Source organism: Calypte anna, chromosome 5 (genome assembly GCF_003957555.1).
Source record: "Calypte anna isolate BGI_N300 chromosome 5, bCalAnn1_v1.p, whole genome shotgun sequence".
Classification (NCBI taxonomy): Eukaryota; Metazoa; Chordata; class Aves; order Apodiformes; family Trochilidae; genus Calypte; species Calypte anna.
This window is the reverse complement of record NC_044250.1, coordinates 5,084,800-5,228,447: the sequence shown is the minus strand read 5'-3', so window position 1 is coordinate 5,228,447 and position 143,648 is coordinate 5,084,800. Positions and strand designations below refer to the sequence as shown.

The window sequence follows — 143,648 nt, the reverse complement described above, 5'->3', positions numbered from 1 at the left end:
TCCCCTCCCATTTGCCTCATTTGAAGTCCCCGTGGCTCCAGTGGGAGAGCAGGCAGCCATGGGGTGCAAAAAGCACCAGGAAGGACCAGCAGGTGACAGCAGAGCCAGTGCTGGGGTGTCTTTACTCCACAGTGTAACTTCCCCACCGTGCAGGAGGACCATGTGTTTGTAACTCCTACTACAAGTGGGACATGTGGCACCCAACGTGCACACACTCTGCTGCTTTTGTAGTCATCTTTCTCCTGATGCCAAATTAAGGTTCCCACGCAAAATGTTCAACAAAGATTCTCTTTTCTGCAAAGCAACAGTATCCCATTTGCAAAGCTTCCTCCGCCGTGATTGCTGCTGACGTTCTCTTTCAAGCAGCTCCAGTTCAAATGAGAAACAAACTGGGAATGGGGTGGAGGAGGACCAGGATTAAGTGAGACAGTGAGGAGGGTTAGGAGGGAAGCCAGCATCTTCTAGCAAGGTTACAACCTTGCCTGGAACATTGGGATGCAAAGGCTATTGGATGGATAAATAAGATTGTCACAAATTAATCCTAGCTGGACAGAGCTGGATCTCTTCCACAGGCTTCACCAGCTCCATTAAACAATGTCAAAGCCTCCCCATGTAGTGATACCTGGAGATGTGTAACCCCAAGTTTGGGAACAGATCTCCAAGGTTGGCTGCTAGGGCAAAGGGAGGTGACTGAGCCATTTCCTCCATCTCTGTGTGTAGTTTTCCCACACAGCTACACTGTGTGTAACACTCATGGTTGTGGATGCCCAAAGTGTAAAGCCAAAGCTCTATTGCTGCTTTTTTAATAGTAGATGCTCAGGTACCTCTCATTTGCTTTACAAGCCCTTGGAATTGACATTTTCTCTATAGATATCAGGGCTGAAAACCTTTATTCCCCTAGTAAAAGCTGAGATTTTCACATAATAAGATGATTCTGGTAACTAGAGCTTTAAGGAAAAGGTCAGATAATGTGGCACTTGCAATAAAAGCTCAAGATTTGGCAAAGCTGTATTTAGTGCAGTTCCCAGCTGAATGGGGAGTTGCCATTATGCGTTCAAAGCACACTCACATTTATTCCAGGAAAGCTCTAATGCAACCTTTTCCTCTTAGCTAAATAAAAGATTAAGTTAATGCTGCCACTTATTTTAAAATTTACTGAAAGTATCAGGGGGCGGGTGGGGAGAAGTGAAGACTTCTGTAGATGAGCTGCTGTAGATATAGGCAATGTTGGTAAAATTTTGCTTAGCATCATTCATTAATACTCCCAGCAGATTTCATTAATTATAGCCTGAATCAATGTTTCCTTGTAGTCTTTTTTACCTTCTTGGTCATTTCACAGAATTTCTGATGTCATTAGTCAGCAAGGATGGGTCTCTTCTTGAAAGCAAGGACAGGTGAAACTATTTTGGGGCACGTACTGCTCAAATGCAGTGAAAAAGGGGGATATCTGTCCATCCTACCAGGGGTTTGATATTAGGACAAGGGTCTTGTGGAAATTAAGCATCCTCCCTTCTTCCATATGGAACAATTGCTTTACATGGGACACCTGGCACCAGGTTTTATCCTTCCAGTAACAGCAGCATGGGCAAGTAAGAAGCACAACTATAAATAATAGGAATAAAACTTTGGGTAAGGAACTTAAATTCTTCTTTCCAGTCTTTTTTTTTTTTTCCACCTCAAATTATGAGATTTTTTCCCACACTTTCTAATGGCTGTCAGGCTGTCCACAGCACAGAGCATTCAGGGGAAATGTGGGTTGAAATGGCTGAAAAATAATCTTTTCTTTTTTAACCAAACCATGTTCTTTCCCCAAAAGACTGTTCAAGTGTACCTAAGACTCTTTAATAAAAAGGATTCCACCACAAGCTTTTAAGAAAAGCAGAGAAATATGTCAAAAGTGGCCAAAAAAAGTTATGCAAATTATATTCAATATTGTAAATGGGAACATGAATCCATTTGTCATCAAATTTGTACATTTAAGTTCATGAAGATTCTTCCAGAAAGGATGTTTTGTTCCATTTCCTCTTGTTTCACTACTAAGCAACAAGATTTTATTGTTTCTCATATACCCCTATTTGCTTTTTACCAACACTGCTGATATATTACAGGATTTTACATATTTTTGCTACTGTTTACCAAAACATCTTTAAATTATTGAATCCAGCCCTGTATTAGCCTTTTGAGCACGGGCTTCATCAGGTAAGCATAGCATGGGATCTGGTTTGCAGCTCTGCTCCTTCTTTTTGCTTCTTAATTGTTCAGTTTTGTATCATTGATCAAATCCTGATGGCTAAAGACTGTTTTCCTGCACTCTGAAATTACACAAAGAAACATTGCTGCAAAGGTCTGGTGTTCAGGGAAGGAGGAATTACTGGCTCCAGCGAGCATCTAGAGTAGAGTAGCATCTACTGGAAATTAAATGAAATGACAGCTCAGAAATGCAACTTGCAATAAAGCCCTGGGAATACAGAGGAGGTGGCTGCTGCTCCTCCTCAGATGCAAACCTTCCACAGCTCATGGGACAGTCTGATGAGGAGAAAAACAGCTGTTTGGAATATTTCTCAGATTTTATCAAGGCTCTGAAATGTGGAGGAGGAGCCCTCAGGAGGGGTAAATCAGTGCCTGGTCCCAGCTGCAAAGCTGTCCCCTCCTCTCTCCACAAATTGGCAGGAATCAGCACATCCATGTGAGTGACAGGGATGCTGGGACACAGCCCCCCTGCTCCTCCCAATTCTGTTGACTGCTTCCTGCATTGTGCTCCATCTGGGGACAGGCACCCTCTTCTTCCAGAACAAGGCTTTGACCAAAGATCCTCTGTGGGAAAGGAGGAGAGGTTTTGCCATGGTTGAGAGTGAAATCCTTCAGAATTTTGACTTACCACCCTCCCCAGGAGGTAACTCCAAGCCAGCTTCTCTGTTAGCATCACTTCTTGTAGGTAGCTGCATCCGTGCATCTGGAGGAAAGGAGGGAAAGTATTTTCTCTAAGTGGGCTGCCATTGATTTTCATATGTTCATAGGTATTAGAGAGGAAAAAGACTATTAAATCATCTAGTCAGTCTAATCAGTGCTGAACTGTTCCCTGCTGGACATTTACTGGTGGTTTGTCAACTCTAGTTCAGGAAATTGAGTTGTAGTGTTCAATATAATGGATCCTAAATTTCCATTTAATATCAGTTTTCTTTGGTTTCTGCTTTTACATTAATGCATTGATGTGCTTTATATTGATTGACTTTTCCTATTGTAATGAGAACAAAATGCCACTTATCATTTAAGTCATTTAACTCAAACTAGCCAGCTATCAAGCTTGCTCCTCCCAGGGGAAAACTGCAATGGTTATAGCAGAGAACCATGTCAGTCCCCAAGTGTTGGTAAGATAGATAATTCTACAAATGTTTTAATTTATTTCAAAACAATGGTTGAGAGTTATGCAGCTGAATACAACATCAAAAAACTACTCAAACAGTGAATTGAATCCTCAGCCCTAATCTTGCCAATCTTACTGGCAAGTCTTACTAGCAGTCTCATCCATCTTACATGCTCAGCTGCCTTTCCAAAAATAGAGGAAATTCTTTGAAATCACATGAAACAAAGCAAAGGTAGCATTAACCTTTGAGACAAATCCCTGCTCTGTTATGGCCATTCTGCCATGGAGATCTGCTTAAGAAGGACAGAAAGAAGAAGAGTAGGTCCCTTGCATAAAACCTGATGGATTTTCACAGATTTCATACATTTATATTCATAGATTATTCATAGATTTCAATGCAGAGGAGACCTAGCATGAGAATAAGTGACAGAAAGAGGTTTTGGTCCTTATAAATAGGTTGCTGCAAGGATGCTGGGATAACTGTCTCATATATCATCACTTAAGATGAAAAATACCATACCCCTCTAGTACCAGGCTCTTATAAACATGTTCTGAGTTTTAACTTCCAACAGTTTTGCAACTGTTGCCAACTGTTAGTCACTGGAAGAGAGTTCTGGGCTTTAACATCTGTAAAGCACAGATGTGGTACAGTGTGAAGTGTAATCTAAAACTGCCAGAAAGCAATTAAAATCTTACTGTTCTTAATAACACATCACTGGAATTATTTATAGCATTAATTTTGAATATTGGGTGAGAGCCTTCCCTGCATTGGGTAAGAAATTAGGAAACTGAAGATGTTATTCTCCTGTGATATGTTCCTTGCACCAGATTTTTATGAACTTTTAATAAGTTTGGGGTAAAGAGCTAAGGCAGATGACATAACATTTTCACTTTGCTGAATGATGCAGTCATTTTTACTTACGGATTCATGGGAAGGCATGAGGAGGAAAAAACATCCAAATCCTTTCTTCTTCTTGTTTTTGTGTTGTCTGCCATCATATTTACTGTATTGCAGTGGTCTACATCTTGCCTAGGGTTTGCAGCTACTGGCAGAAGTTCAGCTTTTACCCAGTATTTCTCTGAGGTGTTCCAATCCAGCCTGAAAATATAAAAGCCTTATGACCACTTCTGTCAACATATCTGTTCTCATTCCCTGCCAAAACAGTTAATTACAAATAAACTATTTTAAGAGAGTCTGAAGTGCACTTAGCCCAAGCAGAATGCAGTCAGTGATTTTCTGCAGAAGCTGAAGAAGCAGAAGATTTCCCATGACTTCAGGCTCTTTCCCTGGAAAGGTGTCAAAGTCTGAACCAAGGGGAAGGTGGCTGAGAGCATAGCTAAGTCACACTCCTCATTTTCAGAACTAATTATGAACTATTTACATATGGCTGCTCTCCAAGGAAAATCAGTCTATCCATGCTTTTTCTATCCATCTTCTTCCATTCCAGTTGCTGCTTTTGATTCATCCTCCACAACCTTATAAGCAAAGTCAGAAGGGAACAAAAGGGCAGCCAGGCTGAAGGTCCCTGCAGCCCATCTCCAGCAATGGCATGAGCAGGCTATGAAGAAATAATAACAGAGCAAGTAAATATCCTTCCTGTAAGGTTTCCCTGAAAAGGACTTTTTGTAGATGAGGGAACTTCTTGAGCTGATACTTGCTGAGCCTCCTGTTGCTCCCCCCCAGACTTTGCATCCTTGGGCAGGGAGTGCTGGGTGCTTTCTGCAAAGGTCCAGGTCTGGATGGCTTTTTTAGTTCTGGCTCCTCCGGGATCCCTTCAGTGTTTCCTGGAGTTTGTAGCAGAGGAAGTGTAGTGTAGACCCAGCTCTTCTCCCATCATCTGAAGCCTTTGATCTCAGTTTTAACATCTCCTTAGATGGAAGAGCCGTAGCCTACCAACTTCCCCATAGAGAAGTTTTTGATATGTGGACATTCTTATTGTCCCTTTTGACTTTATTGTCCCAATTGACTTTATTGCCTGGAGCAACCTGATCTAATGAAATATGTCCCAGTTCATGACAAGGGGAGTTGGAAGCAGAAGGGGATCCAGAGGGGGATGATCTTACTGGTCCCTTCCAGCCCAAAGCACTTTATGATTCTATGTTATTAGATGAACAACACAGCAGCTCTGATATATGAAATCACTTGTTTATCTATCATATCCACTGGTGAGGTTACTTTAGGGGAATAAGGATGTCTCCTGGAAAAATTAATTGTGAAGAAATTTACTGCTAATTTGTTTCAGAGACCATTTTTTTTCCTGTAGGCATTCAGGTTCTCTTGTTTGACTTGTCCTAGATTATAACCACATACATAATATTTTGGTAATGTTTCTTACTCTGCCAAAACTTCTTAATCTATTGGCTTTAGTCAGGCTGGTATGTTGAACCCAGCTCTGGATTTTGTTCTGCTAGCTGGTCAAATCCTTAGAAAGTGTCTGCAGTCACTAAAGTGTTTATAATGTGTGTACAATTAGCATATGGCTCTATCTGTTTCTGGGGATCTTTCCTTGTAGATATATCAAGCACTATTTTTTCCAGTGGTACTAACAGTGGTTTCAGCCACTGTCATCTTCCTAAAAGATGATATTAATCTTCTTACAACTACAAGCAAAACCCAAAGGTGCCTCCTGAGAACAAACTTGATATTATTAATACCCAAATTCAGCTGCCCTGTGGCTTAGGTGCTGTTCTTCCAGGAGTCCTCTTGAACTTCTCTATTGGGAAACTGAATTTTACCTCTGCTGGGAGATGGTTGGCAGGTGTAAGGAGCCAGGCTTCATCAGTTAATGTAATAGAAAATAATTAACTTCTTGATTTGCATCATGTGAGAAATAGCCATTGTTTTTCTTTGTGTTTGTGGTTTGTTACTTTATGCTCACATTCACTATAGCAAGGGAGGTTTGTGTTGTGTTCCACTCCTGTGGGATAAGCTCTTCCTCACCACCATCTATTTTGCTACCTCAAGCAGTTCCTCCAGGCCAGTCAGTTCCTCCAGATTTTAGGGTTTAAGTGTTTTCTGTGTGTGTCTGTGCTCCTTTTTCTGGCCACTGGCATGGCATATTTGGTACTTGAAGGAGTTTGTTGTTTCTGACAGCTTCTTAGTTAAATGGCATTTATTACACTGCATGGATGCTCCCTATGAGGCAGCCTCTGAGGTGCGAACCCTACAGCTGTGCCTCTCATAAAATCTACACAAAGCCCTTGACTGGTAGAGAGTAACAGGAAAAACAAATGGAGATGGCTTCCAAGCTAAAAACCTTAACCATCTCAGAAAAATCCACTAAGTGTTTATACTTTTTCCTTTTAAGCAATTCGAGCTGCTTATTTTAAACCCCGAGTTTGTAGGACATGTCCTCCAGAGCCATAAATCAGAGGGATCTGTCCCTGTGCCAGTACAAGATGGATGCCTGCTTCGTGTTACTGAGAATTCAAACTCTCCTCGGGCTCTGAAAAGCAGAGTGGAAGCTCAGGGCTGTCAAGGCACAGTGCTCAGGGTGGATCATCTGGTTCCCTTCATCCCACAGAGCAGAAATACCTCAGCAGCCTCCTCGGCTGCCCAGCCCCAGAGGGGTTCCCAGGCTGCTCCAGCACCACTCCACTGCTTGTTCAGTGCCTCTCATTGAGCATATGCTCCTTCCCCACCCCACAACTCCCCCTTAGTGCTGTCCCCTCCAGTTGCCTTGAATTCCTGGATCCCTTAGGATTGTACTGCATGCACAGCTCCTCCTCCTGTGCCCCTCACTCCATTTCTGGTGGGGTTTTATGGCTCTGAAGCTGCTGCAGAGCTGCTGGAAGATGGCAAAAAAGTCCAGAATTATCTCTTCCCAAAAGGGAGCCTTTACATAAATGCAAAGAAGGAGAGCTTAACTCTTCCTAGGGTTGTGAGAACTCCCTGACTTTGTCCTGCATGCCATGCTGGGAAACCATGTGGGGCAGGTTCCTTCTTCACATCACCAAACAAAATTACTGGAGGTTTCACAACGCATCAAATAACAGAGTAAATATGCCAGTGGGTGGCAGGGAATGGTGCTGAGTCACTGGATATTGGGCAACCCAGGGCACGGTAAACAAGGATTACAGACTCTTGAGGGATTCTGCATCAAAGCAGCATTTGGAGGCAAGTGGGAGCCCTCTCCTGAGCCAGGCAGGCACAGGCATCTCTCACTGCAGTCCTGCTCTGGCCCAGGGCAGGGAAGCAAGAAAGGAGAGCTCCTCAAAGCCCAAATGGCTAAATGCATCTCAGTAGGGTCTTGTTACTCACCTGGGAAAGGTAACAGGAAAAAACTAGAAAATCTTGTCTTAAAAACAGAGCTAGAAATATTTTTTTTCTTTTTTTCTTTTTTTTTTTAGAGAAGTTGGAAAATTCTGTTTTCCTTGCTGTCACAGAATCTCACGTCTCAACTCCTGCTCTTGATATCTGATTTTAAAGCTTTTTCATGCTTGGACTCTTCAAATGGGTGTTCCTCAGCAGGCCAGGGACATCATGCAGAAATTTTCTGACAGCTAAAACCCCACAGTGTGAAGTACTGAAACCACAAAACAAACAGGACCCAGGGAACACAATCCCAGTCTGAAAACATTAATGCACTGCTCTGATTAAAGTATTTGCATTTAGATGTGCATAAACCCAAATGAAAATGTTTCAGAAGTGCATAAGTGGCCAAATCTCACTGTCTTGCAACTGGACTTAGGTTCTCCCATCATTTATTTGCTCTTGGTATTACCTGAAGTTCTAAATTTCACAAATTTACAAGCTGCCAAGGAAATTAGTTTTGTCATAGGCTGAAAATAAAGAGCAGTTGCATGTACTCATAAACTCCTTTTATTGGCTTCTTACACAAATTTAATTTCAGTCCTTCGGTAGAAATGCAAACCACAGGGCAGCACACTTTAAGAAAACCAAAACCCCATGTTTCTAAAATGTGCAAATGGAAACAAATAAAAAAAGTGTTTCAGATTTCATTCTGTACTTATCATTAATATCTAACTTTACTAATTATAATACAAACTGGGTTTCTTCTTCAATTTTTTTCAAAATATAATTTTAAATGTCAAATCAGTTGTAATCCTTTATTCTTTGAGCACAGAGAACACTTTTATCATGAAACTGCCAAATATTTTCCCATGTGCATCATGCTCCCCATATGGATAACTACAAAACAGATCACAAGCAATAAGGAATAAAATCAGACAAATAAGACACTTTTTTTTCCCTTCAAAATATAGTCCTAAGTACAGAATCTGGAATAATTAGCCTTTTAGACTCGGAAACTATTTAATGTAAATGATATTGTAACTGGGGCCCAAAGCCTGCAAACATTAAAGGATATAAGGTTATTTTATGAATGTGAGTAATTACTCTTGAGAATATTTGCAAGATTAGAAACCAGAATAATGCAATAAAATAGTATGGAAGGAGATTGTAGTACATCTGTCCAGGCTATGCCAGTTAGATACCACTAACACAGTCTATTTAATATTAGTTGAAATCTTTTTGTAAAAAAAGATGTAAAGATGACAAGATCAGGTATTTTAACAACACAAAATTAACCTATCTCTAGCACTATGATGTTGCCACCTTTGACAAGGGAAGTCCAGCTACAGACCCTATTTTGGGAAACAATTCCTATACGTTTTTCAATGCATAGCAAGTAAGCTCTGAAAATCCTATTATGTGGAGAAAATATATTAAATGTCTATACTGCTCTGTACACACACAGAGGTAGCACACTTCCTTGTGTGCAGTTCAGAGAGGTCCAGTTCTGCTGCTATTGCAACCAACAGCAAAACTCCCAGGACTGTAGGAACCAAACCCTGCTGGTAGTGTCAGTGCAGCTATTAAGATGAGCAAGAGACTTCAGAGAGAACTGAGTTGCACGTCTCAGCAAGTGATCTGGCCCTGTGCAGGAAGAGAATGGTAAAATTTTATTATTCATATATTCAAAAAGGAAGCTTTACATATGCACTTTAAATGCTTTTCTCTGAGTTTTAATGTGCAGGGATGTGCAATAGCACATTTCCGGAGCTCATTAAACTTTTGTGATATTACTAAAACCACAGCCAATGTCTTGGAAATTCCTTTCTGTGCAAGAGGACCTCATTATGTGGGGATGGAGAATCTGTTGGGGACCTTTAATGATGGGTGCATTTTGGTAAGAATAAACAGACAGTAATTTCACTTTAATGTTACGTTAGCAGTTTTTATCCATTTTGTTACAATCAGGCCTTTGAGAAATAGTATTTAAAACTCATTTTTGGTAAAAACACTGGAGAAAAATTTTTAAAAGTCTCTTTATGAAGCCAGAAATGTGTTACCCATCATACAGCCAAGTCCATCTGCTCTTCTATCCTAAATCCATACCCCAATTGTATTAAAATTTTCTCAGGTGCACGAGAGGAGAGCAAAAACCACCTTACTCAACTTGAATGTTCTTCTGGGGTTTAGTCTAACTCCCACTTAGGTCAACTGGACACATTTAATGACTTAAGCAGAGCTTAAAGAGAGCAAGTACAGATTTTTAGGAGTGAAACCAGTGCTTTCTTGAGACTTCTCTGATCGTCATGAGATTTCTTCTGAGATCACTCATCTGAAGGTACACAGAGAAATGGTTCATTGCAGAGGGAGTAGCCAAGGAACAGTGGAGTCTGTGACAGACTCAAACGCAGTCTGAGACAGCAGAGAAATTGTCACAAGGCAGGGAAAAAAGTCAAAAGGTGAAATTAAACTCCAGTTCAAATACTCACAAGGTCCTGAACAGCACAGATGCTTACTCTGTTCTGTGACCCTTGCTGATCATCTGCTCAGGAGAGGTGTTCTCAGAAGAGATAAAACAGCAAACTTTGCATTGCCTGATGAAGACATCCAGTGTATGGTTTCATAAAGCACTGATGAGGCTTCTTCTGTAAAGAGGAAAGTCTCTCAGACATTCTGTAGAAAGAATATATTAAGTCTGGATAATATTAAGTCTCCTCTGTGTAATAAAACACTGAAAGCATTACAAATAGCCAGCAGTTGTCAAATATGTAGTAAAAATATTTTCCTACCATTATTTTTGCAAGCTTGATTTTTTGTGTGTGTGTGGTAATCAAGATCTGGAAAGTTTTCCTTGAGTCTCTTTATGAAAGACTTTGTAGGTATTTGTAGTATATTTTAGGGGGAAACATTCTCTCCTTAGGAATTATTCCCTTCTAGTGCAGTTTAAATCCTATAAAAGCTGATATGCTTTTATATGATGGAATTTGTGACTTCCATCCCATTCCTACTCAGAAAACCCTGCCAGTTTAAAATGGGAAGAGTATACTGGAGAGGCAGAGTTTCTTCTGTTGACCACCCAGAGGTGAAAGCAAAGGGAGACCCAGCATGTTTATTTTCATCAATCAAGAGGCTGTTCAGTTTTATTTCAGTGCTAGCTCTTTTTTAAAGTAAACTCAAACCTTTCAGGGTTCAAATAAATTTTCATAAAGTAATGTGAGAGAATAGTAATGTTGCCATCTGTTTGCCCACCACTTTGTTTTGTAACCTACTTTAACAGGATATTAAGCAAAGCACTTGGAAGGCAGGCAAATGTTGCCAATGTAATCTTATCTTGGTGACTGCATGGAAAGACACAACTTTAAAGCAGTCTTTTCAAAAACACTCCTGTCCCATTCAAAGTGAAATAAAACATTCCATGTTTCTCCTGAAATTTACCAGCTAACACAATTTCATTCCATAATGATTTCAATTGTGTGCCAAGGAAAATGTGCTTGTTGGTTAGAACTGTGCCAGCTTGTTTCTTGGTATTATGACCACTTGCATATGGACAGTGGTAAATTGTGTCAAATTAGTGTTAGAAAGAAGGTGCTGGTTCTGCATAGTATATGATACTATATAATTATCCTATTAATGTATAATAATGTATTATTCATAGAATCATAGAATTGGCTGGGTTGGAAGGGACCTCATAAATCATCGAGTCCAACCCTTGAACCATCATTGCGGTTGCTAGACCATGGCACTGAGTGCCACATCCAGGCTCTTTTTAAATATCTCCAGACACGGAGAATCCACTACTTCCCTGGGCAGCCCATTCCAATGCTTGATCACCCTCTCCGTAAAGAAATTCTTTCTAATATCCAACCTAAACCTCCCCTGGCACAACTTAAGACAGTGCCCTCTTGTCTTGTTGAAAGTCGTCTGGCAGAAGAGACCAACCCCCTCTGGCTCCAGCCTCCTTTCAGGGAGTTGTAGAGAGTGATGAGGTCTCCCCTGAGCCGCCTCTTCTTTAGGCTGAACACCCCCAGCTCCCTCAGCCTCTCCTCATAGGATCTGTGCTCGAGTCCCTTCATCAGCCTGGTTGCCCTCCTTTGGACCTGCTCCAGGACCTCGAGATCCTTCCTGAACTGAGGGGCCCAGAACTGGACACAGTACTCAAGGTGTGGCCTCACCAGCGCTGAGTACAGGGGCAGAATCACTTCCTTGGATCCGGTGGCCACGCTGTTCCGGAATTATATGATATATTATATGATACTATTCTGTTTTGTAAACAGAAGTTTGCTGTCCTTCAAAATGTAACCTTGGAGGGGTTCCTGTGGAGCTGTACTACAGAGGGCATGGTTACTACATCACACAGAAAGGTGAGTCCATGTCATCCATGTGAGGCCTTTTATAGACATTGTGTATTTTATTAAAAAGGAGCATTTGCAAGATCAAGTATTTTTCTCTGTTAAAAAAAAAAAAAAAAAAAAAAAAGCAAGCAGGTGCTTTTTTATTCCTGAGTTTTAATTGTAATTAGCATTTAGATGCATCATTGAATTTTCAGTTTGACTTTGCTTCCTCTGTCAGCTTTGTCATCAATACACAGCATTTTCATCTACTGAAAAGGCCATGGGGGATGGTAATTACAAGATTCCAGAAAACCTGATTAGCATATTAGCACATTCAGAAACAAAGTATTTCAGCTAAACCAAATCAAAACATTCTTGTAAAACAAACAAACAAACAAAAAACTGTGACAGAAGCTCAAGAGAATGGCTGCTTACAGGGTTGTAAAGTGCCTCTTTCTCATGTTAAGCTTGATCCTGAATCACACACTCAACCAGAAACCTGCAGAAAAGTGAGCAAAGTTTCCTGTACCAGTCTTCTTCCTGCATTTTGCCTACCTGATCACAGTGTAACTGGTCATATTTACATGCCTTCCACCTGTGTCTAATGTCGAGTCCCTTAATTAGCTGTTTGTTAAAAACTATTATAAAAATATTAAGACCTTACTGATTAATTTATAAAGAAACTCATCCACTTACTCAGTTGTGGATTCAAGTCTAACACACTAAGACCTCTCAATTAAAAGAAACTGTGCTTTCATTTTCAGTTGACTGACACTAGAGACTGAATTCCATTTTCTCTTGGACTGGTAATGCAGCTATTTTCCAATGAAGACAGAGGCTGTATAACTTGATTAGTAATAATCCTTCAAGAATAACTCCAGAGTGTCACCACTGACACAAAAACCTGCAGGACAGGCTTGCTCCCAGAAGTCCTACTGACATACACTACAGCACACAGCTCCAATATTTCATGTGCCATTAAAGTGCACCTGTTAACCCCTAGGCTAATTCATCAGTGAAGATATAAGTAAAATAACACCAGTAAAAATGTCACAGGCTTCAATGACATTGACAAATGGCTACAAGCTAATAATTTAAAATAGTTTATGTTTAATGCTTAGAACTTCCGTGCTTCTCAGCTACTACTGTGCAAATATATTTATGCAGTCATTCAGAAGCATCCTCCTTCTTTGGGAATTGCTTCTGAGACCTGTTTTCCTCCCAGCACTTACCAGGATTGGGATTTCCCAACTAAGATGGCACTTTTTGTCATGTTAATCATGAATCAGTTTCCATCCATGCTTTGATTTTTTTCTTGAGAAGAATATAGCATGTCTAGACTCAGCAGTTCATTCCCTTCTAGGGGAACAGGCTTAGACTTCTGACCCACAAAGAGTCTATTTCTTTAATTCAAATACATTTTCTTATTTTTAAAGGCAAAAAAATGCACTAAAAGACCTCTGCCATAGCAATATCTGCCTTTGTAACTTAAGACACCACTGCAAAAACCTGACAGTCCTGCAAAAATACTGCAGTGCACTTAAATGTTAGCCCAGAAAGGAAAAAGCAAATGAGTATGCAAGCTTTTTTCTTTTCTTTATCATCTGTAGCCTTTTTTTCCTTCTTTTTTGTTGTGGTCCTGCACTGGCATTCCATTTCTTTTCTTTTTCTTTTCATTTGTTTTCTTTTTCTTTTCTTTTTTCCACTGGAATATGAAGCCTGTCATTCTTTGGTTCTCCTGGAGGACACAGAAAAGGCAAACATGCCAACAAATTAGAAACCCAACCTTTATTGTTGATTATTTTCTGCAGGTATAAATCCGTGCACATTCCTGGAGTAGTATGGTCTAAGAGCTATAAAGCAGACAGTGGAAACAGTACTTAAAACTTACTTTTCAGGTTTTTCTTATTCTCATAACATTATTGTTCACTGGGTCTACAGGAAAGTTAAAACAGCTGCTTTAACTTTAGTCTTTACTTAAGTTAATAATGCTACTTTAAAGATATGTTTAAACATGTAATCTTATGTCTTTTGGAAAAATCTTAAGAACACTCATTTTTCTCCAAAGGTTCATCTGTTTGAAGCCTGAGCAAGATATCTAAAATTTCAATCACTTGTAAGAGAATGGTAGTTCCTGCACCACTGTGATAGAAACATCTGGATTTTATTCCAGAAACATTTTACAGCTCCGGATGCTAAAACACTTTTTCTCATTGGAAACTAGCCTGTAAGGATTTAATTTTGTTCACCTCCAAAATTCCATTCAGATGACCTTTTCATTGAAAATCACATGCAGCATCCTTCAAACTGAGAGGAACTGGCATTAAAATTAATCACAGATAGGAGAGAGTACATCACAGGCTGGCACCTTGAGACCTGTTGGGAACTATTCTTTTTCAAAGCAAAAACACAGAGCTGAATGTGAGGAGTTACACCTTTAGAATTAATGAAGGATATATAAATACATGTCCCAAAGTGGTCTTGTATTTGCTTTCAGGAAAACACTCAGGGTGTATGCATGTTGTACATCCATCAATTTAATACAAAAGGTAAATGCAATTCATTACCCCACACGTAGGTTAAATTGATGACAAGAAGAAAGGTAAAGCACATGCTTCACGTTCCAGAACCACAGAATCATTTGGGCTGAAAAGACCTTCAAGTTCACCAGGTTACCCCATGACACTACCAAGGCCACCACCAAACCGCGTCCCTTGGCACCACAGCCACATCCTTCAAACACCTCCTGGGACAGGGACTCCACTGCCTGGTGCTTCTAGTGCTTAAAAAGTTCCCAGACATGGTAACGGGGAGGGGGGAAGGGGAGAAAGTGGGGTAGAAAAGGGATTTTTTTTTTCTAGTGAATTTTCTCGAGAATTTTTTTCTAGTGACTTCTGGCAGGCGCCTGGGAAACACAGGAACAGCCCAGAGGAACCGGGGCCCGGCACTGGAGGGACCCTCTGCGCCTCTGCCTCTCCTTTGCACACCCGAGGAGAGCACTGCCACGGCTCCCAGGGAGCGGCTGCCTGCTGTCGCGACCAAAGCCACTATCGCGACTCAGCACCGCCATCTTGTCCGCTGTCACCTCCCCCTCCCGCCTTTCCGCCATCCTCGCGTCACTTCCCGTGCGGGCCGCAGGAGGAGAAGATGGCGGCGCTGGGGGAGCCGGTGCGGTTGGAGCGAGGTGAGCGGAGCCCTGGCTGAGGGTCGGGGGCTCTCGGGCACTTTCTGCTGGGGTTGGTGGAGCTGCTGGTTCATCCGCAGCCCCGGCGCCTTGCCGGGGGTCAGGCCGGACCCCCTGGGACGGTCTTCTCCGGCCGGAGGCCTCAGGGAGCTGCGCACCGCCCGGCTGAGGGGGGAGCGGGCAGCGGTGTCGGTAAATCCATCCCTTCCCGGGCCGCCGCAGCCGTGTGGGAGCTGCTTGGAAGGTGTTCCCCTTCTTTCCCGGTCCCATCAGGATGTTGGCGGGATTTGCTTCTCGGGTTTATCTTTAGGAAGCCCCGAAGGTGTTTCTCGTGTTCGGGTTTGTGGCCGGCTTTGCGTGGAGGAGCTCAGCCGAGACCTTCTGGAGATTTTTTTTTTAAGGCCTTGGTGGGGCTTGGAGCAGCCTGGCCTGGTGGGAAGTGCAGGGGAGTTGGAGCTGGATGAGCTTTAATGTCCCTTCCAACCCAAACCATTCCATGCATCTGCTTCACCTTCTCCGGGGTCAGCGCTTCTGACAGCTCGGAACTCAGCCTGCTAACTCCTTGTGTCTGTTTCTCTCCTGGGATAACTTTTGAACCAAGCTTAATTATTCTTAGCATTAAGTTAAGTGGCATCTTGGCAATAATAATTTATTTGTTTTTATAGAAGGCAGCTGACACAGTGCAGGGGTCTCTCTGCGCTTGTTCGTGGTTCTGTGCAACTCTGTTGCCCTCTCACATTTATGGGTTTTTTTCCCAGTTTTCCACTTTATAGTCCTAGTATGTATTGTTAATACTGAGCAGTGTGTATTAGGAGGGAGACAGATAAAATAAAAAACCTAGTGTTGTATGTTTGTGTCTTTTATTCAGGGTGTTTTTTCAGAACTGTGTAAGGTATATAGTAGCTCAGTAAGCATATGCGTGTCTAACAATATGTATGATTGATTTATAACAATATATATAATTGGTTTATTAGTGTGTATTTAGGAACAAAGGGGTGACAAAATGGGTTTTAAATAAGAAAAGAATACTGAGAATGAGAAATCCTATTCTTGAGAAAGCAAGCAGGTAAGTGGAATGTAGGTGATTGGATGAACTTGCTGTTTTCCCACTCTCGTTCCCATTGGGACCACTGCCTTTTCTCACAGTGCTAGGTGCTTTTTTTCATAGCTGTATTACACACTGTATATACCCACTGTGTTCTGTGTGGTACTACCACATGTTACCTACCACAGGATTCAATCCTTCAGTTTGCATAACCCTCTTTCCCATTCCACAAGTGGAGCACTGGTGATGTGTGAGAGGATGCCTGTAAATAGTGACTTATGTAAGGACTTTTCTTCCCACTCCACATCCCATTTACCCTCCCTGCTCCACGGGCTGGTAATTAGGACAGCTGCTTTGGCAGTGGATTAGTTGCTCTTGGTAGGTCTGCAGAGTTAAACCTCGGGCAGCATCCTCCTCCACCTCATTACCCTGCCACTATGCTCTGGCCATGAAAACAAACAAATCTGCAGAGTTACTTAAGGATCAGTGGAACAAAGGAGCTATTTAGTCGTCTGGCATATTGGTCTTTTTAAGGAAAGAAGAAAAAGGGAGCACAGTAGAATGGGCCTATGAAAGTAAGAGCTTTGTTTGCAGAAATAACCTCTGTTAGTTGTATGGGGTTGACTGCAGATAACCTGATGATGAATCACCACCAGCCTGAAAGTGAACATCACTAATGTTGTTGACATATAGCATAAGAAAAGAGAGAATAGTGTAGAAAATTAGCTAATTTAAAATGGTTACCATATGCTTAACATCAGGGTAATTGAAAATTCTCCCCGTCTGTTCTCTGAGCTGCACTGCAAACAGCACCACCCAAATTCACTGGAGTGCAGGGATTAAAAATGTTTAACATTTCAAAGTTATTCTTATGGTCTGGTGGTGATGTGTGATAACTCTGTGTACACCTTAGGAATCCAGACTGTTTGAACATAAGCAGTGGAGGTGGTTAATAAGGAGTATCTGTGAGGATGCTTTGGTTTTCCAAGCATATGTGTGAACAGAAGTCACAAAGAGAAGTGGTGGCATCTTGCTGGCTTTTTTTTTTTCAATTTCTTTTAAATGTATCTTTTTTCAGAACATCAACCTAGTATCCTGTGATCACAAAAATTATTGCTGAAGAACGAGCCATTGATTCAAAAAGGACAAAAAGTTTAAAAGACAATATTTTTTTTAATTATGTCTGGATTCCGTTTTACAATAAGTTTTATGGGTTTTTAATCACCTACTTCTGGAGTTATTTCTCCATTATTCATTGTTGAAATCCATGACAGAAACAATTATGTAGTAATTAGTTCAGTCTCTGGTTCTAAACAGTTGGCCAAACTATGGTGTTAACCTGGCAAGGAACGCAGCACTCAGCTGATCCCCTGAGCAGTAGTTGAGGAGAAAGCAAAGTACAGCAGCAGAGCACTCAGCTATCTCTTCTTCTCCAGGCCCAGCTGTAATCAGGTGTGTTTTGCCCCCTCTTCCCAGCCAAACTAGTTCCTTTCCTGAGAGCAGTGTTGCTGGGGAAATGGTATCTTCAACTTTTAACTAATAGTCCCTCATGCATTTCAGGATGAGAAAAGTTAAGCTCATTTCAGTTTCAGACTGGTATAGTGGGGTCCTGTCAACAGGGTGAAGCCAAACAACTCTTGGGGGAAAAGCATCCTCCTAATGGGATCCATTGCTTGTGTCTACCTGAGCAAGAGATGCAGTGGGATAAAAGGAGATCTGTAGAATGCCAAGGGGTCACCTTTTATGCTGTATTTTGTCTGCTTCCTTACATCAGCAGCACGGCCCTTTAGTTGGAAAGCCCCTTTTTATTACAGTGTATCTTCTGTTTTAGTTTGATCTAAAAGGAGTCCAGCTCAGGGTATTCCAGGCACTTTCTGACAGGTTGATTCTGTGGTCTTAGTCCACACTTCATGAAAATCACAGCTAGTCCCAAAGCAGCCAATTTTACTTCAGGGTGCAAAATGCTGTGTGGTTAAACATTTAAACTCTTAGGAGATGCTGGTACAAAATATATCCAGTTTCTTGATAAAACATGGGAGTCAAAAAAGAGGAGAAATTAGCAAATGAAGTTCTAGAGTCTTGGTTTCTGCAGCTACACTTTGGGTCAGGAGATTGCTCTCCCTTTCAAGTTGTTTCCAGTATCCTGACCAAACTTAGATAAAAAGTCCCTGCACCTTACAGCTTAACGTGGGTCACAGACCACCAACCTGGGAATGGGTGCACAGAGCTGTACTCTACATGTTCATTGAGCAGTCATTTGTCTGCAAACATCTGCAAGTGTTTAAATGACAGCTGTATTGTAATTTACATACTTAGGGAAGTTTTTTCATGAATATATGGAGTGTTGTAGGATTGGAAATGTTGCTGCTGTTGCTGTTTGATCTTTCTCCTTCAAGCTGTTCAGTGTGAGATTTTATGAAATTACAATCATTTGTACTGATGTTGCTGAACACAAAGATTACCAAGAATGTTGGTGATTTTGCATCAAGAAGTTTAATAGCAATCACCTCTAGAATCTCTTCAATTTTGTGTAACGTTTTCTATATTAAAATACAAAATATGTGTTAGGAAATTAAAAGCTTTAGGTTTATTTTTTCCAGTCTGTAGTTGTACAAATAGCAAATTTTGATGCCTGTGTGAAATGAGTTCTCTGTAGATTTGGGATGACTAATAGCCAAACTTTGTGATATTTTTTTTTTTTGCTTTAGATACCTGATGCTTGTAAAGCTTGAAAATGCTCTCCAAAAAATGCCAACTTCTCATGGCACATGGAAACCTTAACTGTCACCTGAAATAATTTGGGTCTTGTGGCTGTAGTGATAATGCTGGAATGTTCTTCCATGGAGGGTGTGATTCAAGTCCGTGGTAGAGACTTGAAACCTAAAAATTAAATACTGAAAAAAAGGAAGTTTTGGGGATATAACAGTGTCCCAGACTTCATCCTTTTCTAAAATAATCTGTACCTTATTTGTAGAGTAGATTAATCACTGCTACTTTGCCTTTGTGGTAATGGAGGTAATTCTTTCTGTCTGCTTTTCTGAGAGGCTGTTCTCCTTCTATTCAAGGACTTGGGTGATTCAGAATCATAACTAATGTAACACTTCGGAAGTACCAGTGAGAGATATAAATGTATTCTGCTCTTGTAGAGCTGCCAGGAGCATGTCACATATCGTTTGATGTCACTTTGGGTGCCTGTCTTTAGTCATACTGGTCTGGCATTGAATTCTTAACAAGGAGTTCAGGATCTTAAAGCAGCATCTGCAGTTACAAGAATGAATTTTTAGGAATGAATTTCTAGGGAGTGGAACAAAGAGGTTTGGGGTTCAGGATTCCAGACCACAAAGAGATTCTCTCTCAGCTGAATATCAAAAGGAACTTGGTTGTTTTTCTGAGAATTTTTGGAAATAAGGGAACAAGTATACAGTTGTTGAACTAATTTTTTAAATATAAAAGGACTGTTAGTATATTTGACAGTGTCCTAGGTGCTTTTAATAAAATGTTATTGGTGCAGTAGATAAATTATGAAGTTATGCATATGAAATGTTGATAGTGTATATCTCCATTAAATATTTCACCCTTATTTAAACTTTCAGGAAAAATCAGGTTTTCTTCAGAATATGTTGCAGTGAAACCTTCAGGTGTGTTACAGAGTTGGATTCCTGTTTGTGAATTTAAAGTAGTGAGAAGATGGGAAGTTTTATTGTAACATTTTTTAGATACATAGCTTATGGGAGAACTGAAACTAATCTACAATTTTAAGGTTTATACAAGTGTGCACATACACACATAGGCACTGTTCCATCAACTGAATTAAAAAGAAAAAACAAGCAAACAAAAAAAACCAACTACAAAAAAAAACCCTTGACTTACCTCAAGCATACCTCATTACTTGTGCTTTATTTTTCTGTAGACATCTGCAGAGCAATTGAGCTGCTGGAAAAATTACAGAGAAGTGGAGAAGTGCCACCTCAAAAGCTACAGGCTTTGCAAAGGGTCCTTCAAAGTGAATTCTGTAATGCTGTAAGGGAGGTAAGTTACCTTCATGTAAGCAGTTACCTTGAGTTAAAAACCAGGATGCTTTACTATTTTTGGGGTGTATTTTTGTGGAACCTGGCACCACCTCATCTTCATTCCAGATACTTTTTCAGAGATTTTTAGCTGAAGAATATGCTTTGCTATTGCTGTTGGTGCTACCACTGATGAGGACACCTGGAATGATGTAAATCATCTGACTTCCTACTTCTGTGTCCTAGGTACTATTTTTTTTTGTTAAAATAATCAGTTGCATCAGTTGGAGGAGAATACAGGATTTCAGGGGGGAGGACTGGGTTGTTAGGACAGCTTTGAAGAGCTGTCCTTATTGCAAGCATTCTTATTGAGGAGTTCCAGCTTGAACCAAGCAAGAGAAGGTCAGCATCCATTCCTAGTCAGATGTGTTAGCTTAGCCATGAGCATTTCTATATTAATGGTGAGGTCTGAATGCTGTGGAAAGAGGGAAGATTGAGACTGAAATATACATTGATTAACTGAGCCCTGAAGATGCTGAGGGAGTGGTTTCTTCACAGTGTAGTAGACTGTCACTTAACTCGTGGTAGTGAATCAAAAGTAGCTTCTTATTAGAGGTATGTACTTTTTAATCTACACATTTTTAAGTTGTATCTGTTATTTCTAAGCAGAAAAATATTTGTTTTGCTAATGTTTAATACTTTTTTGTCTCTCAAGGTGTATGAACATGTATACGAAACCGTGGATATCAGCAGTAGCCCAGAAGTTAGAGCTAATGCTACAGCAAAGGTAAACACCATATTATAACTTGTGAAAAATACAGTAGTTACTTTAGAAGCAAAGAAAGATTATTTAAAATCCAGCAGGCTATTAGCTAGGTGTCTGATAAATTGGATAAGCTTAATGGGTTATTAAAAGGTGTGACAAGAGACTTGTTTTAAGTTTCTTCCTTTTAATTTTATTCTTGGAGCTCTGAATTTTTCATGCCAGTGTTGATATCTAGGGAATTAATCTAATTTGCCTTAATATTTAAGTACTTTGAGTGACAAAAATACATTTTCAGCCTGCTCCTTCTGTCTAATTAAAGAGTGTGAATTCTTATGAATGAATAGGAACATCTTATTTCTTACAGGCCACTGTAGCTGCATTTGCTGCAAGTGAAGGTCATTCCCATCCCAGAGTTGTTGAACTACCCAAAACCGAAGAAGGTCTTGGATTCAACATTATGGGAGGCAAAGAACAAAATTCTCCAATCTATATCTCTCGAATCATCCCTGGTGGAATCGCTGATAGACACGGAGGCCTGAAACGTGGGGACCAGCTGCTTTCTGTAAACGGAGTGGTAGGAACTGATTTTCACTTTATGTAGCAGTAACTGCTTGTTTCCACTGGGGGGCACACAAAGAATATACATGGCACAAGCTCGAGGACTTTTAATCTTTGCAAAGTAGCTTTCTTTTTGGCCTTGCAAGAGCAACTTGCTTAGGTTTCTAGAGTTGTGTGTATTTCGAGTTCTAGGATTATATTTTGGTTAATGTATCAGCTGGAGACTTCACTATTCATGTCAATGTTTCAGATTCTAAGGAGTTGTATAAATCTAGTCAAAATATTGTTCAATCAGATAGTCTTAAACTGCCTTCTGGCTTCCTCTTTCATCCACATTTTGTGATGCAGATTATAATCTAGTTTTCTGCACCTTCAAAGGTAAGTAGTAAATTATCTTGCATTAGACTGACCAGATTCTCAGTGTCCCAATAAAAATGCATGATGAAGGCTGTAATAAGATGGAACTGAAAGGTGGTCTAATCTTCAGTTGTGTGATTTTAGTTTTTTTTTATTCCACTTCAGTGTACTGAGCTTCAAAACCTGAGACTTTCTAGCATATTTAAAGGAGTATCTGTTGTAAGGGCTGTTGTGAATACTTATCTTTAATAAGTGTCCTTTTCTGAGCAGTGACAATACAAACAGCCAAACACAGAGTAACTGGAAAGAGGAGGACAGGCTTTCAGTTGAGGAAGCTGCTAGTCAAATGCATGTAAATATCCCTCCAACTCTTGCTTTGATTTTCAGAGAAGCTGTATGCTAACTTCAAATTAATCTTTTCATTAATGCATCTGCAAACTCAGTTGTATTTCCAGACTGAGAATCATATGAAATCCTGTGTGTGCTCTTTAACCTGAGTACGTTTTTTTTTTACACAAAAAAGGAATAAAGACTTCCTGGGTTTCTGTGCTCTAGGAAGTCCCTGCTAGCACAGATCTCCAACATCCTTGGCTCCTGACCATCACCTGGGAGTCCAAATGTCCTTCTCAGTAGACATGAGAGATATAGTGGCTGTGGTGATGCAACTGTCCTTGGCCTTTCCTCTTATTTTGAAGCACTGAGAGGCAGTTTCAAAGCTGTCTTTAGCTGAGGTCTTACTTACCCACAGACCCTCTTAAAGAAAGAAAAACCACCATTCCATCCCAAACTGAGCCTGGTCATCTGACCAGCAGTACAGCTAGCAATTACTCTGTGTGTGTGTGCATACACATATATTAATATATTTAGCCACTGGAAGAATACAGTGAGTGCAGAAAATACATTTGGGAGTGCTAAGTGGTCTCAGAAGAATTTTCTTCCCATGTTTGCAGATAGAATCCTGTCATCTTAGTACATATGACAGGCATTTTATTGTAATTTTTACTGTAATACTTAAAAAAAAAAAGTACCACTGCCAAGACTGCAGGGAGTGTACCTTAAAACTAGGTGGGATTCTTTTTCCCCCCCCCAAGTGGAAGATTTTGAGTGTACTCCATAACTTCAGATGTTTTGATATAATTAAACTTCACAAGCATTTTATTACCAGTTTTTTTACAGAACAGCCTACACATCCACTTGAAAAAAATGAAAACATTCAAATGTATGTGTTGTCTAAGTCTGATAGAAGAGAAATAACTTGGGTTTTTTTTTTTAACTGTTGTCTTTCTTTCTGTAAGTAACTTTATAGTAACGGGGAAACCCTCCAATCAACAGGTACATCACCTGCCTTCTAGCTTCTAATAGCACCAGTAGGAGGTAGGCTTGGGGTAGTCCCATCGTTGTGTTTAATAAGTTTGGGAGAAATAAGTTTTGCTGATAAAAATGTGTGCTGTCCAGGAATGTTTATTTAGACACAGTTGTTGAGAATTGTTGCTTAAAATTTGTAATCAGATGAATATAACCCTAATCAAATCTGGGAGTTATTTGAAGAATGTATTTTACTCTTGTTACAGAGTTGGGTTAGGCTGTTCCTAATTAGTGCAGAAGAAATTAACTTGAATACCTTCCATTGACTGAGATGTGTGGAGCACTAATTTACACAACGTGTTGCATGTTATCTGCTCTGCTGCAGGTGCCCAGTGTGCACCTTTTGCCTTGTAACACAGGGTGACATCAAGGTGGCAGCTCTCTTGCAATTGTCAGTGGCAACTTATTAGACAAATTGAGGGTGACTACTGAATTTAAAATGCATGCCAAAAAAGCAGCAACAATCTTGAATTTTAAATGTCTTCTCAAAGTTGATTATGTGTATTTTAATAATTGCCTAACGTTATCCTTATTTAGTGTATGTAAATACAGAATTTAATTGCTCATCATAACCAAAAGTTTTGCACTTTTCTTTTGTTGATACTAATTAGTATATTTATTATCACCTCTTATTGATATATCAAAGAATAAATCCTGAATTTGGGTGATGTTGTCCTTGTGTAGTATTTAAAGCAAAATACTTCAATATTTGGTTATATAGAAGTTGTACAAGAAGTGTAAAAAGTAATCTTTTTTCTCTGTGTGTCTGTACTAATATTATACTTAATGTTTATGCTTTGCAGAGTGTTGAAGGTGAACACCATGAAAAAGCAGTCGAACTGCTGAAGGCAGCTCAAGGAAAGGTTAAATTAGTTGTGAGATACACACCAAAAGTCTTGGAAGAAATGGAGTCAAGATTTGAGAAAATGAGATCGGCGAAACGCAGGCAGCAAAATTAACATTGTTTGTGATAACTGAAAATATATTCCATTTGCATTTTATAGTTTTCTTTGTGGCTCAGTTGATCCAATGCCTGGGTGATGGAAGACACTGTCCTTTTCAATGAATTGCATAATGATTGAGGTTGGAGGGACTCCTGGAGGTCATCTAGTCCAACCCCTCTGCTCAGAGGAGGGTTAGCTAGTACGGGTTGCTCAGGACTGTGACAAGCTGGGTATTGGAGCAGCTCTAGGGACAAAAACTACAGTAGATCTCTGGGCAGTCTCTTCTAGTGTTTTGATCTCCCTCTCACTATGAAGGTTCATTCTTATATTTAAAAGGGGCTTCCTGTATTTCCATTTGTGCCTGCCATCTCTTCTCCAGTCACTGGGTGCTACTGAGAAGAGTCTGATCTTTGTACTGCTTCCTATCAGGCATTTACACACATTGGGAAGATCACCTCTGAGCCTTCTTCCAGTCTAAACAGTACCGGAACTCTTAGCTTTTCCTTGTCTTGTCAGATATTCCAGTCCCTTAGTTGCTCTTGTTGCCCTTCACTGGACTAATTTTCTTTTTTTTAATGCCTGTATCTGTATTGGACTGGGGAGCCCAAAATGACCAAGCACTTGAGCTTTGTCTTCCCAGGGCTGAGCAGAGGGGCAGAACCACCTCCCTCAGCTTCCTGGCAGTGCTCAGACAAGGGGGCTGTTGGGCTCCTTTGCCTTTTGGGCACAGCAGTGGCTCAGGGTAAGTGTGGTTCTGTTGTTCTCTGCAAGGTTGCTCTGCAGCCTGGCACCTCCCCAGCCTCCACTTGTGCATGGGCTTATTCCTCCCCAGGTGTAGGACTTTCCACTTTCCTCTGCTGAACTTTTGAGATTCCTCTTTGTCCATTTCTCCAGCCTGCCAAGGTCCCTCTGGGTGGCTCACTGAGTGTGCTCTGTCCTGTCACCTGTGTTATTAGTGAATAAATCAACAGCATGGACCAGAGTACAAACCCCTGGAGTCCAGCAGTAGTGACTGGCATCCAGCAGGACTTCGTGCCACAACAAACAACCCTTTGCAGTTCAGCCCTTTTTAGACGGTTTTCAGTCTCCATGTGTTGCTGTTTAAGAGGAATGTCTACTTTTTAAAAGGCTTAAGAAACCCTGAAAAAAGCATAGATGTTGATATTTCTATTGATATTTTTTTCTTACTCTCTTTCATGTCAGACCTTAGAAGCATGAGAGTGAATTTAGAGATTTTTTTAAAAGCATTTAATAAGACATGTTTCTACAATTGGCATCCCTTTTTACCTGTTTCCTTTTGGCATTACTTAGTATAGTATCTGCAGGTTTTTTTGCTTAATTATTTTGGAAAAAAGATTCTTATGTAGCAGTATTTTGGCACTTTTCTTAAGAATATGTTGTATATCAACTACAAAACCTAATCATGATCTACTGTATAGCTGATAATGATACCAGATTTTGTAATGTTTTGGTGAGTACATTATTTTTACACTTCTGCTAAATTGTAATGGGTTACTATGGAATTGTATTACCTCACCTGTAAATAATTTACAGTTGGTGTTCACATATAATGATTTTGTAATATCTGACTTTTACAAATTTGCAACAGTCATTCTTATAACTTATATTATTTTGTACTAATTTTAAAAGCAGCAAGGGGAAAAAATGTAATTGTGTATGCAGTTCTGGATTGACTCTCTATATGTATTTTTATATTCAGAAAGAGAAAATATGCTAATGAAGTGCTAAAGATTTCCAGATATTTCCCTCACTTTCTGCTGTTTAAAAGAAATACTCATTAATTGTCATACTTCTCTTGTGGTTCTTAGTGTGTGCTATTGTAGTCTTATCTCAGACTGCCTGTTTTGGTCTTGGAATAGTTAGTATCTAAATTATTGATTATTAAATTTATAGGAGTAAAATGTTCCGAGTCTTATATGCCAGGTTAGCTTGACATATGAACTTGGCAGGGTTTTATTAATGACTGCTTCTGGCTTGGAGGGTTCTTGTTTGTACTTTGGAAGTACTACATCACCATTGCCAGAAAACTTTGGGGAATGGTGCTGTGGTGGTAAAGAGGGAATCTCCAGGAATGAGATGTTAATGTCTTATCTCAAATGCAGTTGATGGTGGCACAGGTTGTCTGCACCATTTTGAAGAAACTTCATCTGGACAGAGGTTGACTTTTGGAATCCACCATACCAGGTTTGAGGCTGTGCTTGTATAGTTCAGATTTTGGGTTGCTTGTTTGGGGATTCTTGGTGGTTTTTCTTTTTTTAAAGCTTCATCTGGTAAATATGTAGAATTAACTTGATTGTCTACTGGGCATCTCTTCACTTTTATGGCAGCTATGAGTGCATCCTGATTGACTGTTAGTAATTTGATTCTTAGAGGCTTAAACTGAAAAGTGCAGTTCTTACTTTGTGGGTAATCTCTAGTCTTTTCACATGGAGCAGTACAATCCATTGAGAAATAATTCAATATATGAAAGAAAGGAAAAGATGAGTGAGCTAAAAATGACAGCATGAAGTTTGCATTGTCAGTTGATTTGTTGGAAAAGAAAAAAATGTCATTGCTACAGGCAAGTGAAATGTGATTGCTTTCTGCATGTTCATAAGCATGGTAAGCTTGTAAAGAGAAATTTGGATTTTAAAGATACTGATAGTTTGAAAATGCAGTATAAATATTTATCAGTGAGATGACATTGAGCACTGAATTATGTGGTTGATTGTCATAGGCCTCTCAAAAGGTCTCATGGTACTGATACAACCACGTTGTAGAATTGTATATTTTTATGGAGCAACTAATGTTTAAAGTATTTGAGACCAAAATCGCTAGTTAGACCAATTGTGGATGTGTTTTAAATTAACTGTAAAATAGTAGAGATTTGTTTTAGAGCTATATATAAATATATATATTAAAGAATGGTATGGATACAAGTTAGAAATGTGTGTTTTAAAACCTGTATCCCTTGTCTTGCTTAACAAAGAGGTGTGTTTTATTATTCTGTGGAAACACTCTAATGCAGCTAGAGCTGCTAAATGCAGTAGTGTTTTCATTCTGAATTGTAGCATTTAAAACAGTTTGTCAGCTAAAACAATGTTGGGAAGGTATATGTGGCCCTATAAACTGTATGTGTAGAAGGTAATGAAAAGTTTTGAAATTGCAACAGAAAGGAAAAAAATTCAGTAAACAGACAATTCATTAATGGTCATCATTAATACTATGAAAACCCTATAACATTAAGGAGAGGATGGATTAAAATATGCCAAGAAACTTGATCTCTGTTACTACTGAACAGTGCCTGTACTGTGTTAATATGCAGTCCCCACACACTTGGCATACTTGGATATGCAGACAGGTTCAGAAGAGCTGTCACTTCTGCAGGTAACTTCTGCATCAGTTGCTGCTGTGAGGGATCTTTGGGTTTTATCAACAGAAAAATAAAAGTTAAATTTCATGTGCCTTGTGTTTCGTCTGTTTGTCTTCTGCCTTTCCATTTTGAGTACTGTTTTCAGGCTGTTGTAATTGGGTGTTTATCATCTCAAGGGCATAACATAAACACCCTGCGTGTGTGTGGGCGTCCAAAGAGAAAAACTTTACATCTGCTACTAGTTTGTTCTCCTGACTACTTAGGTACCTTTTCTACCTCAATGTTCTGTAATTTGTCAGAGAAGAAAATCTGAATAATATAAAGAAAGTATCTATAACACTCTGTAGATAACATATTATCTATATCTATAATATAAAGTATCTGGACCTCTTGCATTTTTGAGGCTGCCTCAGTCTCAGCTGTGTAAACTTATATTGTGTGTATTATTGTGAGCCAGGTATTACCTTTTGGTTTTTTTTTGAAGCAAATATCTCAAGTAATGAGGTGATGAACTTCTGTAATTCCATGTTTAAAGGCCTTGTAAGGTTGTCAGCTCCTCAGAAAAATGTGCCTGGAGTTACAAACAGTAAAGGTAGGAGAAAATGCTTCTGAATGTAAAAAGACTTCTTTAAAAAATGAAGGTAGGCTGGACTGCTGATTGAAAATACATGTGAAAATATATGCATATTTTTGTAGAGGACTGACAAGAAAAAATGGAAATAAAAGCACAGTTTGAACTTTAAGGCATTTCCATGATCTGGCTTGCACAGTGGCTGTCCCTTTTCTGCTAAATGCGGCTCAGACTTGTAGAGATGAGGTGTGAATGTCAACATAAGGCTTCTAACACTGAGCCAAAGACTGAGATTAATGTAATTTCAGAACTTTACTGGATTTTTTTTATCTATCTCATGTTTTTCATTGAAATTGCAGGCATAACTAATTCTAAAACGTCTTATAAAGTTGGTGGAACATATTTCTGACTTCTGATTTGAAATGTGGTCTAGCAGTCATTATCCAACAAGATAGGAAAGTGTTCCATCCAAGTTAAGTCTCCCACCTTAAACATGCATGGACTGAGAGAACCCATCTTACTCATAAACTGAATAAAAAAGGAACTTCAGGGTTTCACTGCAAATTTTTCCTCTCATCTGATGGTATCTTCTGAAGCCTGATTCTGGATGTAAAAAAACCCATTTTCATCTTCATTTAAAACCAAAAATGCTAATGTTTTGATGTGCTTCTATTTAAAGTTGGTGTAGAAACCCATCTTAGGTCTGAAGCAACAAAATCTTGAAAAATAAATTCTCTGCATCCCTCACCGTTGCTTGTTGGGGGTTTTGTTTGATTGTGTTCTTAATAATTGACTATTTTAGTGATAGCAAGGGCTTAAAAGGTTTAAAATAAAAGTCTTCCACTCAGACACACGCTGATTGTTTTCTTCCCACTCCTCAAAGAAAAAATATGGAGCCTCATTGCACATTAGAAGATGAGAAACTAGATCTTTGCATTCCAAACTGAACCATCCTCAGGTATATGTGACTTTTGTTAAGCTGAGAAACTGTGGTATTTAAACAGTTGTTTTCTCACTCTAAAGGTGTTTCCCCCCACACACACACACACCTTTTTTCACAATTTTGTTGGTTTTGGTTTTTTTTAGTAATATATTTTCCTTGCTGCTTAATCTGATTTGATAACACAGAAGGCAAACATTGCTAAGAGGTTTTGCATGAAGTTTCTGAATTTTCTTCCCCCATATCATTTATTTTAGGCTCTCAGACATACATTCTGCTTCTTTCTGATTTCTCCTTGGCTCTCTAGAAAATAGATCTGTGGAGGGGGAAAAAACCCAACCCAACCCACTCCTCCACTCCCACTGAAAAATCATCTTCCTGAACAATGCCAGGCTTTGGAGCTGTGTACTTCCAAAGGTAAGGAAAACCACCTGTACCTGGCTCTTATCTAATCTCAGCTCAGCTTCTCTGCCCGAGCAGTACAGTAGCATTGTCTGAATAAAATCTAATCTGTGCTGGAGACTGGATGGCTAACAGCAGGGAAATGTCATCAGGCCTTTCACCTACTTAAGTGGCTGTAAGTAAAAAGCAAAAGTTGGTGATTTATTGTATTACCAGCACTGCAGTAGCGCCTGGAAGTCCAGAGTTTGACTCGGGATCTTATTGTGTTTTCCAGTGTACAAACACAGAACAAATACTTTGGCTCCAGAGAGCCTCAATCAATTGCTCAGAAGTTGTAGGGTTTGTGGCTGGTATTGTAAGAACTGTTTCCTCAGAAGTGAGGAGAAAAAAAGAAAAAAAAATAAGGCTTTTTTTGCAGTTTCTTCTGTGATTTCATTTGAGGTAATTTTATTTTTTATTCCTCTGAGGGTAATAGAAGTGAGTCTGCCCTTCAGCACCACAGCTTGAGGTGCAAATGCCCACTCTGATATTTGTATTAAAATCTGCTATTTTTTTGACAGGCTCCTGACTGTAATCTTACTGAAGTTGAGGGTCTGCAGCAGCTATTTTTTTTTTTTCATTCATCTCTATGATAGCTGCAGAGTCCCTAAGAAATTTTACTGGTATTGCTGTTTTGTGAAAGTTATAACTGTGTGTAATGTGCCTGCCTGAGCTGCTGCTGGCATTAGCTGTGCAATTTAACCATGTACAGCAACAGCTTTAGATAAATGGGAGGACAAAGTCAAATGAAATAGCACAAGTAACACTAACTTGGAAAGTTTTTTCCCTCCTTTGCAGGTTTTTGTTTTGTTTTGGATTTTTTGTGGCTTTTTGTTTGTTTGTTTTTCTATGAAACAAGTTAATTTCTGACTTATTTTGTATTCTGGAGGATGCTTCTTGGAATTTGTGGCACTGAGGATTGTTTCAGATGTGACTTTTAAACTGACAATTTCAAAATCCATGGGTATAATTTTTAGTTAAATACATTTAATAAAATATACCCATTTTTTTTCAGCTTAAAAATAAGTTAAAAATCTTTAAATCTTTATTACATAATTAAACCTGCTTTGCAATAATCATCAGGGGTTTACTTAGACAGGAAAATAAAATCAGTGCCTGCAAACAGGTGCTGTATAAGAAGAAAGTGCTCCAACAGTGCTAGAGAGAGGCAGAAATGGAAAAATAAGAGAAGGACTGAAGTTATTTTGCTAGAACCAGTTATAGATTAATTGGAAGAAGCAATGAAAAGACATTTTTCCTGCTTCCCTTCCTTCACCCGGCATCCTGGAAGGATTCCATTCGTTCGTCTGCCTGTGGTCCTGGTCATTTTCTGGATGAAAAGACAAGTGGATTGGTCCTAGGACAGGAGTTTGGGAGACTGGAGATTTGAAATAGCTCTACTAATAGCTCCCCACCTCAAGCCATGCTGGGAGAAGAAAGATTGAAACCAGACAAGAATTGAGAGGAAAAACTGAGCTATTCCAGTGTTTAAAAGGATGGGAGGGGAAAAAAAAAAGTGCTTTGCTGTTCTGCTTAACTATAATTTTTTTGCACATTTTTTCCAGAAGTTCTGCAGGTGTTGCAAGTCACCAGAACTGCTGTACAAAGTATGCTCTGTGCTACTATTCATACTCCAAACACCTTGCAGGCACCCGGGGCTGCTTCTGCTCCCATTATTTTTGGTTAGTGAAGTGAGACTATTTGTAAAGTGAATATAAGCACTTCTTTGCCAGCTGGGGCAAAAAAGATCACTTTTTGTTACCTGAATTGATTTGGGTCTGTTTTGTAAAGAAAATTATTCCTTTTAAATTTTTCTCTCCTGCTGTTCTGGTTCCTCCATCACTGTCCCTGAACACAGGCACAGAGAGGGTGAGATGAATGTGCAGTTTCTTTGGCCCTGGAAGTTGTTAGAACAACACAGTTTTGACTTGATGTGTTTCCTTTGCCAAGATCAACTTGAGGGAAGGACAAGAGATAACCATATGTACCCATAAACCTACAGCAAAGCTTTATCAGACATCAGTAAATTCAGCTTTGCTGAGAACTTTGTAATGCTCACAGTGTGTAGGACAGGAAGACAGCAAGGTATTAAATTTACCTTACTTTTGCAGTAATGAAAAATGATGTTCATACAAAATCAGTGCATCAGGAACAGGATTGTCTCTATGGAAGAGAATAATACTTTTAGTAAGGTAAAATGGTGCTAGCATTTTTAGGAGGGAATTAACAGTTGAAAAAAAGATGAGGAGAAATGTAGGAGGTAGAGGCAATGGCTGCAAGGTCTGTATTTCTAGGGTTTTACCCTTCCTGAGCACAAATTATGTGAGATCTGTAGGTCTCCACTTTTCATGTGCCTGCTTTTTTAATTAAAAAAAAAAAAAAAAAAAGGAAGGTGAAGTGGAAGGTGAGTCCCTCATTCCCCCACATGTGCACTGGGCCAGGGTTGCTGTGAACACTGCCTCTTCCCTGCATGTCTTGGGAACAAGTGTGCCACATCCCTGAGTGTCGGACTCGCTGGACGTGGGGGGATATTTGGGATTTTTTGCATGCAATTGCAGCAATTAGAAGTAAATGTCACGGGGTCATGTGAAACCCTTCCATGGTTGCTCTGGCTTTGGACTGAGAGTTCAATCACAACTAAAAATCTGCTCCTGGTTTCAGAGAAGTGAGTGAAGGTCAATGTGGTCCATCCATCCCATTTCCTTCAAACAGCAGAGGCAGGCTGTCAGTTCCTCCATCTGTGTTCCTCAACATCTATCCACAAATTGAACAGAACCTACGTAGTCCAGAAGGGCTTAGGAAGGCTCTGATCTTCTGGAGGGCTCCCTGAGTGTCCATGCTGTTTAGGTTGGGCCACGCAGACACCTCCTTGGGTGTGCTTCAGGCTGCCCAGGGGGCTGTGCCAGGGCAGGCAATTCCTCAGGCAGGTTCAGAGCATCCAACCGAGACGTGGTAGTAGATGGTGCTGGTGTTTGCCATCACGGCAGGCTCGGGTGCCTTTTCAGTGCTTTCTTCAGCCAGGTTGGTCTAACTTGGAGCCCGTTTAAGGGTCTGGGCCAGAGGGAGATGACAATGAAAGGTGGTGTTACCTGAGTGTTATGGTGACATTCCCAGAAAGATACCGAGATTGCATGGAGCACAGCACGTGGGTGAGCAGGGTAGCTACAGGTTAGAAGGATGCAAAAGAGAACATGTTAACCAAAACTGGTTGGAGAATAATAGCAAATGGATAGTGATGGAGGGCCCTAACTGTAGGGAATGATGGGTGTTCAGTTTATTTGTTATTTTCTCAAGGAAAAGAGGACACAGACTGGCTGCCAGCGCCAGTTTGGTTACAAGGTGTGGTTTTGTGAACGCCAGATACCACGGGTGGTGGGAACCAGTTCTTTTATAAAGCAACTCGCTTTTGAGAAGAATTTATGATGCAGTCGCGCCTGCTTTGGTAGCGAGAGAGTGAACCGGTTCCGGTCCGAGACAGAGCCGGCACGGCATCGGTTGCCCGGTCCCCGGTGGGTGTGCGATGCCGCTGGGATCCTCGGTACCCTCCGATCCTTGTCGCTTCTCGCTGCAAGCCGGAGACTTTCTTCAGAGCGCGGCTCGACGGCTGCGGGGCGGGATGAGGCTCCGGGAGCGGGCACGGGCCCCGGGGGGGCGAACGTCGGGGCCGCTGCACGGGGAAATGGTTCCCTGGGACGGTGGGGCCCGGCGCGGCCCTCGGTCACCGGGCCAGCCTGGCCCTGGCTCCCCACTCCAAGGGGAGAAACGATTCCGTGATCGGGAGCACCGGACCGAGAGTTGGGGGGGGGTCATGGGGCGGACCTGGGGGTCCCGGGGACCAGACACCGCCCCCTCCTCCCGGAGGCCCCGCCCCCTCCTCGGTGCCGCCACGCCCTCCTACTTCCATTGGCTGAGACCGAGCTGCTCTTTGCATATTAATCAGCCCCTCTCTCGCTCTGCGCCAATAGGAGCGCGGGGGTGGCTTCCTCATTAGCATATGCACCTCGGCGCTAGGCGCAGAGCAGGCGCCGCCGCCACCGCGGCTCGCAGGGACCCAGGGCCGGGAGGGGCGGACGGGCGGACGCCGAGGGCAGCGGCGCTGCAGGCAGTCGCAGGGCCGGGGTGCACGGCCGCCGGCGCTCCCTGGGGACCGCCACCCGCCAGCAGCGGCGCGGGAGAGCCGGCCATGGCCGCCCCCGCGCGGTACCTGCTGGGCTGAGATGAGCGGCGGCGGCGACGGGCGCTGCGGGCGTTGGATGGGGCAGGCGGGCGGCGGAGGGCTGGCTGCTCGGGAGCACCGCTGAGACAGCCCCAGGGCCGCGCCGGCCGGAGGCGCCTTTTTGATTTTTATATTTTCGTTGCTACTTTTTTTTTTTTTTTTTTTTTTTTTTTTAATATTTTTCCGCCAGCCGGTGGTGCGGAGGCTCAGTGCGCGGAGAGCGCCGGTGGTGAGCGGCAGGCCGAACCGTACCGTGCCGAGCCGAGCCGAGCCGGGGGAGTCTGGCCGGCGGTCGGCGGGGGCCGGCGATGCGGTGCCTCGCTCTGCTCGGCCTCGTCGCCTGGGGCCTGGGGAGCTGGGCCGGGCCCAGTGGCGGAGCGTCCCCCCCTCCCTGCCCGGCCTCCTGCAGCTGCGACGGCGACCGCGGCGTGGACTGCTCCGGGCGGGGGCTGGCGGCCGTGCCCCCGGGACTCAGCGCATTCACGCACGCCCTGTGAGTCGGAGGGGGGCCGGGGCGGGCAGGTATCCGCGGCGGGCGGGGCGGGTGCTTTGTCCCTATTTTATTTATTTATATATATATATATAAAACCCAAACAAACCCTACCACAAAAACACCCAGTAATTGCATGTTTAGTTATATGTTGTCGCCGAGGCGGGGGTAACGCGGCCGCCGTCGCTCTCCGTGCCGGCCCGTCCCGCAGGGGCCGGCCTGTGGGCAGCGGCGGGGCCCGCCGGGCCGAACGTAGGGCCCGGCCCCGCTGGGGCAGGTGAGGGCAGCCCGGGGCCTGAGGTGGCACCTGGCCCGGGTCCGGCTGCCGTCCCGTTCCTGGGAACCCCGCGGGGTGCCTGGCCTGGCGGGTGGGGGTGAGCCGGCTGAGCAAAACCCTCCCGGGGGAGGCCTGGGAGATGGATAAGGCCGGGAGGAAAACTCGAGGGGGCTGCTGCTGGGGTCTTATGGCCCGTGTGGGAGCGAGGAAGGGATACTGGTGGGGTTCGGTAGGATCCCCGAGGGGCGGGGGATCCCGCACATGGTGCAGCTCTCCGCGATGTCCTTCCTCTGAAGTGCCTCAGTTTTCTCCAGTATCCAGTTCCCAGGCTAAATGATCTTCTCCCCAAAGTCGAGGCGTTTTCCGTTCGCCACATGTGTAGATCCGGTTACCTAAGGGGACCTTGGCTTTTTACAGGATTCTCTAGGTATGCGATGCACAGCTTAACTTCGGCAAAACAGCATGAATGAGGCTCGGGAGCTTTGTCAAGATGTGCTCGTGGATGGAGAAAAATATAAACTCTCTGTGTCCCGTGGTATTGTGGTCTAGAGACAAACGGGTGGATCTTGAGTTTTGGTAACTTTAATAGTAACATTTTAATTGTGGAATGAGTGCTCTCTTTGGTAGAGACGTGATCTGAAAGAGAGGAATTTGCAGCTTTCAATATAGTAGTTTTGCTCTTCCACAAGCCTGTCAAATTTCACAAGAAAACCTGTCAGTCTTGCCCTAGTTCTCAGCAAAGATTTCACAGGCTGGAGTGAGGTTTTTTATGGGCCAGTGGTCAGTATGCTGTTACTGAAGCTTCACTGCACTTAGGAGGTAGAACACAGAGCACACCACAGCAAATTCTCCTGCACGGTGACAGATCAGTTCTGAGTTGGTGACAGATCAGTTCTGAGTTGCTGCGTTGTCAAAATACAATAGTATTTTATGCCTCCTAAATGTCACTTTTCCTCTTTGTTTGCCTACACTTACTTAGTATGCAAAGGTAGTCTGATTCTTAGTTACCAGAGGTTTTGTTTACTGAGCAGGTTTCCAGTTTCTGCTACCTGTTTGGAGTGGTTTTTGCCTGTAGTTCAAGCTGGATGGAGAAAGATTATTGGACCATTTGCTTGCGTAGAATTTGATGAATCACAGATCTTGGTTGTTACCTGTGCTTAAATACCGTGTTCCTTTTTGTGCTCCAATGGTGTAAGTGGGAGCTGTCTTCATGGTGGTGTTCCTATTGTAGAAACAGTGTTGTGAGTTTGGGGTAGGGAGTCAGGAGCTGCTGTTGTGAAGCCTTGGACTGGCTGGTGAACTGTCTTCTGTTTCCTCCATGGATAAAACGGGTTACCTTGTTTTATAAAATAATTGAAGGCTCTCTGGTAAAAGACACATTTAAACCCGAGGTTTTATGGCTACTATGTTGTCTGTCTTGTAAAATGGGCTCAGTACATCCCTGTCTGTCTGCAACATGGCATTGGCATTCTAATGGGTACAAGTCGTCATAGCCAACACCCATTAGAGATAAAGTTGCCAAGGAGTTTCAGCTTTTAAGTTCTTTCTTAGCTGTGCAGGTAATTTTCCAGAAGCCAACCTAACACTTACTCCAAAAGTAAGAGAAGATCTGCATGTACTTGAGTGTGTTTTGAGATGAGTTTGTGCCACAGTTGGTTTTGTGCTCTTTAAACTTGAGCAGAAACTTTTGTGTTCTGTGGCAGTAAAGGATACTCCTGGTCCCCATTTGTGTTGAGTTCCTGCTTCCTTATTTGAAGAAGTAAAAAAAAAAAAAAAAAAAAAAAAAAGAAAAAAAAAAAGGGTGGCTTTATGGCACTTCTGCACTTGAAAGTTTTGGGTGTGTAGAAGACATTTTTGTACACAACAGAGAACTAATTTCTGACCTGCTTGACCTGGGCAGTGTATAGCTTGGCCGGAGAATTTGGGTTGGGTTGTGTGGAGGAAAAAAGAGAATAAACTGTCACCTCTAGCTAACACCTTTGTGTAATGGCAAAGCATCCTGGCTACGTGGAGAGAATAAAGCTTTTCTGTGCTTCATGTCAGACAGCATAATGATGCCAGGAAATCCCCTTAGCATTGATATGGGGCTTTTTTTGATTATAACCATAGCAGCAATGAGTCCTTAGTGTAGAGATGGCCCAGTGTTACAAGTGATGTTTTATGTTACTAAAGCAAAGTTGTGCCTGTGTTTTGGCTTTGGCCAGGAGAGAGCAACTGCAGAAAAGTTGCTTATGCTTTTAACCCAAGTTGGCAGTAAATGAGTTTTGAGGCAGTTGAGGTGATAGAAGGAGGTTGGTATTTTATACTACTTCTATTTTCCTCCAGTCTTAATTCCTTTGCATTGATTTTAATAATTTAACGTGATTCCAAGGTGTCTTAAAAATTCAGCCATGTTTCTTCACCTGCCATTAATGGTTAAGTAGTGATTTCTGTAGAGCCTCAAAAGCAAATCCTTTTGGATTCTCTTTCTGTTACTTCTTTCTTCAGCTCTTGACGGATCTGCTGCTCCTTCCTTACTGTGGTGGTTAGAAAGCTCCTCCAAACAGTGGATTTTTGGAATAGTCCCTTCTCTGCATTCAGTTGGCTAAATGCATTGTAACTGTAATGCTGGGGTGCAGAGAGAGGACTGGGGCAGGGCAGGAGGGTTGTGTGGTTACTGGAGTACTGTGGTTGCATCAGACTGAGCAGCTTGGAAAGTCAGAGTATCTGCTCGTTATTTTTGAGTCATCAGTGCTCTTTGAGAGGTGGAATGTGAATAAAGAAAGGTGATTACCTTGTCCCAACCACAGTCATCCTGGTGAAGAGGTTTTTTGGGAGATACCCCAAGTGCTTGGGTAAGAGAGAGATGGCAGCACTAGACCCAAACTCTCCGAGAGGCTGGTGGGGAGGGGTTGAGATTGATGGGAAGGAATGAGAGAGTCAATAGGACATGACCAGGGATAATTACTTGATACTTTTACTGTAGGTGGCCATTTGTTCTGTATAATTTAGGTAGGTGTTTATGTAACTCTTAATTACCAGCTGCCTGTTTTTCTGTTTATGAGGGTTGTGATTTTGCTTTGTTGCAAAATAACTGTTGTCTAGCAAGTTGAGATGCCTGTGCAAGATGTGAAAATGTTGTTTGTTTGGGTTCTTTAAATCCATGCAGTAGGCACCTCATCTTTGCTGTGATATTTCGTGTGTCATGCACTAGAAAACATCTATATTAGCAAAGACAGCTATAGGATATACTTGTGTTTCTTACGGGTATCAGTTTAAGAACTGAAATTTCAGTTTTGGAGGTTTAATACTTATGTGAATCTTATACTGGAGAGGAAAAGCAGCTAATGCCAGATAATGACTATAGACATCTTCCGTGGACCTACTCACTATGAGCAATGTAGTCCTTTCTCAGTGCTTGCCATTATATTTTGGGTACTTGAAATACGACAGCAATACAGATAATTTTCCTTTTAGTGCTTTTTGTTTGTATTTTTGGGAAATGGCAGGGATCCCTTGCTTTAATTTTGCACTATTTGCATTATGAAAGGAGGGCTTGTGAGCTCTGGCAGCTCCCCAGAGTAGACCTTCAGAATGAAACAGTCATCTTGGTCTTTTGTTTTTTTATATCAGTAGTGGCTGTCTTTGTGTGCTGTGTCAGGCACTAGCTTTATAAGATAAAGATATGGCAGTTGACAAATATCCTGGTTTTTAAAATTTTTTTATTTTTTTCATACCACAGGTGGCTTCAGTGATTGCAGGGAATTCTTTTCAATTTGCAGACTATCTGGAAGTACCTACACTGTCTCGTGTTTAACCTGATTTCCTACTCCATTTATGTAGAAATGTTAAAATGATCTGGTTCTGTTTGGATTCAGCAAAGCTTGCATGCTTTTGGGTTGGTTGTTTTTTTTTGTCTTTTCATCTGGCACTTCTATTTTTTTTGTAGGATGATGATGAAATGCAGTAGGTGGATGCTCAGTGTCTTCTAATACATCTGGTACTGACATGCAGATACTCAGCATCCCACCATGGTTAGATAAGCACAGTGAGGACCTGCCTAAAGTTTTGTCAATGCTGTCTAGCAGAGTTATGGTGCAAAGTAAAGATGTCCAGACATGACCCTGAGTCTGGAAAATGTATCATAATTGCAGTCCTCCTGAGATAGAAAAGCCTTATCTCATTAGAGGTTTAAAGGTTTCACAGTTCCACTGTTTAGTTTTTCACTTGCCTATGCCATGTGCTACTGATGTGATGGCAAGTAAGAAAAGGCCTATTCTGTATTTTTAAAAACATGCTTTCTGTATTTTTTTTTAAAGACACAATCGTGTCATTTTAATACAAATATTCCTATTAGTTGGCATAAACTTTATGTTTGTACAGGCCTGTGAAATCCCATGGGCAGGAGGGGGACTGGAGTTTGCTGGTGCAGCATCCTGTGCCTGGACCAGAGCCTGGTGGCTCCAGTGACAGTTTCTCCTGCAGACTTCACCCAATGATTTGAGCCTTTGATGCATTTTAAACTGGCTCATTTATCTGTTGGCTGTGTGAAAAAAGTAGTGCACAGAGAAGTGAGGTAGTTGTTTCAGAGTTTGTTAAATATATTTTTTATTCTTTTTATGCTCTCTGTTGGCAGCAAATGGGGTGTTTTCCTATTTTTCTTCCTCCCCCTCAAATAAAAAGTGCCATAGCACATAATTTGTCAAGTATTTGGCATTTATGTTGTATGTTGAGCTCATTTGTATAGGCAATATGTCATTTCTTGTTTGATGCTTTCTGGAAGAGTCTTGTAAATGTGACTTTGGGGAATAAATACTAAGATAAGTGTGCAGCAGAGAAAAAGTTGGACTTCAGTGTAAGCAAGTTTATGCTAGTAAATAATTATCTTTTCAGTTCTTGAGAGGAATTTACTAGTAACTATCTGTTTGAGATGGAAAATATGGAAGCTGTAATATAAGGATTGAAAAACAAAACAAACCCCACAGAAACCTCCTCCGCAAGGATCTTTATTTGTTTTGTATTCTACATCTAAGCCAGCAATTTTTGCAGAACACAAGCTCATATTTACCCAGAGAAAATTACTGGCCTAGATTTCAGGAAGGCTGAGCACCCATATCTCATTTTAGAGAGGATGAGAGCTGTGGGGCTCCAGGAGTGTCTCTGAATAGCAGAGACCCTCTTTTCCCTCCCCTGGCTGGGGGACCCTCTTTTCCCTCAGCCACCCTTGTGCTTTCTAAAAGCTTATTCCTAAAGTTGGTCCCTTTGTCAGGAATGGGTGGGAGCTGATGTTGTGTTTGTGTTCTGGAGGATTTGCCAACAACTCAGGTTTGCTTGCTCCTTGTTTTGCAAATAAGCAAAGGAGTGAAGTGGATGGGACTGGTGAGCTCCTGTGTGGCTGCATGGGGCTTCATGGCCAGCAGTTATTCTATTAAAGGCTGAATGTGTTTCAGGCTGCAGCTCTGTGCTGCCAAGTTGTGGTTTTGGGGTTCTTTATGGAAGAAGCAGAAAGTAAAAAATAGCTTGAGGAAGAATAAGAAATTTGTATGATCCTAGAAATAGGACATGAAGATGGGAGAAAGTACATAAGAGGGTAAAAGAAGCCATTGCTATTTTAAGAAACCTGTAAATTGACACAACAGATTTAAATGTTATGAGACCTTAAGAGGTACCAACAGAATTTCATGGGTGAGAGATCCCTGGCCATCCTCTCCAGCTGGCAGCCTGTCATGTGCTGCAGTGGTTCCTAGGATTTGGCTATAGGGAAATACTCTCCTGTACATTTTTGTATCTGCCTTTCAGGTACTGCTGCAGTTTTCTGATAAGGTGTTTCAAACTTTGGTCTGAACTTTGGTCATGTCGTGTTGGTTCTTAATGCTTTCCCACTGCCAGCTCCCTTTGCACAACCCATTTGGGAAAGGTGGAGGCAGCTCTTGGCATTCCCTTTTCCTATAGACAGGAGCCAGCTCAGTTACGGAGAGCTGCACGTGGCAGTGGGCTCATGGAGGAGAGAAGGCTCTTGGCCATACTATAGAGGTGTTGTCCTCACTAGAAATATTTTTGAAAGCCTTTGTTTCAGAATTGAGCCCATATTTATTAAATTTTGTGTTCCAAACACAAGTGGTGTGTCCAAATTGGAAGCATCAAGTATTAGATGTATGCGTGCCTGGAAAGTGCAATTAAATCTTGCAGAAATGATGTGATCTACCTGGCAAAACAGTTGAACTTTTTGCCTTTTTTTTTTTTTTTTTTTCCCTGTAAAGTTGTGAGTTACTGCAGCTGTCATTCACTAAAGAAAGTTCCCAATAATTTCAAATCATGTGCCATTTATTTTAAAGTACGTAGTTGAAATAGCAGAATACTCTTTATTTAAATTATACTCTTAAATAATTACACTCTTTAAATGATACTCTTTATTTATTTAACTGCTACAGCATTTCAAGAAGGTCAGAACATTTCTACTTCCCAGAAACATATTACTGTCCCTGAAAGATTTTGGGAAAATCTCCAGCTAACTGGTGGCATTCTGCAGAATGTCACTCAAGATGATAATGTTTTAAAAGATACAGCTATTTTTCAACAGGTTATATTGATGTATTTTCTCTGGTGGACTGGGGTCTGGCATCTGTGCAGGATGTTTGGTTTTTGAAACTAAGAATATCACTTCATGAGTTTTTGTTAGCTTCATTTTCCTGGTGTGTGTTTTATATTTTCTGTTTATATTTATGAGTTATAGAGAATTAATGTTTTTCTGAAGTGACATATTTTAGCCATACAGTGTGTTTTGGAGACAGTAAAACTTTGGCTATGCTTTTGTCATGAGCTTTTAAAAACTTATTCAGGAGTGTATTACTCAATATATCTTGTTTAATTTGATATCTTTTCAAAGGAAGAACTGTCTTCATGGCATGGTGGAAATGAAAATTAATTCCTTCTAGGCATCCCTTGTGGTGTTCTTGCATTTCTATGTGACAAATACATTTTAATAAGAAAACCTGAAAAGGAATGTGTGTGTGAAAGATAATAGCAATACATTTTTCACTATTGAAAATTCCTTGTGTTTCTCAAGTGACAGCAGCTTTAAATGTAGCCAAGTGTTTGTTGGTGTAACATGACAACTGTAAAACATGTAAGGGCTGTTGTTGACACTTGATGCTCAATGTGCATAATTTTTTTGTTCATGTTGTTTAAATCTAATGTTGATAAGTAGAGATGCAGTTAAAAATCTTGCTTCATAACTTGATTATTTGTAGGTATGGTTGACGTTTGACAGCTCAGCCTTGAGACTTTGGCACAGTGAAGATATAATTGAAGTAATTCTGGAGCCTGATTTTTATTTTTTTTTCATCTGAAATGAAGGAAATACTCAAGTTAATTTCTCAAGGGTAGGAAAACTACTACAAAGTTTAACAACTCTGTCACTTTTTTAAAAAGTAGCAACTAATTCCTGTAAGGAGAAGCTTCACCATCAGTGTGATCTGAAAGTACAGAAGTGACACAGAAGGTGCTGGTTTTGGGAAAGAAAAGAAATTTCCCTGTCCAAGAGAACAGGTTCTAATTCTGTATCTTGAGGAAAAGATGAAGGAAAATTCAAAGTCAAGTGAAGTTGTTGAGAGGGTTCTTAAGAGCACCCTGAGAAGTCAGGTCCTTGGAGAGTAAATAAGTATCTTTGCAGCTCTCAGTTGAGGTGTTTTGTAACTAAAATGTAAAGAGTTTTTTTCTAAAGTGCTGTACGTCCTCCTGTTCTCTCCCCAGCCAATCTTGGAGGAATGCTAAGTCCTGCAAGGACTTTTTTCACCTTAATGTTTTTGAGCAGATATGTTTGGACTTTTAAATGGTACACAATTAGCAATGAATCATAAATGGATGTTTCAGAGGTTTGCAGGGGAAGCCTAAACCTGCTTGATAGAGCTTAATAGCACTGCAAATGCAGCTGTGCATTTTATAACCTTGCTCTGTCAAAATGTGTTTTTGTTTTGGGAGTTTTCCCATTACTTTCTTGAGGTCTGCATGGTTACAGATGAATAGCCTGACCCGGTGCCCCAGCAGGGAGAGCAGCGTGGCTGTGCTTTCAATAGCCATGTCCCTGACAAAGGGAACATATGGAATATTTCATTCCCCTCTTTGCAAGCAGTGTAGGGGGCTGCAAGGGCTCGGAGGGCTGGGGGCTGCCAAGCTACATGGGAAGATCAGTAAGCTACCCACAAGGTTTGCATCAAAATGCTCGTCCTGAGGGCATCATAATTTGTGTTTTTTCGTGGGACCAGAACTCTAGATGTGGACAAAGCCATTTCAGCAGTGCAGGATCAGTGATGTGGCCATGCAGGAGAGTTCACCAGGGTTGTGTTGTATTCTTACCAACAGGTGATTCTCAGTGATGTTATTTCTGAACCACTTGGGCACAGTGATGGCTGGTATTTGGTGTTCTGCAGATGCAGAAGATATGGGTTCAGGTGTAATGGCTCCACTGGAACATGACTTGGGGGATGTTTCCCCCTGTGCCTGTTATTTCTCCTTTCAAAGCACAAAATGGGACCAATTGTTGATTGACCTCCAAACAGGCCACTTCCATGTGGAGTAAGAGTACTTTTACCTTGTAAAGTAAGAGTTTGGTTTTCCTGCACTTGGGTCTTTGAGGTTGTGGCACAAAAGCAGGGATGCAGTTTCCATGCTGTTTTTTGAAATGCTGATCTGGAGCAGTAGCAGATCTGGCTGATTCATTTGGAAAAGCAAAGGGACACTGCAGCCTGTGACTTTGGTGCATGGGCTTTTCTCTTTGGGTCATTCTGTGTGGATTCCTTGTCTGATGTTCTCCACTTGGCAGAACTGAGGGAGCTGCCCATCACTCAGTTCTTGGATGTAAAAGCTGTGAAGGAGCCATCTTTGTCAGGTCCTATGGTTGAATACTCTTGAAAAATGTGTTGTGATTTTAACGAGGGGAAACCTTTCCAGACTGAGAATTGTGCTCCCTCAGCAATTCTTTGAGCCTCCCCTCCAAATTAGGAGCCTTTGAGCCTCCTGAAGGCTCTTTGGGAGATTGATGCATTTAGGCCCAGACTTAGATGTTCTTTAAGGGATTTTTGCAAAGCTGCTGCTAGCAGCAATCTACAGACCCCTTGTTCATCTCTTTTAGTGACAGTTTCACTCAAGTGGTTGGCTGCTGTGTTTCCTCTGGATGTCTCTTTGCAGTCCTGGTGGTCCTTGTGGAATTGGAGGGGTCCTAATCTGAGAACATAGTTGCCAATAGTTTGGATCTGGACAGACTTGCATCTGCTTTCTGGTACTTTTTTACTTCTGTTGGTTTTAACATTTGCATAAGAAAAAAAAAAGGGAAAAAATGAATGTGTTAATATTGACCAAACTGTTAATATTTTACAGAACTAGTGTGAGTCGTGCTAGGTGTAGAAAATCCATGTCTTTTCCAAGGGCAAATCTGCTGGCTCTGTGCTGTTCAGTGAAGCCACTAGATTTCTTCATAAACCATCTTAATTGATCATTTATTTGCTTGTGCTTGACATCTCATTTTCAAAAAAAATGAATCAGTTTATGTGGATTTTTGACTTGCCTTCTACAACAAAATACCTCTGGTTTCCAGACCAGAAATTTGCAGTATCTCTATTTAGGAGTTTTAAGCAGGATTTTGATTTGTTCTGAGGATGAGAAATGGCAATCACTTATTGCTTCATCAGAAACCTTTGCAATTCTGGAGCAAGGCCAGTTTTTCCTCTGAAAAAAATACACCTTTTTCAACTCTCTGAAGTAATTGTGCCAGTAAAATAAATCTACAGCTTGTTCAAAAGAGAAAGCTATTGTTTAAACAAACAAACAAACAAAAAGTCAGAAATCCTGCTTAAGAGTGGGACTGGTTGCACTGTCATTGCTCATTCGTGTAAGATTTTTTTTTCCCTTAACAACTGTGTCGATGGGAGAAACTCTGACACACGTTGGGTTGATGCATATATCCAAATACCCTGGATATTTGCCTCACCAAATGTATTCCTCATTTCCTTCAGGCAAAGTGGATCACCTGGTCTGTTGATTCATAGCCATCAGGAATAGAGAATAGGAAGGTAACCACCTAAACATAAAAAAAATCCTTCTTCCTAATTACATTTTTCAGTGCATTCAGCTCTCAGAATTTGGTGTTTGGTCTGATTTATTTTATTGTGCAAGGGTCATACTGCAGGACACTTGGTTGGGCTCATTGCTTTGTCCACCAGTTTGTCCCTTGGCATCTCCAGTGGGATTAGACAGTTTGCCTTTCATCCCTGTCCTGTGGGTGCCCACCAGGAGACACAGCTCAGAGCTTGCTCCTCGCTCAGGGTTTGGATGGAGCCACTGAGCCCCTTGGCACTTTTCTGTAGAAGGTATTTGGAAGGGCTCATGGAGCTTTGTACAGTTTGATCCTTGGCTGCTTACTGCCTTAATGACTGTGCCAGACTAATCATTTTTTGCCCATGTAAGCTTTGTTACCATAATAACTGAAATAGAAACAAATGCTTCAAACCTTAAGGAATGCAATGTGCAAGAAATGGCCAAGTTGAGAAGTTCTGCCATACCATGGCAATAGGAAATCTTCTTCCATGAAGTTCACTGGTTCCAGTGGATCATCTCAGAGTGTGGGGGGTAATGTATAGATCAAGTGCTCTGCTTCCTAGTGTCTGTGGTGGATACTTGAGACTTGGACATCACACCTGTACTGCCGTAGTTCCTATTGCCCCTCCTTGTTTTGGGCTGTTATATAGAACATGGTACAAATGGGTAAATATTTGTGGATGTCTCTGTTTTGCTGTGTCTGATAACACCATGTTATGTTCACTGGAGCCCCCCTCCCCACAGTTTAAGAGCACAACTCAACTTTATTTTTCTCTACACTCTTCAAGTAGTAACTCTTAGCCGTGGGGAAAAGTGGGCATGGGATGAGCTACACAGAGATAGACCCACTGAATGGTTTAACATGTGACAAGTACTTTTCTGAACTTCTGCTGGCTTTTTAAAATCACAGAGTTTGTGCCTTTTTTCCCTGCCTTTTTTTGTGTATCAGAGCATTGAGGACTGACAGCATCAGTGGGGAGTTACCCCTGCTCAGAGTACTTCTCTTCAGCTGGCCCTGGCCAAATGTGATGGTTGAAGCACAAGAGGCAACTAAAACACTGAATATCTTGCTCACGTTTTAAGCATGTTTAACTGTTGAAAAGATATTATCTGCAGCCATATTAATGAGCAATAAGTAAACTATGTTGGATCCAGGCTTGCAGAATGCAGTTTAACTACTTTAGGTTTCAGCTTGCTCATTTAATTACTAGGTTACTGGAGGTTTTCTCTGCTGTGGGGGGGTTTACATGCATGTGTATGAGAAGTGTATGCATTTATACAAAGAAACATGAATGAAGTTTCAGGATACCACCTTCATGATGCCTTAAAAACTCCACTTTAGATTACTTTAGGTTACCCTCTCTGCCTTAATTTTGTTTCAAGAACATTGTAGGCAAGTCTTGCTGTCACTTACACTTGATGACTTCAGTGTTGACTTCCCCTGTGTGATTTAACATGCACAAGCTTAATTATTCTTTTCTGGCCTAGGGAGAGATTTCTTTCCATTAATTACCTTCACTGCCCTTTTCCCTTCTGCACATTAGTTTGTTTGGAGAAACCTACTTGCTCAGTAAGCAGCTCCAAACAAGGCAGCGCCTGGAGCTGTCTTGGGTACGTAACAGATACCTTTTACGTAGCTTGTTGAAGCTTCAGTTTGCTGAAGCACAGCTATTAAATGTACTGAATTAACAAGCTCTGAATATTTCTCCCTCGAGTAAAAGTGGTATGAGGTCAGCAGAAAAGCACCAGGTTACACTGCACTTCAGTGCTGCACTGGGGTGATAGAGGTAAAAAGGAAGGGACACTAAAGTTAGCAAATAACATCCATTAATTCAACTATTTCTTCTTACTAGCAGCTGTTGTTTAGTCAGACACTATTTAAATGTCAAAAGAGAATGACTTCTTATGAGATGAATGTGATGCAGTGCTGCCAGACTGATTGCTCCTATGATAGCAAAGAAATCCATATTTAATCTTGTGGAAATTTCTCAGGATTATAGCCTTCTGATTGCTCCTGTGCTAATATGCAATTCCTAATATGTAGTATGGAGAAAAAAAAAGAAAACATGAATAATAAAGAACGACAGGAGTAAAGTGCATAAATTCTTTGTTAAAATCTTTTTTTTTTTTCAGTTGTTGGTGGTTAGAGGCAGTCTGGCTGATAATTTCTTGGAATTGGGTGATAAATAATTCTAAAAGTTTTGCCTTCTGTAATTTACACTTATCTGTATGTTATACAAAATACAATCTGGTATGTTGAAAGGATGGGTATGCTTCCTCTCTACCATGTTTACTGTAAATCATCCTCACAGTGTTGTAACTATTCTATGGTAAATCTAATGAAATGTAGCAAAAGGTTCCATTTGTCTTGGACCCCTGCATATCAAGTGCTCCTACTGAGGTGGAATAATTATTAACCTCTACTATTAATTACATAGTAAATAAATACGCTTGTAGAATCAACTGTTTTCATCTATGTGCAGAAAATAAACTGTTTTAAACATGACAAAGCTGTTCATGTTTTTACATTGTGCTGCCTTCTTCATTATATCCTGGTATTTGTTTGGAAACAGGCAAAGATTATGCTTTTAATGTTTTGTGTTGGTTGTTTTTCTAAGTAATCTCTTACAGCTCTAATCTCTTGACTCATTGCAGGAAATTTAAGTAAAAATTAAAATAAATTGCCATATTTGCTTTATGCTTTTAAGATTTGGTAGCAAATATGAGGTGTGGTTATTTGTTGTGGGGTCTGACACCATAATTGCAGAGCACAGCTTCATTTCTGGTAGCTCAGATACTGATGTTTATGAGTGTATTATTAAAAATGAAAAGATAACATGGCTTGCCAGTTTCAGCTAAAACCTTTTTACCCTCTCAACTTTCAGGGTTGGGGTTTTTTTTTTTAATTTTTTTAATAGTATCTTCATAAATTTGCTGGTGATAGAATGGAAAAACTGTTGTGTTAATGGTAGTAAATGATGAAATTGGTAATGGGGAAAACAGGGTGGCACTGAGGTGCCTGTTTTAGGGACAGGTTTCAAGCTGCATGGCAAGTTTAACTGGCCCCAATTTACTGATTCAGTAAACCCCATAGTCTTTCAAGGCAAAAGAAACTGGACTTCTTTGAAATAAGTGAGAACAAGAAAAACCAGATCTTTTTATTAATGGAGCTTGGGAGGGGTATTCTTTGTCCATCTTGCATCCATTAGAGTTGTTTTCACTGGAGCATAGGTTTCTACATCAAAAATTAAATCAGATTGGCTGGTGGCCTTTAGGTAGGAGCTTGTGTGGATTTCCTTGTCTGTAGGATAGCTGTGATGAATTAAATGTATGCCCATGTTTGGTGTGGAGATAGCAAAGAGAGAAATGTTCACAAGCCAGATTTTCTTCTTGAAGTTCATCTCTAAAATTTATATGGCTGCAAAGATGCCTCTGCTACTTCTGTCTACAAGTAGGATAGAAAGACAGGCAGATTACTTGGTTGCCTTTTGTAAATCTCTTGCTTTTCCATCATGCATGCTTTGGATGTGTTTATATAAAAAAATTGATCCTATGTACATGATTAAACTTGACAAACCTTAATCTCTGTTGCTGAGTGTGGGCCACATTGTTCATGCGGTAGGTCTTTGTTTTTCATGTAAATACTTGCAATGTTCTGTTTGCATTAAGTATGCAGTTTTTTGCTTGACAGTTTAGTGATTAAAATCTACTCAGTTTTAAATGGGTGTAGTCATGTCAATACTGGGAACAGAGTTAAACTGAAGAGATAACTTAACCTTTTCAAGGAAATTACTAGTAATAAGTGCTTCTTTGACCTCTTTATTAGGGCAAGTGATGGCTGGCAGGTTTTTTTGGCTGAGAGTTTATGTGAAACATTTCTTTTGAACATATACATTTTCCAAAAAACTTGATGAATATGCTGGTTTTTACTGGTGTATGTTCTTGGGTCAGCACTGGTAAGTCTTCCTGGGTTTATTCATGCTAGGGCAGAAGCCAGAAGTCCAGAGATGTCCTACTTGGGACATAACTGTCCAGTTTGGGATGCAGTTGGTAACCAAACTCACTCATGCTGATGCACCTCTAATGTATGGACAGACCATAAGAGTTGAGGTACTGGGATTCCCCTTTCCTGGATGCTGAGCAATGCAACCAGTGAGAGGAAAGCTTTAGTCTTTGCCTGTGCTATTTGGAGCTGGGTCTGGGTTTTTGGGGGGTATGGAAAGGGGTGGGGCTTGTTTTGCTGCTTTTATGTTATATTGCAGTGGAATATTTTCACATTATATTACCATTTTATCAGATACTCTTGTGAGATTTATATCAGCACAGTAGGGATTTGGATTGTGGGTGATGCGTTGGATGCACTTAAGATGATGTTTCATGCTTGTTTTCAGAATTTAAATTACTTTTCTTGGTCTTTGCTGCTGGGGGGCAGTCTATCTTGAATTTCTGTGATAAATAATCAGAGATTGTCAATAATGGAACAAAATTTGAGAGGAAACTCCTGCTTGCTGGATGCTGAAGCTCTGTCAAGGTCAGTGATGCAACATACTCTGTTAAAGGCTTGAACAGAAATGAGTACTTAGCCTTAAAAACCAAGTCATGCAGATATTGTTTTCCCTCCTGCCTTTATCTTTTAGTATGATTACATCATATTTGCTTGTAGTAGGAGGGAACAAGAACACCATGTAGGACAGGTGATAGTAATGTGTTTGTTGGAGCCTTAACTCAGCAGTCTAAGGTCAGACTTTTAAGATTTTGGTATAGCATACCTAAATAGTCTGATTTTTTAAAAGCAGAATCACTGAGTACTGCTGCTGGATTCCTGTTTTCTGAAAGCAAGTTAATGCCTTTACTATGTGAATATAGATACAAGCAACCAGCTCCTGGATATAGTTAAGATAAATTTTTTTAAAACAGACAGCAGCTGATCTTCACCCAGTTGCGTTTTTGCCTAGACCCACAAAGTCTTTAGAGCAAATGGTGCTTGTTAAAGAATGCCTGCTGGATACGTAGATTGTGTAAGGAGGATTTTAAACCATTGCTTTTTATGTTTGCTCAGATTGGTGTTGTAATAAAAATGACTGTTTTTTCCCCTCTTTGTGTTGCGTGGGGTTTCTGTCAATCACAGAAAGGCTATTCCCATTTTCCTGTAGAGAAGAGAGTGCTTTAGAGATGGAGATCCTCAGCCTGTGGTTCTGTGACATGAAAAATCCCCTCTGCTAATGATTTGGTCGTTTTGGGCTGCACCAATTTATTGCTGGGCAGGTCTCCTTCGAGGAAGCTGCACATATGCTGCCTTTCACAGGACAAGGACATTTACAAGACAATTGTGAGAGGCAGCTGCATGCAGGAGGGGTTGGCCCACTGCTAGCTGGGTGATGGCTTTGTTAGGTGGGTTTGGGACCTTGTAGTCCCTGCTTACTCTGTGCTGAAGGGGTTGGAGCCTCCCTGGCCAGGTGATGGCTTTGCTAGGTGGGTTTGGGACCTTGTAGTCCCTGCTTACTCTGTGCTGAAGGGGTTGGAGCCTCCCTGGCCAGGTGATGGCTTTGTTAGGTGGTGTTAGGACCTAGTGCTCCCTGCTCCCCCCATCCTGGAGGAGTTGGCTCATTGCTGGCTGGGTGATGGCTTTGTGAGGTGGTAGTGGTCCCCACTCAGCCTTTTTCACCACACAAGAAAAAGCGGTGGCCCTGTCAGCCCTCCACTTGGGTGTGTTTGGACAGACAAGTAGGTCTTCCAGCCCTGTGCACCTACCAGGATATTTTGTGTTTTCTTAAAACTTCTATTTCCTGTCTGTGGATGGGAGAGAAATCCTTAAAAAAAAAAAAAAAAAAAAAAAAAAAAAGAGCTGCTGTAGTTTTCTCTAATATTGCAACTTGGACTTGGCAGTGGTAGATTGCTGGTGGGATTTGACGAGTTTAAAGGTTTTTTCCAACCCAAACAACTCTATGATTCAAAGTTACTACAGGAGTTCTCTTATGTACAGGCTGCTGAATAGCAGAGGTAGTCCTCAAATGTCCTGTTTAATACACAAACATCAGTATTACATCAGTTTGGTTCACACTGGAGCAGATTACCTCCACGTACATTAAATGCGAGCAGATATTTAATTGTCTGTGAGGCCACCAAACCCAGCAGGGTTTATATCTTCCCCTTCACCAGCTCAGCTTTTTAGACAATGCCTCTGCAGCCTCTGCAGTCTCAACAAATTAGTTCCCTGTGTCACCCCTGGGCCTTTCTCAGCTGTCTGCTTCGGGGTGCCCAGGGATGCTTCATCTGCATGTCTTGTTCCACTTGCCTTCGTGTCAGGAGCTGCTGGCTAGCAGTAGATTTGGGCAAGCTGGTGTAGTTACATGAGATTTATGACTGCCTGTATTTATTTTGTGTATTTTGTGGGGTTTTTTTGTTTTCCTTTTTTTTTTTTTTTTTTTTTTTTTTTTTTTTTTTAAATGTAGCTGGGGACATCCAGCAAAGAGCCGGCACAATGAGCTTGAACTTCTTTTTCTTGACGATAATATTTAAAAGCTAAAATGCAACAGTATTTCAGTCGTGAATACATGGAAATTGTGTGTGCTGCTTAATGTGTTTCAGAAATCCCTGTTACTTTTCTTCCTTAAATACAAGAAAACAGGCGTGTAATGCCTCATTGAAAGAAGCCTGTAGGGGTGCTTTGTGAGGGTCTTAATTAAGGGCTTTGAAAGACTAAACAAAAGGAAAAAGAAAATGCTACAGGGTTATTGTTATTCCAGCCCGTTGGCTCAGCGAGCTGACCATCCATTGGTGCCTTCTGTCCATTTGGGAGCTGAATGACACTTTTGTTCGTGGTTAACAGAGGTGAAAGAAGCCAATTATTGGCTGTCTTTTCCACGGGGCAGCTGCAGACGGATTTCACTGCAGGCAAATATGGACTTTTCTGCCACAAGGATGGTTGTGATGACAGTTATTTTTGTGGAATTGTATGAAAGAAAACAGATTTCCCCCCCCATACTTCCCCCCCTCCAGTGACTTGTGTAGCTGTTTATTAAAAACTATTGTGCATATGCTGGAGTGGAATGGGCATGTGTGAAGGGTTAGCAGTGTCCTCAGCTTTTTCTCTGGGCATGTGAGAGTGGGCTTTTTTCGGGTTTCTTTTTCTGATTTTTTTTCTTTTTATCTTTGTAATTGCTGTTAATTTTAACTACAGGGTTTTTCTCATTGGTTTGTGGTGTGCATTAACCCTCTTAGGGCTGCCTGTTCAGACTGTGCTTGCTTTGTGTGCTGTAGTGTTGGAGGCACAACCTCTGCAGGTTAGCAGGGAGTCCTACAGCAGCAAAGGAAATGCCTGCATGCCATTCAGAACCTCAGAAAGAGTCTCTGTGCCTCAGACCTCCCATATCTCTATCTATAGCACAATATAAAAAACCTTTCCCACAGTTTTCCCCGACAGTTCTTAAAAACTTAGCTTTTTCCATCCTTTTTTGGTTGTTTGGTTGTTTGTTCAAGCTCTAGTTGTGGTTTAAATGAGTGAAAAGACTTGGAAGAACCAGGTCCACAGGCTGTTTTGGTTCAGGAGAAGTCCCCTCCAGTTTGGGGCAAACTTTGGGTAAGGACTCACATCTTGGTCAGAACTGATCTCTCCTAGTGTGTTACCCTGCAAGATTTCTTAGCATGTTAGCTGCTCAGGAGGCCTGCTGGTGGTTGTGGGAGGTTGCTTTTGTTGACATCTTTGGGTACCCATCTAAAATCTGCATTTAGACATAGTTCATACTACTAGTGTAAAAAAAACAAAAAAAAAAACCAGCAAACAAAGCCAGTGTGCCTTCTAGAATCTACCTTTTGTCCTCTGCCCTTGGGAGGTAAAAGCACTACGAGGATGTTTCACCTCCATCTCTCTGTGAATACAGAGGAGTTTTTGTGCTTTCTGTTGGTCTCACTTCATCCAGACCTTCTTTTCTTTTACATTAAGTGGCCAAACTTGGATAGCAATAGAGTAATGACTTGTCTCTTTAAATCTTTTCCTTCCCCAGATTCTCATAGCACTGGTCTGCTTTTTACTGGAACCTTGGTGGGAGAAAACCCACTGTAACGAGTGTGAGCACCAAAGGTGCTGCTTGGCACTGGAGATCCTGAACTTCAGTGCATATCATGTGGGGTTTAGATGGCAGCAAATGCAGCTCAGGATAAAAAAAAGAAAAAAAAAACCAGCTACACAACTTTGACCTTTTTTCACAAAGCAAAACATGCATGAAGTTTTGAGTCTTGAAAGGAAATAATTAGCTCAGTTAAAGACAGATAAAGAGGAGAAGTCTTGACAGTTTCATTATACAAGAAAGAATAAAATTGGTTTTGAATACTGCCTTGGTGTTCCTTCTTCAGTCTTGTGCTGAAGCAGAAGCTGAACTTGTGGGTCTTCTCTGAGAATGTTCTGGCAGACATCTTGTGCAGCTTTCATTTTGATTCTTGTCAAACCTTCACTGGAAGGTAAGGTAGATACTCAACCTGTGTCTTCATGCATGTAGGAGCCATACATCTCAACTCAAAAAGTGGAATGTAGTGGAAACTGATAGGACGTAAAAGGATGGGAAGCTCATACAAAACTCAAAGGACTGTTTGGGTTCCTGTGTTTAGCAATATTTCTTGTCAACAGGCAGCAGCCCTTGCTTTACCATTTGTTGAAGGTACTGATTCCTGAGTGAAGTGTGAGGGCTGTGTTAGAACACAGAAATGCTGCCACGTGGGGGGACTTCAGGCACTTTAATCTTTCAAATGTCATAAAGTGTAAATTACTCTTCTGTTAAAAGTACTGGATGATCACAAATTTCCAAAACCTAAGTTTTACATCTTATTAAAACTGCTTCTGTTTCATCAGCTACTTCATTAAGATGCCTTGGAAGTTGTTACATAAAAGGTTTGGTTTTATAGAGGCTGTTCCAGATGCTGCCCTGAGATCTATTTTGATACTAGAAAGCAGTACTGTGTACTTTTAGTTTTCCCACAATGTATATGTAATTATAGTGCTGTATAGCAGAAATTTTTTTTTCCGAAAATAATTCTTAGTTACATCAGACTCACATGTAATATGTAAGTATAAAAAAATTACTAAATTCTAAAGCTGTTGTATGTAGATTTGGACTGATTATTTACATTTTTTCTTCTGGCTTCATTGTCTGTGTTAGTACACCAGTTTTGTTTTGCCTTTTTTGCTCTTAGCCTTCTAAAAATGTAGGGCTTACCCAGACTTTTGAGGCTCAGGTTGCTTTCTAAACATTGGGTGGGACAGGCTAGGAGACCAAAATAAACCAGAAGGAAAACAAATAAAATTGAAAGTACTTAGAGTTGGCATTTTTATGGAATTGGATTTGTAGCTGTTTTCATGATTTCTTTTTTCAAAAGAGCAAGAACGCAGTGAGAATGCAATAGAAGATCTTGATGTGAATATTTGTGTGTAATGATAATGCTGCTTTGCTATCAGTGTAAACAGGTTTAAGTGCAGGGCTCTGTCTGGACAGTTCAGAACTTTGGTAGTTTTATCTTCCCCTTTCCTCTAAGAGATGCAGAAAAGATTATTCTCCTTTGAACCTGGAGTTTGGGAAGGGGAAGCAACCTGCCCAAAGCCACAGAATGAGTCTGTGCTGCGGCGAGGAACTGAACCTCGGTGGATCTGCATCCAGAGTTATAACAGGGAGCTTTTGGTGTGAAATGTTTGTTTTAGTAAATGCATGTTGCTAGGTGGAGCAAGATGTGTCCTTGGAGTCCAAAGGGTGAGCCTGGCTCCCTACAATCCAGCTGAGGCCGTTTAAGTTTTATGGAATTGCTGGTGAAGCCGTTAAAAGGAGCAAAAGTTGCCTTGTAGGTGTTTGTGGTTGTGCAGCAGGGACCTCAGACTGGAGACTGGGGAACAGACCCAGATCTTATTAAACTGGTCTGATTACATAGTTTGGTGATGTTCGTAGTATTTCAGCAATGGTTGTTCCCAGAAGTTTCCGATAAGGAAAAAATGCTTGAGAACTTCCTCAAGAGCAGTGAAGAGAACCTTGGCTTGGTCATGTGTGAAGTGTTTGTGTCGGGAATAGCAATTTGAAACTTGGTTATGTCTCTAACCTGGGTCTGATTTAACTCAGGAAAGGGTTAAAAAAATTACAGAATTACTTGGGTTCAATATGGCTCTGCAGGAGTAAGGACAATTGCTGCAACTGGCAATTCTGCCCAGTTTGAACTTAGTTGTAAACATAGGGTTACACTTTTTTTTTAATTAAAACATGACAAATGTAAAACTTCTTTAGGGAATCTGGTGCTGGTTCCATTGAAGGCATAGCTACATGTTGTATTTCCTTTTGGAGCAAAGGTCCCACTGTCCCCTTCAGTACCTTTCCTCACTCCTACTGCCATTTCATTTTGCTGCCCCATAGTTGTGCTGATACAGCTCTCAGTGAGGCCAACCTGTGTAGAAGACTGCTAACCCCATCTGAATTAAAAAAAGCCAAAACTCTGAAATGCTTTTTTAAAAATTCATATTATTATAATGATCTGATTCCAGCATCTTGTCTGTAAACAGTTCCATCAGGGAGATGGAAAGCAATGGGAATCTAAGCTAGTTTTCTTCATCAGAAAGGGAAAACATCATTCAGCTACACCCTGGATGGTGTAGTAGGTTGAAGTCTTAAGCTGTTGCTGCATTCTCCTTTTCCTTTCATGTGTAGACCTATGGATTTTTAAAAATATAAACAAAGACCCTTCTGCTTACCTTGTTGTCTTTCACCAATAATCTTAAGTCTTAATAAAAATGGTTTAGATGCATCTGTTTGAGCTAAGATGATCCCAGGCTCAAGGCCCTTAACCTGGAGAGTTGTTATTCCAGCCAGTTTACTGGACTATTGTTAAATTAGATGAAGGCATTAAAGGATGCCTCATGGTTTCCCATATCTGGAAGATGTGCTGGTGAAATACAGAAACATCACTAACAGGAGGACAGTACTTTGAGCACTTACACCCAAAAGCTTCACCACCAGGTTTACAGCTTGCTTCTGATTTACTTGTATCCCCAGCCATGCTCTCTGGAGACAGGAGACAAGCTGGATAATGTGCAGAAGACATTGCAATCTCCTTAAAATAATCACATTTATTAGATTTGATCCCTCTCAACAACTTCCATGCTGGTATCAGGGCATGATGGACCTGCCTGGCAAAGATGCTGTGCAGTGGTCCTTTGAAAAGAGTTGGTCTTTAGGGATTTTAACTGCTCTGCTGCTCTCCTGAAGCTCCCCTGTAGTCTGTGTGTTACTTCAAGTGGCTGTAAATCCAAGGAGGATTATCACCAAATCCTTATAATGACCTTTCTGGCATTTTAGCCTGTAGTTACTCATGGAGTCTCGGGTAACCATTTTACTTTTTAGAAATTATTTTAAAAAACTTTCAAGTCAGAGGATAGCCATGGCATAACCATGCTGAGAGCGAGCAACCCTACCAAGAGTTTGGGTTGTAGCAGAAAATGTGAGGTTGGTTACAGACTGGAGATGTGGATGATCCGAGTTCCCACTTGGTTTTGTCTGTGGGCTGCTTCATGGTGTTGCACGGGTTGGTTTTTCAGTCTGGTGGATGGAGGGATGGAGGGATGGATGGATGGATGGAAGGAAGGATGGATACCCATGGATGCAGAAGGATAATCTGGGCACAGAAATGTCCTCAGACTGCTTTCCTAACATACCCATCACCCTGATTTATTTATTTTTTTATACTCAGTTCCCTGGCGCTGCTGTATTCCAGAGAGTAAATAATTATAAAGCCATGAATAATGCATAATTTTACTCTCTGCTATAAATAATCTCTAACTATGTAAGGGAAATACTCTTGCACAGAAGGACACTTTGTTTCTTCCTTCAGTTTACCAGCAACCCTTCCCTCAGCCCGTAATCCACACGGAACGTGTGGCTCTTAAAAATTAAACTGAAGAGCACGTTAGCTTGGGCTCTATTCCTATTCCAGGATCCGATCTCTTTCACAATAATGCACTGGAATTTTTTTTCCGGGTTAATTCCCCACCATGTGTCAACATAGGCCATTAACCGTATGTGTGATTGCTTAATGGTTGGCCTGCAGTGACTCAAATACCAGTTCAAAATAGGGCTTTGCATACAAGTATTGTTCTCTCTAAGATCTTGATGATGGCTTGATTGGCAGATGAATAGGGTACATTAGAGCTAGTTACTGTGTCTGAAAGAAAGCTAAGACATCGTGTTGGAAGGAAAAAAAAAATAAAAAAACAACCCCAAAACCACCAGGTTGATGTGACATGGGAAGGAGAAAGGAGGAGAAATGACTTAGAGATATGTGGGAGAAGAGGGGGATGTTACTTCTGTTGCAGGAACAGACCTGTCTGAAATTTTTCAGCCTTTCTGTGGCTGTCAGTGAAAACTTTGGATGTCCTGCTTCAGCAAAATGCTAAAAGCCTACTGCAACCAACAGGATTTATATGCTTTTTTTTTTTTTACTGAAAAAGAACTCCATGTACCCTATTTCCTAAAACTCCTGAATATCTTAATTCCCTTCTAATAGCCAGGGTTGGTGGGTAGTCTGAAGTTTGATTGCTTCCATGAAAATGCAGGTTAAGTGCTTCATCCCCAAGTGAGTGGTCACATGGAAGTTCTAGTGAGTTTGAGCCACAAAAAAAGTGGATGAAAATGTTGCATATTACCTGCTGACAGAGCTGCTAAAGCATATAATTTCTTTCCATTGCTTTCAAATGGAGTGATCCTACACATCTAACAAGTCTCCTCACCTCTTTTCCTGCTTAAAACAAAAAAAATAAAACCAAACAGAAGAACTCAAAATGAAATTTTTAAAAAAGGGAACAAAAGAAAGGTAGTTTAGTCTTTAATTTCATTCCCTTTCTGATTTCTAACTTGGCTATAATTCAGCTGTCTGTGGCTTTGTTGTGATGGGGACATGGTGCAGGAAAGCAGCGTTGGGTGGCTGGAGGGGGCTCCTCTGGGTGACTTTTTGGGCAGGTTTTGCCTCACCTCTGCATGGCACTTTTCCCTCCCATGCTGTTTGTCTTGTCCATTTTAGCAGCAGACTTTTCCAGGTGAGGTGTGTCTCCCACTGTGTATTTGTACAGCACCAATCACTTTGACACATTGAACCTTAGGGCCCTCAGCTTCTTGTTGCAATACAAACAGCAGATGATAAGACCTTGTGCTCATGAGAGTGATAGCAAAATGGGTACTTAGGAAATAGCAAGTGTGTTTGCTGGGTGGGAATGCACAGTTTGCTGTGTCTTGTTAGGCCAGTTGTGGCAGATGTTGACTAAGGTTTTAAGTATTTGGATATTTCCTTTCCTACAAGAATGTTTCCTAGAAGAAGTGGAAAAGGAAACATGCTTGTAAATGAAAAAAAAAAAAAAAGGCATGGGTGATAGGCTTTTTGTGACTGCAAAATGGGCTGTGAATACAGAACAGGTTTTTGTGCTTTTTATGTGTCAAAGGTCTCTAGGATGATGTCGGAGGCAGAAGAGCTGTATTTGAGAAGAGCTGTATTTCACAAAGAGGAAAATCTCCATCAGTGTGCCAAATGGTTTAAAATCTTCCATTTTGTTTTATCATTGACAACCTTGCCCATCTGGAAAGGAACAGGAGCTGAAGATGAAAAGAAAAATGTGTTGGGACATGGCAGTGAGGACTGGAGGATATGGGGTACAGCAGAGTCCTGGCTGGCATACCTAGGAGCGCCCTTGAGCTGGGCCCTTCCCACTGGGAGGTGGGTACTGGTAGTTGTGCAGACCATGTTGGAAACTACAGAATGTAGATTTTAAATACCAGTCTAACATACTGGAGCATTGATGTGCTGTTACCCCATAAATCCTAGCTAATATAGGCTGAGGTAGCCAAACCTTGCAGTAATAGATGTAGGTAGTATGTAGAAGGTAAGTAATTAACCAGCATATTACTTATACATTTAAAAAAAATAATCTCAAACACCATTGCCAGTTTAAACCATTTCCAAGTGTAGGCTCCTCTGTAAACATGATTTTTCCTTTGCCTGGTATTTCTTTGCCTGCTGTTCATGAGTTGTAGCTGTTGGGGCTGGCATGTCTGCATATTATATATAACCTTAGATTTTAGCTGCATTCATTAGATTCAAAGTGCAGGCAATTACTGTTCAAAGCAGGAGTTGTGAAGTGGTGCTTCTGAAAGAGAATTGTTTGATGCTTCTTATCAGGAAGATACAGTAAAAGAAAAACCCAACCTTTTTCTTTTAAATTGAATCAATCTAATTTGAATTTCCTTGCTGATCCTCCAGGCTTTCTGTCCTTTCATTATGTACAGAATACAGTTAAGAGATGGGCTGTTATTAATGTGAACTCAATGTCTCTGTCCTTTCAGTAGCTTTATATTCATCCTGAAGGAACTGGCTAAAGGGGAAAGTAGGTCTAAACCAAGGATGTAATTCAGCTCCTGCTCTCCACTGGGTCTCACTGCTGTGATGTGTTGATTTGGTTGAAAATTCCATTGCTTTCCATCCTGTGAGCATGTCCCTACCAGGAGTTCAACACCAAATGTCTTTTTTCAAGACACCACAGCGCCACTTAGATTGGTCTGACCTTGAGTTTCCCCAATTGCTCCTCTTTCCTCTCTGCTCCAGCTCCTCTGGGCACACCAGGAATTCTCCTGGTTAATGCAGATTTGACCTGGGCTGAATTTAAAACCCTGACCAATGCCATGCAGTTACTTTCACTTCTCTCCCTTTTTTCTTTTTGGTTAATTGGCAAAGAATTGTTGGTCTGGTATGCTAAGAAAAGCATCTGCTGCTTTGTGGTGTTGATCTTTGCCTGTGTGAAGCATTATCCACGTACCAGTGGTCCCAGGGTAGTGGAGGGATCATTGTAGCTCTTTGCCAGCATCAGGTTGAGCTGCATTTGCAGTAACCTGGTTTATTTAATGTAGTGTCTAAAATTATGAACAGCTCCATCTTTTCCCAGTACTGCTGAAGCTGGATCAGAGTTACTACGGGGGAATTTTACATGAGATTAAGACCTTTTACCTAATGGTTGTATACAAGTAGGTAGGAGGGCTTTATTCAAATACAGATAGCTCTGCCTAAATCATTTTGTAAGTGTTATAATTAAATAACTCGGTGGCAGAGGGCCCAGACCTTGGAAAAGACTGAATGGAGCCTACAGTATTACATGCTATTATCTATCAGCAAACAGGTTAAGCTTGCTCAGAGGGAGTATTTTATAGGATTTTAAAGGTGCCTTGTTGAAACATGATCTTTCCTTCAACAAACACTCCTCTTTCTCTCTCTCTCTCTCTCTCTGCCCCCCTTCCCTTTCCCCCTTCTCTTCTAAACTACACAAAAGATAGAGGTTAGGTGGAGAGCAAAAAAAGAAGTTAACTCTTGGCAAAGATACAGGGAGCACAGAGGAGTTTTCTGATTTTATTTTTTAAGCGACCAATCTCCACTGGGTTTGACTTTTCCCTTTCTGTAGCTAGGTATTTTCTGGTTTTCTAGCTTAAGATCTTTTTCACCATGTGGACTATTTTAGGTCATTAGCATGCCTTCAGATGCAGTACCCAAATGTGGTGGGAAGGTTCCTGTGCCCCCAGTTCAGTGCAGATCCCTGTGTTGATAGCTGAAGCTGCAGTGCAGGTTGGAAACGGGAGTTTCAGCAGACATGCCAGCACACCCCAGCTGGGGAGGGAGGAAGGTTTCTTTGCCTTAAGTGCACACGCCTTCTCTGGGTGGCTGCAGTGAAGAATTGTAGGTCTTGTAAGGGAAAAAAAAACAAAAACCCAAAAGCTGTTGTAGTGAAATGCCTCTCAGTCCAGAGAGTCTGGCGTTGTTTTTTTTTTTCCAATGTCCATCAGTTATTGTGGGTCCTTAGCTTGCATTCTCTGTCTATATCTTGGGCTAATTTATTTATCATTTTTGCCTGTGCTTTCTGTAGCCCGCTACAGGAAGTCTGTGTTTCCCATTTCGTGGTCCCTCTTTGTTGCTGCAGCTTTTCTTCTTGGGCAAGAATTATGGTCCCGTTCCTCCCTTTCCGTTGTCTCTGAGCTGCTGTCCTTGCTAGCTGGAATCCCACTCTGTCAGTCTAAGAAAAAGGTTTGGGATAAATCTAAGGGTCAGGCTATTTTATGATAGAGTCAGTGCTTTAAAAGGAGAGAGAAAATGATGTGTGCACTGCAGGAGGAGCTGTGCATGCTGTGCATTTTATCTGCTTCTCTTTTGCTTGATGCCACTGATGAAAGCTGTGGCTTAAGCCTCTGTCTAAGGATAATAAAGAATTATTAATTTTTTTTTAATGTAAGAGAATTCTTAAGTTACCATGTGAAAAGTGATGCTGAGTTTGACACAGCAAAGCTGGATGGAATTTAAGATGAAATTCCCTAATAAATATGAAGGGGACTCTGGAGAAGAGCAGCTGAATGACAGGGAGTTTGTAGGGCTGGAAGTAATCTGGAGTGCTGCATCCTGAGAGGAACATGGAATTACTGGGAGACTGGATGGGCTTTGCTTCCAGATGCCAGTAAAGTTGAATGTGGGTTGTTTCTAGTCATCCTGGATCTGGGGAAGTTTACCTTTTGGTAGTGGTAGAATAAAGAATTCTTAAAAAATAAAAAACCAACCAAAACTTTCCATCAGGCACTGGAATTCTTGCACAGAAGGAGCATAATAAAGTTTAAGTGCATTAAGTTGCCTGGTTCAGGTCTCTGAAATCTCTACTGCTGGTTGCTTTTAAAAGTAGTTAAAATCTCCTGCTTTATGCAAAGAGATGTGCTGTGTGTTTTGTGTGTGTCCAGCAAAGGTGCTTTTCCTCTCCCAAGTTAATCTCATTTGATGCCTATTTTCAACACAGGGAGGTTTTCATAGCTTTTAGTGTCCTTGCTGGTTAGAATATGTACTAATGTTTTTAAAGATGTGTTTGTGTGTTAGGTGAAAGCAGGGGACTTTGCTAGACTAAGCTGGCAATGGAGATTAAAGTAATTGTCAAAATAACCTGAAGGGATCTACTGATGCAGCCTAAAACCAGCAAATAGCAGCTGGAGTACCGTGGCCTGATTTTTCACATTTGACCTATAAAGATCAGTTTCTCCAGTACCTGCAGAGGTAATGGCAAGATAACATTTTCAGTATATTCCTTCAAGCTACTTACTATAGGTGCTTTTTCTTATTTTGCAGTACCTTCCTGAAAAGAGGACAAAACATAAGAGTTAAGTGTGTGAGCCTTCTGTATCATTAAAACTGCAGCCAGGGCAGCAGTGGTGCTGTAGGAGGGAGCAGGGTTGTATTTCTATTCTGGCATTCCACCTCTCCTACCTGAAATGGCGAAACTCCTTGTAACTCCAAGGCTGTGATTCATGCTATCCCCAAGATGCAGCCTCCTCTTGCTAAAGAGGTTGAGGTTACCACCTTCAGCTGCTCATCACTTGAGTTTCGATGCCAGCTCCGTGCCTGATCACGCCCTGACCTGCCTGGGTTCAAGTCGGTTTGGGAGTAAAGATTTATCCTGGCTGCTTAGTATTGATAAGCCCTGTTAATGGGTAACTGCTGGAAGGGGCAGGTCTGCCCCTGGCTTCTGTTTTTTTTCTGATAAATCTACTGTGTAAAACCATGAGATCCCTCTCCCCATCTTCTCTATTTTTCCTCTCCTCTTAAAGCTGCTGTGTCCATTCTGTGTTTCCCAGGGGAATGCAAGCATGGGGCTGAGTTTAGTTTCATTAGAGAGCTGTAGGTTCCTGGACTGACAGATCATACAGCAAGGTGATGAAAGAAGAGAAACTTAAGCCTCTGAGATGCAGAGTCTGAAGTCTGAACTTCAATCTTCCTGTAAAAATTAGGGCAAGTGGGTTTTTTTTATTATAGGTTTTGTTTTGGTTTTTTTGGTTGAGGTTGTTTTGGTTTGGGTTGGGTTTTTTTGGTGGTGATTGAAAGGTTTGTAAGTGTTGTGCTATTTTTAGGGGTCATACATCTGTGTATACTGACTCCATCCAGAGTGGGATCTGGGGTGTAGTTGTGCTGAATTGGGACATTAGACAGCTGCTTATGTTACCTTTCTGTTATGTGGTAGCATCATTCCTATGAACACTGCTAGAGGTCAGGAAAGTACTCTTAGATATTCCTTTTCTGCGCAGAGATGAGCTTATTTACCAAGTAGGAGTTAATTTCATATGTAATGAAGGCAAATACAGGTTATAGTTCCAGGTTTTTAGCAAGGAATCTTGATAAGCAGTCCCCTGAAGATTCACATGATAATACTAAAGACAGAATTGCAATGTGTCTCTGTGCTGCTTTTGTTCTAAATGCAGTTTTGCTTGAAAAGAAATTTCAGTAGAATTTATGGATATTGGGTGATGTTTCTCATATCTTCATACTTAGGTGCCCTGGTTTGTGATTACACCCAGCGAGTCTCCTTGCTGTATTAAAATTGTAAGTGTTAACACTTTGGAGTTACAGGCAAAAAAGCATTCTTTGCTACTGTCAGAGCCAACAAAAGGCTAAAAAATTACATAGAACTGGGATGCCAACCATGCCTTATGTCTACATGATAGCCATTGACTTTGTTTAGGATTTGCTTCCAGATGGATACCCGTTCCTTTCCACTTCTGTCCTAAGAAGCTGTCATGTTTTGCAACAGCATGGGTTGCAGTCCAATTTCTTGCAAAAGTGCTGTGTAGCCATTCATAGAGTGCTTTCTGAGATATGCACTGTTGACCTGCTTTTACTCTCACCATTTGATATGTCCTGTCTGATAACAGATTTTATATCACATGGGGCAGTCTTTTGAGAAAGAGTTATTCTGGTTTGTTTTAATATTTTTATTTTTAATTAGTATTATTTTTTTGCACAGGTTACAGTTTCCTGGGACTTCTGTAGAGTCTCCCCTCCCTTCTTCCCCTCCTGCCATTTTTCTAAGTGCTTTCCAGTTGATACTGGGGGGTTGTGTGTTGTCATCTGGAGAGGCCTAGCCTGGCTGTGTGAAATGCATGTATTCATGACAATTTGAAAAATGTATATGGGGGGACATGGAGAATGAAAGTTGCAGTCTCCTGTGGAGCAGACAGCTGACGATTCATGTATCTGATACTTTTATTTACTTTCCTGCACAAGAAGAAAAATGTCCCCCCCACAGCAACTGCAGCATCTCACGGTACCCAAGCTGCTGCTGACACACAAAGCACCTCTTGAAACATGTAGGGTGTTGAATTCAGAAATAAATCATCTCCAGCTCAGCTCCTTCTGGAGCTCAGTGAAGGAGCCTGTTGTGCTGCAATGGATTTTCTTGGGTCATCTCACAACTGGGTTTGTTTTTGTGCTGAACCTTATTTTTGATCTCCATTGCTCTTGAGTGATATTAATACACAATAAACAAGTGCTGTGGAATAACTCTCATGGTGTAACTCTGGGGTATGGGAAATGAAGATTGGCTTGCTGTTAATAAACTTTGGTTTAAAGAAACAGTTGCATCTAGGTTTAATATCAGAGTTCACATGGTGGCTTGGGGCTGGGGCTGCTCTGACAGGGGCAGCAGAGCAGTTGCCAGTTATTTGTTAATCTCAATGGAAAGTCACTGACATAGTCAGCTGTGTGTGGGAAAAACAGATTTAATTTATTTTTTTAATTTTTTTTTCTGTTGTCAGGATAAATAAGGAAATTTTTTAAAATGAGCTATATTAGACATTATGTCTGGCAACCAGAGGAGTAGTGTGGGGCACTCTCTGCAAAGTGTGGTTTAATTTGCTGCAATTATTTGGTAGGTTATATGGTACTGCATGATATCTGGTTTGTCACAGCATAAAGGAAGGACCAGATGTCCCAAGACACCATTTACTCAGCAGCAGCAGCACTAAACCCACTTCATGGTCCTTGCTCCCCTTAGGGCTCTGACTCTGAACCTCCTCAAGGGTCAGCACTCCTGCCATGTGTGGGAGCTGTGTAAGGCATTCTCAGTGTGAAACTTCTTAATTTCTCAAGGAAGCTGTTTTTTTCTTCAGGGATTTGTGTCCTTCTATTAAAGCAAGAAGAGTCTAAATTGACCTTTTTCTGTCTCATCAGAAGAAGTGACAATTCCAGTCGAGGCAGATGTTGGAAAAATTGTGGTGGCAATGGATGAGTGAAGAACATAACCCCAGCAGTAGGCAAGGGCTTGTCCTTTATTCTGAAGTTGAGCATTTTAGTTTGAAAACAAAATCTGTTACCCTGTGTGCAGTCACCAGCCCTTCAGATATTCACACAGTGGTACTTAATGATCTTCAGTAAGATGGAAGGGGTAGTTTTGTTTTGTTTGGCTTTTGCCCAAAATACACAGGGAAGGTGGCATATAGATTCTAGAGAACAATTGGTGGAAGGCTACAGGTAGAAGGAAGCTGAGAGGGCTCTAACAAGCCTCACTGAGTTGCCTGTTGACTATACATTACAAAAAAAAAATAAAAATCAGAACAAAAGCCCAAGCAGTAACCAAGTGAAAAGTAAGAACTTGGATTATGTCATGAATTGTTAGGCAATTATTAGCTTAATTTATCAAACTGAATTGTTTTTGTGCTACTTTACTCACATTGAGTAATAACTTGCTGTAGGACTGGATTATCTGTGATGGTTATGTAGGTGTGAACTGAGGTGATGGCACCAGGTTTGCCACTCAGAGCTCCTTTGTAAAGAAAAAAGCTGAGCAGGGCTGCATACCTATCATGTAAGCACTTGCTGCCAGCCTGTCTCTGCTCATGGACTGAGAATGAAATCTGCTTAAAACTATTACCTTGAGGACTTCTGTGGGTTTTGTAAAAAAAATAAAATAAAAAATGACTGTGGTAGAGCTAGGACATGTTTCTGCTATTCTTGTCAGTTGTTCCAGAAGCCATGTTTGCCAGAAGCTCTTTTATTAAGTCCCAATGCATGTATTCTTGTTTTTTTAAAAAAGACATTGTGGGATGGAAATTTGCATGGTGGGTGGTCACAATCTCTTTTATTTCTTAATTTATTTTTATTTTTTCCTGTGCTGTGGTTTTGGAGAGGTCTTAATAAACTGTGTTAAAATTGTATGCATGTGTATGTTGGTAAAAATTAGTAATAGGGATATTTTTCTGTACATATATATTTTCTGTACATATATACCTTGTAGCCTCACAGGAAATTTTGCTAAGATGTGTCAAAACTTTTATCAGCTTTCTATTAAATGGATTTCTTCTGTGACTGGATCCTCAAATTACTGTGCTTTTGAAGTTTAGCATGCAGAGTTCTAGAATTTCTAGAAGAGATACTACTGTGTTGATGCTAGAATATTTTTTATGTTGTCATAACATCTGATTAGGCTTTCTCCTCTGCCTCCTTTTCCTAGAGTGAAAAAATCCCTGCTATCTATTGATAAGTCTGTATTTCTTTTTCTCCAGAGATATCAGCATGAATAACATCACAAGGCTGCCAGAGGATGCATTCAAGAACTTTCCCTACTTGGAAGAGCTGTAAGTATTTCACTTTGCTTCAACATCAGATGGGTGCATGAATTGGAAGGTGGGTGTGGAAATGGCATCGAGTTGAGCTGTGAACAGAGAAAGCAATTACACTTTAAAAAAAAAAAAGAAAATCCTGTTCGTGTTTGGAAACCGGGAACAGTAAATGCTTACTTACAAGGGACTTTTTACAGTAATTATTTAACCATGGCTGGAGTGTGATCACAGACTAATTACAGTGTTATCCAAAGATAACACAGCAGGTGTGTAATTACCATTGTTTCCGAAGGGAGCCATAGTATATCTCTTGCTAAAGTTCCATAAAATATATGTTGTTCCATTTACTGAGCAGCTTGCTGCCATTGTCCCTGTAGGCTGCAGATGCAGTGCTCAACAAGCTCATCCTGACCTGCATCCCAGTTCAGGTTCTGTGGTATAGGGCTTCTTGTTTGTAGTTTCATTGACAGAAATTCTCACTTTCAGTTTCCAGCTCTCCTTGGCCTGCTCTCTTTTTTGGTTTTGTTTTTTTTTAAGGTTTTACTGAGGCAATGCTTGACGTTCTGGGTGCTCAACCATGCTTTCTGAGTGCTCAAGCCTTTTTTTGCTGTTTTTTTTGCTGAACTGAAGTCTTAGCTGAGATGCCTTTTGAGAATCTGAAGCACCCTTTTCACAACACAACACAGCCATGGAATAGACTGAGTTTCAGAGTCAATAATCAGGGACAAGGTTTTGACTTTCAATTACTACTTTAGTGCTGTTATGAACTTATTTAAGTACTATATATGTTGACAAGTGACTTCTGTGTGCTTTAGTTTCCTTATCTACATTTCCTGAGTCAAAGTAGCAATTCTCATATCAAATTGTCCTTACCTAGGTCTAGACTGGAGCTATGAATGCTGTGTGTGGAGAGAGATTTCAGTAAATGCACCATAGGCAAAGAACTCTCATAATCTCAAAGAGACCAACCTGTATGAAGCAGGGAATCCTTCTGATATTACAGATGAGGAAACTGAAGCAAAAAATGAAAGCCATTTGTAGAGGGCAGCCAGGATAAACTAAACCCCAAAGCAAAGCTACACATAAAGCCCACAACCTTTTGATTCTTGGTTACCTGCTCTAACCAGTACAACCACCACACCTCACATGAACAAGGAGATTGAGAAATCGTTAGGAGATTGGGTCACTTGCTCCTGAAGAAAGGTTTGCATTCCTGAAAGGTTCTCTATTGTTCTTGCATTCCAGTTTCACTGCTTGGTCTCAGAAGGTATTTTACCTCTCCTTACAGTTTTGGTCTTGCTTATGTTCTAATAATTTACCACCTACCATTACTAATACACTTAAGTTACTAAATTTCCCCTGTTTTTAAAGTGGTTTTGATTCAAGCCATTACAATTATAAAGCACAGTGAACTTATCAGTGTCAAGTGAATGATGTATGATAAGCTCATTTCATTCTTAGCAGGTTCTAGTTTGTTTCCTCTGATTTTAGGTATTACTTAAATTTGCAACATAGTCTTGTGAAGGAAAATAAGTTTACCAGGATTTCAGATGAAGCATTTAGGAAATGTTGTATGGCATGAGGAGTCAATTAAAAGACATAGATAATTAGAGGCCTGGGGAGGCTTACTGGGTTCAGAATACATACTAGCCACTTCTCTATATGCTTTATAATATGTACTGCTCTGTGTTTGTTGTTTTTGTAGTCTGTTTTTTTCCTAAAATCTCTATAGTCGTATTTCACATCAAAAGTTGAAAAAAATAGTTCTGTTTTCCCAACTTCAGGTGACTGCAGGAGACTTCATTTTTTCCATATAAGTAATTAAGCAACAAAACCTAACTGGTGGGTGTGCATATTGTGTAACTTCCATAAACCCTGGGGTGTGTCAGGAGGTAAAAGAGGAAAGGCAGAGCCTTCAGCCATCATCTATTGTCCTTATTGCCTAAGAACCATTTGCAAGGTGTACCTCAGTGTCCCCCTGAATTCCAGCATTTCAGTTTGTAAAAAAATAGGCTAGTCTTAAGTTCAGTATTATATGTGAACACCCCAAAAGCTTTGTATCATTCCTAGCAGGCTTACTTGATGTTAAAGCAACTTCTGGGGAGAAAAAACTTGCACATCTTTACTTGGCAAATGTTTGGAAATAATCATAATTCCATAGTACAGTAGAAAAAAACCCAGTACTTCCTTTTATGTTTGAGTTACCTCCTACAGCTGCAGTAGTAGGAGGATCTGCAGAAACATTAAAAAGAAAAACTCTTGCATTCAGCAGCTGCCACGGGTGCAGAAAGACAGGAAAATGACTGATGAGAGCAGAACTATGAGTAGGCAGTATTTATGTACAGTACTTCAGTTGAAAGCCATTAACTGGGACCTGTGAGTTGTTAATAATGCTTCATAGCAGCCAGCTTTGACTTTGAAGCCCATTTGCAGAGGTTCTGGCCATCCCCACCAACAGTGAAAGGAGGAAAATTTCTTCTTTTTGTGTTAAAGACCTGGTTATGGTCATCTTGCATGAGTCACCTCCAGGTTCCCTTGCTTCAGCTGATGTTCTTGGAAGTAGTAGACTAAAGTAGATTTCAACAAAAGCAGCTTAACTTATTAGAAATGACCAGCACCAGACATGATGCAGTTTTGCTTAATTCTGCCCAGTTTTCTTTGTGGGGCAGGGTACAGAAAATTTTCAGTCTTTATTTTTAATGGTTGTAAACTGAAAAAATCCAAACCATTCAACTTCCCACTGTACAACCACAATTTTCCCTCTGTGCTCTGAGATGATTTCAGACTTTCTTCCTGGCTTTCATTTGTAGTTGAACAGATCCAAATGCTGACTGCCAGACACCAGCCAAGCTGCTTTTTTCTGCGCAGAAACCTGGGTGTCAGTCTCCATGGCCAAGACAGAGCTAACTCAAAGTGGTGTTGAAATCATTGCTGGAAGTGACTTCTCCATCTAGAACTTTTCCCAGAATTACATGCCTCAAGCAAATGAAAATTCCACAACTTAATGGGAATACACAAATACTCACACAGTACCCAAAAGTACCACCAAAGACTCTGGTAGCTCTTAATCCAGGAGGCAGCCCAGACACCTTTCTCATTATACCATGCTTTAGCCCTGTTGTTTGTGAAATGCTCTGGGAGATTAGCCCCTGACAGAGTAGTTATTAATATTGCAAAACAGTTATCATGGAACTTAATTGAATCTAAATGGGAGGCAATTAGATGTATTATGGAGGCAACTGAGTCTTACCCAGTGTGTGTATGAAGAGGATGGGATTAAAAAAATGCAGTAGGAGTAATTTAAAATAGGGCTTGTAATTTCCTTAATGCAATGAATTATTTGGTAGTCTGGAACGACTTCAGAGGCTTGTTTTCCAAATCCTATAATGAACACTAGCAAATAAAAGTGAGTGAAGGAGTGTACCAGATTTGAATGAGCTGCCTGCTCACTAAAAATTACTTTCTATGTCACTGAAGGGGGAACAGCCTGGGTGCTTCAGTATGTGGCCTAATGCTACTTTTGGATGTGCTAAGTTACCAAAGACACCCGGGTGAGCCTGGCAGGTTTGACACAGATGGGAGACTGATGGCTGAAAATTGGGGGCAGGTAGAAGAGGACATCTGAAGTGGCCATGTTTAGGGAACAGACTCAATTGCAAAGTACCAATTTTGCAGGTATAATCTGAAGTTTTGTACCTTTTGATTAGTGTCCTACTGAGCACTATTCATAGGTGCAAGGAAAGAAAGGCAGAATCTGTCCATTGGATTGTGTGCTCCTTATGTCCCTCTTTGCAGCCTCCTCCCAAGTGTCACTGAATAGCACACTTATCATATGTCTGGAGGATTCTTGCACTATTTATAAATGTTATAAAAATTCTCCATCTCTGTGTAACTGATACCCATCTGGAAGTAATTTGCAAATGATTGAAACGGCAATGGTCAGAGTCAGCAAGGAACAGACCACCAAGGGTTTTGCCACAGCAGTTAATGAAGTGTATTCTCCAGAAAATCTTAATGTAAATATGCTGCAATGCTGAACTTGATGTGGAAAATATCTAAACTAAAAATCCTTGAAGAACTTGGCCACAGTTTTCTAACCACACCTTGAAGTATTTATAGAACGCTGGAAGAGGGAAATTATAGTTAGATAATGCAGTGTTTTTAGAAAGCAGAAAACATTTTCCCAGTGTGAATTTTTAACAAGAAGAGCCAAGCTGTGTTATGTTTTTTAAGTCTTCTAAATGGTTGCAGTTCCTTCTAATATTTTCAAATTATCTAAAGTAGTCTGAAGGATTTAACTGTATGCTTTCATTTCGTTATGTTTATCATCTGCTGGATTAATTAAAAATAGACTCTCTCATTAAGGAAGACAAATAAAGATTATTTTTATTCTTGCCATTTTCCAGTCTAGCTTCAGACGCTTGAGTAAAACAAAAGTCCTCTTCAACTGAAGGACCTTTTAAGCTTGTTTTGATTTCCACTCTTAGCCCTTTAAAATGTGTCATCTTATTTGTCCTGCACTGGTGGGCAAGGTTAGGTAACAAGGTTTGGGGAGTCTGGCTGCTGGGCAAATGTGAGAGCCAGGAAAGGAGGCAGAAGAAAGCAAAACTGTCCTGCTGTGTGTTGGTGGGTATCTGTGACACAATGGGTTCCCTGAAGAGAGCACTGGTCACTTCCCAACCAGTCCAGCCTCAGGCTCTGACCTTCTCCAAACACGGGTTAGGGAGGATGCTTTCTGACTGCAAGGAAATGATCACTCCTGGAGGCACAGAGAGGCAGCAGTGCTCAGTTACCTTCCAGATGTATGCTGAGTCCTACGTCTGTTGTGCTTCTGGTTTGTTCATATTTGACATGAAACAGTCCTCTCTTCCATGACCACTACCCTCAGATTATTTTTTTTAATTTTTTTTTAATTGTTTTTATCAGTCAAGGACAAACCTAATTAAGATTTTTACTTAGCAAGTGGTGAAAATGATTAGAGAAATAAAGTAATAAACGGAGAATTGACAGCAATAGGAGTTTGGGTTTCTTTCTGAAGGGAAATGCTGGTCTGCTTTTTGAGAGATGAATAAACAGTGAGCAAGAGACAAGCATGTGTGCAACTGATTTTTCTGGAAAAGAAATAGTACAGCTGAGAATTTCCTTGACTATTTAATTATATCCATGCTGATTACAGCACTAAGAGATCCTGCTTATACCATCTCAAGCCCCTCTCCTCCCCTAAGCCAGTCTCTGAACATGGCTTTTAATTGACATAGTATATTTTAAGAACATAAGGATTAATTAAAATGCATGCAGGCAGTGAAAATGGGGTGGTTTTGCCATAAGTTTAATCAGGAAGTATCTGCAAAGGGAAATGTCTTGAGTTATTTTTCCTCTTGACTGCAGCTGAAGATGACCACCTGGCTGAAATGTCACAGCTGCTTGCTTTTGTAGTATCTGTTTCAGTGTGTAATTTAGATGGTTCCCTTCCTTCCAATTTCTGCATCAGCACCACATTGTATTATCCTTGGGGAGGATGGGGGAGTGTCCTATTTTATTACTTTGGTTTATTGAATAAAGCATGTCCTGGAGTTCTGCCAAGGCCACCAAGGCTGAGCTGTTAGTTTGGGATGCCAGGATCTTACCTCACCTGGCTGTGGAGCATTTGGTGGAAGGGAAGTTTCTGCTTTCCAGTGCTACATCTTTAAGATACCACATGCAAGGTAGTGTGTGCCAGTGTGGCTGAGATGGTACAAATCCTCTCTCGTTGTAGTAGTCACAGGATTTGTAGTGGGAGGCTGGGAGGTTTGCTTGAATAGAAACGTTAAGGAAGAGTTCTGTAATGGGAAAAAATTGTCCTGATGGCCTTTTGTTAGCCAACATCTGTGGTAAACATACTTCCTGTAAAGAATGGCTTGGTAAGGTTGGAGATGTTACCCTTCCATATCTGTCCATTCAGCCCCACCAGCAGAGACTGAGGAATAATCCAAGAGCTCCCTTCAGCTGCTTTGCTGTAAAGGCAGCCAGGCCAGACATCCACTGCTGGTACTGCAGAAATAGCTGACATTGGGTTGGAAGCTGATGAGTGCTCTGCATCCATCTGCCAGCTCCAAATATTTGAACAGCTGGAGGAGGTAATTTCCTCAGTTACTCCAGCTTGAATTCCAAGAGGTGAAGTTCTAATGCAGAAAATGCAAGGTGTAGATTTCACATGTGGCAGCAAGTTAAGAGCCTCAGCTTCAGTTTGGCCAGGTAGCACACAGCAGAAACGTTTGCTGCCTTACTTGCACCACAGCTTTAGAAAGTGCTTTGGCATGTTGGAACTTGCACCTTCAAATTCTAGTCAAGACAAACCTTTAGGCAAAGACTCCCAAGTAGAATTAACCACAGTCAGCTAAGATATTTTTAAACATCACCTACTTGGTCTGCACTAGATGCTAAATGATGCTTAAAAACATGTTGGCCAACTTGTGTTTAATTAATGTTTTCTTATCTATGTGAGTCCTAAATCAGTTAGATTCTGGATTAGTTTCAGTCCTGCTGATATAAGAGTGATATTTCTGTAGCCTAGAAGGTTCTCACTGTGCTTAACAGTTGCATATTTTTTCTGTTTGTGGAGACAGATGCTTGTAGGTTAAGTAAATTCCTCTTTTTTTTTTTTTTTTTTAGCAGATGATGAAGTTTCTTTCCAGTTTGTTTCTAGCTGTTAATTTCAAAAGTTGGCATGCTGTGCATAAGGATTCTGAGACTGATTCTGCTGCAAATACATTTAGAGGAAAACACAACTTTTTTGCTTATCTGTCTTCAGGTTTCTGTGTTCAGCATTATTTTCACATGTGCCTGCACACTGAGGCTGGCTTGGCAATATGGCCTGGGGGCTGAACTTCACAGTGTTACACTTCAAGACCTGTCTTACAAGCTTGAATTTATTATTCTGCATGAGAGCTGCCAGGTTGGGGCTGTTTGAACATATAAGCCAGATAAGAAACTTCTGGAGGCCGAGTAGTGTTCTCAGAAGCTCTCAGACTGTCTTTTCAGGTAGAATCCCCAAAACAGTGCTTGTATCATGCAGTCCTCTTCCTCTCTTTGGTTTCAGGAATTGGAGCATGAGACAACAGACAGAAGTATGCAAGGTAGTAGGCAGCCAGTTCTAGCCTTGAGAAGAAGCCTTAGATAATCAGACAGAAGAAGAGTAGAAAAAACCAAATTCTATATGTGGGAGGTAAATGCAGTATCCTCATATGCTAAATAAGTAATTGGTTGGTCTTAGTTCACTCTGTCCTCATGGTGGCTCAGTATGATGCTGTGTGTTACCAGAAGAAAACAAGGTGAGGAATGAAATCATTCCTTTACCTCCTTTCCTCCCCTCATCTTGGGTGGTTGTATTTTAGTATATTCTTTGTGAGCACTGAGGTACTCTTGTCTAATTAGCATTGGCAGATTTTTCCTGGCACAGAAGAACCTGTACTTGGATAAGGTTCTTTTCCTGCCCTTCCTATAGGAAAGTAAATTCTAGATGATTCTAATAAAATATTCAGGGTTGGGTTTTTTTTTTCATGTGGGGGAAAGTTAACAGTTGACCTGAATCTGAAGCAATCATGTCAAAAATTAATCCAGTTTCTCTTAAGTCACTCACTGTGGAGGTTTCCAGAAATCGTGGGTCTTATATGTACCCAGTATGTACCTGAAGTGGTTAGAAAAGTGGTAACAGAGGTGTAATTGCCTAATATATGTGGATTTAATCCACTTCTATATTTTGCAGTGTCACTTACTAGATGCATTGTCATTAAGAAGATCCCATTGGAAAGTCAATAAACACCAGGGCAGGAGACAGGCTGTATGGATGGATCAGAGCAGCTTTGAGGATTTACTACCTCAACCATTATTTTTTCACCCTTTCGTGTCTAACCATCAATACATCTCATGATCTTGGGAACCTTCTGAGCATCCAGATAACAGATACACTACCTGCTAAAAGCAAAAATGTGTAGTGGATCAAAACTGGGCTTGGTTCCATTTGTCTCTCTGTCTCTGCTTTACAGACTACGTTTTTCACAGCTAGAAAGAGGCACTTTGATGCTGGAAGAGCATCTGTAACAATTGCTTTTTGTACAGTGAGAAATCAGAGGGAAACAGAAGTCCAGAGTGGCAGAACCTGGATATGCAGGTTCATGGATACGCAGACTCACCTGAGTGCCTTGAGATAGCTATCAAGAATAGCTGATAGCTGGCTTAGAGCAGAGCAAAGGAAAGTTTTCATGACACAGTGCAAGATGTGTAAAACCAATTCAGGAGAAGGCATATTTTATATTATAAAATGTGTTCTGCTTTGGAGGCAAGAGGAACCAAAGCTGCTTACTCCCAACAACTTGTCATTACTGCTGTAGACTAGGTGTTACCAGTTTTCAAGACAACACTATGTTATTGCTTATTTTAAAAACATGCCTGTGTTAGAAAATACATGGCAAACTTCTGGGTTTTGCTGGAGAATACCATTTGGGACTACAAAGATGGCTTGCTTCAACAGCTCATGTTGTAGAGCTCTACTGTGGCTCTCCTTCAAGGAGGTCTTGCCCCAGTACAGAAACTGCTTGCATGCTGAATGATAAAACCTACTTTTCATGGATGGGAATGCTTGCTTTCTTTAAAATCAGTCATTAACAAGAAAAAATAGAATTATAAGTATTCTTTGATACTTCACAGAAAGCAATATCAAATAGCCTTATATTGTCCTGCAGTGGGTGCTGGGGAATCGTGCTGACAGTTTCACAGTAGAACTTACAGACAGTTCTTAAATATGTGTTTTAATCAGTCAGTTTAGTTTACTTAGATATTTAGATTTTTATCCACCAATGTGTTTTGGAAACAAGCTATTATCTTGAAGTTCAGCATAACTTTGAGAAAGCTGTTAATGGTAGAAAGGAAAAGCTCAAGATGAGAAGTCCCTAGTTAGCCAGATGGAGTTGGTGCAGCTTACATGGGATTTTATAAATAACAGTTGAGATTGTATAATACTGAAACTACAGCAAGAAAAGGAGAAGGGGATAAAATACGATTTCCCATTAGCAGCAGCAGAATAAAGGGTCTGTTTGAGTTATGTTAACCTGGCATGGAAGAACTGGGTGTAATGTACAGATTATTGATTGGCTTCACCGCAGTGCAGCTGACCTAAGTCCCTTGGGGCTCTTTGTTAATGACAGATAAGCAAAGCAAAGTTTGTGCTGGGATTGTGGCTTCAATTTCTCAGCCCATCCCTTTGGGTAGGAGCTGCTTGGGAGCAGGGGGAAGCAGCAAGCCCCTGGTGTCTCTCTGCAAATTGCCTCTGCAAATGGCTTTACTTCTTGTGTAAGCTTCACAGTTGACGAATAAATTGTAATCTGTAACTATAAATGGAGTTTCAAACCCATTCTTTGCACTCAAAGTCAAAGGAAGAATGTGTACCCAGCTCTCTCAGTGTTGAGCTGCTTTCAGGTAGCTTCACACAGTGTGGAATTGCCCCACCATGGGCTGTCCCAAGCCTTGTTGCAGGAAGATGGAGCTTCCTTCCTTCTGTTGTGCTGGGGCTTGGTAAAGCTGTGATTTTTCTGAGGTCATTTTAACACGTGTGTGAGAGACAGGAAGAGAGAAGACAGAGGTGCTTTTTAAATATTTCATTGTTTTAAATGTTATATTAAAAAATTTGAACGTGGCTATTTTTGAGATGTGCTGAAAGGAGGTAACATGGAAAACCTGACTGGGATGTTTTCAGTGACATCTGAATTTCTATTCTGTCCATGCACTGTATTACGTGCTATTAATTTTTTGTTCCTCTGCTTTGAAACAAACCTGGTTATGTCAAGTGAAATCCACCCATCTTCCCAGCTGCTGGGTGCTGCAGCAGAGGGAAGCATGTTGAGAGGAGCAGGTGATGCATTGTCTTTGCCTGCTGGAAGAAAAGAGCTGCAGTTGAAACCTCCTAAGAGCAGCCACCTCCCCAAGGCTACGACGTGCATGATAAATGTGTATTTGGCAAACTGATTAGTAAAGCCTTTGCACACTTGGCTAGTTGTATCCTGTTTCCTGGAGGATTGCCAGGTGGAGGAGAAACGGAAATGTAATGGATTGCAGGTTGTTTTTTTTGGTTTTGTTGGGTTTTTTTTTTTCTTCTGTTGGTAGGTTGCAGAAAGGCTGAATAAACAGGAGTTGCCTTGAGGTAGGAGAAGTTCTGTGCTATTTGAAGTCACGCAAGCCTTGCTCTGGCTCAGCTGCATAATTTTTTTTCCAATGCTATGTAGGTTATGTCAGTGACACTCAGATTGGGGGAGGTTGTTCAACTGGATGTAGTTTAGCTTTTTGAAAACAAATCATAATCCCCAGCCTCTTCAGAGGGAGGGAGAAGTGAACAGCAGATGCCTGATGAGCTGCACACCAGCCCCTTCCATGGGGAACCTGGGCAGAGCTGCCTGGCACCATTTCCAGACCTGCTGCCATTTACTGGGGCTGCTGCTGCTTGAAGTATGTGGTAGGTAATCAACACCAACTTGGAGTGTTGAGCCCAGAATAATTTGGTGCCATAGCTTCAATCAGATTTTGCTTGATTTAAGGATTTCTATTGTGATGTTTTAAAATAAACATGTGTTTTGCAGATCAGTGGCTCTCTGGTGTCGAGACCCAGCGTGCTTCATCAATACTTCTTTCTGTTTGCATTGAATTTCCTAAGAAACTTTTCAAAAGAAAGACATGAAATATTGCAAACCTCCCTCCATGTTCACCCAGAAAAAGTTTATACAGTTGATCTGGGCAACGACAATATGAATTTAAGGGAGGGATTGGTTGCCATCTGGAATTTTTCATTCATGGTAGTAATTCGAAGTATTTGAAAAATCATGCCATGGCTGCAAAATCCTGAGGCTATTTGCAGGCAGGAGATTTCAAGAATGAGTAAACATTGATTCTTTTTATTTTAGTTCTGTTTTCAGAGCTGTTTGGTTCTTCACAGGCCTTACAGACAAACTTTTCTCAGCAGTCAGGAGATGCCCCCCCCCTTTTTTTTTTGTTAAGGCAGAAGCAGCTGAATTGAAGCCTGGCTGTAATGATGTCAGAGCCATAGGTGATTGAGGTGTGAGAGAACACAAGAAGTAAACACCAAGTTGTATTATAACAAACAAATAGTAAGAAACAGGGTTCTAAAATCAAGTAGTATCTGCTGGTGCTGTCACCTCCCTGTTCATGTGAAGCTGTCCTCTTCTCCCTTGGCTTATAAATAAAACCGTCTGCTTTTGACAAATGGATTTGATAAACATAACTAGCATCTTCTCTGTCAGCAGTTATTTGTTGCAGGCTGATTTATGTAGGCATCAAATGCTTTGGGTAATCTCTTCTATGCAGTTGGAGACTAAGATAAAAACGTAATAATGTTGCTATGTTCTGGCGAGCTGATGCCTTAAATGATGATTTTGTTATTTCCTTCATTTGCCTCTTTGAAATAATATTTTCCACTTAGTGTAGCTGTTTTGCTTCACAGAGTGCTGTAACAGCAGAGGTGGGTTTTGATGTTCTGTAACCTTTGTTTAAAGCACTTTGACTGTTTTTTAGTTACTAACACTCACTGCATTGTACACACTATTTCCACTGGATGATTTCATTGTACAACCTTTGCTTAGCTTGGGTTTTAAGCCAAGTCTGAAAGAAAATACTTTGGCTAAAATGATGGCATCTTTTGGCAGTTATTGATTTACCAGGTGCTCTGCATTATTGTCTTTTACCCTTAATAAAATACCTTGTGACACAACTATTAGAAGCTCAGCAAAGGTTAGACCACCCAGAGGCTGCTGGTCGGGATAGAGGTAAAAAGGTTGAAGAAGGAGGGGAGGAAGGGGGGAATGAGGTATTTGGAAGCAGCTGTTTTGGCTGCTGTTTTCTGCTTTTTCTGCTTTGTGTTCTGCAGCATCTCCTGTATTTATTACTTTTAATATCATGGTGGTTTCCACAATTTACTTTGCTTAGTGTCTTGTCTAGCGGTTCAAGTTTGAAACTGGCAGCATCTTGAGAGGCAGTGAGTGTGACCAAGGATCCTGTTCCTTTTCTGCCTACTCCAAAATAGTTTTCTTTTGTGAGAAGTCAGTATGAGTTGCTGGCCAAAAAGATTGCCAAGGTTATGTCTTGGTAATGTCAGCAGGCAATTGTCAGCACTGTGCTCATACCTCCTGCTTGTGACTATGGTCTTCACTGGGGATTCTCACAGAGACTTTTCCTATCATTTAGCTGTTTTTACTTAACTGCACAGTTTGTTTAGAAACTGCCGTGTAGATTAAAAACACATGGGTAGCAGAGCATGTGTTTTAGCACAGTAAATCTGAAAGCTGGAGGACCATGTTAATAGTTGGTAAATGCGTTTCTGAAACCATAAGAAGGTTCTTTATCTTTCTGGGGTGTGTTTTTTCTAGCATGTTTGCAAAAAGTGTATCCCTGAAGCTGAGTAAAGCATTTGTGTTAAATATGCAATGAATAAAATAACTCTAGCAAACCTGGAAGATCAGGAATATGGCATAATTGAATGCAAAATGTAGAATTGCTTGCATGTATTGGTAATTTTCCTTGTTAGATGGCTGTGGATGTACTGTATTCTGTGACTGAAATTATTATTGCAATTTTTTTCCAGGCGACTGGCTGGCAATGACCTTTCTTTTATCCATCCAAAGGCTTGTCTGGGGTTGAAAGAACTCAAAGTTCTGTAAGTAATTGGGGTTTTAGAGCTTTATAGCTTGTGTCCTGTCCCCCCCCAGTATAGCTCTCCTACCTTTTTTTTTTTTTTTTTTTTTTTACAAAGCCTGCTGTAAGTGGTGATGAGCAGTAATGACTGACAGTTGACTAAACTGTTGTTACTGTGTTTAATTAGAACTGTTGTTTCTGAAGTGTATATTGTAGGAGAGGAATTCTGAGGAGGAAAAAATCCTAAAAAGGGCATGTAAAGTTCTATCAGGTGCCCTAATATTATCAGATAGAAATAGTGCTTACACAGACTTAAACCACTGACTTTTAATAACCTCCTACTGGTGCTAGAAATAATTTCTATAGTTTAATGCTTCTTTACATGAAAATGATGTGCTACTAAAAAAAAGATTTTAATGAAAAAAAAAAGTTAGAGTTGTATACCCTGCTTCCCATATCCTTTTTCCTTTTGAGAAAGGAATGTTAATTTCAACTATTTTTCCATAGCTAAGGATACAAAGAACTTTCTGTTGTTTGAGGTTTTAAAAAACTGGATCCAAAAAATGTAGCATTTATGCTGATGTAAGTATTCCCAGTTGCTGGTAGAGTAACAGATAGTTAAAGAGATATTTTTTTTTTTAAAGTGCTAAAAAGGACTTTGTCAAGAAAGAAGCATAAACAGAAAAACCTAAGCAGGGTACAGAGGAGGAAACTGCTCATCTGCAATACTACTTAATTTGATGTTTTGTAAATTGAATGCAAAGTGTAAAGACTCCTTAAGGTATCTCCATCAATGACACTCAGCACTGGAGATACTTGAAATTCGACTAGTTCTTGAAAAATTAGGGACTTGGATATTAATTAACAGTAGCTTGTTCACTTGCATTTTATTTCACCCCCGCATACACCAAAATCTATTAAAAATTTAAACTATGTGATATCTCAGCTCTTTACTCTCTCTTTATAAAATAACTCATGGTGCAATAATATGTTGTCCCGTAAGAAGTTATTAAAAAAACAAAAACAACAAAAAACACCCCCAAACCCAAAAACAATAACAAACCAGTATTAACTTAATTCAGCTTGGCTCTAGTTTCATTCTGTCTTTTTTAATGTTGTGCCCAGAGGTGCTTTGTTGTGAGCATACTTTGTAAATGAGGTTGTTCATGTGTTGTGTATTGATGCGGCTTTAGGAAAAGTCAGAGGTTTGTATATTTTGTAGCATGTATAGGGTGATTGCACACAAAAGTAATGAAATATCATTCATTCTAGCAAATTTGAACTCGTGTTAAGTTGCTCAACCTCTTCAGTGAGTTCCCAGGGGAATTTCAGCATATTATGTCAGAGGCTTGTTCTCTGCAAATTAATGCAGAGTTAATTAATGAGTTATAAGTAAAACTGAAATAGACTGTTTTCTTCTTTCATTATTGCCTTTGGGTATCTGGTCATGATAATTCCACATGCTTTTATGCAACTAGAAATCTGTGAAACCAGAAGAGCACCATAGGCTCCTCTGTTGGTAAATGTTGTCAAATTCTACTTTACTAACACCGTGGATTTTTACAGGACCTTACAGAACAATCAGTTGAAGACCGTACCTAATGAAGCTATCAGAGGATTAAGTGGCTTACAGTCCTTGTGAGTTCTTTTAACTTTTATTTTTGTATCATTCTCCATGTTTCTCTTCACTTGCACATGTTTGCTTCATTCTATGAAGTCTATAAAGTCCAATCCTAGAAGTGTAATAACATACCTGGGCTTTCCAATATTGCAGTTCCAACTGCAACAAAGTTTCCCAGGTAAAGTTCATAAGGAATATTATTTGTCATCTTTGGTGGGGTGACGCAAATCCAAATGCTTTCAAAACCCAAACACAGGTACAAGATTGCTATATAAATGCAGTGATGGTGGAGTTAAACATTTATCATCCTTATTGCATGTTCCTAAGGTGTTTAAGCAATTTTACATGTTGTGCAAAAAATGAATCATGCCCAGATCGTTTGTATCTGGAGGAGCAAAAGGGGTTTATGGGAAGGAGGTGTTGCTTGGGACATGTATAGTATTGGTTTTACTGGAAGATGTTGAAATCACACAGACAGTTATGAAGACCTCAGACATTATTTCCAGTTGCTCAGAAGATATTTCATACGTGCTTATACTATCTCATGGCTTATTATGTTTTATAAAGCATCTTAATCAGGCCTTAATAGTTAGTTACAGCTCTCTAGGTGGTAGATGCTTATCAGGGAGATGAGGAGGCGGAGGGGGGCAGGGCTTCAACATTTTTCCTCCTTTCTGCTTACCTACAGAGAGAGAAGGCAGTTTATCTACTCCCTCTGTGCCAAAATTCAGGTTCCTGGCCTAAGATCTTGTTTCTTTCGGTGTTGCATCAGATTATGGAATAGATTTTTTTTTTGGTGTGGGGGGGGGAAAAGGAAAAAAAAAATTACTTTTTCAAAATATCCTTGCAGGCTATTGCACAACTTTTCCAAAGGTGCTTTCTGCATTCCCTGGACTTGGAATTTGGCCACTGCCTTCTCATAGTTGCTCAAGTATTCCTGCCTTTTCCATCTGAAGCAAACACAGTGAGCAGCACGGGGCAGACCAGGATTGACTGCAGGTTGTGCAGTGCAGGGTTTTTCCACCTCCCAGTGCAGCCACAACCTCCTCCTGCTGGGCTGGTTACCAGCAGGACCTCCTGCTTGCCATGGCACTGGTTTTGTTGCCATGAGTTGGCACAAACTTTTCCAGGATTTTGGCTCCAAGGGTAGAACAGATGTGGGTTCCCATTTCCAGCCATTTTCTGAATTTAATGTCCCTAATTCCCTCTTGGTTTTAGGGTATAAGTAGAAGAGGGAACACCTTGGTCTGAAGGCCATGGCCTGCTTTGTGCAAATATTGTGCAGTGTAATAAAAAACCTTGAAATTACACTTTAGTAATTATTTAAAAAAACAAAACAAAAATTCTTCCTGGCTTCCAGCATTTTTGTGAAGCCAGAAAAAGGAACTGTGTCAGTAAATCCTCCAGTTGTCTACAAATTGTCTGTTTCACTTTCAATTAAGATTTTAACAGATTTTGGGAAAGCTTTAAGTTCATTACATCATTCATAAAATTATGGTTGAATTGTGCATATCCCCCGCTAATTTAGGGAGCAGCTTCTGGCAACTGAATGTAGAACTGCTCCTCTGAATTTTCTATGTGATCATGGATACAAAAGCCATCACCACGTGCTTTATTGATTAAAGCTAAAAAAGGAAAAATGGTGTGGTTTTTTTTTCAAACGAATTTGTGTCAGAAATGGATTTAAAGTTCCTGAGCTGCTGTGACCTCCTAAGACAAATAACTTTGGGAGAATATTTGCTGAATATATGTTAGAAAACCTGCTTCTACCTTTTTAATATATAATCTTCATCCAACCCCTGCAAGTTTAAACATCAGTTAACTAATTCCCTTTTGGCAGCTTCCCAGTTTGCTCTGAATTAGGCTTTAGGGGGATTTTTTTTTTTTTTTCTTGGTGAAGACACAGATTACTTGCTCATAGAGCTGTACACTGTATTGATAATCATTTGCTTTGCAGCTCCTATAGAACTATCCTGTCTCTCTTAATGTGCTCCAATTCCAGCTGCGTAGGAAGGTGGTTGCCACACTGTGTGTATTAACAAGCCCAGTAAACATACTTGGGTGGAAATAAAGAAGATGGTTTCAGGAGCTTCATGATCCATAATGATTACATTATAACTGGCAAGTAGCCAGCCTGGTTCAGAATGCTAAATGACAGCTCTTCATTTGCTGTTTGTATTGGATATTTTCCCAGCTCTGGCCTCTGAAAGAGGCTTAGAATAGAGTTCTTATGTATGGAGGTGAAGTTTAGCAAAATGAAAGATTTTTACTGAGTTTTACTCACTGTCTAGCACCCCAGGAAAGTTTATGTCAGGATGTATTCTCATGGTGCAAGATGTGGTGCTATCTGGGACTGCACTACCCAGCCAGAGGACAGCAGTTGCCCAGCTTGTGCCTTTTGGTAGTAGAAGAACCTGAGAAATAATGAGCTTCATGAATGTAAACAACAATCTTGATGCATTTCGATTGCTGCAAAGCATCAACAGTGTATTTTTGTTATCACAAGGTAATGGAATGGCATACTTTGTACTTTAAAGCTGGAAAAGGTGTTGGTGAGGTTTCTTGGCAATCTGAGAGCCAGAAGCAGGAAATCTGAGAGCTCCAGCAGCCTGTCCAGAGCCTGAGGGGACCAGGAAGCCATTCCAGAGGGTCACTTCTTCAAGTGCCTTTGCATATTTGACTGCAATGTCTTCTTTTAGGAACACTGCTTATTCTGAGCTCTGACCCAGAGTGTGTAGATCTCTAAAATGGTTCTGTTACACATCAGTTTTAAGTTATAGCATAGAATATTCTAGTACAACCCTCAGCGTGTGATGAACACTGGAACTACATTATTTAAACAAAGCCTTTCAGATCCTTTGGAAAGAACTGTTCCATTTGAACTCAAAAAAACCCAAACCTAATTGCTGCTAACTTTGGTGGGCATTTGCCAACACATCTAGGGGTCATTTTAGAACACTCATCCCCAGCTGCCAATGTATCAGAGAGGATTTGTTATTCATGGAGCTCAGGAATCACTGAGTTACTGTCCCTGCACATGTGCACACATGCCCACATGCCCACATTCAGGGAATATTGGAGCCTTCTGCAGCAATAGTTCAAAGCACTGCAGCTTCACTGCTCTGCCAGATTCCCAAAGTGTGGTTGTTGGGATGGTGCCAGCGTGGCACTCAGCTGGGATAGCTCCTGTCTCCCTGTGTGGGTGTTCACCTGAGCTGCAGGGTAAGTGTCTCTGTGCATGTGGTCAGCAGTAATTTTCTGTGGTACCTGGGAGCTGCTGGGGCTCCCCAGCCTGGTCTGCTGCAGGATCATAACCAGTTTTGCTGTCTGCCTTCTTATCTCAGGAGGCTTCAGGCAGGATCAGGCAGGAGACATGAACGTGCTGAACTGGAATGTGATTATATTTTCTAGGAGAGGGAATTGGATTGGCCTAGGCAGGGAAGGCTGAGGTCCTAGTGTGGGATTGAGAGAAACGAGAGCAGGATCTTGCTTTGCAGGGTAAAAATGAATAAAAGAAGGGTGGAGACAGAGGGTGAAGATGTATTTCAGTCAGTCAGGACTCATTTTTTATGTGCTCTATCACATATCTACTGTAGCTTTGCATTTCTAGCTTTTTTTTTAATTTTAGAAAGAATTCTTTATATATATTCCTTATATGATCAAGCTAAAACTGTATTTATAAAAAAAAGAAACAAACCCAAATCAAATCTGGAAATACTCTGCTGGGGCCATAATGAACCCACTCAGCTGTAAGTGATAGTTCATATTGGTGGCAGCAATTTTAGTATTGAAATCTGTTAGGATGTTGAAAAGTGTCAGAAGGGAAGGTCCCTGAATTGGACAGAACAATGCAACCACTGCCCCGTGTCACAAAATACACAGTTCTGTTCTAACTCTGCAATTTTTTATCTTAGAGTGTTTTATGGCTTTTGTTAATAGTTTTGTGATTCTAGATCAGAAGTTTGAAGGGGGCTGGGGCAGATGTTCATTAGCAGCAGTGACTAGATGAAGTTAAGCAGCATTATATGGTCATACATGTGGAATGCACCTTTAATAGTGGCAGGTGGTTTTTCAAGCAACCAACTTTTAATGAGTTGTATTTTCCAGGGAGTTTTTTATTTCCCTGCTTTGGTGTTGTTAAAGGGGACCAGCCCTCAAGTGAGTCTGTGTTAAGATGTGGAATGAAACTATCAGCACCAGAATGGGGAAGGGAGACATTCACATATGTTTTCTTTTTAACCTGTAAAAACTGTACAGAATTAAATATGCTGAATATGCTTTTCCCCTTGCTTTTTTTTTTTTTTTTTTTTTTTTTTTTTTTTTTTTTTTTTTGGTGAAGAATGTGAAAAAGCTCTCCTGAGCATGTTTAGTTGTGTAGATTTTTTTTAGATAGTTTAAATGTACTGCTTCATGAACTTTATGTACTTGCTGAATGACAAGAATCTCATTTTTCTATGCTGTGTTCACAGCTTCAGAAGCTGTTCTGGTTTTGTTGAAAGTGAGGAATGGGTATTTTTTGTGAGCTTCAGGAATCCCTGGGATCTTTGTAACCTTATTTTTTTAACTGCCTGGGCTTGCTTAAGGAATTGCTCATGTTTACATAAAAATGGGGAAATCATTTAGAAACAGAATGATCAGAAACTTAAATGGGATAGTGGAAGTTACACAGCATTTACACAAAGATCAACTAAATATGGGTAATTGGCAGCAAATTGTAGTCTCTGACTGGTACCATCTTACACATTTAAATGGAAGAAATAGATATGCTGGCCCATCAGTACTGGTGGTTGAAACAGCTTTGGCTTGTATCAGTTTCTGAAAGCTGCTGTAAATTTGTCTTTTGAAGAAAGCACATCCTTGTATTGATGTTCTTTCTATATAAGGTACAGAGAGTTAAGCAAACCTACTGAGTATTTTAAAGTGCCTCTGTTAACACAGGGGCTTTATTGTCTTGTATTGTAGCAGAATTTCCTAGGCAGGCTTATCAGTACTCAACTTCAAAACCTAGAAATCTACTCTAGTGTTATTTGAGTGGTTTCTTTGTGGTTTTTAAAGGAGCACTTTAAAGAGCAAAGTTCTTTAATTATTGCCATTGAGCAGAAGTGGTTTAACACAAGAGTCAGTGATTTTCCTTCTATTGACATCAACATCATACTCTTAGTACAAGGCTGCTAAAATTTCCCAGTTGCTGAAGCCTGGAAGGATGAGTGTGAGTGAGCAAAGCTGAGGCAGAAGCTGGAAACAAATCAACTATGGTCTCCTTCCCAGAAAGATAGCATTAACAAAGTGTGTGGTGGTAATAGTACATCCATAATGAATATTATTATTACTCTGATGCATTTCTGAGATACACCTCTCATCTGCAGCACCCAGCTGGGCTTCATGCTGGGAGCCTGGCTGGCTCCTTGAGTGATGGCCACTGCCATGCTGGTGCTGGTTTGCCCCAGCAGAGCCAAGGATGACCCTAACATCCCTGGAGAGACTACAGGAGGAGAGCATAACACAGGAAGTTTTTTTCTCCCCTTACTGAGCTTTGTGCCCAGCTCTCCCCCTTGCATTCCTGCTCTTTCTGGACCATCTGGGATGATGCAAAGCTGCAGGTGGCTGTGGTACCACCCTGCATGGCTGAGGATGCTCTGCCTTGCCCTGCTGTGGTGGGGAGGAACCTCACTGCCTGGCACTTGGGCTCTTTCAGAGGATGGGGAATGAACAAACCAGAGAAGCAGGACAAGAGGAACAGGGCAGCTGGAGGAGATGTGTGAGTGTCATCCTGGGGCTGGTTCTGGAGGCCTCAGACAGGCAGGGACCCAGGCTGCAGGGTGCTGCTGTACACAGTGCAGTCCCCTCTCTCCATTTAGCATTTTAGCCCTGTAAGTAGATGCTGTGTTAGAGCAGTGCTGCTGTGCTGCTTCAGTGGCAAATGTCAGCTTTGTGCCAGTGCCTGGCCCAGCAGTTCCCTTTGTGGTTTGGTGTGGTGCAGACCGAGGGGGGATGGGGCTTGGCTGTTTCCTGGGAGCTCCAGAGAAAAGACTGAAGAGACTTGGTGATTTTTTTATTATTATTGTTTTTTTTTCTCTCAGTGTTCCATAAGTAAATGAATGTATCCAAGTTTTCTTCTGACTTTTTCTAACTCCCCACTGTAATATGTTTAAAAAGTCACCTCCCAGGTGTCTGTTCTCCATACACCAGTGTACCCCTGGCAGGCCTGGCCTGAGTGGTTGTTCAGTGAAAAGCTTGCTTAAAATTTAAAATACTGGAGTCAGAATGTTAATTTTGTGTGGTTTTAGTACTACATAAATATTTTAAAAAATCATCTGTGTGTGGTAGATAAAGCTTTTATTCATTTGAATTGAGGCAGGAGTTCATATTAGTTTTACAGTTTCCTTAAAGCTGAGTAAATTGTTTGGAGACCTTTAAGTTGCTTTGTTCTTTACCTGTTTTAACACTTTCACATACTGATACAAGAGCTGCTGAATATTTAGCTTTTTGTCATCCTTCTTCTTTTTCTTCTTGTGGAGTTGGAATTTGTGCAAGGAGGGAGCCTGACAGGCAATAAAAGTTGAAGATGACAGCTCTGCAAGTGAACTCTGAATTTATAGACTGTATATAAAGGTCTCTAACAAGCCAATGCCTATAGGGAAACTGGAATTGGAATAACTTCTGAAAGATTAAGGAATTCAAGTACATGCTGCAAGGTCTAATTTAAAGAGCACAGCCTTATCTTTAACACTGTGATGGAAAAGGACAGTCTTGGTAAAGTTCAGTCTAAGTGAAAAAATATTACTTGTACTTTGGTAGGTACTGGAGTTTGTGAATAGTCCTTTATCCAACCTTAAAGAAAAGGTATGGGCTTTAGTTGTAATATTTTGTGGAAGTTGTCAAATATTTTGGGTTTACTTTTCAGTTGTTTCACAAAGTACTCTATTATGTGCATTTGAGTGTGCTTGAAATGGAAGCATTCCAGCTGTGGTTTTTGCATTGAACAAAATGTAGATAAGCTTTGACTGTTTAGATGAATAAAAAAAGGAAAAAACTGTCACCAGGCTTACACTCAGGTCTGAAATAACACAAAAAATGTGGATGAGACAGAAATGGGCAAATAAATTAAAAATAAATCTTGGGATGTGGCAACTAGTAATAGAGATCCAGCACCAATAAATATTTTTTGTGTAGACAAAATTATACCCACTTTTGTTCTTCCCATTCTGTGCTTCTCCCTATAACATCTGTAAATCACAAGTTTTCCCTTTAAAACTGTCAATGCAGTTTTTAACTACATTTGAAACAAGTGAAACTGCAATGAAAACTTTTCTATTATTTTGTTGATATATCACAGAATCACCGTGTTTGGAAAAGACCTCCAACATCACAGAGTCCAACTGTTAGCCAATCACTAACAAATCCTTAACTAAACCCTATCCCTAAATATTATGTGTGTCCATTGTCTTCTGGGAGAACCTTGGGCTAGCCCAAGATCTTCCTGGCCAAGAGTTTGACTCCCTTACTGTGTCCATCCATCCCTTCTCTGGTCTTCTTCTGCTTGATGGAGGAGCAGGGTTTGGGCTTTCATTGTCTGGATTTGTTTTCCAGTGTCTGCTTGGGTAAATAGCAAGGAGCACAGTGAATGTACAAACATAGGTGTAGACAAGTAGCCACAGGGAGTGAGGCCAGCCTCTGGAGCATGCTGCTTTGTTTAAATAAAAAAAAATTAAAATGAAGAGGAGAGGGGGAAGCAGGGAGAAATGAGTTGAAGAGAAGACTCGGATATGTTTATTCCACTGGAAAGTAATTCTTTTGATCTTCAGGGAGGTGTGTGAATTTAGGAGAGAGAAGAAAGACAGGTAGTTTTTAGTTTTGTTATGTTTTTAACCTGAAGAAGAGCCCCGGGCTTTTTTCCCTACTCCCTCCCCCTTATTTTTTTTTTCCTTTATTATCATCAGACATTTAATTTCTCTGAAATGTTCCAGTGTCAGTGCAGCCTTAAAGCATTCAAACAGAAGAGTGTACACACCTGTCAGACCATGGGGCAAATGATAAGGGGATGCCAGTATGTGAATGATAGGAATTAGCTCTTTGATGTACAGCTTTAGAGCTAATGGTACCTCACTTGACTTAGGAGGAGAGAGCCTTTGACTGCGGACAGTTTAAGTTCCCACTGTTATTGGTGTATTTGTTACTTAATTTGAAGCATTTCTTGACTTTCTGTTACATGAAATTCAGCTGTTGACTTTTTTCCCTTAATAATTTGAAATATTTAAGCAATGTACATCACAACAAAACTCTTTCACAGTAGTAGATTATGTGCATTAATTCTTGATCAAGCACCTTTGAACTGAGCACATCCTGTATATGCTGAGATCCAGAAACATTTTCACTGCTATTTAAGCTGTCATGACTGTGTCCAGGGACCCTTGTAGCACAGTTGCTTGGTCTACTGTGCCAGCCCAGAGAGGGACAGGATGAGCATGTGGGTCAATGACTTCTTAAACTATCCCAACTAGACCTGTGAGTGAGTGTCTGATCATGGCTTCAGGAACACGGTGAATATTCAATATGATTCAAAACCTGTGGTGATTTCTATCATAATGAACACTGATGCTAATGGAGAAACATACAGGTCTTTGGTCCCCCCTGACAGCATCCTACAGCTGGCACACCAGTCATTTCAGAGCAGTAAGGCAAGGTGTTTTCTTCCATATTTGCAGCAAAGTCATGGTGGTTCAGCTGTGTCTTGGCCTAGGGAAGACATCCTGGGGGTCAGAGGGCAGTCAGACATTGCCTATTGCTCTCAGCCTTACACCAGCTCAGATTTTTTCCATCTCCTGGGCTGTCACTGCTGACTTTTCCTCCTATCACCTTAGGAAAAATGCCACTTCAGTAATGTTCTGCTGCTTCCTGAGTCATTCCCTGTGCTGCCCATTCCTGGGGCTTCTGTCAGTGCAAATCCAAGCTTGAGCTTTTATTATACTTTAATCCTCAGTGCAGCTGCTTACTTGGTATAACATCTTGTCCCTATCTTGTGGCTTTTGCTCAGAGATGCCATCCAAGTAACTTTGCTGCTGATGTTAGGAGCTTAAAAAGAAAATTGATGCAGAATGTGTTCCCTGAGAAAGAAGTATGTGACATTTTGCAAGGAGTTTCTGTTGTCTCTGCCAAAGCCATCAGACAAGGAGGCAGTGTCAGGTTTGTCAGTTGTCATTGATAAGGATTCTAGGCCAGACCCTGAGTGTAACACCTGCATTGCCTGTCATGAGAGCTTCACATCTGGTGTCAGAGCTGAGGACATGCATTTTAGCCTCCTAGGTTTCCAGGTGTGGAGGTTTTTTTTTGATGCTTTGAAACCTGAAGAAGCTGTGAAAGCCATTAGCATAGGTGAACCAGTTAAGTGTAGCAGAATTGTCACCCGTGGTTTGACTTTCTGTATGAAAAAGTGAAGTCTCTTCCCACATGTGTTCATGCTGCTGATGTTTGCAGTCTGAGTTCATAGGGGGAAAAATTTGATGGCAAATCCAGTAATGTACAGCAGTACAAGGCTAATGGGCTGTTCTGCATTGATTTTGGGGAGCATGCTGGAAAGGTTCAGGTACAAGAGTGAAAGAAATTTCTAGGTGTAGGTTGATGCTACAACATTTCATTTGGCAGGCTGATTCATAACTGACTTCATTCACAAACTGCTTTTAATAAGCCTGTTCTCTAAAGCAGTTGCTTCAAGTGTATAATAGCCCCACAATACAAAGCACATAACAGTATATGATGCTGTCTGCAACGTAGCTATGGGGATAATCAATTCAAATGAGTAAATGCCTCTAATCTTTGATATACTATCAAGCTACCACTTTAAAGACTTGTTCCAGTATTAGCAGCTGAGGGATTTGTGGGGGAGAGATCTGTAGAGTTACCAATTCAGCTTGTTAAGCTGATTATAAGTAGACAAACTTGTTAAAATGTTTTATTAAAAATGTCTGAGAAAAAATTTTTATTAAGCTTTCTTTTTATGGACTTTTAATTTGCCTTGAAATGGTCTTCATGCACCATTCAGTAAACCTTCAGACTTTCCAATAATAAATTATTTCAGTAAAGAATATTTGAGCTTAAAGAAATACACGGGAGTAATAGGGCTTAAACCATGTTTTTCCTTATCTGTTGTTTATGTGTTGACTGTGTGAATTCTTTTAATCCAGGCGTTTAGATGCCAACCACATCACTGCCATACCAGAAGACAGTTTTGAGGGTCTGGTGCAGCTGCGTCACCTTTGGTTGGATGACAACAGCTTGACAGAAGTTCCCATCTACCCACTCAGCAACCTTCCCTCTCTGCAGGCATTAACACTGGCTCTTAACAAAATAACACACATTCCTGACTATGCCTTTACAAACCTTTCAAGTCTTGTTGTTCTGTGAGTATTTGTAACTCTATTTAATGTGTCATTTGGATTTTCTCCTCAGTTACAGTTTTGATACAGCTAGGATGGCTTCCATAGTGGTATTTTGCTGTGGTTTAGCCCAGTTTTTTAGTAACTACCTATGCTTCCAACAGGAGATGATTCATGTGTACTTAGACAACCTGCTGAAGGTTTGCTAAATACTTTCTCCTAAAGAGAAAGTCACAAGGGCTATGGGTAGTGAACTTGCCATATATTTTCCAAGTCTCGTTTTAGTAATGTGTATTTCAAACCAAAGGTTGATAGAAAAAGCTTTTAGAGATATTAGAAAAAAATACTGTCTGCCACAAGTGTGTTTCTTGCAGCCTTAAATGTTGCCAAGGATAAAAAATTACCTTGATTTTTATGTGTTTAAAACATATTGTTATCACACTTCTGGATAGTGAGTAAAGGTTTTAAATAGGTTGTCTTGGCAATTCTGTCCTATATGAGGACTAAATAGAAATCTAATTTCTGTCAGAAAATTATTCTGCATAGTGCAGCCCATGTACTGTCTTTTTACATCATTTAGCTGCCTTGATTTCATACAAATATATGCTAATTTTAAAGCTTATTTTAAATAATTTCCTTATTTTCATACTTTTTCTGTTTTGTTTTGTTTAGACATCTTCATAATAATAAAATAAAAACGATAGGAAAACACTGCTTTGATGGATTAGACAACCTTGAAACCTTGTAAGTATACTACTAAAATAAATTAATCATCCAGTGTTTGTCTCATTCCCATCTTAATCAAGGCTACTCCATTGGTATGGTGAGGGTTTTGCCCTCACCATGGGTGCACAGCACAGCCCTTACCACCAACTCAGGTCCTGCTCAGCTTTTGGAACTGAAGGCTTTGGTATTAGTGCAGTGCTCCACCAAAACTCATTAACTATGTTGAGGAGCAGGTAAATATTAGCCTGGGTGAAATGTCACACTGGATGATGTAGCACTAATGTTTCTAGCCCTGATCTAGTTGGTGTATCTTTGCACAGCACTCCACGGAGTCGGGTGGATGTAGCAGAAGTGTTTGAGTGGCCCTGTGGGGTGATAAGGGACAAATATTTGTTTCTCAGATTTACTGTGGGATTAAACATGTGTAAGATATGCTGCCAAAACTGTTGGGTGAGGAAAGGAGGCTTCTCAGAGGGCCCCAGGAGGCTTTTTCTCCACTGCTCCTCCCTTACTGGATGGGCAGCACTGCCTGCCCAGGAGCCCATTGCAGCTCCTGAGCTGATCCCTGCCTGCAGGTAGAAGACAGCCCAGCTCCTGGTTCCCAGTCATTCCTACAAGAGATGCACCTGAGTTCACTCCAAATAGCAGCAGATACTGAGATAATAGACTGGCTTACCTGGAACAGTTGAGTCTTGGGTTCCTTTGGACAGAAACAGGGTTGGGGTGGGAAGCATTACCTTCCCCTCACCCCCTGTCTGTCATCTCTGCTGACAATTTGTATTTCCCCAGAACTGGGACTCTGTTGTGCCTGGATCCTACCTCTGCAATATTCCTTGTTCCTACCAAAGAACAGTTTCCAGGTGCTTGGGTTGCACTCCCCATTTCCCTTCAGCTCCCTCAGTGAATGCAGTATTTCCCTCAGCAGTGCCTTTTTATTAGGAGAAGGCTAAATAAGAAAGATGAGAGAAGGAAAGGACACATTGAAGTGACAGCCTCTGTTAACAGGAGGACTTCGGATGAGTCCAGGAACGCTGCTTACTCCCATTAGCCTTTCTTTCAGAACCTCAGTGAAGTAGTAGAAGTTGTGTAAATGTGCACAGCTGCTGTAAGACTTTAAAAATGGATTTCCTTCTCATAAGGAACCCCTTTTGCAGAAAAAAAGAGTAGAGCCAGTCTTGACATTACTGCTAGAACAGTGTCAGGCTAACTGAGATTTCAGCAGCTGCCTGTCACTGATGTGCAGTGATTCAGTGGCATGGGATTTCCCTCTGCTTCCCTCACTATTTATAAGTGGTTTTGCTACAAGGGTTCTTGTTACCTAATGACTTATTTACTGTTTATTTTATAAAACCTGAAAGAAAAGTGTTCTTACTAAGCTAATAACGAGCAGTCTTTTTTTTTTTAACTTTGAAATCTTAGTTAATTTCCATGTAAATTCTGTTGAAGAAAAATATATGAGTTTTTTTAAAGTGTCCTGAGCTTTGCTGTAAGGAAATGTCATTTCACTTAATATGAATAATCCTCTGGATAATATTAAATATCTAAGTAATAACCAGCTAATAAGCTGGTTGTAAAGCATGTACAACATCAGAAGTCCAAATCTAAGTTAAAAGTCAAATTATTCTGTGGTCTAGTTAAATAAAAGTTCTCAGAACATCTTTAACACCATTCAATGAAGGTAAAAATAATTTTAACAATTCATTATCACTATTAAGAATTTTTATAATTTCCCTGCTTTGTTTCTTCTAGGGATTTAAATTATAATAACATGGTAGAGTTCCCTGAAGCCATAAAAGCACTCCCAAGTCTGAAAGAGTTGTGAGTATTGCTTATTCTCCCTTTTTACCAGTTTTCTGTCCCCTTTCCATAAATGAAAAGGGAAAAGAAATTCCCAGATTTAGGAGCAGTTGTCTTATTATGCAGCAACTGAGATCAGATTAAGTTATGCAAAGTGATGCTATAATTAAAGGACAATGTAATCATCAGCTAGAGAGGGAACCTACTGAAAATTATTTTTGAGTTGTACAAGCAAGGAATTTATTCAGGAGAACCATTAGCACAGATCTTAATCATGAGCTGGTTTTGGCCTCCAGTCCCAGAATTAAGTATTCACTGATCACATGAGGTTTTCTGCTCCTCTCCTTAAGAGAGGGGGGAGAGAGAAAGGACAGGATCATTTGGACAGAGGAATTTCTAATGAAACCTTCCCAGTTTAGCTGATGTGCAGTAGACAGAAATCATGCCTTCAAAGTCACTCCTACAGTTTGACTTCTATTTAACTACAACCTTATTTTTGGCAGGATTAGGAATTGAGTAGGTGTGAAGAAAATGTCTGTTGGTTGAACTGACTGGCAGTATATTTTTAAATGTTGGGTTTTTTCTTTGCTAATATCTTTAGGGGATTTCACAGTAACTACATTTCCATAATTCCTGATGGTGCATTTGCAGGAAACCCCCTTCTAAGAACAATGTAAGTAATTTTCATGCATCTATTTTTAGTCTTCAGCAGATAGTGACTGTAAGAACAGGGACTGAAGTGTGTTTTTTATTCCCCAGACATTTGTATGATAATCCTTTGTCTTTTGTGGGGAACTCAGCATTTCAGAATCTGTCAGATCTGCATTCCCTGTAAGTATAATTTCAACTGTATAATACAATAAGTGGATATGAAATAAATGGATATGAAATTTGGCTAAGAGCTCAAAATACCTAAATTTGTGATTGTCTCTTACCTTATCATTTTTTTGCAGTAAGCTTTTATTAACATTGTTATTGTGGGGAATATCCAGTTTCCTAAGCAGCTCTAGTAAATATGCTCTACAACCCTTTTTTTTTTGTTTTTTAATCTTCATTACCTTGCATAAGACACATAACCTCAGGCCAAATGCTCAGGTTCTTACTTAAACAAACTGCAGTATATCCTAGGTGGTTTTCAAACAGGGATATACATTGTGAGAATGTTTTGCAGGTTAGTGCATGCATGCTCTTAAAAGATACTGGTTCTAGGGGTGATGAGAAAGCAAAATGGGGTGAGATGTCAGACTGTGAACTGCAAACTATCTAAGAGCTTGTGTCCTTTTCATTCATGTATTGATACAGCTCTTTCTAGCTGATGAATTCCAGTTGTTTGCAAATGGAGGAGTGGCTTATTAAGCAAATTACTGGTATAAGCAGCAGTGAAAAGACTAACTTTGTGTGTAAGATTTAAACAAAAGCAATAAGGATTTAAGAATGTCACATTTAAGAATGTGAAAATACCCACCTGGTGCCTGGTTGAATGTCACAATTCCTTGCTTAAAAGTTTTCAGCTAATTTTCCTGGTCATATTTTAGGGTCATTCGGGGTGCCAGCATGGTTCAGTGGTTTCCTAATTTGACAGGAACTGTTAATCTGGAGAGTTTGTAAGTATCTTCCACAGAAATAATTTCCAATACCGTCTTGGGTTTGCATCTTGTGAAGTGATAGAAATCTGATTAGTGGCTCTGGAGAGCAGCAAGTTACATGTCCTTTTCCTGCCAATAAATGCAATTATATAGTTTTTCTTACTGTGATACCTGTGTGACTCCTAGTTTTTTTTTTTTAATATAGTAAGCTGAAAACTGCCTGTCTAAAGGCCATTGATATTAACACACCCCCTCACAGACCTGAAAAACAGAAAAGTTGGTCTCTTCCAAAGCAAACAAAATTTTGATGGGTGAATCTAGCACCCCAATAGCTGAGACACCATCCTTATTCTGCTCTTATGTACTTCCTAGGCCTTTTATCATCAGCAATGTGAACATTTCTTTATTTTTTTTTCCATAGAACTCTAACAGGGACCAAGATAAACAGTATTCCTGTTAATTTATGCCAGGAGCAAAAGGTGCTACGAACTTTGTAAGTATCTGCATAGTGCTCTTATCTTTATCTGCATCAAAATGTTTTTAAAAAGCTTTAAATATTATTTAAAGCAAAAGTATTGCTTAGACTTGCTCATCCTAGAGCAATCAGAGCTGGAAATCTTTTTCTGATTTTTGAAATTCTTTAAATCAGGACTTGTGGCAGAGTTGATTTAATGCTGTATATTCCTGAAACAGGGATGCAGTGTATTTCTTTCATATTTTACAAGATATATATGATGGTGCTTTGGACAGTCTTTGCATCTTCAAATTCTGTCTGCCAGCATTTATTCTTTAGAACAACAGTAATTAGCTACAGGTACAGATTAAGGAAGAGTTTAGTCACAGTGTTTTGACTTTTTGTGTTTGAGAACACAGAGGAGGGCATCAGGAACCAAGAGAAATGGGTATTAGGATGAGTATTAGGAAGAGGGTAGATACAAGGGAAAGACAGGAAAAATGTAGGGATTTGTTAAATTTAAAAAAAAGACCAAACCCAAACTGGAAAATTAACCCACTTGGGGGAAGAGGCAAAGCCATGTTTACTAAGGATAGACAGAGGAAAATTTGGAACAAAAGCAAGTGCTTTAAGAAGTGGAGGAGAAAAATATATTTTGGTTTTTTAGAAGGAAAACTAGGGAAAAAGAATGGTGAGGTAGGATTTATTTTTAATGGTTAAAAGTGATGAGATGTTTCAACTGGAAAAGAGTTTAAGCACCTTTCTCCCACTTTCTGTTTGAAGGGATTTGTCTTATAACAATATAAAGGACCTGCCAAGTTTTAAAGGCTGCCACTCCTTGGAAGAAATGTAAGTAGAAATACAACTTGTTTATCTTCATTGCCTCCCTAGTATGTGGAGTGCAAGTCCCTAAAATCTTTTTATTTCATGTTGGATCATAAGATTCTAAGCTTAAGGACAGAGAGAGATATTATGGAATCTCATGTGAGGACTGGACAGAGAATTCAACCACATGTGGTTTCCTCATCTAAGGCTTAATTGTTCCTGTGGCACAAAAAAAGGATGTAGGACACCTTAATTGTGTATTTCTGTTGAAACAACTTTTCTGCCTGCATGTATTCCTACTTCTCCTTCTACCTTTACTGTGCTCAAGCTTCTATCCTCTTAACCAGAGTGACTGGTAGACTTCTCACAGACTTTTGGTATCTTCAGTCTCCTTGTTCACATGGCTCACTGTAAAGGGTGATAGTGATCTAGAAGCATAATTTGCCCATTATCTCTTATCAGCATTTTCCTTTCATAAATCTGTATTTTGAGAAGGGAAAGTGCACCCAGGGTCAGAATATAGCCTCAAGGTTTGTTCAGAATTAAGTGCATTTATTTTAAATCTCATGAAGTGCTACTTTTAGCTTGGAAATCATTCAGCCCCCACTTAACAGTCTCTTCTAAATTAAATGAGATGTCAGTTGGGATAGCAGAGGCACCACAAAAGAGCTTTGTATTAATAAAGCTATTGCCATATTAGATGTGCAGAACAGATACTTAAACAGTTTGCCTACAAGGAGAAATGAGAAAAATCTTGCCATTGTAAGACTAAATTTATATATTAGCAGCCACTGAACTATCCCTTAGTTTGAAATCAGCCCAGTTTGCCATTAAAGTTCTGTTCCTACTTCTTCACTTTGCAGTTCCTTACAGCATAATGAAATCCATGAAATCATGGAGGATACCTTCCAAGGACTGTCATCCCTTCGTATCCTGTAAGTGTAGGAAGCTGCATGCTAAGTACAACAAGATAATGGGGTTTTTTTGATTGCTGTGTAAACTGATGTCAGGGTTTGGTGTTACATTTCTGATGCTGGATCCTGAAGTGAAGCCAACCAAGCACAAGAGATTCTGGCAGCAGCAAGTTTCAGTACCATTCTTTGTGTTCTCCATTTTGGTTTTATAGGCTATGGGGATATATTTTCTTAAAATATGGAGATTAAAAAAAGGAGGCATCCTTGGTATTCCACTATTTTGCATTATTTTATTACTATATTATTGCACTATCTAGTATTTCTTGGAGATATTTTCCTCTTTTCCTCAAGAGGAGCAGACCAGTAAACAAAATTGTCCCTTCCACTTGTATCTCTAGCTATATGAAGAAGAACATATATATATAAAACCACTGAAATAAAAAAAAAAAAAAAAATCCACAAATTGATAGGATTTTTTGCAAGGAATATCATAAGTCGTGGTCCAGCAGGAGATGGATCTGGATTTTGAAACCAAACAAAACTTATGGTCTTCTGCTTGTTCTTTTGTTGTCTTCCCCCACCTTTGCTGATGTGCTCTGCTGCAACTGCAGTTTGTCACCAAAGGGATTGTCCTGGCACCTTCAGCTTGGGAATGGGGTGGTGCCAGAGATAAGTTCTGCCTTGTGAGCACAGAGCAAGTTGCTAGCACCAGGAAGGAAGGAAAAGAGGGCAGGAATTGAGTATGGATGTAGTACCTTGGGGATGAGGTACAGCTGCTTCCAAGGGATGTGGCTGCTACTGCACCTGGCTGACTAGGGAGGGGAAATGGGAGCATCATTCAGCTTCTCTGACAAAGGCATAACGTATTTGTCACTTGGCTTTTTTCTCAGTGTAGTGGCTGTTACAGAGTTTTGATGAAACTGCTCAAATAATCTCATTTGGCTTTCATTGCAGCGACCTCAGCAGAAATCGGATCCGTCAGATCCACAAGGAAGCTTTCATCACTGTTGGAGCTATCATTAACCTGTAAGTAGGTTGTTCTGTGTAGAAACATCCTCCCTCTAGTATTAAACTACTGAGATAAATATTTTTAGTTCAAAACTGGTATGTGCCCATCATGATTCATCTCTGTGGATCATGAGAGCTCTTTCTTGCTGAACATATGCAGGGCACACTTCTTTAAAGTTCCTGTTGCATTGGGAGGCATTAGCCTGACCAAACCCTTGGTATGAGAGTTTAAAAACCTTCCTACTTCAATGAAATGTGTGCTGTAGGATCCTCAAGCTCACTTTTCTGTAACACTGTCTTAATATTCACATTTCAGAGACCTGAGTTTCAATGAACTCACTTCGGTCCCAACTGAAGGATTGAGTGGACTGAACCAGCTTAAACTTGCAGGCAATTCTGAGTTGAAAGAAGCTTTGGCAGCGAAGAACTTTGCAAAACTCCGGTACGTTGATAGCACCACAGAATGCCTCATTTATTTTGACATTAACAAGCAACGTGACAAAAAACCTTTTAGGTTTAATCATTATTCATGAGAACAATCAGGCCCTTTGCTGGGTCCTGTAGGGCCTTAATGTTGGCATATATGAGAGGGCATCAGCCTATTCTGGTATAAAAATCACGTGCAGACAGTTTTCTTGAAACCTGTTATATTGTTCCTCCACTACTTTCCAAGCAGAAGTCTCATTTGACGTTGAAGTCGTGGTTTGGATGGATTCCATTTGTTATTGAGCTGAGCTCTTTCAGAGTGTGGAAAAGGGGATCAGGTGTGCAGGTGTCTGATTCCATAATCACCACACTCTATAAATATGCTTTTTATTCTTGGAGGCAAATTATCAGAGTAACAGTAATCATTTAAATGGAAACTTGGTACTGGTTTTAGTGGGGGGTGGATCAGATAGTGATTAACTGCTTTGCATTTTCAAATACCTTTCCGCACATTAATATTTCAGTCTTCAAGAAGCAATTAAAATTGTTTCCCATACTATCCAACAGGTAAATGGAGATGAATATACTGTTAATTTGACTAAGGCCAGCAAAGGAATCCGTGTCACTTTTACAGTCTGGTTCAAACAGATAGGGTTATTTGGTTTTGGTTTGGTTTGGTTTTACACTGTGTTTCAGAACTAATGATTGCGGGATCCTTTAGACTGATGTTCCTTCTAAATATTTACAAGAACAGAATTCAGGAACATTCATGCAGATAGTTGATATTGTAGCCTTAAGTCAGAAAAAATAGTTTCTGGTTTGCTGTTATCTTGCTGTTTATGTGGATTTTTAAAAATTCTGTAGGCAGCTATACTCCTGTATGAGAATAAATAGTATGTACTGTTTCTGCCAAACATGCAAGACAATAGCAAAAAATTTTAAAAATCTTACTTTGCACCTACAAAATGAAGAGAGAGAAGGAAAGATCTGTTTTTAACATCGTGGTCATCTGGGAGTTAACTTTGTTACAAAATAGGTACTCTTTAATTAACTTGCTTCATTAGATTTTAGTACAACACCAGAAATGCAGATCAGAATTTTTTATATGGAGTAGAATGGAGTAGGAGAGAGAGCTGGAGAGCTAAACATCACAGAATTTTCTTTTTACTCCTTGCAGGAGACAAGATTTGGGTACATCACCTGTCCTTTATCTCAGTTCAAAAGTTAATCAGAAATGGTTACAGATGGTCCAATTTGAAACAGTTTCTTATTAGCAAACATGGCAAAAAAGAAGCTGAAGTTTCAGTACTGAAATGTGCCACTTAAATATTTTTAACAGATTGTAATCTGACCTGAGGTTAGATGAGTAACACTCCTTGTTGCTCTGCCTGTGTTTCAGGTCACTCTCTGTACCATATGCTTACCAGTGCTGTGCATTTTGGGGTTGTGAGTCTTACTTAAACTCTGATGCTGAAGATTCCAGTCACCAAGATCAAGGTACCTTATTGGATCGTGACAAGAGTAAGTGTTTCCTTGTGCTAAGCTGGCAGTATCATTTTGGGCCAGACTAGACCAAATAACAGTGTATGTTGTCTTTAAATAAAGAAATTTGAAAATTTAAGTCTTTATAGGGATACAAAAGCTGTCTCTGAAAGTGTTTAGCAGCTGCTTAATAGGCAGTGCCATGTACATTGTAAGTATGTAAGATTAACCTGTTCAAGGGAAAAACAAAACTTTAAATTTTCTTCTTTTTTAATTCTAAACTGCTGGTATTGTTTTTGTCATTTTCTGCAAGGATGAAAAACATTTCATGGTCCTTAGTATTTCAACTTTCATGTTCAGAAAAGCCTTGTCCTTCCATTGTCTACTTCATGGCCCATAGATCTTTTCCTGGTGAAAGATGTTGCTGCTTTGTTAAAAATCACTGCAAGTAGCTGGGACAGACTATAGTAACTCAGACTGCATCCACAGTTTCCACACTGAGTGCTCAACCCTATGTGGCAAACCTGACAGCTCTGCTTGTTAAAAGCTTAAACATTGGTCAAATGTTAGGTCTTGGATCTTTGAAAGGACTAATTCCCTCCTAGGCAGCTTCATTGCATTTCACTTGGGGTTTTTTTGGTTTTTTTTTTTTTGTCATCTTACAACTAACCCATTTTTCATATTTACTTTGTTACAGGTGATGCAGATGCTCTAAAAAATGAGGAAAGTGAGGAACTGGGACAGACTATTATTCACTGTACACCAGCAACAGGTAAATCTTACACTGTGCTCTAGCTTCTAAATGGGGATTTTACATCTATTATGAAAACCTCTTCAATCTTCATCATTTGGGCTAGCTTCACTTTTAGTGGACTTATCACAAGGATTTCTTGTTCACAGCCAAAAAAAATGGTACAAGTTCAGGAAGAATTTTATTGAAGTAACCCATACGTGCTCTGAGGATTTATTTGACCAATGCTTTTGATCTCCTGTTCATGAATGAGAATTCAGGTGGTGTGTTGCATAGCTTAAATCTTTAAAGCCTCAGAGGTTCTCTCTTCTTGCCCATGCCAGCAGTGGTGTAGCACAAAAAGAAATGAAGAGCGTGTTCTACAGGTTCACAATTTGCCTTGTTTTTCACCATTCCCTCCCATACTAACAACTTGTTTTTTATGCCATGCTGTCATCTGGTCATAAGTAGGACACTCCACCCACCATGTCATCTCTGAATCATTGCTCATCTCGTAGATCCACTTTCTGCTTTGCCTAATGGCAGGGATGGATTGCTGAACAGTGGCACTCGAGTGGCAGAGCACTGAAATTTGTGACATTCAGTCTTCCAAGCTTCAGTTTCCCCTGGTGGGCTGGAAATATTAGTGAGAGAAGAGGGTAACTTAACTCTAAGGGCAGAAAGACAGGAAAGTGTGAGTTTTGCAGTCTGTCTAAAGATATCACACTGTACAGCTACTGGAAAACAGACTTCAAAATTATTTTGGAAGCACAGCATTGGCATTTAAAATTTTTTTAAGAAGGAAATTGGGGGGAGGAGGGTGTGTGTTAATTTGCTGATTTTACTGGTCTGATAGCACCAGTTAGCAACATTACTTGCACAGAAAAAAGTTTGCTCATTTAAACAAAAAGGTGTTTTGGGTTTTTTTGACTTGCCAGTTTGGTAATTTCTGGAAGTTGCTTTAGGCCTTGGGAAGCTTTTGCACTGACATTTAATTGTTCTGTGCAGTTGCTGTTGCAGCCTGCATTAGGGATGGGTTGCACCTACCTTTTACCTCCCTAAAGGAAGGGCATGAGCTGCACAGAGCTGGAAGTCAGAAAGGAATCTGGCTTGGAAAGCTCCAGCCTGAGGTGGGAGCACAGTTTGGCATTTTTCTGCTTTGCCTTCAGCTCCCAGAGTGCTCGACTGGAGGGAGAGATCCCCAGCCATTGTGTTCAGACAATTAGCAGTGCCTAATGGGGCTGTAGGAGAGGTTTAACTCTTCTAATTGTTACTTAAAATCAGTAGGATTTCCCTATGGAATAAATAGCAATTAGAAGGATTAGAAGGGCAAGCAGTAGTAGTGACCTTTTTTCCTTGTCTTGCCTCATATTATTTTCCTTGTTGAACAGTTTTTATTATTTAAGCTTTTATAAGTGGCAAAAGAAGAAGAACAATCAGTTTCTCTGTCTGACTTTCCAAGCTCACAGTGGATTTCAGTGACAAGAATGAGGGAGAGGGCTTGTGGTGAATTCCTGTCTCTACTAAAGCTGGTTAAATTAAATGTCAGTTGTTTTACAGATGTTTCCTTGTGACCAAAAGTTACTCCAGAAGACATGTTTATGAATCTTTTTTTTTTTTGAGACATTTTACTTCCAAAAACGTGCTTTCCCCTTACAAGTTGGTTGTGAACATTTGGTTTTATTTAGTTACCAAATTTTTTCATGAAGTATGAAATCTAGAGAGAATAAGAAGCATTTAGATGGCACCAATATAAGCTATTTTGAGTAGCTAAAGGCAATTAAGTTTGTTTAGCTAGCTTGTTTATACAAAGTATTCTCAAGTGACCATTCATCGCAGTAATTATTATTTCAGGCATAATTAATTAGTAAATAGCCTCAGCACAATAGTTTGCTTTCAACTGACCTACTTAGCAGTTCAGCTGTGTACTCTATTCATGAATTAATGAGGAGTGCTCTTGTAATACCTTTTGAAAATCTTGCTTATTAAGGCACAATTTTTTTTTTCTAATTTGGTTGTCTTTCTGTTTTTTTCTTTTAGGTGCTTTTAAGCCTTGTGAATATTTATTGGGCAGCTGGATGATTCGCCTTACTGTCTGGTTTATTTTTTTGGTTGCTTTGTTCTTCAACCTGCTTGTCATGTTAACAGTATTTGCATCCCGTGCTCCGTTGCCATCTTCCAAACTGTTTATAGGTCTGATTTCTGTCTCTAACTTATTTATGGGAATCTATACTGGTATTTTAACTTTCTTGGATGCTGTCTCTTGGGGAAGATTTGCTGAATTTGGCATCTGGTGGGAAACTGGCAGTGGTTGCAGAGTTGCCGGGTTTCTTGCGGTCTTTTCGTCAGAAAGTGCCATTTTTTTCCTGATGTTGGCAGCTGTTGAACGGAGCTTCTCTGCAAAGGAAATCATTAAAAAGGGGAAAAGCAATCGCCAAAAACAATTTCAGATAGCAGCAGTTTTTGCTTTCTTGTGTGCCGTGGTGGCAGGATGCTTACCACTTCTTTACAAAGTGGAGTACTCGGCATCACCCCTTTGCCTGCCCTTCCCCACCGGAGAGACCCCTTCCTTAGGCTTCACGGTAACTTTAGTGCTCCTCAATTCATTAGCGTTTTTGCTAATGGCTGTTATCTACACTAAACTCTACTGCAACCTGGAAAAAGAGGACCTCTCTGAAAACTCCCAGTCCAGCATGATTAAGCACGTGGCTTGGCTCATCTTCACAAACTGCATCTTCTTCTGCCCGGTCGCGTTTTTCTCCTTTGCGCCGCTGATCACCGCCATTTCCATCAGCCCCGAGATCATGAAGTCTGTCACTTTGATATTTTTCCCTTTACCCGCTTGCCTGAACCCCGTCCTCTACGTCTTCTTCAACCCAAAGTTCAAGGAGGACTGGAAGCTGCTCAGGCGCCACCTGAGCAGGAAGAACGGGGCGGTGGCCATCGCCGTCAGCGCCCAAGGCGGTTGCGCGGCGCAGGATTTTTACTACGACTGCGGCGTCTACACCCACCTGCAGGGGAACATCACCGTCTGCGAGTGCTGCGAATCCCTCCTCTTATCCAAGCCCGTGCCCTGTAAACACTTAATAAAATCCCACAGCTGCCCTGCGCTGGCAGTGGTGCCTTGCCAAAGGCCGGACGGGTACTGGTCGGACTGTGGCACCCAGTCAGCCCACTCCGACTACGCTGACGAGGACGATTCCTTTGTCTCGGACAGCTCAGACCAAGTGCAGGCCTGCGGCCGCGCCTGTTTCTACCAAAGCCGGGGCTTCCCCTTGGTTCGTTACGCCTACAACATACCCAGAATTAAAGACTGAGAGGCTTTCTGCCCTCAGCTGCTCTCCTGGAGAGGTGTAAAGCTTCGCAGACCCTTGCCTGGTTTGACCTTTCGAGCAGGAAGCGCTTCTGTAATCACCGCCGAGTGTCGGCCGTAAAAGGAGGGAAGCGGGCGGTGACTCCTTGAGCCATACACTTCAAAACAATTAAACAAATAAATCACTTCCCCTGACTGTAAATGATTGGTAAACCAAATCTGTTACCCCGGTATTTTTACTCTTTCCACACAATAGTGGGTTCTTTTATACAGTTTTTTACATGCTAATTGTGTGTTTCCACGTTGTACTCCGGTTGTACTTTGCTTCTGCTGTTGGCGAGGGAAGTTCTGTTGATTTTGATTTTTTTTTTTCCTCTTTTGCCAAAGCACAATATAAAGGACAGCTGTTTAATATTAAAGAAATTATTTTTAAATGTGACTTTTCTATAATTAAACAAAAAAACTCTTTTGCTAGCTTTGTGTAGTGTATTCAGCATTGAATCTCAGGATAAATTTTACTGCAGGGCCAAAAAAGGGATTAATTCTCCCATATATAACTGTGACAGCAATATAGGAATACCATGTTTCTCTAGTATTTGAAGCCAATGCTCAATTTTTTAAAAAAGGTTTTGCTACAATCAAAAGCACTTGTGATCCACAGTATCTGTAGACTATGAAATAAGAATTTTAACAGCTGTCAGAAATAGTAGGTTTGAACACATTTTTTCCAGTGATGATGCATTAGTTCAGGTGAACCACAGCAACTTTCTTCAGTATTATGCAGTTGGGTCACACTGTTGGAAGGAATATCCATGCATCAGGGGGTGGTAGCAGTGCTGTCAATGTGTACAGCTCACAGCTTTGCAGAAAGGCTGGATAATATCTGCAGCCTCTTAGAGCACCCCAGTAGTATCTATGAATAGACTGCAATTTTAGCAAATGTAGAGAAAACAGAAAGCAATTTTTGCAATAAGGAAAAGCATTTTTTCAATTCTTTTAGTGAGGGTGAAGTACACTGTGCAAAGTCACCGATTTCTGTGTAAATCGGTGCAATATTTTTAAACCATTCAAGTCCTGAGACCCAAGTGTTTTAAGTACAACTAGTGGTCCATTTATAGGGTTTTAGTTTGAGGTCTGATCAATACAAAGCTATGAATGCATGATCAAGTAAATTCTGTATGTTTCTTCAACAATACACTAAATCAAAAGCAAATCCACTGCCATCCCAGTTACTCTGGAGACATTCTCATTAAGATTTAAAGCTAGATTGCTGTTTTGAGAATTAAGCTGTATATACTGTTCATACAATGAATTTTTATCTTTGTATTGTAAATTATTTGATAGAACACATGATGGGAAATGTGGCTTCAGTTCATTTTGTTAATTAAAGCTACCTCCTAAAATATAGTGGCTGCCAGTAGCAGAATGTTTAAAATGTGGTTTATATACTTTTTGCATTGTAAATAGACATGGTTGTATATTGTCACTGTAATAAAACCAGAATCCTTGTATATCAAAATCATGTAGTTTGTACAAAGTATGGGAGGATTATTTACTGTATGCTGTTAATTTTGTAAGCCAAAATATTCACATGTAAAAGCAAAAGAAAACCAACCCCGAGTTGTTAATTCTTATATTTACACTCATGAATATTACATCAGCAGTTAGCATGGAATGTTACACTGAGAGCAAATAAAAGGTACATAAATATTATTTATCTCTGTTTTTCAAAAATTAAGGCTGAATATGGCCAGGTAAAATTATTTAGCATAAACAGTGTGTCATCTGCTGTCCACTAATTGTGGTGAGAGTTTTAGGAAAGAAAAACTTTCTTACTTGCTAGCAAATTTACAAGTGGATTTATGATCTCGGACTAATGACTCTTGGCATGCAAAAGGTTAAAACCTTCAGGGAAGTGTTTGTCCTCTGATTAAGCAATCTCTTTTTAATAAAGACATTATTACATATTGTATTGGAGTCGGAATGTTTTCAGTAGGGCTTGGATGATCACATCAACATGGTTTTGAAGTTACCCCAGTGGCTGATTCTTAATGCGGTCAGCCCAGTCTCTTCCAACACACCCAGGCTGTATCTGCTGGGAGAGGTTAAAGAACAGAAGCACTGCTGGTTACTAAAATCAGCCTTCCAGGACTCAGTGCTGCAAAACTTGCCTGTCTCAGCATCACCACGGATGGATGATCCCATGGGGACAACCCTGAGCAATCCAGGTATTCAGTGCCTCCTGCTTGGCTCTTTGCTGTCCAAGCTGCTCTCCATCTGAAGTCATATGATGCTCAGTTTTCATACTCAGACAGCTGAAACTTCACAATTTATACTCGTCTGGGGTGTCTGGAGGAAAGAAATCCTTTGGTTTCCTAGAGTCTAAACCCAGCTGAAACTTTGTACAGTGACAATGTCACATACCTTGCTTCTAAACCCTTCTGAACTGTTGTACTGAGCTCCATCAGTGGTTATAGCAGACAAAAAAAAAAAAAAAGAATTTGCTGTTCACTCTAAATAAATGAAAACTTAGTGGATGGAGAACGTTTGTTTTCCTTCCTCGTCTTCTCCTTTTGTGAGGAAGCAGCTTTCTAACAAGAACAGTCACCAATTAAATTGCCAGAGCTGTTGCTAAGGTATTCCCTGTTTCCACATAATGAGTAATTTCTTACAGACAGCTGTCAGGCTGCTCTGTGGCAGTATGCTGGGAGATCTCTCAATCTGAAATGGAGCCTTTTTTTATTCTCTTATAAAAATAATCTTAGGAACTTTTTGGTTTAGATCCCTTTTGCCTTTTTTTTTTCATTTATTTCCAGCAGAATTTTCTGTGTTTAATCGTTAAGTTTACTCAGAAATTTCAGCGTTATATGAGAATACTTTTCTCCAATAATTCTTTTAACCTTGATTACTATTTTTAAGCCTTAGGTTTTAATTTACAGGGTAATATTTTTAATTCAAAGCACAAAGCAGTTTGTTTCATATGTACTCTCGATTTAATAATTTTTAATTACATAGATGCTTTTGATCTTTTACTGTTTGCTTAAGTTTATTTTTAGCAAGAGTTTTTTTTTTTTCTTAATATTACTTTTCCCATATAGTACAATAGGATCTGGCCAATTTAGCTGTAGAGTTAGTTGAAGATAAGTAGATAAGGAAATTAATTAAATCTGAAATGGGATAACACATCAGAGATTACTGGGTTTTTTTCTCTGTTGTATGCTGTCAGAACTGAGTTGAGATCCTGCTATTGATTCAAGAAGATGGAATTTGAATAAGTGTTTGATAAGAGCTGCACATTCTCTAAGCCAAGGGAGAAATTCTCATCCTTCAAGGCTGCTCTTTGAAGTCATTGAACTGAGGTTCCCTCCTAATGCCTTTTACATTTCCAGAGACTGAGCTGATCAGAGTACAGCTGAATTCCTGACATTTAACTATGTCACAAAGAAGACTTGGCATGCTCAAAAATTTCCAAGTTGTCAAATCAGGGTAGTGATTTCGATATTTGATACCTGTAAATTTGTTGTTTCAACATAATTTTCTATGTAAAATCTTTTTTTTCCAAAAATATCGTGGATTACTTCTGAGCAATTTCAGATGGTTGCCATGCCTGGACAAAGTACAGTCCTGTGAAGGTATCACTGTGCTTTAACTCCTTGTTGCTACATAGCTTAAAAATTGTTATCCCACAGTCTGCATTGATTCAGTGAGTTGAAAGACTGCAGTTTTAGTCATTAAGTTGATGAGAAAGCAGCCTGATTTTTCCCAATGGCCATAACCACGGGGGTGTACACGTGGCTGGTTTTATTCACAGAGTTATCCGCAGCTTCATCGCCTCAGTTTGATTTAGCCCGCAGCCTCTGGCTCTCTTGGCACTTAATTTCTTCCCCAGCACACGCTGTTTGGATCCACTCTTTCCTATTACGTCCCCGAAGTTCACGGAATTTCGGCCTTTCCCGCGAAACGCGGCGCGATGGCGCGCAGGAGCGGAGCGCGCAGGCGCGGAGGGAGGCGGTGGCGCCGCGGTTACCATGGTTACTGGGGGCTCCCGCAGGGGCCGCCGGGAGCGCGCGGCGGTCTGGAGTGGCGGGCGGGAAGCGGAGGGCAACGGCCGCACGGTCCCTCAGGGGCAGCTCCTTCCCTCAGGGCTCGCCCGGCCCTTCCCTCAGATCCCGCTCCTTCCCTCAGATCCCGCTCCTTCCCTCAGATCCCATTCCTTCCCTCAGGAGCCGCCCGATCCCTCAGGGCTCGCCTGATCCCTCAGGGCTCCTCCGATCCCTTCCTCAGGGCCCGCTCCTTCCTTCAGGAGCCTCCCGATCCCTCAGGGCCCGCCCGCCGGCATGAGCAGCGGCTCCCGGACCCGCGGCAGGAGGAGAAGGAAGAGGCCCGCCCGCCCCAGCCCGCCGTCCTCTGCCACCTCTGAGGGCGAGGAACCCCTCAGTCCCTCTGGCTGCTCCCCGCTCTCCTCCAGCTCCCCAAGCGGCCAGGAGGAGGAGGAGGAAAAGGAGGAGGAGGAGCGGGCGGCGGCCTTCTGGAGCGATAGGTAACCCCTGCGCCTCGGCCCAGGTTCGAGCAGGCCGCCCCTTGTGTGAGGAGCCCGAGTTCCGAGCTCTCCTCCCTCCGCTTGGGGCCTTGCTTGGGGATGGAAGATTATTCTACGTAATTTTAGAGATTTGTTTGCCTAGATAATGTTTTAGGCAACTCTCACTTTTTTTTTTTTTTTTAATGGTTTCTTGGGAAGCTGCAGGTAACAGCAGCCTTGTCTGTGGGCAGTTAAGTGTTTGTAGAATGGGTTTGTTAAATGCCTGTTGGCTGCTGACCTGATCCTCAAGGTCTTTGCAAGTTAAAATGGTGCTTCAATTCCTGTCAACCTTTTAAACGTTCTTAGAGGGCTGTTTTAGCTGGTGTATGTACTTATATCCAGAGTCAGCTCTGTGTGCATCCATTGTCCAGTTCGTGTTCCTGTTTGTTCCCTTTTCATTAAATGCAGACTTAATAGGTCTTTCTGTCTCCTGCTTGGCAGGAGAGTAAGCAAGCCTTTTATCTCCCTTTAAGATAGAAGGGCATGGAGTGCCTGGAATACAACCTTTGCAATGGTAACTTCACCAATCTGTGTAGTAACTAATGGTGGATGTAACTAACAAGACTGAACTGAGCTGAAGGTGCCAGTGGGGTAAGGGAAGAGCAGCTGAGCTTCATAGGAGTGTAGGGTTCCAGCATGGCTCTCAGTCTCCCATGGAGAACAGTACACACTTCCCAGGTGGACTGAGGGGCTGTGGGCCACACCAAAATTTTCTTACAAGGAGTTATTGGAAAAGGTGCTGAGAATCCAGGAAAAGTGTTCAATTAGAAATAAAAGCTTCAGAGTGGAAAGGCTATTAGCCTGTATATAGTCCATCCTGTTCCAGGTTTTCTGTTACCTCTACTTTCACTCCTTCCTGTTTACCAATTTTGTTACCATACCTTGACATTTTGTAGTGCCCCGTTCTACAACTGCTCCATGTCTTTGCAGCTTTGTAGCTCTCAAATTCTGGGCCTGTTTCTACAGTCTTCCCTGGCAGTGGTAGGATTGCAAGTGTTAGGGCCTGAATTGGAACAGTCTCATTAAACTCTGTGGGCACAATATATGCTCCACTCAAGCAGAAACTCCATCTGAGTAACACTGCTGCTGTGTTGTAATAAGTGTCTACCAAATGCTCATATAGCAGCTTCCGTGTATAACTGCCAAGATCTCAAAGGTATAATAATACAAAAACACTTCTTACACAGCCACTGCCTCCCCCCCTCTCATATGCACACACTCTCTCAAAGATTCTTTTTGTTGTTGTTGTTCTCTTAAAACTTCACAAAAATTAGCCGGAGGCAGGCATTTAACGTGGGAAAAACAGTATTTGCAGAAGAGAGGCTTTAAACAAGGCTTTGTGAAATGGTGTTAGGCATTTTCATACTTTCATTATGGATCAGTGTTATGTTTGATGGCATGACTTAAGTGAAGATATATGGTAAACGGTAATCACAATGTGTTCTATTAATCAGACTTCAGTTCTTATGCCAAATGTATCTGATTCAATTTAAGATACTTAAATACCAATGTAATCTTGAGATTGTGGTACCTGGAGAAATCTGTTACTGTAATTATTCCGAGGGAGGTCATAGCTGTGAATATGTTAACTTTTCAGAAAGTGGCCCCATGAAATTCAAGGTCTATGTAGCTAAAATCCATAGTCAGTGTGCCAGGGAGAGTGTGGCCTGTGGCTGGGGTGCACACTGAGGATTGCGTTCTAAACTGTGGTCTGGTGCAGTCTGGGAGCTGCAGACCCAGTACTGCAGAAGAGTAGAAATGTTTTTCCTAACAATTCTTCCTATTCAGCTTTTGTTTTCCTGTTTAACCCTCGTTTTCTGATATTTCCTTACTGTGGATTATTTTTTTGAGACGTTAACACCTTGGCCTTTAATACTACTGATGGAAGAAAACACATAGTAAATAATATTTTTCTTAATGCATTCCTTCTACTAGTACTTTTTCTCAGGTTAGTCTAATGTGTCAGCATTACTGTAGTACAAAGTGCCATAATGCAAATTGTGCACAGCAAAAGAATGTATTGAGGAAGTATCCCTGCCCAAAACTTCAAGTCTGGACAAAGTTGTGATGGGTTCCTGAATTTGAATGCATAAGACTTTCATCCTTATCTTTAATAAACTTTCAGAGAGTTTTTTTCTAACAAAATATGTTACTATCTGCTCTTAAGTTGCATCCCTTATTATATATCCCTGCTTAAAAGCTGTGTCTGTTAAAAGTCTTTGGGTTGAAGCATAGAAGCCCTGGGGTTCTGCAGAAGGTTTCAGACAACACTGGGCTTGGGAAGGCTTGGGCTGCGCTGCCTCTGTGAGTCAGGGTGTTCTTTCAGTTCAGTTGTGCTACATCTCTGTGGCAGCATGGAATAGAGAGGGCTGGGGACTGATTGTGGGGAAAACAACCCTTTTCCAGGTTAGTTTCAGGGTGAATCAGTTCCCCTGGACATGTCAGAGCATGACTAGCCACACGTGGCTAACAGCAGTGGAGAAGAGTAGGACAAAACTCCTTAGCACTGACATTGTTTCTCAATGCTTTGTGTCACAGAAATCTATTTTACAGATTACTAGGATGCACAATGTTTTGCAACAAAGTACTGGTGTTCCCTGAGACCATTATACTTTTACATTGATGAAACCCACATATGCTTAAAAGATTAATTTCAGGAGCATCAACATAGTATGCTTGCTTGGGTGGCTCTTCTGTAGCTTGAATTCAGCAAACAGAATTATTGTAGTGAAGTAGGTAGGTGTTTCCAGAGCCCATATGTCCATGTAAAATACTAAAGTGAAGTCTAGTTTCGCTGTTCTGTTGTTAAGAAAAAAATCTCTATAAGATAAAAGAAACATCAAAAAAACATCTATTGGCATGTTTTCAATTTTTGTTTACTCAGAGCCTAATATACTGTCTTCTGCTGTATTACAGGTATTGCATATCGTAAAAGATATTTCTGGCCTTAGGGCAAGGATTGCTGCATTATTAATGAGTAAAGAAGTTATGAGTGAATTATGCAAGGTATCTTATTAAAAGTCTATTGGAACCTTGTATAATATCATCAAGTATCATATGCAAACCATATTTCTTAAGCATGTTTCCCGTGAAAGGTTTTTAGCTGCCTATTAGAGTGAATGGATTCTCAGTGCTGTTTGAGAGCATAAATCCAGTTGTAAGGACTTGCAAGAAGAATATTTTTTTTCCCTTTTCTCATGCTAAAGGCCACTCCATACATGGATTCTCTCTGTGACTAGGAGCAGCATGTTAAATCTCTTACTTCCCATGGTTTCCATGTCTTCTGACACATGGAAAAGGTGACATTTTGATGTTTCTGGTGTTAGTTTTTGTTCAGCTCATGAAAGGTAATGCTTGAATCTGTTCCACAGGTTGGAACAGTGGGAAAAAAAATCATAACAAGTTAGAATTTACTAAATGGAACATAAGGGGGATGGTTAGATGGAATGGATGAGTAAGCCATTGATCCATTCTGAAAATTACTAAGCTAAGAGAAAAAGAATGTCTTTGTCACAATATACCATAAATGTAATTTTTCAAGGCAGTAGCACTGCTTAACTTTTCAATCAAATATTTTATAGATAAAGGTCTTTTACATTTCTTGTTTTTAATTCAGGAAGACTGAAGACTCTGAAGTCACAGGGAGCAAAAATGAGTCACTTTTGAAAGATAATCTTTCACCATGGGAAGAATGGTTCATTGGGAAAGAGAAGAAACTACGTGCTCGCTTAGAAGATAGAGCTAAACAGGTGAATACATCCAATTAACTTTGTTATGTACAAGACAACATAGGAAGCACCAAAATGTGAGATTTTTTATTACTTTTGATTGCAGAAGCAGTATTACCTGTTGTTTTTTAGTGTCTTGAGCCTTCATAGTGTTTGTGTTTGACAGTGCTGACATGATTCATGCTACATGCATTCTCTTTTTCTAAATGCTATGCTTCATTGAAGTGGTGCTGTATAATATTTTGCTTATCCAACTGTCAGTTAATGGTTCAAGTTTAAAGGATTAAAACATTTATATAATTATAACCTTGATTTTCATCATGAGTACATATGACTGCATGTAGGTAGTAAAACACGACAGGGCGTGTGCTGGGTGTAAGCATGCCAAGCTGCTTGTTTAGATGTGAGGCATGGTGTTGTTACCCACTTAGGGTGTAATTATACAACTGTTTGGTGTCCTTTCCCAGGATAGGTTTCCTTGTTCCAGCATTTTGGCCCTCTTTCCATCTTTTGCCCCCTTGCAAATAAACATTTCTTCAATACTGGGGCAGGGGCAAAATTAAATGAGCGTGCTGCAGCTTTTCTTGATTAACATATTTGTTGTTGCATTTGATTAAATGATACTGTTGTTTAAGATCAAATTGCAAGTATTGGGTAGTGGTTAAAACAATCACATCAAAGTTAGGTGATTTCTCATGTTAGTTACTGATTTACTATTTGACCTTGAGCAATGTCCTAACCTTTCTGTGATTCACTTTATCTGGAAAGTGAAAATAACATACAGCTGTTTTATGTGGGCTGTCTCATACTGTTTATAAAACACCCACTGCTGGAAGGTTCTGGAACAGTCTTTTCTAGGTCAACATAACACCAAAATAGTTTGTCAAAGTTGAGAAATATATTCTGATCCATTAATATTCACCCCACATTTCATTACTTCCCTTTTAGATTCCAGTTTGGAAGTTGTTCTCCCTGTTTCAATTTTTGAGTGCAAAAGGCAGCATAAAGTAATTTCTAGGGTCATGTAGAAAATGTGGTTTGTGTGTAGACTTCTCATAGGGTCTCGATGAGGAGCCAAAGCCATTTATTGTGTATCACACAACAGTATTTATACTGTACTACACATCATGTAGAAGATACCTCTCATATATATATTGGGAGCAGTCATAGGACAAGCATTGCTTTAAGTCCTGTGGAAATCGGCGAGAAGGTGAATGTTTTGGGTTTAATGTGTAAGATGATGTTAAACTGCAACACATATATATATATTAATGAGGAAAAAATTTCAAAATCTAGTGCTTACACTGGTTTAACTGCAGCACTCTTTCCAGAATTGAGTGTGCTGGTGTAGGTGGTCACCACAATTCAAGATGAATGCTTTTCTTTCATTAGAAAATCAATATACAGCTTGAGAAGATGAAACAAAAGCAAGAATATGAAAGGAGGAAAAGGATAGCTGAAGAGAAGCACAAGGAATGGGTCCAAAAAAAAAGAGAAGAGGTAAATATTGCTTCGGCACATGCCATGCTTAAGTAAACCTGTGTCAAATTTACATGAACTGTTTGGACAACAGTGGTTTTAGTTTGCTGAATGAATGACTCTTTTAATTGAAAATTATAAAACCACACCAACACAGTTAAACATTTTTCTAAGACTGATTTTATTTTTTCATAAGGTATAAAGAGGTTTGTTTTCTGACAAGTCAGATAGTTGGCCTGCATCTTGATCACTAACCTTCTGCTTATTATAGCTGGGGTCGTGGTCTTCAGTATCCTAATTTTCTGACTTGTTAGGTCCAGTGCCTAAGCATTTTGGGTTAAGTGTCCATCTAACTGTTGTAATGTCTTGTACACCAAGTAGAGCCAGAAGAAGGATTTAGTCAAGTACCATTGTGGAGAGGCAAATAGTATGGTAGAGTTTAGAGGATAATTGAGGTGTGAGGCCAGATTCAGGAAATTCTCAGTAAACCACAATTAGCAATTGGGAACTTCATGCAAAAAGTAATTTCTGAGTACAATGAAAAATTTTTAAGTTCTCTTGAGAGGGATGCTGAAGTCCAGGCTCAGCAGCAGACAGAATCCTGACCTCAGTGGGGCAATGTACAGCTCCATGTGACACAAAGCAAGCATGTGTTTTGGGTGGCAAAAAATGGGAATGTTTGGGAGTCCTGGGTTTGTTCAGCCCCTACTATTTGGTAGACAGAGATTAATGTCACTATCTCAGAACTCTAGAGTCTGTTTAGAACCACTAGAATAACCTGTGTTTGGATCTAACCTTATTACTTACTCCAAATACTGACTAGATGATTGGCAAAAACTGGACCCCATTCAAATTCTGCTGTAAGCATTTGTAGAAAGGATTCTTCCTTACTAAAGCAAACAGCAGAAACTGAAAGATTCAGCACAAACAATGCCATTTTTCTCTTCTAAAATGCAAAGGAAATTACCTCCCTTGGCCCCATTCCTCAGCTTCTGTAAACTTCTACCAATGTGGGTCTTCCAAAGACTTTTTTTTTTTTTGGGTGATTTACTTATTAACGTATTTTCTGTTGTCAATGGGAATAGGAGGTCTTTTATTGTAATCACATCAGCTCAGAGGACATAAGAAAAAAATATCTGTGCCTGGACTTTATCTTACTATATTTTGGAAGGATAAGGTCATCCTTAGGCCATGTCCCAAGCTTTTACCAAAAGTAATCTGATTTTCATTTCAAATAGATGATTCATTGGCTGGTCTTTTCTGTAAACCACACTCAAATGAAGAACACACTGAACTTAAAAGCTTAGTTGTCTTTAGGGTATTAACTTTGGTATTGCATGAACCTTACCACTCCAAGTTTCCACAAGATTATGTGTTTATCAGCACACAGACTGAAGGATAAATTTGTCAATTCAGTGACTAAAAAGGTGTTTAAAATTGCATGAAGTTTCAGGTTAGATTCATGAGCACTAACAGTTAGGATTTTCTTGGGGAGCATGTATACATCTCATATTTGGAAAGCTCATTTGATTTCCTTCTAGAAGCATGAAAAGGGGTTCCTTGACTTGTTTTGTGTTAGATGTAATAGAGTTCTATTTTTAACAAGTTACAGAAATATTAATCAAAATATTTTAACTGTAACATAATTTGACTGTGTCCTTTCAAATATTTTCTGCATTGTTGAATAGCAAATAAGGCATCAGTTTATTATTCTTAATAGTAAAGATGAGCAAAGCAGATGTTAATCATAGAACTTTGATGTTTAACTTTTTTTGTTCATTTTTTTCTTTCAGTAAGTCTCCATTACTTACTGAAAAATACAGTTTTAATGGAAAACAGGTACAGAATAGGAAAATTCTCTTTGATGCTTTTTTTTTTTTTGAATTTTGTTCTTTTAATTTAGTTTTCTGTTGGCTGATGGTCTTTATAAGGAGGAAAAATCAGTAAGAAATATGAAAGCTTAGAACCAAAGCACTATAAAATAATGAATGACATGTTTCCCTAAGCAGACTTCCCTTTCATGGTGTGCTGCATGATTTCTCCCAGAAGAAAGGCTTCTTCCATCTCTTACTCCAAAGACTTTATTTAATGTTAACTTTATCTCACCATTGCTAATATAGAAGGGCAGATTGTTGGGCAGCTTGAGCATGACTTTCAAGTTAAAAAGTCATGCTCAATCCTGCTCTTTCTTTCATCCAATGACTTGTTAATTATTTTGTGAGGAGTGGTACTGCTTCAACAGGAGGGGTGGAGTGTCTTCTCATCGCAGCTTGCAGGCTGGTAGATAGAGTCTTCTCCTCACAGTGGGACATGTTAGTTTGAATCCCCTCAGGCAGAAAGGTAATTCTCTCTCCTAGGTTAATGTTCTAACAGCTGAACTATTGTTCTGAGTCAAAGCTGTGGCTGCTGCTACATTTTATTTAGAGCCCGGTGTGCTTTGGTTTTGCTGACAGTTTAGACTTGAAAGAGAGATGAGATGTTCACCTTTTTCAAAACTGCACCCTTTCAAGAGAAGAATTTGTGAGGGAACTTAAGTATCTAGCAGAAATACCTTCCAGCCTTGAGAAACCAGCATCATTTAAGCATTTAAACTTTCTATTTAGGTGCCCATGTCTGTCTTTATGGATCTGAACTGTTTTTGTAACTCTGGGCTTAATTTATTGAGGGGAGCATTTCTGCATATTGCAGGGGTTTCAGCATCTAGACCTGGACTACTTAACAAGACCTTTCTTCTTATTTATTTCTGATACGTCTTTACATAAACGTTTCTGTGAGGCCGTGCATGGCCAGTGCTAGGGGTATAATTTTAGCTTGTACCTGAATCTTAATTGTGTCCAGACTTACCTTTAGATTTGTGTGAGAAGAATGAGCTCATTTCTCATGGTCATTGTTGGAAAGAGTTTTCAACAGACCTGTGGAAGAGGATTTTAGGGTGGCAGCTTACCTGCCTTCCATTTGGAATGGTAGTTTGCTTTACTGATTTCACTGAAAAATAAAACTAGGACACTACTGTTAAAAATTACAACATATATCCCTGTCCCAGAAGTACTGAGGTGTCTGAAGTATTTTTAAAAATATCTTGAGTAAATAAGAGTAGTAAACATAATAGCATAAGGAATCTTAGTAATTTTAAAATCATGTTTTAGACAAGTTATGTTTAAATCTGTTCTGTCTGGAACCTAGCGGTGAACTGGTCCTGTCTTCAAAGAGCTTACAATGTAATTTTTTCACAGGGTTATGATAACTTTTCTTTGTAATTATCTAATAAAATTAACTGTATTCCTCAAAAGATTTGCTCATTGAAATATACTGAAAAGTTTCTATTCTGTTTTGTTGATCTGTTTCCTATAGAAAAGATGGGAAAGGGAACAAAAGCTGAGCAAAGAAATGGCAGAAAAAGCCACAAGGGAACTAGAAAAAATGCAATTAAAAGAAAAGGCTGAAGTAAAGTATCAAGAATGGTTAAAGAAGAAAAGAGCTGAAGAGGCAGAAAAGAAGAAAAAAGAGCAGGTATTAGTCAGTTAATTTATTTGGATGGGGTTATCTAATCTGTAATTCATGTGAAATATATGGGCTGAGTAAATTGATGAGAATTTATCAAATGGCAGTGTTGTACATTGAAGAATGTTAATGCCTTGAACAGTGAGGTGTGGTCAGCAAAGCAAGATGCATATTAACGCATTTTTCATAATAGTCTTTGCAAACCCACTGCAATTAAGAACTGATAAGGAGAAGACAAATACAAACCACACCCTATGCTGCAGGGTGACCCAACAGAAAATAGGTGGTTTTCTCTCAGCACCCCAACTATATTATGATTAAACTTGCACATGGATCTCCTTAAAAGCATTTTTTCATACCTGCCTGTACCATGTGATACTAGAAATTCTAATTTATTATTCCATATTAGTTGATCACCTGTGTATTCTTATAGTGAGCTTCAGAAGACCTCTTTCTTCATGTAAGCTTCCTAAAACATGGGCTTTGAGGTCCTCTAGCTCACTAGAACATATACTTACGGGGCTACACTTGCAGGAATCACCCAGAATTCCTCTGAAATATCACATAGTGGTAATAATTATACCTGAAAACTGTGAACTGTGTGACCAGATACCTTTATCTGCAAAGCTCATTGTTTGTACTTTTATTCAATTAACATTTCAGTATAATTTTTCATAGAATATGTAATATTGTAGGAGTACTGCACTACTGTTGTAGCTAGGTTTGGGGGAGGATTTTGGTGAGAAGAATTTGTCTATTCCCCCTGTAATTACAGCAGTTGAAGTGCAGAACACTTGTATTTCACAAGTATACATAATAATGTCTTTGCATTTACTTTAAAATACTGTAAGCTGTATCAGATCAATTTTCAGGCCTTAAAGACCTTGCAGTCTTTCAAAATTTCCCATATAACTAAAACACACTTAAATATTCTCTACTGGTGGTGCTTGTTTTCTGCAGAACAATCTGATTCTGTCATTCTGCTGAGCCACTAAAATGCACAGTGCAAAGACCATGAAACCAAGAAAATTAAAGTTATCAGACAGCTTTAAACCACACACATCTTTTTTTGGTCACATCTTCATTATGTAGGTTCTTACAAGCCAGTTTCATGGTACCAATTAAACTTAGTTTAAATCCAAATGCTACGTGTAGACATACTGTTTTTACTCTTACTTTTGATTTATGGTTCCCAAAGCCTACTCCAGGCTTGGAGACAGCCCTGTCATGGCTGATGGAGGGTTGTACAACTCTGTGTAAATGAGGAGTAGATGCAATAGCCTCTTTAGGCTAACCACAGCAGGACATGCCATTTATGTTCAATATATCTTCTACTCTGTAGTGTCTCAGAAAGTTTCTGACAGCTTTTTCTCAGAGAAACTAGACTAATGAGAAGGCTGATTTTTTTTATTATTATTATTTAAGATGTAAAGGAAAAAACCACAACTTTCCTGCTTTCAGGAAAATGTATTTGTATTTGGAAACATTTTTGAAATAGATTCAGCAGGCTGGGAATCTGTGAAAGGTTTATTTACCATCTTGTGTATATTGTACAGTGCCTTTGTCTATCAAATATCTGTCATTTATATATTTTTTTATTTTTAGGAAAAAGAAAAAGAAAGGGAATCTGAACTACAGGAGAAGAAAGAGAAATCAGAGAAGATCTTTAAGGAATGGCTACATAATGCTAGAAATAAACCACGCCCTATTTTAGATGGCTATGGCTTCCCACCTGGGAAGTCTGCAGGTTTGTCCTTCTCCTACACAGATGTAGTGACTTAGATTTGTGGTTCCTGTCCTCTAATTTTTTAATGTAAAATGAACTCTTTTGAAGATTTTCATTCAGTATCTAATTTTGGCACGTGGTTTAATATCTCATATGTTACAAGTTGGAGAAACTTTTACTCCAAAACCTTCTGTGCATTTTTTGTAGCCCTTTATGTTATTTGGGAGGAAAATTGTCTTATTTGAGAGAATAATGTATCATGTTGTGGCATAACTGGTTTTGATCTTACTTTGCCATCAAGGGTTGTTTTTTTTTGGACCTTCATTACTTCTCAATAGCTGCAGTCACTTATTTAAGTGATTTTAGAAAAATATTTCTCTACTTATTGTTGTTCATGCAGGAAAATGTGTAACAGACTTTGATTTATCCAGCATGAATACAGTGAGATTGCACTGCAGACAAATGACTGATAGAGCAACATATTTCTGCTGTTGCATTTAGGTTTTATTACTGCTTTTTGAGCATTTTGATTATTACACAGTATTTGACCTTTTAATTTTTTAAAATAGGGATTAATAATATGCCAGTAATTGGATAAAAAAAAAAAATTGCAAGATTTATTACTTTGTCATTATGTGATGCTGTCATCTTTGTTAGTCAAAGTGATTTTTGTTAACTACTTGCTTTGTAAACATTGTAGTATAAATATTCTTTTTTAGTTATGGTTATTTTCTAAATGTTTTAGGCTATTCTGATGGAAATTCATATCCAGTTCCAGCATACTGTAACCCCATTCCTTGGAAACCTATACCTGTGCCTCCTCCAAAGGAAGAAAATGGTCTTACCATGAGGAAGAGCAGGAGAGCTGCATCTTGTCAGCCACGTGTGTCTTCACGTATGGTAATTTATAAGTCCAAGAACAACCCTTGTGTTGGATCCTTGTGCAGAAAACAGTTATAGTACAGAAAATAATGCTGTTTTATGATCTTGAGTGGACTGAGCCATAAATACAAAGTTCTTAATGGTTATATGTCCAAAACAGACTGTGTCTTTTTAATATTTATGAAGTTTTTTTTTTCATTTACACTCAGATTACCAATCACCTTTTTACTATGTTTTTTGTATGCTGCATTTTAGTTAAAAAAAAACAAAAAAACCAAACCAAAACCAAAAGACCCAAACCAAATAAAGTCATATTCAGCCAATTGTAATGGGACTGTTCCTCAATACCAATAAAGGCACAGGATTGTTTCTTCTTTTTCCTTTTTCCTTTTTTTCCTTTTTCCTTTTTTTCCTTTTTCCTTTTTTTCCTTTTTCCTTTTTTTCCTTTTTCCTTTTTTTCCTTTTTCCTTTTTTTCCTTTTTCCCTTTCCCTTTCCCTTTCCTCCTCTTTTGTTGTTGAAGGAATTCTTTTGTGTATGCTGTTATTCTTTTGGGCTGCAATATTACTGGGTTCTTTTAAATACGGTAATTTTAACAGACTGCAACATTTTGCTTAATGAGTGAGGAATTCAAGTCCTGTGTGCAGTCACAGGGCTGTGATGTCATTGGTGTCACAGAGGTGTGGTGGGACAGCTCACATCACTGCAGTGCTGCAGTGGATGGACTCTTTAGGAAGAGCAGCTTGGGGTGGCAAACAGGGGTGAGAGCAGGAGGAATGCATGAAGTTTTGTCTGAGGACACATAATTAGCCAGCTGAGACTTAAGGAGTTAAGATTAAAAAGGCAGAGCAAGGTGGGCAATGTTGTATTGGGTGTCTGCTACAGACCACCTGCTCAGAAAGAAGTGTGTGATGTTCTTCAGGCAGCTGGAAGAAGCCTCATGCTTGCTGATATCTGCTGGAAGGGCAACAGAAGCAGGGCATGAGCAGTTAAGGGAGTTTCTGGAGAACACTGGTAACTTCCTGAGCTTCCTGGCACAGCTGGAGATGAGAAGGGGAGGCTCTTTACTGGACTTGATGTGTACAAACATGGGAGAACCAGTCAGGGATGTGAAGGCTGGGCACAGCTTTGCCTGACAGGAGGAATCACAACTCTGAACTTCAGGAGAGCAGCTTTTGTCCTTTGCAAGAGCTTGTTTGGAAAAATTCCACAGAATGTGGTCACCAAGAGAAGAGATGTCCAGGAGAGCCAGTGATTTTTTCAAGGATTGCTTCCTCCAAACACAGGGATGGTCCATCCCAGTAAGAAGAAAGTGAAGCAGGAGTGGCAAGAAGCCTGCATGGATGAAAAACAAAATCCTGACTAAAATTAAATACAAGAAGCAATCATGGAGGAGAGGGCAGCAGGTCACTCTGGTGGAACAAAGAAACCCCATCCAAATGCCATGAACATTTTTCATCAAAACAAAAAGAGAAAAAATGCCTTAAAGAACAATGTATGGATCTTTGTGATGAAATGAAACTCTGTAATTTCATTATAATAGTGGCTAAAAATAAGTACAGTTGCTACCTCTGTGTACTACAGATTTAAATACAAGTGGAAGCACATTTTAATACTTGAAGATCCATAATTCAAGCTGACAAAGTAGGCAAAATCTACTAAGAATATATTCTATCAGTTTATCATCTACAGTGGGTGAAGAAGCTGATCTGATGCACTTTACTTTTACTATCACTAAGACATCTTGGCTCCACTGTGGCCATGATGGGTCTGTGCTTGTTACTTCTGTGTGTAAATCAAATACCAAGCATTTATGAATTATGTAATATACACCTTGGGTTGTGATTATATGTGGTAATGAGTGTCTGCTAAGAGTGCCTGACTTTCTGCAGTTGACTATTGGTCATAGGGCATACAGAGTAAAGGCTGTTAATTTTTAATCCTGTATTTATTTAACAGTTTATTTTCCTATTTATTCTAGTACATAAATAAAATGGACACCTAATGGAACTCTAGTGAAAGAAAACAAAAAACTGCTAGCAAGGCCACTGCCACGACTTACTAGAGTGTTTCCTGATGCTGTTTATAGATTATTTCCATACTCTAAAGAAGGTAAAGCTTTTGGGTCACTGCAGGTTTGTTTTTTCTAAAGTGGAAAATAATTTTAATGGGTCATGCACTATTATCTTCTATGTGTTTTTTGATATTAATTTCACTATAGACACCTAGAAATCTGGACTCCATAAAATATACAGGGTGCTACAGGGTGTTTCTGTTAAGTAGGAGAACATGGACTTCACAAAAGTCTCCACATTATTATCAGGATGTGATACTGAACTCTGTGCCTTTTTTTTTCTTTAAGGACCTCTGTGATGGATTAGTATGAAACTGGTGGATTTATGGATTAGTTGTCAATCTCCAGCTACCTTTGCCTTGTGGACATCACTTGAATGTATATTTATGACTTTGCATTTGTTTTAGCATTTATTTGCTTGTAGTGACATAAAATGGTCTATGTTATGAAGATAGGTGTTGATTGATAGCATTTTTTTAAGAGTGTAAAAAAAAAAAGGGTTTTTTCTGCTGTAAGACATCATTGACACCATTTCTGTTGGCTCAAACTGTGAGAAATGGCAAATTAACAGGGTGCCTCTGCCCAATTAGAGTTGTCCTTCAGGAGTGCTTGTGATAGATGCTTCAGGATGAAGGGTTAAACTCAACTGTGTATTTGCTTCAGGAATTGGGACTGTAGCAGGAAATTGTTGAAGTCTTGTAGTTTTCAGATGCCTCAGCCAGGGTAATCAAACTGATTACTGAAAGGAATTCTAGTATAGAGAATTTAGAAAATACTAATAAAAGTCTACAGCCATTATTCTTCCTGTCCCTCTCAGCCAAAGAGAGTTTTTTTTCTTCCACCAAATTTTCCATGAAGAGGTTTACCCTGTCTTCTGTGTCAGAACATTTCATTTGAAGATGGCCAACTTTCAGGGCACTTACAAACCCTAAAACAGCTGCTTTGAGATGAGGCCCTTGCTGTAGTTTATCTCTAGCACTGTAAATGCAGTTCTATCCTGAGTAAAACACAAATAAGGTTAAGGCACGATAGCTCCTGAGTGTACATATTGGCTCTGATTCAATCAACATAATGGTTTTGCTGAGCAAAGAAGAGAAATATTGTTTGGATTTTTTCCAACAGGATATCAACCACACAATAAAATTGGTCTGGCCTGGTAGCATAATTTGATGTTGTATGCTACAGAAAGCTGTAATTTCATGCTGTTGCAGCAAATAATTAATTTACACCATTCTTTCTCAGATGTTACAAAGATAAAATCTTAACGCTTTGCTGTAGCTGAAGCTTGTTCTCTAGTTTCTTAATAAGTTCTCTCCTGGATTTCTCTGCTCATGAAATTTCACAGTAGATCAAGTTACAGAATCTCACATTACTCACTAGTAACAACCTAAGATCTTGCATCTTGATGTCTGTGTGGCAAAAATAAGACTCAACCTCAGCTTATTTTCATCCCCTCGTGTTTGCAGAATCTCTGATTATAAGAATACAGACCACTTCAAAATCCTGGCTGCTGCATCCTTGTAGGATTCTCAACATTTCCTCCATCTGGCAGTGCCGCTTTCAGATTCACTGTGAAGAAATGCATCTCATCTGAGCCTTTACTGGGTTTGAAAGTTACTGTGTTGGTGCTCCATGAAGTGAAGTTACTGTGTAGGTGCTCCAATGACTTCCCAGTAATTGACAGTGGATCTTTACACAGATGTTTCAGGTTTGAAAGTCTACAAGCAGCAAAGTAGATCAAAAAGAAGTCATAGAAAAGCGTGTAATGATTCAGAGGTCATTATTATTTCAGGCAGCCTTGCATTCTTAGAAGTCTTCTGGTTAAGGTAACACAATGCAGCTTCACTGTTGGGAGGTTTGTTACTGGTTCTGATGTGGAGCCCAAGCTTCAGCTGAACCCAATAATTGGTTCATATTCTGATAATGTAATTGCCAGTGTAATGTTTCATTCTAAAATTAATTTCTTAATTTGTCGTTTTAAAAGGCAGTTTGAGGAGCACTCAGTAGTCCTGGTACAATTTTCACTGGGAGACTTTTGTGAGTAAATGCAGACAATTTCACACTTTGGTGGTGTGGTCAAAGGATGAGTGTTCCAGACTGCTGTCCCCTGGGGAGCATCATGAGCTGTGTTTAAACTCAGTGAAGAAAAGAAATCTGAGCCCCCTATATAGTAAAGCACATAAACACTTGGTTAACCTGAAATGTGCTTGGGAGATCATTGATAAAGCAGGGCTGAAGTGGTCACACTTCCTTGGATTTGAGGGCTAGGACCTAAAGCCTATTCAGTTAGCATAGCTTCCCTTTCATATATAGTGCTGTGTCCATGTTTTCACATGTGGTCCTCATTTTATAATGACCCATTAGATGACTCTAAAACTAGTTAAGGGAAAATAAATTTTTGCAAAATGTGAAGACTTTTCCTTAGTATGTGAGCTGAGATGCTTGCTTGGTCGAGATAAGTGACTCAAGCAAGGACTGCAAATATTTATTCTGCAAGCAAATTTGAATTTACAGAGAATGGGTGGGGTGGGTGGTTTGAGAAGTGGGCTACTTGAAGCTCTGAATGTGAAATTCTGTTGAACTATGTGCTGTGGCCAGGTGCAAGGTGGATTATATTAATAATAATGTTACATAGGACACAGGCTTTGATTTCTTTCATTCAGGTCACAACTAAAATTGTTTCTGTATTATTAGCACTAAACAATGGTAAGTGGGTAACCAGCCAGATAAATATCAAAGTAGGGGCATTTGTGTATAGCTCATGTGGATGATGGGTCTTTGACTTTCTCAAGTAATTAATTTCAAGAATGCAAGGCTGTGTATTTTGGGATTAAGGCATCAAATTGTTAATAAGTAACCCAGCAATGCCAAAATGTTAATAGATGCAGAATGTTTTCTCTGTAACTTGAGTCTGACTAAAACCAAAACCCCACAAGTTCTGTTCTATGGTGCCACCATGTACGCTTGAAAGGTAGCAATCCCATAATGTGTAGCCTGTTTTGATAAGATGATGATCAGGGTAAGAAGAAAGCTGTTCAGTTTCCCCTTTATATTGACACATGTGCATCCATCTTTAAATAACAGCTACTGACAGCTATGCAGAGCATTTATCAGTACCCAGGCTGTGGAATGCCTGAGTTCAAAGAGCCCTTCAAAGATACCAATGTAAATCCACACTTCAGCTTTCTCTAACAAAATTGTAATCAAGTTATAGAGGATGGGTCCCAAGAATTCCTGTGCTGTTCTTGCTAAATTAGTGCAGGGGTTTAAGGCCCTAATACTGAGGATTTATCTCTGCTGTTAGGAGTGATTTCTCTCTCTGTCAGGATGTCTGTTCCAGCTGAGCCTGGCTTATGGGGTGTTGAATTAGGCAATGACAAAGCTATAAGAGGAGAGGTTTCAAAAACCAATTTCCATAGCAGATGGAACAGCCAGGGATGCAAGAAACAAAGGTGAAAGGCAGATGGCAACTGAAACTGCAGGTGGGAGTGGGCAGAACGTGGTACCTGTGTTGTATGATTTGTTTCATGTGACATAGAGATGGACAGAAGGTTGAACTAGAACAAGTGAAGTATTGTGCTCATCCTACACTTTTGGTTTTTGTTTCATCCTATGCACAGTTTTTCAGAACTGTATCAAAATTATCCCAAGCTAAGTGTGAATGACAACAGCTTTTGAAACACCCTTATCAGTAGTATCTGGTCTGTGCAATATTTCTTAAGCCAAGTGCTAATGTTGCTGCATTGATACAGGGTTGAATATTAAAACTTTTGGCTAGTGCTTGTTTGTAACGTTCCAGGCTATTGAACCTGACATAAGTGTACAGAACTTCCTTGTTTCCTTGCATGTACTTCAACCTCACATGGTTTTCTGGAATTTAGTACTGTTTCATATCCCATTTCTTGTACTTTCAGGAAGGAAAATGGGAAGGTAAATCTGGTTTAACTCTACTGAGAGTCATGATGCAGGGGAAGTGGATAATATGACCCCAAATAATTTAGCATGAGAAGTGTTCTCATACTGCTTTGATCTTCTAGTAATACAAAAAGTTACAGGAATGATAATTTGAAAAAGCTCCAGGTAGTACTGATGTTATTTTAATGTTGTTTTTCCTTCTTTTTGAGGCCAAATTCGTTATTGAACTATTTATAAAGTTCAGGCTTAAATGCTGACCATGCAAGTATTTTCACTTCCATTGTGGTTACGTTGAACAGCTTTGAAAACTGGTAAGATTTTGTGTAATCTCCTGGATGTAGTAGATGTGCTGGTCACGTTTTATGAGATTCCAAAACAAACAAATCTTTGGAAAAAACCGCCCAACCTTTTTGTTATTTCAGGTGGTCTGGGTGTGTTGCTCATACATAAAATTGTTAGGGTTCTTCTAAGGCTGCTGCAGAGGTATAATATTTCAGGATTAAAATGCTTAAAGAGGAGTAACACGAGTAAGCTTTAACATTATGCCTTTTGAAACTATTGAAAAATGGCACTGCACTTCCCAAATTAACCTTGAGCCTTTGGTATTTTTGAAGCATAGTCTTGTAAAGCAGGTCAAATATTTGGTGTAGTCACTTAGACTATTGATGTACTTCGTGCCTAGTTCAGAGTTTTGGATGGTGATTTATTGTTAATTTACTTGCCAATAAATTTACAAAATTTGACCTTCCTTAGATACTGCTATGGAAACTGTTGACTTTTAAATTTATTTTTATTTATTTATTTTTTAATAGAGTAACTTAACAGTAATAATGACTCCAGAGCCTCTGGCACTGAAAATAAGATACGTGAGTTTCAGTCCATGATCCAAGAATTTACGTATGCAAAGTGAAATACTTCTGGGAGAAGAGATTAGATATCTCCAGATAACAGTCTCATGTGGCCACTTATTTAAGTACCCATGGGATATATTAGTGGGAATCACTGGTAAGTGTTGATCACTGGGAAATAGTGTTTTGATTTTATTTTTCAGGGGTTTTGAGGAAAATCTCTTCCAATTATGTTATATTTTATTTCTAGTAACAATTAAAGTTTGTTTCACATCAGAAGTTTAATGTTGTGTAACCATCATTTTAGGTTTTCAGTCTCAGTAAGGACTTGGGTTTAGCTTAGTTTGGGGAAAGGACTGAGGTAGGAAAACATAATTCCTCTGCTGATGCTAAAACTCTTAATTATTTTTACAAATGTGTTCCTCAGCATCTAAGTTTGCCATCTCGACTTTCTAGACCAAATCACTGGTAAACAAAAGACACACCTCAGGAGTTAATGATATGTTCTACAAAGTGTATCCAGGGCTTTGTTTGTTTTCTTCTTCCTCCTAATAAGATGAGGCATTTTTTGTTCTGTTTTATCATGGGACTTTTTCAAGAGTAGGAATATGTATGAAATTACATTTTTATTTGCATAAAGATTTCAAATGAGCTTCTCTGGGAGTCTTAATATGTATATACTGTGTGTATTTTTCTATATATGAAAAGCATTTGGCTAAGCTTTAGTGTTGCTTGTGTTTCTTACACAAAAGGTAAGTAAGATGAATATTCATAAGCTTTTGAATCATGATCTCAAAATAATTCTTGTCTAGCTGTGTATAGTTTCTAGCGTTATACAGTAAACTCTTTAATTAATGTTAATACAATATAGAGTGGCTAAAGAATGCTGTCTTTTGATGATATCAAAGAACTTGATTTAAAATTCCTGATGTGTGTATCTCATGGGCCCCTCACTCTTCGTTAGGTCTAGGACAACCTCAGTAACTCTGCCAAAGTCAGAGCATGTCTGAAAGCTGCTCACTTTCCTAAATGAGCACTTTTGATTGCCAGGTAAAAACCCACAGATGAGACAGGGTGTAAGAGGCTCAGTTACACTGAAGAGCTGAATGATAAGGGAGACTTCCAGTTGTCTCTTTTTGTGGTGCTGAGGGTGTACATCATTACTTTTAACTTCACTGGTGATCCATTACTCTAAGAGTCACTGTCTCTAACAGAGGCAATTAAATTTTATCTGGAAACCAGATCACTACATTCTTTCCACAACTTTGTTTTGTTTCTATCTTTGCTGCCACATTGCTCCTGATTAGGAGTTAAAAGGCTAAATGTGCTTTGAGAATATGAATTTTTTCAAAAGCTAGAGAAGATGTAATAGAAGTTTATTGGTAGAGCATAAACCAAGTTCTTCAAAGCATGTCTGGAACTAAAACTGTAAGCCAGAAGTGTTTGCTGTTTCCAAAAAAAAAAAAAAAAAAAAGAAACTTTGGCAATAAAGGAATTTATGGCCAACTGTGATGTCCAGTAGTGCACAAAAAAGTACTGTATATAGAGTACTGTATATAGAGCAGTTATTACTTAATAAAAGTTTTCCTCTCTTTAACCAGTTATAAAACATGGTAACTTTTCTACACTTTAAGTCCACCTCAAATCCCTCCAGTATTTTTTTCAGGGAAGAAAAAAACCAAAAACCACAAGGGAAAAACACAACTGCTCAACCAATCCCATATGAAACATTGACTCACTGCAGCCTGAGGCACGGTTTAGAATCCAGTTTTTTGGAAAGACAAGTTCTTCCTGTTGCTGGAGAAGGGAGGGGAGGGCTGAGAGTCTGTGTCATAGATTCCAAATGCAACTTGATTTGCAACATGAAGAATTCATTGCAGTTCTGTATACCTTTGAGAGTGAGTTTAAGTGCTGGTTTTTTACTGAAGTGAATAACTTTTGATAGGCCTCTAAGAGGGTGAATTTGGAGAAATTGATAATCAGTTTAAATAGGACATACCTTTCCTAAAATGGATCTCAAATAATTGGAGAGAAAGGAAAAGCAAAAGTCACTTGAGTCTGGTTTCATGTTACCCAGCTTTTAACACCAACCTTGTAAACTGCTCCCACTTTGTTCTTTTATGTCAGTGAACAGATATTGGCATGTTTGGGGTGAAGGAAATTAAACTCTAGAATTTTAACTCTAGAATTTTATCTCTGCTTGGTCAGGTTTATCCTGTCTGCCACTTCTGGCCACAGCTTTCATAGCAATAGCTGTGTTTGGAGTTAAACTGTTTGTTGTTGTTATCACTATCACAACTTTATGAAATCTTGTCTTCTTTCATTACATTTCGGGATCAAATTATAATCTTACTTCCATTAAAAAAAATTAAACAGAACACCTTAAAATAAATACTATGAAAGCAGAGAAAGCTGAGTGTTGTGATTTGTAAACTAATGTTCCAACACTTCACTAAGAATCAGCTCATGCTTTTTGTGGCTTTTGTGAGTAACACTACTGGTCAATCTAAACTCAGTTTTTATTTGTTGGGATTCCAGTTCCTCCCAGACACAGGGTAAGGACAGCACACTAATTTTTCAGCACAGACCTTCATAATTAAGTTGCACATGTCTATAAGATTTTAGCTGTTACTGTATCTCATAGCTAACTTCATTTGTGGTGTCAGATGGAGAAAACCAAGAAGCTGATCCTAAAATCAAAGACATAATTTGCTTGTTACAGTTGTGTTGGTTTCTGGTAGAAGAGTTGCTAGCAGCCTGTATATCTTCAGTCCTTACAGAGTTTCCAGCATCACTTTGGGTGTCATAAATGAACACTATGGCTTGTGCATGTGGTGCTTAGTAGAGTTACATATTGAAGAAAAAAAGCAACATAACAAAGAAAACCAAAAAAATAATAATCCTGTTTAACCTGTAAAATTGAGGAACCTATAAAAGGTCTGGAAGATGATTTTTATGAAGAAAACTGTGTGAGATTTCTGAAGCTTGTGTGGTTGTGACAATGATCAGGTAGTTAGGTGATGGGATACATAAATTCTCAGCATACAATTTAGTAATGTAGTATTGAAAAGTGGGATCTGTGAAAAACATCTGGATTTTTATATAACCTAATTAACTTACTTTAAACAAAAAAGCTTTTACAGCAGCAGTAAAATATCCAGTGTTTAAGCCTTCTTTTTGTGTTCAAGGTCACTAGGACTGTTACTCACCAGTCCTAGGTTATCTAACTGCCCATTTCCTAGCACTTCCCAGCAGCTGTGTGAACACCTTTAAAATCCAGACATGCTGCAACTGGTGAATTGATTGGAAGTTTCTGAGAAAACCTGGTGTAGGAGCCTCTGGCTGAATTGTGATATAAGAGATCTGTCAAAAGTAATCTGAGACATAACTGTAGCTAATGAAGGAATCCAAATCAATGTTGAAGGAGGAGCTCTCACAAGTAGCTGAAGTGACTCTGAACTCAAGATTTGTGGGATTCATTTTCCTTTCAATCCCAGATTTTCTCACAATGTCACAAAAAAGCAAAGTTCACATACCAAAAAAATCTGAAAATACCAGGTCAAACGTAAGCAATTAAACCTAAGTAATTAAAACCTAAGCAGTTTAGTAGGTCAAGGAAGTCTGACCCAGCAAAAAGGGCAGGCAGTGGGTAATACAAGGTCTGTTTCCATATCAACAGACTGCTGCAGAACATGTAAGGACTGAGGGGTCTGTTTTAAAGAGATTCTGACAAAAAGAAGTTCCCACTAAGATTTTCCAGCCTTACTAACATGGTTCATCTCCAATGTAACAGGCATTGTAAGAGTGCAGTTGGAAATGACGTTTTTTCCCGTCAAGTTTTTGAGGGGAAAAAATACCAAAATTCCTGTCCTGCTCTTTTAGTTTTTAAACAATATGTTTTATTTATGGTAGATGCATAGAGATACGAATACAGTTGAGGTGTCTATTCAGTATAAGCTGTTTAGTGAATGAGAAGGTGAATATGAATTTGCTTAGATTAAATTTAAAAACAAGGAGTAAAGAAAATTACCAGTATTAGAGAATCTGACCTATTTCAGGGAATTGGAAGACTTTTCATGATTACCATCCCTTGCAATTCAGAGTGAACCTGTTACATTAATACATTAATTTTTAAAAATATATAATTTCTGCTTATGATGATTTGATAATTTAAACTGATGATTTGATAGTTTAAAAAGGTATTTTCTTTGATTCCTGTCTCAGCATTATATCTTTCCTATGTATTCTTTTATACATGGTTTGCTGGCAGAATGTAAGGGGGTCTGCTCTCTGAAGTAATCTGCTTGCTCTTTATTTTGTGAGCCCCAAGAAGCAGTTCTGTTGTGTTTGAAGCTGATGATGGTAGATTGCTTGAACTGTGTTTTCCAGGCCCATGGGGAAAATAATTAGCTGAATCTTTTTATTGATTCAGGAATTAAGTCATTCCAGGGTTTGTCATACTTTATGGCAATCCAGTTGTGAAAAATTTGTTTCCCTTAAAACTAAGGGAGGGTTCAGGCCTTCCGTGCCATGGGCTTCATCCCAGTTTCTGAATTTTAATTGAAATAGATCTAGTCTATAGTGGTAAATACTTTAAAATAAAATAAAAACTTTAAACAACTTCCAGAGACAGATTAAAGGATTTGCCTCATCCATTTTTGGGGTAGTGGGAAATGGCAGCTGCAGAAGCACCAGCTCAGCTCTGCCTTTCCTACTGGAACTGGAGTTTTTCCTTTTATTTCAGAGAGCGGAATGGAGGATATGAACACCCTTTGGTGTCAGCTCACACAGGTGGATTTTGATGGAGTGAATTTCCACTGATCTCTTTCCCTGGCACCTTTCAAGGTTGTATATGAAAAAAATCATTCAATAATGATACAGCTGTAGCAATGCTCCTATAGACTTCTTGTATCTAACAACTAAACCCAACACTGTTTAGTTGACAGAATGTAAAGTAATTTTGCTTGCAATATATTTTTCACTCACTAGATGTCTTGATGCTCTGTAATATTCTGGGCATGGTATGGTTCTTGGTAAACTGAGTCTTGAAAAAAACCCTGAGACATAACTGGATTCTTGAATTTTTCATAACTCTACGTGGTAGCACAAAAATGTCCCCACACATCTGAGTGGATCTCAGTATCTCGAATGTACCTTTCTCATTGCCTGCTATGCAATTAGGAAAGTAGTACAAAATATGCCACAGAACATTAAGTTTGCCTTTTAAGGAGGCATGGGTACTTTTGAACCTGAAAATAATTCTGCCCAATTAAACAATCTTCATGTCAGTGAATGGCTTGCAACATTTGTCCAGTTCTTAGCCCTCTGGAAAATTAATATTACTCTTCCCATTATCTTTAGGTTTTTAATAATATATAATAATTTAGATTATTTAAATAATAAAAAGATTGCAAAGCAACTAATTCAAAGAAAATATCAGTCAATCAGTGCATTAGGCAAATAGCAAGGCGTTTGACTCCAGAGAAGTTTTCAATCTGTTCTGTTTAGATGGAAGTGCTGATAGAAATGAGTGGGATTTTTCTTTCATCTAGTTGAACTCTAGGTCCTAATGGATCTTTAGGTTCTCTCTTCATTGTTGGAAGCTCATTCTCCTCAACTGCTTTGAAAAGCAAATGTTTCACCTTTAGGAAGCAGCACATTGAATGCCTTGCAGGCCTTCTCTCGTGGTCTTGACTTCTTAACCCCCTAATCATATTTTCTTTATCTCTTATTTCTCCTCCTCCAAGTAAGTCTTGATAGCACAGGCAGGTTACAGGAAGGTGAGGCAATATCAGGTCTTACCTTTTCCCCTTGTGTCACCAGACCAGTAGAGAAGAGGGGTGCAACAAGTAATGTACAGTCAGTCATGAGATACAAACTAGTTTGACATGGTCCTAGCTATATATATATATATATATATAATACAATACTGTTTCCTTTTGATATATTCATGAAGGTAACATGCTTCTTGGAGACATTATATGTAAGCTTTTGTGTTTTCATATATCCTTTTAAGAAAATTTTTCCAAGCTCAAAAGGCAACACTTCAGCACTGCATGAGCTTCCTTTCCCTCCTTGCATAAATCTGTCTGTGGGTGTTAACGTAACCAAAACAGAGTTGATATCAGTTGGATTGGTAAATGCCTGGTTCTGACAAAATATCAGGGAATCACAGAATAGTTTAGGTTGGAAAGAACCTTGAAAGGTTATCTAGTCCAATCCCGTTGCAGTGAGCAAGGACATCACCTGGATCAGGTAACTCAGGGGCCCGTCCAACTTGACCTTGAGTATTTCCAGGGATGGGGCATCTACCACCTCTCTGTGCAATGTATTCTGGTGTTTCACCACCCTCATAATAAAAAATATCCTCCTTATATCTAGTCTGAATTGGCCCTCTTTTAGTTTAAAACTGTTACTCCTTGTTCTTTTATAAAATGTTGTGGAAAGACTAAACTGTTATGGAAAGCAAGAACTTGACCTTACTGTTCTTTATAGTGTTGAATATTTATGACTGTCTAAAGTATTTACAAAAGAGCTAATCTGCACATTTTAAAGAGGTTCCAAAAATTAAAAGCAGCTGAAGGGAGCAGTTCAATATCTGAAAAAGGATCTGGCCATATTTTCCAAAGTGATATACATGTGAACTACAAGAACTTATGCTCTATGTATTAGATCTGTGTCGTGAGGATAAAATGTCAAATTCCATGCCTAAATCTTCATGTTTATTATTAGATTACAAATACTCAGACTCCAGCTTGTAAAAATTTGAACGTGTTAACATAGGCATCAATTATTATCTTATCAATTATCTTTTTTTAAATGTAAATCATCATCTTGCGTTGGCATGGCATGGAAGGATGCTCACTATCTTTAAGACTGAAAGCCATGCTGTGGAGTTAGTATCTAACTAACTGTTAGTATCTGTTAGGTATCTAACAACTGTTCTTTTCTGTTTCCCTGCAGAGTCCCATTCCTGCAAAATAACATTTTGTAATGTTCTACTGAAAGCATAAACCATGCCCAGCAGAGGATTCATTACAAGGTGGTGGAACAGTACATTGGTACTGACTGTCATCATCTAGAGTCAGCCTGCTGTAAGCCCTGTACCTTATTAGAGCTGCTCTTGTCTCCATGTATTTATTTTCTCTTCCTGAGGTTGTAATCAAGAGAGAGAAAAGAAATAAGTGTTCTGGAAGGATGATACCAAAACTCCAAAACAAAACACAGTGGTATCCCTGTTAACAGCTACAAGCATCCAGTTTACTGAATTCCATGGATTTTAAATAAGGTCCCATAAAGAAGGTTCATCTTTGTGGTCATCTTGTTTTCTGAGGCCTGTAGGAAGAGAGAGTTTTTATTTTTAACCCCTTCTCTACAGTTTAGTTTGAACGGTCTCTGCTTGTGCTCAGTGCCTCTGACCAGAGGAAAGTTTGGATTCTGCTCTGTGATATTTCAATATTTCTGGCAGGAGTTGACCTGAAGGAAGTAGTACAGTGAAGTATAATTCTATGTCAAAATTAACAGTTGTAGCAGTTCATCCTCTGGCCACTCTACCCTATCTGTGTACGAGTGATTTCATTTTTATTCTTTTATTCATCATGCATTTAGAACACTTCACTGCTCTTCTCTCTGTGATCTGACCACCACATCTCACCTTCTTTGTTGTCAAAACTGTTTATTTCAGATAACTGCCTGTCAAGAAGAGCATGATAAACTGCATGTGGTTTTGGTGTCTTTTATTTATTGACTTGCCCACCCCTACCAGGACTGCTGGTACTTTCTGCTGCAGGAGACCTGTAAGCATGGGTATGTAGATATGTATGGACTTAAGACCTCAAAGAAGGGAGAGACTGAGCTATCTTATGTAGTTCTTCTAATGGTTTTCATTTTATTGATATGAAACTTTTTAATGAAGTAAAGATACACGTAAAAAGAGAATCTTGTCTCTGTTGCTGCCAGTAGAAGGGGTGGATGCAGAACTGATAATTTCTGTAAGAAATTCTTCTTGAAATTATGTTGCCTGTATACTTTAAGTAAGTTTTTCAACTGCTGATTTCAGGCCACCTAGAATAACTCCATATTTCAAATATGCTTAGAACAGAAAATCCTCTAGAGAACCTTCCTTCTTGAGGTGGAAACATGGTAGGAGAAAGAGGGAAGGTCCACAGCCATTAAAACTGCCTGCTGAACCAATTTTGACCATATAAGCTAATAAAGTTCAACTGTGACCTTGTTTAAGCTTATTCCAAAAGTGAAGTAATTTCTGGCATCTAAAACAAGTCCTTGAAGCTTTAAAATCATGGCTCTGTAAACTGGGCTCTTCTGAATTACAAATAAACTATTAGTATGCACCATTTCAGACGTGAATATGGGCTGTTTTGCTTCAACCCGTGTGCACAGTTCAGGAGGTCAGGCATTACCACAGTATCTCTCCTGTTATTTTAGGGCTCTCGTGTTATGCTTGGCTCTGGTCACATGGCATTTGGTTTCAGTTATTTTTCCATGGCTTTGGCTTTTAAGAATAGACACATTTCAAGAAAAACCCAGCAAGTTGTAAAAAGTTCACAAAGGCTGAAGACTGTGATAGCTTTTAGACTGGAGCAGTTGAAAGGAGATAAGCATCTTGTTCTAAGAACTGTGACTGTTTAATTCAAATGTAGTGTATCTAAGTTATGGGTAATGGAGAGAGCAAAACTTGGTGTGGGTTATGGGGAAGGAGAGAGGCAAAAAGAAAATAGAGGCAGTTAGTGTTGTAGTAGCCCTCAACAGCTTTCTTACTTAGACCAATTGTTGCTAAATTATTTGAAATTTAGTCAAGTGGAGCCAAAAGTGGAGAAACAGTGCTCTTTGTTCAAGTCCAGCAATTAGCCTGATAAATAATACAAGGAGTGCAAGAGGGATTCCCTTCTGGTGAAAATGCTGACCCTTTGATCCCCAGGTGCAGCTCATCATTTAAAATGGTGTTTTTCTTGTTTCTGTGGTTTTTACTATAAGAAATTTTTCCTAACCTCTGTATAAAGACCTGCAGAGCTGATGTAGGCACCCTTTGTTTAAGGAGTGCCCGGGGGGTAGAGTAAAAATTCCAAGGACTGCATTTCAAAATGTATGTGGCTGTTTAAATGATCAAATACTAGTAGTATTAAAAGGAGTGAGTCTCTTCTGTTGTCTAAGTACTGAAAATTTGCCTTGGGGCTTACAGACTGGCCATCTAAACCATGTGGTAAGACTTGCAAAGCCAGGAACTGCTTAATACTTTAGAAAATTTGTTTGCCTCAGACTCATTCCTAAAAATACTTTTGAACATGGAATCAAATGAATTAATGTCATAATGAAAGAAGTCCATTTTGTGTAGCTGTGGAGTGGTGGAGACTCTCACTGCTAATGCAGAAATATTAGAAGGCAAGGGAGACCTGAAGGAATGTCTGCTTAGCTCTTTCAGACATAAAGAATAGTGCTGTATGCACATAAACCCAGAGAAAATGTTATGAGGAACTGTGGATGTGGAGTCCTGACAGACTAGTGAATGTGGCAGGGTTTATTTAATCTTTTGATACTCTGCAGAAAAAAACCACTGCCAGCAGAAGCTTGATGCTCCAGTCCTGACACTCGAGGTTGGTTTTGATCTCCTGGAACATACCAGGAACAGGAACATACCTGAAGGTTTATGAAAGACTGAAATGCTTCATGAGAAGTCACAGAGCAAGAGGATAGGAAGGATATCTCTCTCCTACTATCTCCTGCACATTTTTTGCTCATGCGATGGGAAAGGTGTGTTCTTAACTTTGACTGTTTTGGTGTTACTGATTTTGTTTAAATACACATGACAATATCAAGAGCCAAGATTTGAGTTTGTTGAAAAATTCACCTCTTTTATCATTGTTACTCTAATCCAAATTAAAACTTGATTCAAGAATGCACTAGTTTGGTAATGTAGATTTATCTACATTATTTGCAGGAGTTTGGATGTGTGAAGATTGAAGTTCACAATGCTGATAAGTTTTTAGACATCTGATGTTGTCTGGGTTTTTTTACTACATAGTAGTCTTAAAATTACTAGATTAGCCATATAGTTAAACATAATATAATTTCTACTCCAGAGCATAAGAGTAATAAAGTAACATATTTACTGTAATATCTTGAACTTCTCTCATTACAGTGTCAGACTGAAATGGGAGATTAAATAGTTGATGTTCTGTAGGAATACAGAGCCATATTATTTCTTTTTGCATTGAACTGTATCAATTCTCAGTTCTAGCTTGCTCATCAGAGGAAACTCTTGACTGAAAATCAGAAGCATCAATTGAGTAGTTTAGTGGGGTAACCAGACCTCATCTGCTCTGGTTCTGGAGCAGTCCTGCCAAAAACCCAAATGCCCATTGCTTAATGAGTGGTTGCTCTACCATTTGAATAATGCTGGTTAGCTCTACCAGCTCCACCTGAAGTGAAGCTTAAAAGTGGGAACGTAGCATTTCCTTTGCTGTCTAAAGAAAGAGCCAAGACTACAAAAATAAACTAGAATGTATTTTTCTGTTTATTTTTTTAAAACTTTGTTTCTGCATCATGTTGCCTGGTTCAATAAGGACTCAGTTGACTGATTTAACTGAGGCCCTATTAAAATGGATTTTACTCTGGGTCACCTAGAGTTTAAGAAGTTCAAGAAGAGAACAGAAGAAATATTTTTCAGTGTACTTTCAGCTTGCCTCTGCAGGGGCTCTGCAGCAAGAGAGCTCTTGTGTGTGAAGGGCCAGATCTCTTGGACAGACCCAGTTAACCTGGGAGGGGAGAGGGGAACCTTGTCATTAGTGGCAGGAAACCTATTATTTATTATCAGTCAAAACTAAAAAGTATGTGCAAGTTTCCAAAGAGAACAGGGATGTAAACATAGCATTGCATTCATTTAGAAGTATCTATCCTCTGCTTCTCCCCTGCTTATAACAGTGTGGAAGTACCAAGAGCCTTTCTCTTGTTTTTTCCAGTTTATTTTGGTAACCCACACAACTTCCAAGTGATTTTATTTCCTCTCTCCTGGTCCTTCTTCATGTTAAGAATGCTCCACCAAAACCTGAAAACAAGACAAAAAAGGAAAGAAATACCTCCCTGTTTTCTCACAGTGTTCTTCAACTGCTATCAGAGAATGTATTTCTATAACTCATTTCACCAAGCTGCAGAGAACTTTTCTTTGTTTAATGTCTTTGCACTGATTGAGGAGTCTGTGGAGAGAGGTCTCCAGAATGAAATATAAGGAATACAAGCAACTGTATTATTAGTTCTTGACTGGCGTCCACCTAGGCTGAGAATTTGTCTCTTTTGTAATATGGTTGAGGTACAAGGTTTTTGGTTGGGTTTTTTTTTTTTTTCTGGAAGTTTAGTTAAGCCTCAGTAAGATAGTGAGCTTATCCAGACTGAAATAAACATCAGTCATGAGTATCCAGCAGCAGCTCTCACAGTGTGGTCTTGGAAAATCTGGCATTTGAATAATAGCTATTCTCTTCTCGGGGTTCCTTCAAGACCATGTTGTTGGCTTTTTGTTTTTCTTTTTACCATAGAGACAGAATGTTTGAAATACTTGAATATTGGAGATTTTAAAGGTTAATTTTGTCAGAGGTATTGAATCTCCTTCTAAAGATCTGGGTTTTAAAATGGTTCTGAGTGTAGATATTTTAAGATTTAGGGTGAGTTTTTCTATAGCCACAATCATCTTGTGTGTCCAGAAAATAAGGGAATTTTCTCTGTACAGGAGAGAAAACTTTAGGGCTAAATATAATCAGCCAGATTAAGAATTAGGCCTAAACTCCTGGTGTCTTGGAATTTTCAGGTTAACAAGGAACCAGCAGACCACCAGTGTGTTCCAGAGCCATCTTGAAATGGCTTTGAAACATGCTGGAAAATTACAAATTCAGTATCAAACTTTGGAATGACTCCTTTAGGTCAGACCTTAGGGCTGGTATGGCAAGGGATGGAGAAATGCTACCACAGAGCAGGGTGCCTTCTATGCCAGGCCCTGTGCTAGAAATAGAGTCATGGGAATAGCACTGGTGTTTTATTCCTTTGTCTTGTTTGAACCACTGACTGTTGCTGGTCAGAAATTTTCTGACAAAATGAGTCAATTCACTGAACTGGAAGTGTTGCCAAGAAGGATTCAGCTAGCTGAGCCTCCTGCTTTTAGAGGCTTTTTGGGTTAAAAAAAAAAAAGGAAAAAGACAAAAAAAGGCCCTTTGCTATTTCAATTCTAACATTTTCTCTTTTTTTTCCTATTCCAGTGTTGAAATGCTGTTTTCACTCAGATAAAGGAAGTCAAAATATGAAGGAAAGGTTTCAAAAGCGTGGATAGCAAAGCAGCTCCCCCCAGCCAATCTGTTGTGCAGATGCTGAGTCTGTGGATATTTCTCCCTCCAAAATTTCAACTCCTTTTGTGGTAAGGAAAAATGTTTGAGTTCCCAAACGCTGACAGGTTAGGAAAACTGTTTCCCTTGCTGCACCCCCTGGAACTGTGCAGCCCTTGTTGCAGGGTTGATGGCACTGGGATGGCAGCCAGGACCCAGGGGCTCTGCTGGCAGCAGTGCTGACAAAGGAGTTGCTCTGAGATGCCTTTGTTTGGCTGTCATCAATGTCCCATTGTTTGCCAGCATAATTGCCCAGTTAATCCTAACTGGTAGGATAATTATATAAAGCTCATGTCCAGTGTAAACAGGAAACAATATCCTTTCCTTATCTTTCCTAGGCATGAAGTTCCCTCCACTCCTATCAGCCTGCCAGGACTGGCTCTTCATTGTTTGCTGCCAGGCATTTTGGGGTGAAAAATTACCATCAGGGACATGGGATCATCTCCTAATCTCCCTTATTATTCAGGTGAAATCCCTGGTTTTAGGGTTTAATTTTACTGGATCTAAGGATTACTCCTAGTTAGATTGTGTCCTACATCTACAGCTGTCCAGCTGGATTTTCTGACTTTGAAACAAATTGTTCCAAAAGTTTGTGCTTTAACAAGACTTTTCTCATCTCTAATAGTAATGTGGCTACTGTAAATTGTAGGATTTTTTATAACCACAGTAAAGAGGACAATTACTGAGTAGTAATACACCTCACTATATAAAATTTTAATATTACTATAGAAAACTCTTGAATATTTGTTTTAATAATGATTTTAAACCAGTCACTGAGCTGATTACAATACGAGAAGCAGTTCTAAAAAGAACTGAAGTTTCATAGTAACTGAAAATTCAGGTTTTTTCCTATTTTAACCCTAGAGATTTAGGAACAAGCTTTGCTTTGCATTCTCACACTGAATATTTTTGCCTTACAGCATGAGGAGGGCTGTTAGGTTCAGTCCTGTTTGTACTACTGAGCATCTCAACACGGGGCTCATGATTGTTTCAACAGGTACTGGGTAGAAAGTAAAATATTGGTGGAAAAATGGACTGGGTAGACAAAAATCTCACTTTTCATTTCAAAGTCAGGAGCAGCACAGAAGTGCAGGAGAACATATTGTATGGTCAGATATTGGCCTAAATCTGAGGAGCTGCATCAGGAGCTGCAGTGAATGTTCCTTGTGTGCCTCTCCTGCTTCAATTGCTTTGCTCCATAAAATCTCTTGTATTATTGTATTGTATTGTATTGTATTGTGTCTCTGGGCTTGCCAACCCGCAGGTAAACAAACTGCTGGTAAATGAGACTGAGTAATAGCATTTCACAACTGGGCTCTCCAGCCTTGCACACTCTCATTTTGGTGCTTGTAGTGTGCACAAGGTCACTGATCCTTCATTCCACTTCTCCTGGTAGAGGTTTTGTGGTGGGAGGAGCTGAGCCGATGCTGGAAGTGGCAGGGACATTCTCTACAATAGCCCGAGGGGACTATTTTAATTTGCCTGCATTTCCCACTTATGTTAATGGAAAAGTAATGTCAAAAACAGGGGAAGAAAAAGCATTTTAAAGGGTTATGTAAAACTTCCTAAATGAGCTAGTCATTTAGGAATGCCAAAGACTTTTTTGAAAACTATCCTATTGTCCTCAAACACCCTTTCCCTTCCAGGTAATATCTTGTGTGTCCTCCCAGAGTACTCCACTACTGTAATATTTATTAGTTTTGATTTTTGTTAATCTTAACCCCTTTTCCATCTCAATTTCCATCTGTAAGCTCTGTATGGTACTTCATACAATGCAGCTTGTTTGTTCCTGTAAACCTTTCTGCTACCTTTTATTCATCAATATTTTGATTTCTCCAGTCACCCTACAGAATTCCAAAAGCAGAATCAGTGAATCCACATTCCTCTCAATCTTTTTAAGTATTTTTTGCCTTACATGACAAACAGCTTTTGAAACCTGTAGTGCTGGGCAGGCCAAAAAATCAGATCAACACCTTTTGTCATTTGGCTCCTTCCTAATCACTGTTGAGAAAACAAGAGTCTGGACTGTTACCTGTTTGGAAACTTTCTGAATAAGATGAGTTTTGGAAGAAATGAAGGGGATTTTTAACTAGCAACAAAACTCCACTGAAATACCACCTTTCAGGCATGTTTGTAATGGACTCTGTCCTCCTTTTTATCTTGCTGGCTTCTCCATCACTGGCTCTCTCTGAATGGTGACCTTCCCCAAGCTGTAGAAGCTGCATCTCCAAGGATGTCCAGGAGACAAGAGCTTAGAAGCCCAAGGCCAGGGTGGGTGCAAGGTCCCAGCTGAAACAGTAATAGAGCAGGGGGATTGGAAACATCCAGTGGCCACTGGGCAATTCTGAAATGCAATGGGATCCTTACTTGTGATGCCCCCCTGAATGCTGCTTTGGGTGTCAGGCACCAGTGCATTTGCCACGAGGTGGGTGTCAGAGTCTGTAGTGTTTTAAACTGCTACAGGAAAACAGCCTTAAAAATATAATCACATATTTATCTGGAAAAGAGCTTTAAAACCAGGGTGTTACAGGCAAGTCTTTCCAGCCACCAGTCTCTGGGGATGGAAAATGGCATCTGAGCCATGAGTCCACATAAGTACTTTCAGCCTGGAACTGGGTGAAAATGCCCTGGGCACCGAAGAGACTATGTAGGCAGAACTTAGCTTAAGTGTTAACAATGGAATGGGGGGGGCTGTTGTTACACTCCTCACTTCTCTGGAAGATTGCAGGGGTCTCTGGGACTCTTGTGGTGTGTAATGCAATGCTTTGAGGCTTTGAGAAATTTATAGCAGTTGGAGAGTAGAAAGGGAGTAGTTATGTTGGGGTGGTGATGCCTTAGCAAATATGCTTTGTTGTATACAAGCCCTAGGACAGCTACCACTGGTATCAGAGTGGTGTCTCCTAATGGCATGGTGGGATGCTCCCAGAGCAGTAATTCACAGGGAGGAGTGCCCTCTACAAAATTACCATGTCTCCCTTTTAAGCTCCTGGTATGTTTCTGAAGGTTTTCATCAGGCAAACATTGGAACAACATTGTTTATCCTAACTGAAGAGACCACAGCTTGAAGTGATTGTAGGCCATTAGTTATAGCAAAGGGAAATGTTTTAGGCATATTTGGGGCCTTTAAGGAATACGTTGACTAAGGAAGCAATGTTTTGGTCAGGCTCCAAGAGGAGGATATAAAACCCCTTCTTGATTAAATTGAATTTCAGTTCTGTATTGAGGTGACAGAGGAAGGGGAAAATGCTGAAAGCATTCCTGTTAGATTCCTGCTTCCTTTCTGACCTGCCCATTTTCTTCTGTTTTCCAGTGGCTAAAAGATCTCCTGCCCCTGCCTGACTGCCTATGAACTCATCACATCAGTGACATTCCTTCTCAAGGGTCATCCATTTTGCTCCATTTTCAGTCCCTTTCTTACTTTTTCTTTCTGGTTGCTGTGTTTCTTGTCCCTTTCTGCCTCATCTGCTACATCCATCACCACGTTGTTTATTCTTGATCCTCTCTCCACAAATGTTGGGGATTTCTTTTCATTTTGGTCATTTTGTGTCTACCTATGAATGAGTCTGCTCTCCTAATGTATCCTGAAGTTTTTGGTGTGCTGTCATGGTTGCTGTTAATTAGGGTTTCTGTAAAGGTTGTAAAGTGCCTGAACATTTAAGACTTAGGTGCAAAAGAAGGTTCTCAACTGGTCAAGCTCATAGGACTCTAAAATCATATTGTTAAAGGCTTTTGTAGGATCTGTGTGGTCTCCATGCTAAACAGGTATTCGCACGGAAGGATTCTTTAGCTCTTAAAGCTGTGGTTGTCAAAAGTGCCAAAAAGTAAGACCTCAGGACCAGATTTTAGAAAGTTGATTTAGTTGTCTAACCATCTCTGAAAGGGGTGGTGTGCCCTCAGTTGTTGTGGACTTTGGTTACCCCATTTTTCCAAGCTCTGCTTCTCAGCTTGTTGCAGAATCCAATCTCCTCTGTGCATGAATGTGGAATAACATAAGAATAAGATAAAAATGTAGTCATGTGGCAGCAAAGCAGGAAAGCAATAGATATAGAATGGTTCTTAGCTCATCTTGACCCTCAGCCAACCATACAAGTGGTCTGGAGCTATTCCTTCATCTTTCACAAGTAAACAATAAGCTTGTGTTTAAATGCTGGTAAATACTTGCAGGAGACTGTGTACATTTGTTTGTCTTGACAATACTGACCAGCTTCCTCAGGAAGGACTCTTACTCCCAAACACACACCAAGGACAACTTTGTTCTCCAAGAGAGTTGTTTAACAATAAATAAATATTTACAGGCTAGGTATCACTCTGAAGTGAGAATTAAATTTGTTGCCCATCCATGGGAGGATACTTTTCAGCTTTGAATGTGTTTTGCTGTAAGATAAAACATATGTATTTTTTTATAAGGACAGTTGTCAGTTAACACTGGATCAGTGGTGATTTTATTAGCCTCAGAACCATCCAGTTTTATTTGGAAGAATCTGCTTTATCTTCTATCTGCACATCTGTGTAGCAGCTGCGGGCACATACTTCCCAGGGGCTCAGTCTAATTTGTAGAATTACAGGGGTTGTGCCTGGGTATAGAAAAGGTCTATTAGTGTTGCTCATGTTGAAAATTCAAGCTTGATGCCTTACAC

General features: G+C 39.9%; 3 protein-coding genes across 4 annotated transcripts; all 3 read left to right on the top strand.

The window, feature by feature from the left end:
• The first annotated feature begins 15,043 nt into the window (after positions 1-15,043).
• LIN7C (lin-7 homolog C, crumbs cell polarity complex component) lies at positions 15,044-27,636 on the top strand. Its single transcript, XM_008504783.2, has 5 exons — positions 15,044-15,134; positions 20,090-20,208; positions 20,902-20,973; positions 21,317-21,526; positions 24,036-27,636. The coding sequence occupies exons 1-5, from the start codon at positions 15,098-15,100 to the stop codon at positions 24,189-24,191; spliced, it is 594 nt and encodes a 197-aa protein (XP_008503005.1). The 5' UTR covers positions 15,044-15,097; the 3' UTR covers positions 24,192-27,636.
• A 6,140-nt stretch (positions 27,637-33,776) lies between these two features.
• LGR4 (leucine rich repeat containing G protein-coupled receptor 4) lies at positions 33,777-105,606 on the top strand. Of its 2 annotated transcripts, XM_030451317.1 has the most exons (18): positions 33,777-34,210; positions 65,915-65,986; positions 78,594-78,665; positions 80,210-80,281; positions 90,446-90,661; positions 91,310-91,381; positions 93,113-93,181; positions 93,762-93,833; positions 93,920-93,991; positions 94,696-94,764; positions 95,168-95,239; positions 95,984-96,049; positions 96,889-96,960; positions 97,894-97,965; positions 98,264-98,389; positions 99,773-99,894; positions 100,553-100,627; positions 102,626-105,606. In XM_030451317.1, exons 1-18 carry the CDS (start codon positions 34,026-34,028, stop codon positions 103,900-103,902), a joined length of 2,853 nt encoding a protein of 950 aa, XP_030307177.1. In that variant the 5' UTR covers positions 33,777-34,025; the 3' UTR covers positions 103,903-105,606. The 2 variants fall into 2 exon arrangements, with proteins under 2 accessions (XP_030307177.1, XP_030307178.1); XM_030451318.1 differs by lacking the exon at positions 93,113-93,181 and having other exon boundaries at positions 34,000-34,210.
• Positions 105,607-108,012: 2,406 nt separating this feature from the next.
• CCDC34 (coiled-coil domain containing 34) lies at positions 108,013-120,078 on the top strand. Its single transcript, XM_030451310.1, has 6 exons — positions 108,013-108,438; positions 112,094-112,226; positions 113,598-113,705; positions 117,036-117,194; positions 118,791-118,932; positions 119,657-120,078. Exons 1-6 carry the CDS (start codon positions 108,236-108,238, stop codon positions 119,869-119,871), a joined length of 960 nt encoding a protein of 319 aa, XP_030307170.1. The 5' UTR covers positions 108,013-108,235; the 3' UTR covers positions 119,872-120,078.
• The last annotated feature ends 23,570 nt before the right edge of the window (positions 120,079-143,648 follow it).

What these genes read in the sequence shown, in the direction of transcription:
- LIN7C (XM_008504783.2), top strand. Translation starts at nt 15,098, where the DNA reads ATGGCGGCGCTGGGGGAGCCGGTGCGGTTGGAGCGAG. An exon ending in GAGCTAATGCTACAGCAAAG is followed by an intron (nt 20,974 to 21,316) that starts GTAAACACCATA and finishes TATTTCTTACAG; the next exon opens with GCCACTGTAGCTGCATTTGC. An exon ending in TGCTTTCTGTAAACGGAGTG is followed by an intron (nt 21,527 to 24,035) that starts GTAGGAACTGAT and finishes TATGCTTTGCAG; the next exon opens with AGTGTTGAAGGTGAACACCA.
- CCDC34 (XM_030451310.1), top strand. Translation starts at nt 108,236, where the DNA reads ATGAGCAGCGGCTCCCGGACCCGCGGCAGGAGGAGAAGGAAGAGGCCC. An exon ending in TAGAAGATAGAGCTAAACAG is followed by an intron (nt 112,227 to 113,597) that starts GTGAATACATCC and finishes TTCTTTCATTAG; the next exon opens with AAAATCAATATACAGCTTGA. An exon ending in CCCACCTGGGAAGTCTGCAG is followed by an intron (nt 118,933 to 119,656) that starts GTTTGTCCTTCT and finishes TAAATGTTTTAG; the next exon opens with GCTATTCTGATGGAAATTCA.
- LGR4 (XM_030451317.1), top strand. Translation starts at nt 34,026, where the DNA reads ATGCGGTGCCTCGCTCTGCTCGGCCTCGTCGCCTGGGGCCTGGGGAGC. An exon ending in TGCCACTCCTTGGAAGAAAT is followed by an intron (nt 96,050 to 96,888) that starts GTAAGTAGAAAT and finishes TTCACTTTGCAG; the next exon opens with TTCCTTACAGCATAATGAAA. An exon ending in CTTATTGGATCGTGACAAGA is followed by an intron (nt 99,895 to 100,552) that starts GTAAGTGTTTCC and finishes ACTTTGTTACAG; the next exon opens with GTGATGCAGATGCTCTAAAA.